General features: G+C 40.1%; 1 protein-coding gene, 1 long non-coding RNA gene and 1 other non-coding gene across 5 annotated transcripts; 2 read left to right on the top strand and 1 right to left on the bottom strand.

The window, feature by feature from the left end:
* Positions 1-56,196: 56,196 nt before the first annotated feature.
* On the bottom strand, positions 56,197-69,581 carry DYRK2 (dual specificity tyrosine phosphorylation regulated kinase 2). Of its 2 annotated transcripts, XM_017656612.3 has the most exons (3): positions 69,176-69,580; positions 68,462-68,610; positions 56,197-61,755 (listed from the first exon to the last, which is right to left on the bottom strand). In XM_017656612.3, exons 1-3 carry the CDS (start codon positions 69,222-69,224, stop codon positions 60,148-60,150), a joined length of 1,806 nt encoding a protein of 601 aa, XP_017512101.1. In that variant the 5' UTR covers positions 69,225-69,580; the 3' UTR covers positions 56,197-60,147. The 2 variants fall into 2 exon arrangements, with proteins under 2 accessions (XP_017512101.1, XP_017512102.1); XM_017656613.3 differs by lacking the exon at positions 68,462-68,610 and having other exon boundaries at positions 69,176-69,581.
* Positions 69,582-87,806: 18,225 nt separating this feature from the next.
* LOC108385887 (uncharacterized) lies at positions 87,807-129,376 on the top strand. Of its 2 annotated transcripts, none has more exons than XR_012121761.1 (3): positions 87,807-87,899; positions 118,770-118,841; positions 129,233-129,376. It is a non-coding gene; the product is annotated as an uncharacterized lncRNA (long non-coding RNA). The 2 variants fall into 2 exon arrangements; XR_001850418.3 differs by lacking the exon at positions 87,807-87,899 and adding an exon at positions 114,967-115,061.
* On the top strand, positions 88,759-88,865 carry LOC118972186 (U6 spliceosomal RNA). The gene has a single exon (XR_005061031.2). It is a non-coding gene; the product is annotated as a U6 spliceosomal RNA (small nuclear RNA).
* Positions 129,377-144,179: the final 14,803 nt, after the last annotated feature.

Below are 144,179 nucleotides of genomic sequence, written 5' to 3'. Positions count from 1 at the left end.
TGAAATACCTGACAGTGTTGGTTCTGTTTGATTCTGAAGGCTTTGTTTTTTTATTTTTTTTAAATAGTGAGTCTGCTGTTTCTTGATAAGATGTAAATATACCTATATGAAAAAAACCTTTATTAGAATATGAAGAATTGTTTTTAACTGGCTTTCCTGGTTAACAAACAATTCAAGATTTACTTGCTAATAGAAAATTGCTGGTGTGTGTGCCGGTTTTGTTTCAGTAATTCTGACAAATTACACAGTAATATGCAGTCTCCTCCTCACAGAAAGTCTCCTTCCCACAAGTCAACGAGCTCATGAGCTCACGCTGTTTTGGTGCACTTCATTATTCACCGTTGTATTACAGTCCTCAAAAGGGAACACTATGAAAGGAAAAGGTTGAGAAGTTTACCTAAGTTACAGGACCAACCTAACTGGATGAAAACCCACTTCCAGAAAGTAATTCAGGAAAAAGATCAATCTGGCAAAAATATTAATTAGCATTTCACTTTTTAGATTTAGGAAGATTCATCCTTTTGGAAAATTACTTTGCCTGCACAATCATTCCTTTGTTTATTCAGCCAGGAGGCCATAATGGGCATAATACTGTCCTGCAAGCTTTGTGTGATTCATGCTCCCAGTCCACACTGAGGGCTCAGGGCTGGTCTGGTCTATGTTTCTAAGGCCTTCAGATGAGCCAAGTGTATTCCCTTTTCACATCCAAACCGACTTCCAAATGAGTCCAGAAGCTGAGTAGCAGCTCTAAATACACCTGACTTGATGTGAGGAGCCCTGAATCTGACCCTAATACAACCTTAAGGAATCGTGGACACCTCAGGGTTGCTGTATTCACATCCAAAAGGAGAGTTACTGCATCAATCTTATAGATTTACGAATGCTAAAGAATGTATAGATTCTATTACACTAGTACATAGTAGGCCTTTCAAAAGTGTTATGTAGAGCTACTGTATTCAGAGTCAAAGCAGGGGAAAAGAAAATCCTCTCTGCATGCTCACCTTCATGGCTCGAGGCAAAAAAAGAAAAACCAAAAACAGTAAATAAATCCATGTAGAGTTGTGAAACTCTCAACTTCCAGAGAATTAAAAATTAATTATTTCCTTAAGAGCCAGGCTTCTCTTTTCCATTTCTCACACTATTAAACATACTTACGAATAGTACAAAGAAAAACAAAAGCCAGGCACCTTCACTTAGTGCTTGCATAGTGGAGGCTAGGGTTTGGATCCTGATTCTTTTCTCTACCCTGGTTCTCAATCGTATTTCAAGGTCTAGGTAGAGGGATTGCTGGTCCCTCTTTATTTAAAAGGAGGGTCGTAAAGATCAATGGAAAAGGAAGTGCAATATGAGATTGACTTTATCTTGTCCCCGCTGATAATCAGAAAACCACTTCACCTAGCAGTGAGTTATTATGACTGTCTCATTCGGAAACAGATATTAAAGCTGCCAAGGACAATCAGCAAATGATTATGCCTGAGTGTCTCCCTCTCCCTCCTTCCACAGTCCCATGTGACCGGGAGTAGTCCTCTTATTATCCACCCACCAAAGACCTCTCTGTATTTCCCTTTTTTCCATCTATATCTGACTTCTTAAAAATTTTTCATTTCCCCCCATCTCTAGTTAAAATCCTTTTCCTAATTTTGCCCCTCTCTTCCCAACAGAGCATGTTGTGGAGATAAATTCTTTCCATTTTTAGAACCACACAATCTTAAAGGAGGAAAAATCTTCGTGATCAGTTACTCTGACCCTTTCAATCTCTAGAAGAGGAAACAGTGTCAGAACCAGAATTACAATCAGGTCCTGGGACCTCCAAACCAACACTTTCCCAATTTGCTACATCTATGATGTAAATATTTAAGTGAACCTTAGTTTTTAAACTAAGTGAGCTCTGTATTTTCCATTTCTCTAAGGAAGAAAGGAGTGAAGAGCTCCTCTATCTCACCTGTGGTCTACAATGCCTGGCCTATAACCATATGCCCAGCCTTGAGAAGTCATGCCACTCCAGCAGCTGGACCCTCTTACTGATGGCTGTGTCTACATCTGAATTAAAAAGCAAGGAAACTCAATCAAGTGGCTGATTATCCTGTGCACACTTTTCCCTGCCTCACCCAACAAACTCTAAACCTACCATTGTTCACTTCCAAGGCAAGAAATGTCTATGATTCCTGCCCTTCTCGACTAGTAATGGGAGAATATATGTGGCAATAAAACTCTCTGTTGCAGTGTTTGGATGACAAGCATCTTTGTCCAATATATTCTCCTCATAGGATATTATGATTTATTTTATTTGAATTCTCATGCCAATTTTTTTTTGCCTCTACTAGGCTATTGTATATTTAAGAAAGGCATTATTTTAGAATTATGGTTTTCATTAAAAATTATCATTTATCTTTTCCTGTATTTACTTTTTTGCAGTAAATTGTGACATTTTTCTATTCTTATCACAGCAAGACAAATTCACCTTGGGAAGATAAATGTCATGTTTTAATGAAAACCAGCTTGCAGTGTGGAAGGGGTTAGTGATCCTAACAGGTACACACTTTGACATTTCTCATTCTTCTTAGCCACAGTGCAAGATTTACCTTTGTTTTTTAATACTGGAGAAATAACCCTGCAAGTTCCATCAGGAAGGTGAACTAGATACCTTGAAAGTTCAACGGCCCTTACCAATTCAGTCCAGAAAATAAAATTTGCAGTTAAATAAGTCAAATGAGAATTGGAATGTGGAGTGTTCTATAGTCCAAATAAGAAAGGGGCCATATGAACATGGCATGTAACACAGGAGAGCTATTTCTTCCATTTGAGGTTGAGAAGATGAGCAGTAAGCCCAAGGCTAAACCATGTGGCTGAGCAGGCTCCTGCAAATTTCATCTCTGTGCCAAGGATCAGGTAAAGGTAAGCTATATAACTAAAAGAGTTATTATTTTTTACATATAAACATATAGTTCATAGTAGATATTTATCATTTTTTTGGCTGCCCAGCATCTGAACCTCCTTCCTAGCTTTGGAGAATTTCTTGTACTGTGTCATGGTGGGAAACAGGGGCTGCCTTCCCTACAGAAGCAGAAAAGAACAGATACCAGCCTTTGCCACTCTCCCAGGAACAGAGTGCAGATGTGTTACCCTGGCTGAGCCAACGAGGTGCTCCATTCAAGTACTGGAGTCTGGAGAGATTACTGCACTAGGAATTCATTCCAGCCTCAGGGACTACACCACCCTGTGCCCAGGACACAGGGAAAGCTGAGGACGTATGGCTGCTAGTGCTGGTGGCAGCTGCAAAGCATCCTCCGGGGACTCATCTTGCACTGGTCCTGGGCTGGGAGTCTTCATGCCTCACATCTCTGCTAGTTTCTGCCCAATTTCCCAGCATGATTCTCCGTAAGCCCTTGTAATTCATATGGTCTGGGGACTTGGTGGGAATGCAGAATCTGAGCCTCACATCAGAGCTACCGAGTAAAAGTATTAAAGTGCCCTGCCCATGCCTTAATGAATATTTCTTGAATGTATAGATGTTTAAAAATGTATTGAAACTTGATTTCGCTGAAGCTATCTGAAATACATTTCTTCAAAACATATGTATGTGAACAGCACTTAACCCAATGGTTGTAATTCTTAAAAAAATTAACTATTGTATATAATGGATTGCATTTTTAATTGATATTTAAGGGACTCTCATAATGAATACTTCTGTAAATTTGTTATGCCTTTTCAAGTGGGTAATTACCCTTTCATTTGTGTTTTGTTAATTTGTATTCTGTAAAGCAGAGCACACCCATTGTAAAGTTACTGTAATCAAATGAATTGTCACTGAACTGACCACTGAAATTATCTCCATGGCCCTTGTTATTTTAGTCCTTGTCTGTCTTTCTATTGGTTCCATAAAATGCCAGCTCCACATGATCTTGGTGCCTATCAGCACATAGCTAAGCAACCAAAATGGATAAATAAAACAGTTCCCTTTGCAAAGCCAACCAAATGCTCCAGTTCTAAAGCCCTGTGCTGTATTTGTGTTTGGCTATCTGCAATTACTGAACATTAAGGGCAACCTGCCCTTCCAGTTGGCATCATGCCAGCCTCAAGAGCCTTCAAAAGCCATCTCAAGCCAATGTTGGTGGAGTGCCACTAATATACAGTGTCTTTGAGAACACAAAGCTCTCCCATTCTCACCTAGGAGCGAATAGCTCCTGAAAAGCAAAACTAGTTTTAAAGTGCTTTGTTGAAGAAAGCTGGAGAAGAGAGAGTCATAGTAAGAATTTGAGGAGGAGATGTGACAACTTTGCAACCACTGGGCCACTGCTTTGTTCTCAGGAAAGTTTCTCAATTCTCTAAGCCTTTGGTGTCCTACATCATCTGGAGCTAATAAAAATTCTTATCTAATGGGGTGTTGTGGGCATTAAATGTGAGGAGGAAGGATATAAAGTACACTGTCAGGCCCATAGGTACTATTCTGTAAATATTAGCATTTTGACTGTTCATTCCTACAAGATGTCAGCTCATTGACAATTTAGAAAATGACCTGATACTGGTCATGGCAACACATATGTCACAGATAACAGGGTAATTTTCAGTGGCATAGAATTTGATCCTCACCTTCCCACGCCAAACACCATGACTTTTAAAACCTATGGTCACCAAAGATTTCAAAACATGTCATAGTGCAGAGAAACAAAGCACAGGCTTTGGCCTCAGATGATCACAGAGTTGCACATTTATAGACATTATTCCCTTTCTACTTTCGTAAGGATACCCGGATTTTTATTTCAGCATCACCTCCTCCTACCCACAACCCCACAGCTGGAGGGGAAGCTGACCCAGTGAGTGGACTAAGTGGGCCTATGGGAAATCCCACTCCCACTGCCAGAGTGATTGGCTCAAGAATTCAGGCCTCAGCCAATCAAGGCATTAAATCTCCTGACACAAAGATAGATTTAATGATGGACCAAAGAGATGTGAGGAGAGACCTAGCCAAGAGCATGCACCTCAAACACTTCCTACCAAAGGATGAAGGGCCCCAGTAGCTGCACTTTGAAATTCTTCCCAAAGTTTGTAGACCCTCAGGATACTAGCACAGAGAGCTTCCTAGAGACAGAACTCCTATGTCAGCTGATTTTGGCTAAAGGATTTTTCTAAGGTTGTAGACTGCAAAGCAGTAAAGACACTCTCCCTCTTTCTTTTCACTCCACAAGAGGCTTCTATTAGGTTCTGACTGTTCTTCCAGCTTGTCCAGCTCCCTGACTATTTCCTTTTACAGGTACATTTTCCCTTATAAAAGCCCAGCACATATAATCCTACCTCGATGTCATCCCTTGGAGGACCCTGACTAACACAGGTGGTTTGCTGGCAGCTTCTAAGAAATGTCTATTTGCTCTTCTTAAGGCACCAGGAATAATGTTCTTTTTTCCCCTGAATTTCACAGAGATGTCAGGTAAAGCCTAGGATTGCTCCAGTCATTTTTCTAACAAGAGTTCTATTCTCCAGGTTACAACATATATCTAGATTATTCAACATCTTCTTATATTAAATGGCTTTCAGACCCTTTAACTATGCTGGGTGTACCAGGAAATGAGAAGACAGAAAGTATGGCAAGAACATATTCTCCCTTGTTCCTCATAGTTCAACATTCTGTGGCTTGAGCTTTTGGAGGAACTGTATACTTTTTAGGAATTATGGTAGCTGCCTTTATTTAAAGGGCTGACACATACAATGCAACTGTCAAAGGTTTATTCATTCACTCTTCAGTAAATGGAGCAGCAGAGAACCCAAACTCCAGAGCCAAGCTGAATTCCAATCCCAGCTTTGCCTATTGTACCTTGAGAACTTTAACTGACCATACTGTACCTCAGCATCCTCCTCTGTACAGATAATTAGAGCACCTACCTCATAGTGTTCTATGAATTGCTTGTAAAATATTTAAAGCAGTCCTGTCACATAGAAAATTGCTAAGAAATTGTTAAATAATTAAATATTTTAAGGCACCTATTATGTGCCAACCTCTGGCCATGCTCAGAGAGTAGAACTAGGACAAATAAATGAATATGAGGACTACCTTGTAAGTGATTATTCCTAAGAATAGAACAGCTGCACAAAAAAAGTAACACTATTGACTTTGCCCAGGAATGTGTCAGGGATGTTGACAACAGGCTTTCAAATACCCATTTAACTCTGAAATTCTATGATTCTACTTCTAAATTCCCAAACCAAGATATTATATTGTGCTAGATCTGAGGTCTGCACACTTTCTCTCTAAAGGGCTGGACACTAAAATTTTAGTCTTTGCCGGCCATGCAGGTTGTGTTGTGACTACTTAACTCTACCATTATAGCCTGAGAATAGCTGTAGACAATGTGTAAGTAAAGCATGGCCACTTTCAGAAAAAAGCAATGTACAGACACCAAATGTAATTTTCATTTATTTTTCTTGTCATGAACTGTTATTCTTCTTTTAATTTCTGAAACCACTTCAAAACATAAAAACCATTCCTAGCCTACAGACTAAGATCGGGCCTATGAGTCAGAATTTGCGAACCCTTATGCTAAATGAAGCAAAGTATAAGGCATGATCTCCACCAAGGATGGGATGTCAAGTGTGGTCAAGAGTTCCAATAACAAGTACATGTCTTAGGAAAAGAACTCAGACAGAAGCATTCCTACTGAAATGCCACACTATCATGAACACAAAGTAAGTTCCAGGGCACAAGCAACAGCAAAAGCAGCTCAGTGAGCTGGGGTTGTGCCATATTGCAACAACCATGGTTGAGTTTATCTTCTCTAAATAAGATCTATACCCTTCCCATCTCTACTATTTGGGTAATAATTCTATAATCATGAGAGAATCTTGGACTGCTGCATGCATTCCATGATAATCTGAAGAGCAGTCATTTGGAATAGCTATTAATTCTCAACTAACTCCTTCTCTCCCTGGAAGTAACTATTCTGAAGGGCAGAACCCATTATAAATTTTACCCAGATCCCCTAACTAGTTTTAAAAAAAGATACTTAAGAAGTTGCTGACATGCAACTTATGAATTTTTAACAGCTATGAGGAGTAGTCTGACTCTACAGGAGATTTGTGAGTGACCTCATCACCCACTGACATGGATCAGGAGAGTCCTTCAGAGCCCCAGGATTTGGCTCTGTCCTCTCCCATGTGCCTATCAGGTATCAAGCTTTCTGTGTTTGACACTAGCATATTCAAAATTTTGGAAAAAACAAAGAAACAAACAAAAAAAAACACAACTGAACCCTGCCTTTATGTAGTTTAGCTGCAGTGGACAGAAAACTCAAAATAACAGTGGTTTAAACAGGACAGAAATGTATTTCTATTTTACCTAAATTAAATTAGCAGGTATAAAGGTATAGGGCTGTCGTGGCAGATTCACAAAGTCCCCAAGGGCCCAGACTCCTCCAGTTTCCCTCTCTGCTGTCATCACTAGTGTAAGAGCCACCCCCATGGTCCATCTTCCAGCCCACATAGTCCCAGAGAAGAAGGGACACAGAATTCAGAGGGCTCCTGAGACACACAAGTCTTCTCTAAGTGAAGGTGCTCAAAATCGGCCAAGCTCTTTTTTGCTGGCATGCCATGAGTTAGAACTCAGTCACAGGATCACACCTAGCCACAGAGAAGGTGGAAAACCCAGCCCCTCTGACGACAAAGAAAATCTCTTCTGAGGAGTAACAGCCCAAGTCTGCTATGCTTGGAATGCAAGAGTTCAACCAGACTGGGGTTCCTGTTCTGGGAGCCGCCCCAACTTCTCTTCTTCAGGGAAGCATTTCAGTCAGACCACAGAGAAGCCCTGTGTGCCAGAGGACCACAGCCATCAGACATGATGAACTACAGGAGAGGCAACTGTTAGTGGCAGAAGTAGAACTTCCAAAGATCAGTGCGGCGGGGACCTCTCATCTGATTTGACTTGTTTAGTAACTTCCTCCCCAAGAACCCAGGAAGAGTCTCAGGCCAGTGACTGTCCACCGCCTGAACTTCACATTTATAAGTCATGATGGAACATATTAGGCATATGTTCTTGTTTTGGGGGAAAATATTTGAAATTTCTTGTAAGTAAGCTATGTAAATCCTATGAATAAATATAAATTCATTTCTCCACTTCCCCAACCTCCAAACTGTTTCTAAACTTCTCTCTTAGAATCTCATGCTTAATCTAAATGTAACATACATTCATTTTCTTACTATATATTTTGGAAGTGTTTTGTACTTATAGGATAATAAACTTTGGTTTTAAGAAATAGAAAAGAACTCTCAGACCCTATCTTTAAAAGAAGCAAGCATATGTCCTAGACATCTAAATACCATTAAATTCAAATTACTTTGGCAACGTAGGGTGAAGAGGTGAGAGGATGATTTACATACTCAGATAAATGAAACTGTCAGGGAGACAAAGACTTCTGTGATTTGAATTCTCTGAGTGTATATTTACTAAAGTTAGTGAGTGAACATAGAGGTTAATTCTCCATCTTCCATTCCTATGTTTTTGTTTAAGCAGTTTATAATCACAGAGAAGGTAACATACAAACGATGTAGACTGAGGAACTAAATGCATACATCCAATCTAAGTGAGCAGTGGGCTTTCTCTTTGCTGTGGTTTCCTCTAAAATGTCTGCAAAATGAATAGTGTTAAGGAATAGTTCTAGATTAGGTGAATTTTGCAGGAAATTATCTTTACCTGACCTACATAATCACACACTAGAATAGAAACTGCAAATAGTCACTGATTCACTTCACCTTAATCAACTCTAGAAACACTCCTCTGTATTATACATTCTCAAGCCAAATAAATAGCTAGTATCTGAACCCACCTTTGGTAATGCAGTATACAAATTTTTGTTATTAAAAACTAAATGTACATAATAGCATAAACTATATATTTTTTTGCTACCATTAGTTTAAGCCAAAATATCTAAAATACATAGACGTAAGTAAAAAGTAGTTTTGAGACTAATATCAAGGCTCTTTGCTCAGGAAACTTGTGTCTACCAAAATAAAGAAGACATAGCAAAGGCTAAGCTATGTAGGATTCCTTTTGGTTGACTGAGTCCCCCAACACACACACACACACTCACTCACTCACACACACTCCCTGCCCTTCAGAGAGGCAAGGCTCTGAAAGCTCTTAGGCTGAGATGTCCCTGTTCAAAAGCATTTAGTGTCTTGAACTCATCTCTTAAGGGCTGAGTTTCTCTCCTTCCCCCATGCTGGCTCCCCGCTGAGGACAGTTTTGGTATCTCTTTGACAACTTGGCCTTACAGGGAAAATTGTAGAGAAGTGTATGAATAACAGCATGAGGAGATGTAATTAATTCACTTTCTCCCACCAGGCACTAGATATATGTAGGCTGTGCTGAAGTTAAACTCGAAATAACCATGAAATGTCAGAAGAGAGATATAGCACCCACATTTCTAACATGGCATGGTGAAGGAGAAAGCAACTGACTGGGTTTTAGGAACCACATGTTCCATGCTCTCTTCTTCTGCCACTAATACACTCATAATAACTTGAGGTCCACCCCTGATGATAATGCACATGCCACATATTCTTTACAAATTGTCTTTAAATCTATCAACACATTCCCACTTCTGCCTTAGCTTTGGTTTGCCCATGTTCTCATTCCCTAACACATACAATGATTGTCCCATTCTCCTCCACTTTGTTATTACTCCAAGCAGAAGATCATCATATTTTTTAACCACTTTGGCTCTCTCTGTGTGTTTTTCTAATGCTGGGGAATATTCATGGACATGCCTACCCTAGAGCTGCCTCCCCTCCACCATGATTTGCAGTGTAACTGAGAATGGACAATATGCATTCTTAGGCAAACACCCATCCGATTAATAGGTTTTGATCTAAGAATGCTGATCAAATGCTAATCACTTAAGCTAAAGCTGAGTGAGCATGGTTGGAATGGTAAATCTCTTTACTGGAAAAAAAATTCACTTTAATGAAAATAACTATAATTTATATAGCATTTACTGCACACTATTCATAGTAGTATTTAAAATTACCTCCTTTAAAACAATATTCTAGTGAAGTACATTTCAAACATGACACCTTGAGCTTACAAATATTACTCTAAGTCACCAGTCTATTCAGATGTGGAGCCAGAATTTGAACCTGGCTCTCCTGACTCTTTTACATTATACCATCTAGACACCAAATGCCTATTCTGTTTTATTTTCCACACTATGATTTGATATTTCCTTTTATCTTCCTGGCCCATTCTTCTTTTATCATCTGTTCAAAAGGCCACTCTCATCTCTAGGTAAGAATTTAACTTTTAAACTTAAGGTGGTCTAAAGCAACCGTTTTGAAATGGATGTGAGGCAAACCCTTCTTCCCTTATCCTCCCCAGGCACACCTGTGTCTGGTCCATACTGGGTTTGTCTCAACAGTGGGAGGCAGGCTGGAGATTGTGGATGACTGTGCCTTTATGAAGTCTCCAGAAGGGTCAAAGTCTGCCTCCTAGGACTGTGGACAGAAAGGAGGAAGTTTGTCCAGTGACTATATACCCATTATCTAGCATCCTCCTTCCCTCCTCACACTTGAGTCATCAGGAAGTCCTGTTAGGTACTAGCTGATCCATCGCTACAGCGATGGTGTTTGTGAAAACAGTGTATGTACTTTGGATACAAACACCCCTAGGTTCAAAATTCACTTCTATAGAGAGGAGACTACGACACTCACATCTCCCAGTCATTTGTAGTTTAAATCAAATCATATGAAAAGCACACTGCATGTAGTAAAGTGTCTGATAAATGTCCTAGCTTTGGCCTCCACTCTACTGATAATTCTGCTTCCTTCCAGCTTATTGATGTAAATGGAGAGGGGGACCCTCTGGTCTCCCCACTGAACTCATTCAAGTCGCTGAGGCTTCTGAATCAGCCTCTTGCTCCTTCCTACCACTGTTCAGATCTCCTGTCCTACTCTCAGCCCTTTTACTTCTCCATATCATCTCTTTATTCAGTTCTCAACAAACCTTTACTTTCAGGGTAGCTTTGCCTTCTTGCAAACCAGCAGGGAGCCCTAAATTCCTAGAGTATCTGATCTGTATTGCACTTTCCACTACTTGATTATCCATCACACTATATTGTTGTCTGCTTACCTTTCTCTAAGACAACCTGTGACCCCAACCTGGTGGCATTTAGCACAGAACTGAGAATGTAGTAAGTAGGTTCATTTCAAATGGCCTCATTTACATATATTACATAATTCTGGGGATTATGTGATACAGTCCCCTGCTTCAGTATCTAATGAAAACATCTTGACTGGACTTGAAAATTAACCTGAGCCTGATTTACCATGCCTTCAGATTGTTGTGCAGTGCTTCTAAGAAACCAAACTTTGAGAAGTACCCACTTCTGCAAAATTCAGACAGAATTCAAGGAAAAGGCTAACCAATGCTCACCCATAACTTTGTTGTAGCCAGCCTCCAAGACAGCTCCCAATGACACCCATCTTCTGATATCCACATGCATCTATAATCCCCTCCTGTGCTGTCTCAGGGTTGGTCTGCACTCTGATCTGTTTCTGTCCCCCCACCCAAAGTCATATGTCGAAACCCTAATGCCAATGTGATGGTGTCAGTAGGTGGGGTCTTTGGGAGGTGCTTAGGTTAGGAGAATAGTGACCTCTTGAATGGAATTATTGTTCTTATAAAAGAAAACTCACAGAGATTCCTCATCCCTTCCACCATGTGATGACACACTAAGAAGATACCAGCTATGAACCCAGAAAAGAGCTCTAACCAGAACATGACCATCCTCATCTTGGACTTCCCATCCTTGAGAACAGTGAGAAGTTAAGTACCATTGTTTATCAGCCACCCAGTCTGTGGCATTTTGTTACAGCAGCCTGAAAGGACAAAGCCAGTTTATAGGAACAACAGACTACAGGAGGAGTGATGGGATATCACTCTGGAGGCTAGATTATAAAAGTCATTGTGGCCTCTGTGGTGTTCTCTCTTGGATCACTTGCTCTGAAAGCTAGTGGCCATATCTTGAGGGCTCTTAATCAGTCCAGCAGAGAGGCCCGCCTAGAAAGGAGATGAGCTTTCTCAGAAGTAGATCCTGCAGCCCCAGTCAAGCCTTCAGGTGACTGCAGTGCCAGCCAACATTCTGACTGCAGCTTCATGAAAGACCTTGACTCAGAACTTAGTTTAGCTGCTTTCAGATTCCTGACCCTTGGGAACTGTGTGAAAAATAAATATTGTCTTATACTGACATGTTTTAGAGCAAATTTTTATGCAGTAATAGATAACTCATACAAACTCTCTATTCCTATTTGCTCCTACCTCTCTCCCTCTGCCCACCACTTCCAAATGCATACCATATGAGGTAAAACAACTTTACTTATAGTTGAAAAAAAATTATATGTACTTTAAAATTAACTGACTGTCATTTCATTACCAAATGATGTACCCAACAGTCAAACAACCTGACTTTCCTTAATAAGAATATCAGGTTTGACTATTATAATTAGGAACAAAACATAAATACATTTGCATTTTTTTCTAGAGAGTCAAAGGTTTTAATGAGATACATTAAAAGAACTTGAAGAAAACTGTAGCAACTGGGATTTTGAAAGTCAAACACCCTTAGCCATTATAAGCCACAATAAAAAAAAATAAAACCGCAAATCACCCTGTAAGACTGCTTTTGTCTTATCTCTCACAATAGCCTGATATAGTATAGATAATGTCCATACATCCCATTACCTTCTCTTGAGTATCCTTAATGTGCCAGGCATAGGACAGGAATATAAAACATATTTCCTCCAGAAATTCCGAATCCAGAAAATCCAGACAGAATCAATCACTGGATCATAATTTTGCATTCTGTTTCATTTAGAAAACACACATACACACAAACTACAAATAAAATATAAACTACGTTAATCAAAAGTATTAATTTTTCCTACTTGCTACATAGAGATACTCAAAACAGATGACTAGGAACAAAGCAAATTCCAAGAAATCTTAAAGCCAAGCACTTTTTTATAAGTTAGAAAAGCATGGAAGGCAGCACTAGCTACATAACTTGCAGGGCTCAGTGCAAAATGAAAATGCAAACCCTTTATCTGAAAGCTATTACAAATTTCAAGGTGACAGTAGAGTGTTAAAGCACAGGGCCTTTCTGAGCACAGGGCCTGAGACCACACAGGTCTGAACACCCATGATCCCAGGGACAGGATATATTTGGAGCTTGTTAAAGAGACTCCTCAAGAGTTAAGTCCTAGAAGCAAAAGGAAGGTAGGGCTGGAAGGCACCAGTGCAAGGTTATTGAGTGACCCCAAAAATCATCAGTTGATTTAACAGTAACTAATATTTCTCCTGTATTTTATAGTTTACAATGCACTTTACCCAGCACTACTTCAGGGAATTGAAGTGACAATTCTGTGAGATATTAATGTTATACCCCTTGTATAGAAGACAAACTGAGGTCCAAAGAGGTCAAGTGACTCCTTAAAAGCCACTCAAGCCTGTGCAGGACATAGATTTGGATCATTTGACCTCAAATCCAATTTTCTTGCCACCAAATCAACATAGCCTGGTGCTAGGAGTCGTACTACAAAGTGGCACAGAATTTCATGTGCACAGGGCAGTAATTTACTAGTGAAAGCTGGGAGGTGATAGGTGGGACTCTGACAGACTGCATCAATCAGTTGTTTTCACATCCATGGATCTGACACAACTTCAGAGCAAACACCAGACCAAATTACATATTCCAAATCATTGCTCGCAACCTTTACATGACCTCCCCACCCTTCAATAATAGCTTCACACCTCAGTTCTCCAACAGTTTTTGGATTGGAAAGTCAGTCAGCCCAGCAATCTCATGCTCAAGTTTGCCTTACAAGATCCAGATCCAGGAGTTTGAAGCAAATGTCCTTAACTGATGTACAGTCTTTTTTAAACTAAAGCATGCAGTTTTACATTTAATATCAGTTTAAGGGACTTCTGGAAATTATAGACATCATCTTAACTGATTTCTCATCTCTTTCAAAGTTAGATGGCAGCCAGTATGGAATTTGCCAGCATAAATTTGCACTTGAATAAAACAAATTTAATAATTGTTTTAAGCTCATTTCATTTTCTCTACTCTTGCACTAAAACCATGGAAATGTATGTTTTGATAACAAATTTTAAGAGATCCAGAAGTAAACTATTAAAACAAAACCTCATTGATCTTTATTTTTTTCTACTCTTAAATGGTATCCTTATGAAATACTAGCTTTTAATTGGTAAATATATAAGCTTGATTAACAATACTTCCACAACCCTAATTTATAATTTCTCCTGGTACAGGAAGTCCAATGTTGAGTGTAAGGTATTTCCCTTCAATTCCAGCTTTATTTCTGACTTGCTATAAAGCAGTAGCTCAAGCCCTTAACTTCCCTGTATTTCAGTTTTCTCAGCTATAAAATGGCAAGTACACAGTGCTTGTTTGGCTCTCAAGAATGTTTGGCAAATTCTGTCTCTAGGATTGCAACATTTTACAAGTATAAAGTATCATCATATTTACGACCACAACTTGCTTGGCAGTTTCATTGTGCTATAATATAGGAAATACGTATTTCAAAATAGTGGCAACACAGAAATTGTACAGGTCCAGGAATGGCCATTCTGAGATCTAGAAAGTATTAAAATGTCTTTTAAAATACTGTGAACCTTCAAGTGCCAAGACAAAACTCAAATCCAGAGTGCATTCATGTCATATGATAAAAGAGAAAAGACTTGAGGATGGTATGTGCTTATTCTCAACTGTATATAACATAGATATAATATACATTAATACATAAACATCTAATGGTACATATTATAAATAAAAATATACAATAATACATGTAATATATAATAACATATATTAGCATCAACCTTTGTGTGTATTACTATTATCCGATGTCCTATGTCTATTCCTTATGGGAGCTGCATAAGGAGTATGAAATATCAGAAGTGACCAGTGGAAAACTTCATGGAAGAATGGAAAAGTATTACAAAAAATTAAGAAGTGAATGTGAAGGGACAGAGATGAAGACTCAATAGATGTAGAGAGAAAACAAGAGGGACATTCTTGAGAGACTTCCTGCAGTAGTTTGCCCATTCCTGTTTGTGGCCCTTCTCTGTTCGGCATGGCTCTTCCTGTTTTGTTCTGTTAAACTTGAGCCCAAATCCCTGGAGGAATATTCTCTAATGTTAAATGAAGAAGAGGTCAAGGTCCAAGGCTTTGATTAAGATGCTTTTCTAATGAATGGTAACAGTCCTCCCCCGACCCTGATAATCACACAATGTTATGTGTTATGTTGTCATGTATTATCTTCTTCTAAGACTTTTTTATTAAGACAATTTTTTAGATCAGTTTTAGGTCCACGGCAACACTGAGAGGAAGGTACAGAGATACCCATATAACTTCTGTCCCCACATGTGCAGTCTCCCCCAGGATCAACATTTTCCAAGAGAATGGTAGGCTCTTTTTTTCTTCCTTTTTCCACATTGCCCTGGCACATCCCCAAGTAGTTGCTCCCTCCCAACTCACCCTGTGTTTCATTCCCTCCCTATTTCCTTTCATTTGTTTTTCTTGCGGTTCTCCCACACTTCATTCTGTTTATCTTCTGAGCCATCACATCCTCTATTAGCTGAGGTTATCTCTGGTGTTGGCTCCCCTCTAGACAACATTCATTTTCTTCTGACCCTACTTCAGAAGAGAATTTCAATTAATTATTTATACATTTTTTTTCTCCCTAAGGAGTGATCACTCAAATTTGCTAAGATCCCTGCCTGTCCTACACTGTTACAGAGTTCTATCAGCTGGGGGCCAGCTGTCAGGAAGCAGGCGAACACATCCTTCTCTTTACCCAAGGATCAGCCCACTTCTAGCAGTGACCATTTAGCCTGCCTCCACCCTCAGCCATCCCACAGCTCTGTTTTCGAAAATTCCTTCCTTGATCACTAGGCATTGTCAGTTGCAGATTCAATCATGAGAGTAAAAAGCATCCTCAACTCCATTCCATCCAGGACACTAAATATTATCAAGCGGAGCTCAGCCTTAACTTGTGGCAGTATGAACTGACGGCTTTTAATTACATTTCCTACAAATGACTTCTCCTATGAACCCATGTTCATACCCCACCTACTGGAGTGGAAATGGGAACAACCATTGTCTGAAGGCAAAGTAAGGCTTGTCTTAGATATCCTTTCTCAAGGGACTGTGTCTCAGTAGATTTTTGACAGTATGCAGACTTAACAGGAATTTCTTGTGCTTACTCCCCAACTTAAAAAAGAACAACTACTGTCTTGATTTTCAAACATAAACACACCATTTTAAATGAGTTAAGAGAATTCCTGTGGTGCCTCTTTTTAAATAGGCAAAGTCATCAGAGGCTGCCTTTGTTCCAAGGGATTAAAGCACTTTAAAGATAGGATCCTGCTCCTAAAGTGAAGAAGAAATGCCAGGATCAGGGCAATTGGGAACTAGAAAGCTAACTTACTTGTTTCAAATGAAGGATTGATGGGGAAAGCCGGACTAGATGTTGACCTGCTGGCTTCTTCCATAATACCCTGTTGATGGGCTCAAGGGTCAGGTATGCAATGGAGAAATTTCAGTAGCTTCAACAAATGACAGTGATTAAACTAAAATGCTTCTCACCATAAAAGAAACAGTCAACAAAATGAAAAAGCAATCTATGGAATGGGAGAAAATATCTGCTAAAGTTTTAATATCTAAAATATATAAGGAACTCACACAATTCAATAACAAAAAATAAGCAATCCAATTTAAAAAGTGGCCAAGGGATTTTTTTCTTTAGAGAATGGATTAAAGATGGCGGTGTGAGAGGAGAGACAGAGGCTTCCTCCTAAAACTGGATACAATTAGAAAATTTAATTGGCCCAACTAATCCTGAGAGAGAAACAGGAAAGAAGACGGCATCAGACTGCACATACCTGGAGAAAAGAGCAGACCTCAGCAAATGGGGTAACTTACCAGAGCTGTGGCTCCGCAGGAACCGAGCCCTTCCCCCACCCCAGCTCACGGGAGGGAGGAAGAGAAACGGAGCAGGGAGGGAGTGGAAGGCTTGGGACTGCTGAATACCTAGCTCCGGAGATCTGCGCTGGGAGCACAAACCTACATTTCATGGTGCTTTCATGAGACTCATGTGACTACCGGGTTGGAAAGTTAATACGGGCAGAGTTCCTGGGGAGACTGGGATTCTGGCTGCTTGTGGAAAGCAGGGATCCATATCTGGCTGCTCTGGGACAAAAACTTATACCTGTGTGACCAGCCCACTGGCTCAGTCAGTGGAGACAGGCACAGCAGCCAGGAGGCGGGGAACAGCTCTTTCCTACCCCCAGGCACCAGTACCGCTCCCCTGCAACCTCCAACATTGCTTCAGGGGCTTAGCAGCTCCAGAATAGTGCTTCTGGACACTAGAGGGCGCCATATACAAACATGAAATGCCAAAGGAACCTTGTCCAGAGTAAAATTATTAATACAACTCCCGAGAAAGATTTAAATGATATGGACCTTGTGACTCTTCCTGAAAGGGAGTTCAAAATAAAAATCATCAACATGCTAATGGAGGTATGAAAGACATCCAAGAACTCAGGAATGAATTCAGGTTGGAGATCTAATCATTGAAGAGCACGATGGAGGGTATTAAAAGCAGGTTGGATACGGTGGAGGAGACAATAAATGAAACAGAAACTAGAGAAGAGGAATACAAAGCTGAGCACAGAGAGAAAAAAGGATCTCTAAAAATGAAAGAATATTGAGAGAACTGTGTGACCAATCCAGTGGAACAATATTTGCATTATAGAGATACCAGAAGAAGAAGAGAGAGAGAAAGGGATAGAAAGTGTCTTTGAGGAGGTAGTTGCTGAAAACTTCCCCAATCTGGGGAAGGAGATAGTCTCTCAGGCCATGGAGATCCACAGATCTCCCAACACAAGGGACCCAAGGAAGACAACACCAAGACACATAGTAATTAAAATGGGAAAGATCAAGGATAAGGACAGACTGTTAAAAGCAGCCAGAGGCAGAAATAAGATCACATACAAAGGAAAGCCCATCAGGCAAACATCAGACTTCTCAGCAGAAACCTTACAGGCCAGAAGGGAGTGGCATGATGTATTTAATGCCATGAAGCAGAAGGGCCTGGAACCAAGACTACTTTATCTGGTAAGATTATCATTTAAATTTGAAGGAGGGATTGAACAATTTCCAGATAAGCAAAAGCTGAGAGAGTTTACCTCCCACAAACGATCTCTACAGTCTATTTTGGAGGGACTGCTATAGATGGAAGTGTTCTGAGGGTTGGATATCTGTCACCAGAGGCAGTAAAACCATGGTAGGGAGGGTGGAGCACCTGATTGTGAGGCAAATGCAAAATTAAATTGACAATCCCCAAAGTCAATCAAGGGATAGACAAAAAGTACAGAATTTGATACCTAATATATAAAGAATGAAAGAGGAAGAAAAAGGAGAATAAATAGAAAAGAACTTTCAGATTGTGTTTGTAACAGCATACTAAGTGAGTTAAGTTAGATTCATAGACAGTAAGGAAAGTAACCTGGAATCTTTGGTAACCATGAATCTAAAGCCTGAAATGGCAATAAGTACATACCTATCGATAATCACCCTAAATGTAAATGGACTGAATGCACCAATCAAAAGACACAGAGTAACAGAACAGATAAAAAAACAAGACCCATCTATATGCTGCTTACAAGAGACTCACCTCAAACCCAAAGACATGCACAGACTAAAAGTCAAGGGATGGAAAAAGATATTTCATGCAAACAACAGGGAGAAAAAAGCAGGTGTTGTAGTACTAGTATCAGACAAAATAGACTTCAAAACAAAGAAAGTAACAAGAGATAAAGAAGGACATTACATAATGATAAAGGGCTCAGTCCAACAAGAGGATATAACCATTATAAATATAGATGCACCCAACACAGGGGCACCAGCATATGTGAAAGAAATACTAACAGAACTAAAGGAGGAAATAGAATGCAATGCATTCATTTTAGGAGACTTCAACACACCAAATAAGTAAGGACACAGAGGCACTGAACAACACACTAGAATAGATGGACTAACAGACATTTATAGAACTCTACACCCAAAAGCAACAGGATACACATTCTTCTCAAGTGCACCTGGAACATTCTACAGAATAGACCACATACTAGGCCACAAAAAGAGCCTCAGTAAATTCAAAAAGATTGAAACCCTACCGACCAACTTTTCAGACCACAAAGGTATAAAACTAGAAATAAATTGTACAAAGAAAGCAAAAAGGCTCACAAACACATGGAGGCTTAACAACACACTTCTAAATAGTCAAAGGATCAATGACCAAATTAAAATGGAGATCCAGCAATATATGGAAATAAATGACAGCAACAACACAAAGCCCCAACTACTGTGGGACGCAACGAAAGCGTCTTAAGAGGAAACTATACAGCAATCCAGGCATATTTAAGGAAAGAAGAACAAACCCAAATGAATAGTCTAACGTCACAATTATCAAAATTGGAAAAAGAAGAACAAATGAGGCCTAATGTCAGCAGAAGGAGGGACATAATAAAGATCAGAGAAGAAACAAACAAAATTGAGAAGAATAAAACAATAGAAAAAGTCAATGAAACCAAGAGCTGGTTCTTTGAGAAAATAAACAAGATAGATAAGCCTCTAGCTAGACTTATTAAGAGAAAAAAGAAAATCAGCACACATCAACAGAATCAGAAACGAGAAAGGAAAAATCACAAAGGACCCCACAGAAATACAAACAATTGTTAGAGACTACTATGAAAACCTATATGCTAACAAGCTGGAAAACCTAGGAGAAATGGACAACTTCCTAGAAAAATACAACCTTCCAAGACTGACCCAGAAAGAAACAGAAAATCTAACAGACCAATTACCAGCAACGAAATTGAAATGGTAATCAAAAAACTACCCAAGAAAAAAAACCCAGGCCAGATGGATTTACCTCAGAATTTTATCAGACATACAGAAAAGATATAATACCCATTCTCCTTAAAGTTTTCCAAAAAATAGAAGAGAAGGGAATACTCTCAAACTCATTTTATGAAGCCAAAATCACCCCAATACCAAAACCAGGCAAAGACCCCACCAAAAAAGAAAATTACAGACCAATATCCCTGATGAACATAGATGCAAAAATATTCAACAAAATATTAGCAAACCGAATTCAAAAATATATCAAAAGGATCATACACCACGACCAAGTGGGATTCATCCCAGGGATGCAAGGATGATATAACATTTGAAAATTCATCAACATCATCCACCACATAAACAAAAAGAAAGACAAAAACCACATGATCATCTCCATAGATGCTGAAAAAGCATTCGACAAAATTCAACATACATTCACGATAAAAACTCTCAGCAAAATGGGTATAAGGGCAAGTACCTCAACATAAATCCACAGCCAACATCATACTGAACAGAGAAAAGCTGAAAGCATTTCCTCTGAGATCGGGAACAAGACAGGGATGCCCACTCTCCCCACTGTTATTTAACATAGTACTGGAGGTCCTAGCCACAGCAATTAGACAAAACAAAGAAATACAAGGAATCCAGATTGGTAAAGAAGAAGTCAAACTGTCACTATTTGCAGATGACATGATATTGTACATAAAAAACCTTAAAGACTCCACTCCAAAACTACTAGAACTGATATTGGAATACAGCAAAGTTGCAGGATACAAAATTAACACACAGAAATCTGTGGTTTTCCTATACACTTAACAATGAACCAATAGAAAGAGAAATCAGGAAAACAATTCCATTCACAATTGCATCAAAAACAATAAAATACTTAGGAATAAACCTTACCAAGGAAGTAAAAGACCCATACCCTGAAAACTACAAGACACTCTTAAGAGAAATTAAAGAGGACACTAACAAATGGAAACTCATCCCATGTCCTGGCTAGGAAGAATTAATATAGTCAAAATGGCCTTCCTGCCCAAAGCAATATATAGATTCGATGCTATCCCTATCAAACTACCAACAACATTCTTCAACGAACTGGAACAAATAGTTCAAAAATTCATATGGAAACACCAAAGACCCCGAATAGCCAAAGCAATCCTGAGAAGGAAGAATAAAGTGAGGGGGATCTCACTCCCCAACTTCAAGCTCTACTACAAAGCCATAGTAATCAAGACAATTTGGTACTAGCACAAGAACAGAGCCACAGACCAGTGGAACAGAATAGAGACTCCGGACATTAACCCAAACATATATGGTCAATTAATATTCAGTAAAGGTGCCGTGGACATACAATGGGGAAATGACAGTCTCTTCAACAGATGGTGCTGGCAAAACTGGACAGCTACATGTAAGAGAATGAAACTGGATCAATGTCTAACCCCATACACAAAAGTAAATTCGAAATGGATCAAAGACCTGAATGTAAGTCATGAAACCATAAAACTCTTAGAAAAAAACATAGCCAAAAATCTCTTGGACATAAACATTAGTGACTTCTTCATGAACATATCTCCCTGGGCAAGGAAAACAAAAGCAAAAATGAACAAGTGGGACTATATAAAGCTGAGAAGCTTCTGTACAGCAAAGGACAACATCAATAGAACAAAAAGGTACCCTACAGTATGGGATAATATATTTGTAAATGACAGATCCAATAAAGGCTTGATATCCAAAATATATAAAGAGTTCATGCACCTCAACAAACAAAAAGCAAATAATCCAATTAAAAAATGGACAGAGGAGCTGAACAGACAGTTCTCCAAAGAAGAAATTCAGATGGCCAACAGGCACATGAAAAGATGCTCCACATCACTAGTTATCAGAGAAATGCAAATTAAATCCACAATGAGATATCACCTCACACCAGTAAGGATGGCTACTGTCCAAAAGACAACAACAAATGTTGGCAAGTTTGTGGAGAAAGGGGAACCCTCCTACACTGCTGGTGGGAATGTAAATTAGTTCAACCATTGTGGAAAGCAGTATGGAGGTTCCTCAAAATGCTCAAAATAGACTTACCATTGGCCCAGGAATTCCACTTCTAGGAATTTACCCTAAGAATGCAACACTCCAGTTTGAAAAAGACAGATTCACCCCTATGTTTATGGCAGCACTATTTACAATAGCTAAGAAATGGAAGCAACCTAAATGTCCATCAGTAGATGAATGGATAAAGAAGATGTGGTACATATAGACAATGGAATATTATTCAGCTATAAGAAGAAAACAAATCCTAGTGTTTGTGACAACATGGATGGAGCTAGAGGGTATTACGCTCAGTGAAATAAACCAAGCGGAGAAAGAGAAAAACCAAGTGATTTCACTCCGCTGTGGAGTATAAGAACAAAGGAAAAACTGAAGGAACAAAACAGCAGCAGAATCACAGAACCCAAGAATGGACTAACATTTACCAAAGGGAGAGAGACTTGGGAGAATGGGAGGATAGGGAGGGATAAGGGCAGGGAAGAAGAAAGGGGGTATTATGATTAGCATGTATAATGTGGGGGTGGGGGAAAGGGGAGGGCTGTGCAACACAGAGAAGACAAGTAGTGATTCTACAACATCTTACTATGCTGATGGACAGTGACTGTAATGGGATTTGTGCAGGGGACTTGGGGTAGGGGAGAGCCTAGTAAACATAATGTTCTTCATGTAATTGTAGATTAATGATAACAAAAAATAAAAAATAAAAATGATTAATGTAGCCATTTAAAAACAAAAAAAAAAGTGTCCAAGGAACTGAACGGACATTTTCCCAAAGAAGGTATATGAATGGCCAATAGGTACACAAAAAGATGTATTAATTATCATCAGTTACATAGTAATCATCACTACATTAGTGATGTTTGTATAACATCACTAATTTTCAGGGAAATGCAAATCCTGGTGAAATACCACCTCACACTTGCTAGAATGGCTAGAAGACAAGGATAACAAGTGTTGGTGAGGATGTGAAAAAAAGAGAACTCTTGTGCACTGTTGGTGGGAATGTAAACTGGATCAGCCACTAAGGAAAACAGTATGGAGGGTCCACAAAAAATTAAAAATTGAACCACCACATGATCCAACAATCCCACTTCTGGGTATATAAGCAAAGGAAATGAAAACAGCATTTTTAAAAGTTATTTGTACTCCCATATTTATGCAGCATTATTCACAACAGTCAAGATATGGAAACAAAATAAGCACCCATCAACAGATGAATGGATAAAAATGAGAGTTATAATGGAATATTATTCAGCCATAAAAAAGAAGAAAATCCTTTGTGGCAACACGGATGTATTTGAGAGTATTATGCTAAGTGAAATAAGTCAGACAGAGAAAGACAAATACTGCATGATCTCACTTAAATGCAAATTTTAAAAAGCCAAACCCATAATAACAGAAAGTAGAGGTCTAGTTGCCTGGGACTAAGGGGGTGGGGAGTTGGGGAGATGTTAAAGAATACAAATTTGCAGTTAGAAGACAAATACATTCTAGGAATCTAATGTATAGGATGGTGATTATCATCAATAGTATTGTATTATATATACTTCAAAGCCAATATGAGACTAGATCTTAGATCTTCTCACCCTAAAAAGGAAATGATAATTATGCAAAGTGATGGAGGTATTAGCTTATGCTACCACTATTTGCCATATTGCAATATATAAATGTGTAAAATCAACACACTGTACACCTTAAACCTACACAATGTTACATGGCAACTCTATCTCACTTAAAAAAGACAAAGGACAATGGGCTTCCTGAACCAGAGACTCCTACTATTCCCACTGATAAGAGCCCCCTTGGCAGGGTTTTTTTTTTCCCCCTCATAACTTTTATCAGTTATACTTAAAAACGTACCTGTTGTTGCAAGTGATCAGGAGTAACCTGCCAACCAGCACGTCCGTCCAACAAAACAAGACAGGATCAAGTCAGATGCAGGGCTCACCTGTTGCTTGGCAGCAGCGAGAACCAGAGGGGCTATGGCTGCGGGCGGGGCCCTCACACGGCAGAGCTGCCTCCGGCGCAGCTACCCCAGCACACGCATCCCTTCTGGGTCCTGGGAGAAGCTGAGACTCTGGGGACAGAGAACCAGAGCACTGCTAACAGGTACACGGGGGACCCCAACCACACAGCTGGATTTCCCTTGAGGACATTATCTGAAAGGGGCTTTGAGGACTGGGGCCCACAGACACACACACCACCTGCGAACATCATCTCGGAGGTTTCTTGCGTCTCGCGGGAGGAAAATGGGAGTTCCGGATCTGCTGAGGGGAGGGGCCAGGAAGATGGACAGCTGTCAGATGGACCAGGTTGGACCAGTATCCGGCCTCACACCATATCCAAACTAAAATTATGATGGATCAAGACCTAAATGCAAAATAAAACAAAAAAAAATTCTCAAGGAGACCTGGAAAAGATCTTCCTGACGCTGAGGTAAAATTTCTTTTTCTTTTCCCATTTGAAAAATGTAATACTCCATTTTGCTTCAAAATATTTCAGCATTCTGAAAGAAATCAAACCTTTATAGTAAGAGTGAGGATGGAGGTTATCTTTGGGGAAAAGGGGCAGCTGTAACTGGGAGGTGGTGTGAATGTGAAGGCTTCTCAGCCTGGATAGTTATGTTCACTTTATGAAAACTCATGGAGCTCCATGCTGGTTACCCATGAACTCTTCTGTATTACACTTCAGTAAAAACATTTAGATGAAAAGAAAGTCTTAGCATTCTGAACATATCCAAAAATAAATAAATAACAGAAAGTTGCAAATTATGTTTAAGGTCAGAAGGCTTATGTGCCTTCCTTGAACCAGCAGCTATTCACTTCTGTGACAATGAAGGATTTTACACTTTGTTTTAAAACTACCGGATTTAACTAAAAATAATCAGAACACTTCTCATGCCTGCCAATGCTCCTTCCCACAGCTAAGAATGAAGCAGAATGTTATGTCATTATACAGAAAACGTGAAGCAGTGTCAACAGATTTGGCCTCCCCCTTGAACCCCCTATGGAAGGTATAACCTTGTACAACAATCCAGTACCCAGCACTGCAAGAGGTTGTCCAGTTTGTTTTGTTCTTCTTACAGACTCTATATAAATACAGTTGATAACTCAGGATTCCTAATGGATAGCACTGCCTGACAAATAAATTACAAATAAATTTTTTAAAATTCCAGGAACATTTTAATTGCCCTTTCATCCTGTGAAATTTCACAGAGTGAAATCTCTTAAATTTCACAGAGTGAGGACAAAAGAGGGTCGTTTTATTTTTTAAATATTTAGAAATGTGAACAACTTTGGTAGAATTCCTAGGTGTTTGTGACACCAATAAACACATCCTGGAAACTACTTGCAATTTCTAGAGCACATCAAAAACTACAGCATGATAATTTTCCAGCTGTCGAATTAAACCCAGTGAGAGCAACAGACAAATTCTCAAATAGGAGGTGAGTCAGTTACCGCATTTGTCCTCCAGATAGTGACATGGAAGCAGGTAACAATTTCATTAAATTATTCTTCTCATCCTCTTTATCCGTTTCTCATTCCTTTCATCTTCCTCCTCCACCTTTGTTTTCTAGGAAATGCTAGATGGCCCCTGCATCACACCATTTTCCTTTAGATTATAGTTGGCAACATCCTTCTCATTTGGTTTCTTCAACTTTGTTGCCTTAGTATAAGGTGGCTTTTCACTACCACTCAAATTATTCCACATGCTTTATTTTTCTATCGCTGTGTAACAAACTAAGCTTTGCATCTTAAGTCAGCAGCCATTTATTAGCTCACAGTCTAAGTCCAGCAAGGTACAACGGGGCTCTCCACTCAGGGAATCACAAGGCTGAGACCAAGTTATCAGCCAAGCTGAGTCCTCATCTGCAAGTAGACATCACTTCCAGGGGCATTCAGGTTGTTGGCAGAATTCAGTTCTGTGTGGTTATAGTACTAAGGACTCTGTTTCCTTGAGATGGCTATTGGCTATGGCCCTCTCTCAGCTCTTTAAAGCTGCTGGAATGCCTTTCACATAGCCTCCTACATCTTCAAGTCAAATCTCTTTTATTCCTCAAATCTCTCTGACTTCTTCCACCAGCTGGAGAAAGCTCTCTGCTTTAAAAAGTTTCATTGATTAAATAACACCCACCTGGATAAGCTCCTATTTTAAGGCCAGTCCTGCAGGAGAACATAATCACAGGAGTGAGTGATGTCTCATCACATTTATAGGTTCTATGGATTAGGGTAAAATATCTTTATGGGGCATTCTAGGAATTCTGCATACCTTATCACCAGCTTTTTGGCCACATCTTCAATGAAAATGCCATTCATTTTCATTCACGACGCAGCCACAAGGGCTATTTCTATTTCCCACACATTGTATCCCATCTCTCAGAGCACATGGAAAATGCAAAGTTCACACGGGGCCTCTGAATTTTTCTTTGTATGTCCCTCTGAGCATGTCTTCACAAAAAAAGGCATGAAGAGGCATCTCACCCTTTAGTTTCTTGGGGTTACCTCTAGCTATCCTGACTGTATGGTTTGCTAGTTTAGGCCACACAGTGCATAAAAATTTCCTAGCCTTACATGAACTGCCTCCATACAAACCATCTCAGGCAAAGATTTCTTAAGATACAGAAAGCAATAACCATAAAGGGGAAAAATATTGATCAATTGGATTACTTTAAATTAATAACTTCAATTTTTTAAAACCATTAAGAGAGTAAAGAGATAAGCCACAGACTTGGAAAACAGCGCCATATGTTGAAATAAATGTATATCTCAATACATGTATCTGAAAAGGGACTCTTATCTGGAATATATAAAACACTCCTTCAAATCTATGAGAAAAAGAAAGAGAACTCAGTAGAAAAAGAGGTACATGGAACAGATATTTCAAAAGAGAAGATATGGAAACAGAAAATAAATATGAAAAGGCATTCAATTTCATTAGTCATTGGGAAATGCAGATTAATATCATAAAGCAGATACCACAATATACCCTCCAAAATGGTTAAAATGGGAAAGACAGACAATGTAGAACAATCAGACCTCTTATACTCAGAATGCAAATTATTATGACAACTTTGGAAAACAATTTGATAATGTTTGCTAAAACTGAATATATTCAGACCTCATACTCAGCAATTCCACTCTTTAGTGTATCTATAACAGAAATGCACACATATAGCCAACAAATGGCATATACAAAAATGTCAACTGCAGTATTATTTGTAATATTCCCTAAGTGGAAATAGGCCAAATGTTTGATAGTAGAGTGGATAAAAAAATTATGGTATATTCATTCATACAGTAGAATAACATGCAGGAGTGAGAATAAATAAACTACAACTTACAAAAAAAGATGAATTTCACAAACATAATAGTAAGTAAAAAAATAGCAAGTCATAAAAGAGCACATGTTGTGATTTCTTTCTTATGAAGTTTAAAAACAGGCTAAAGTAATGTGTGGTTTTAGAAGTCAGAATAATATTTACCCTGGTGGGGGGAGGTGGGGTGGTTGTGAGTGGAAGAGGGCACAGGGAGACATCTGGGGTGCTAGTAAAATTCTAAATTCTTGGTCTGGGCATGACTTATGCGTGTGTTCACTTTGTGAAAATTAATTGAACTTATTATTTCTACACTTTTTATATACATTTCAACAGAAAGTTTACATTATGCAAAACAATTTATGTATCTAGTGTGCAGCCAGCCGTACCTGGTTTGTTCACCATGACATCAGCAGCCTATCACACTATCACTTGTTGAGTGACAATAGTCAATAAATTTTTAAGTGGCTGGTTAACAAATTTTCAGGACAGTTGCCTTAAAACAGCTGATAGGATTTTTCCACCCAGTGGGGTAACATTTGCCTGTGTTTCATTGAATATCTTCAGATATTGCAGGGCAGTTGTTTCAGGTAGACCAGCCTGCAGAGGGGAGAATGGAAAGCAAAAGGGAGCGAAGAGCTGGAATGTATTAAGCTCTTATATAGGAACTTATATATCGCTTATTTTACTGTGCCAGTCACTATTGTGACGACTTTACATGTGTAAGTCATTGAATCTCCACAAAAACCAATGAGGTACTTCACAAATGAGGAAACTGAGGTTTACAGAGGGTCCATAATCTAAGTAGACAATAAAACTGCCAGGATTCAATCCCTGAATATGAGCTTAATCATGAGTCTGTTAATCTGTGAACATAGTAGGCACTCAAAAACTATTTGTGGAAGGAGTCCGTAATGGACCCCTCTATCATTATTTTTCCTCTCCTTGCTTCCTGATTATAATTACATTCTGATAATTGAGCCTCAGTGGCGGGATTGGAAGATGAGAAGCTAGGGGGCTTAGGGGGGTGAGGGCCTTTTAGTCCAGCCTTCCAGTTTAGAAAGGGTTTCAAACAAAGGCTCTTGACATCATTTCCAGATGAGCCTATACATGCAGTAACATTCACTCATATGACTAGAAGGAGTCATTGAACACACAACTTTAAATTTGGGTCCCATTCCCTATAGTGTGCCCTACAAAAACATTGCTTAGAAATGTTGTACTCTTTTGAAAAGCAAGATAATTATATTGTGCTTATTTAAATGCATGTGTGAAAATTATTGATTTTTTAAACATAAAAAATGCACCACAGTCTTTTAGTTCTGTTTTGGCATTTCACTTTTTCACATGTCAGGAATATTAAAAAAGAAAACACGGAAGCAGTTTGGGCACTCTGACTTCGGAAAGACCCTGGCTAATGCACAAGCTGTTTCCACGTGCACAGCAGCGTTTCATTTCGTGCCAATCCCTGGATGTAACCATTGCTACAGGGGAAGAGACAAAAGGGGAGCTCTTGGGCTAATTTGAATCACTGAAACCCACAGAAAACTGAAAGCCTCAGTTAGTTTCAACTTTTTACCCTGCAAGGCTTGTTCCTAGGGCGGCTTTTAAATAGCAACAAAAATGCTTGATTTTTACTTTCACTTTCCTGTCTTCCCCATCTTCAACCATTGGTGGAAGTTGTCAGGAGGTTTTGCGGACAGAGGCAAACAATAGCAATGCCTTCTACTTACACAGGCTTGACAGGAGTTTACAGAACCTGACTGTTCAGTTCCCTTCAGTCCTCTCAAGAGCCCTGCCAACAGCAATTACCACTCTTTTTTGACAGTTCTGGCAACTTAGTCCCCCTCCAAAAGTAGAAGTGACTTGTCCCAGATCTCTGAATTACTAAAGGGCCAAGCAAGAATCTCATCCCCCGGGGATGGAGAGAAGAAACAGAATAGTCCATGGGCTGAGATCCTTAGTGTGAACTGAAAATTGCCTGACTTCTCAGTGACTTCATCTTCAATTGCATGCAAATTACCAGATTATATATATATATATTTCTTCTTGGCAATTTTACCACTTTTCATCTACTGAAAAAAATTAAGCCATGTCAACTTCTTTTAACATGACCATAAGCCTGTGGAGCTGTCTGTGTGGACCAGGTAAAGGAATTAATTTTCATTTTTTGCAGAAATCAAAAGGGGGAAAAGGCATTTGGCAGAGGATGAGGCCATGTTATTTCAAAAGGGAAAAAATGAATATAACATAAAAGGTAAAATATTTCAAATTTGTAAGGAAAAATATTTTTTCACTAGAAAAATTTCCTCATGCTCCCATTTTCACTTGGCTTATCCTGCCTGTGGCATTCGAAGCAATCTGTCTCTTGGCACCACAGCTGTGAAATACATGCACTTCATGAGATGCAGGCAGTTATAACCTCTCCCCTGATTTTATTAGCCTCCTCACTTTCACTTGGTTTCGCTGTGAGCAGTGTCTTGCCATTGGCTCTCACACTGTGCTGTCTAAACTATTTAATAATTCTATTTTACAGAATTACATTCTGACCAATAGAAGTTAACATAATCAGGGAAATGGTAATAAACAATGTACAGTCAGAAAACGACATTGCCATGCAATTTGCTATGTGCACTATTACCCAGGCTATCCTAGAAAAATGGGCTAGTTTAAGAGTAAATTAAACTATAGACTTTAGATCAGAAATTTGCACCTACTGTATTAAGAGTTCAAAAACTTTTTTTTTTGCAAGCTGTACTGTATCTCAAATACTTAACTCTGCCATTCTAGGGAAAGCAGCCATAGACAGTAGGCAATATATCAATGAATAGATGTAGTTGTGTTTTAACAAAACGTTATTTGCAAAGACAGATGGCAGTCAGTTCGTGACATGGAACTACAGTTTGCTGGCCCCTCATCTAGATGATGGATATGTTTGTACCTGCCATTCAAAGGCTGATCCTAGACTATAAGCCTCAAACATCTGTTTCCCAATTTACCTGAAAAAATGGTGTTTGTATGTGTATTGAGGGGGAGGGTTAAGTTTAAATTATAATGCATTTTTCTCAGGAGAAAATATTTAATTTAAAAGTATCGGTATTTTCCATATATATAGAAGGACACATCAGTTAGTTTTTTGCATGACAATTACATTCATACAAAACAGGTAATTGGAATGAACGGAAATTATTTTTAAAATGCTTATATACTGATATGCTTATATGCTGAATAAACTGACAATACTCAACTGAGTCTAGAGTGCCACTGACCTTTAACCTTCAGCTTTACCCATGTCTGAAGTCTTCCATTCAGATCAGCACAGTCAGTGTCACATGTCTCTGGGCTTAGCTCCTCCTTTAGTCTTGGTGGCATTGTGTGCTATGCTGACTGCTTTTATTAAGGCAAAGCATGAGGCTTGTCCTTCCTTTAGTTCAGGGTTTTCCTGTGATTTTAACAGACACTTCCCAATGAGGATTTTATTTACATTTCAAACAAATGAATTGAACACATCCTATGTGGCACACTGTAGAGCATCAAGAGAGAGCAGCTCATTCCCTTTGCTACCAAACCTTGCTCCCCAATGGAGCTGCCAGCTTGGACATAAAACACTGGCAGGCAGTTTAAATGATATATTGCCAAATTAGTGCTTTCATATTAATGAAATTTACTCCAAAATATGCAAGTGAATTGCATATGAATGGAGAGGCAATATATTGCTTGGTCAATAAGTATCCTGTAGGCTGACTCCAGGATAATAGCAGCAGGCCTGCCTTCTTATTCCTCAAAAAATAGGAGGCATCATCTTAGGATGAAGCTGGGAAAAAGGGTCTGTCTCCAGAATTCCTTGCTTGTTTTTCCTTAGCTTTACCTGGCTTCAAGGTCTGTCCTTACCTCCAACGAGGCTTCCCTGTGCCATAGTAATCATGGCAGCTATTTTATACAAGTATTAATACTCTTTGCCTGACTGATATTATTTTCCAGTTTGGCATTGGGCAATTGCCTCTCCTCCTTGAAGTGCTCATATAAAGGGAGGATGGGGGAGACTCACCCTTTGTATGGTCACTACCTCCTGAATAAATGAGTGAATGAAGATCTTCATGTACCCACTCATCTATCCCGTGATGCCTACTGTATCCTGTATAAAGTCACTGTTCCAGAGTGAGGGGAAAGCGGTAAACAAAGCAGGTGACATTCTTGACCTCATGAAACATACATTCCAGTAGAGGGAGTAAGAAAATTTTAAATAAAATATTAATTTAACAAGTGTTAAGTTCTATGGGAGCTAGTAAAATAGGAAAGGGGAAAGGGAACCCTGGAGGAAAGGGGGAAATGATGTTAAGTATGTGGCTAGGAAAAGCCTCACCGAGGAGACATCTGCGCAAAGACCTGAAGGAGGTGAGGGAGAGAGCCATGTGGATTTCTGGAGGAAGAAAGTTCTAGGTTGAGGCAAGGAGGGCAAAAGCCTGGGGTAGCCCACGCCCATTAGAGGAACAGCCTGAAGCCCTAAGTCCAGACCACAGTGTGAAGGGCAGAAAAGAGCAGGTGATTAGACCATGAAGAGGCCATTTATTCTAAATGAGACAAACCAGTGACTTGCTTTCCTGGGTTTTCAAAGTATATTTAATGGGCATGATTTATTCAATAGTTTTAACCACCTCTTTCCCACAGAGTTGACCCCAGGGGTCTGCTTACTGTTTCATTTTCTATGTTTAATTTCCTTAGACTTTAAATGGGAAAAATAGCACCTGCGTTTCCTTCCAGGGGATGTTAAAGGGATTAAATGACCATCACTATGGGAGCATGAGTTCTGACTCTTAAATAAATTAGCAGCACAGCTACTTAATCAACAACTGTTTATTCAGTGCCTACTGTAAGGAAGATAAATGGAACCTGTACAAGAAAGGAGGGAGGAAGGACTGAAGAGTGACTGAACCTGGGCATGTCACCACTTTGAGACTGTGTCCATCGGTGTGAAATGGGGACTTGATGTTTGCCTCACAGCATGTTGTCAGGATCCAAAGAGATACGGCATTGAAATAGGTAGCACAATACCAATGCATATTAGTCAAATTACTATTGTAATTATCATCATCATCATTCCAGGAGGACAAGAAACTAGAAGCAACCCCACATCTTCTAACAGGGGAAGATAAAAGCAAGAAAGAATTCTTGAAGGATTTCAAGGATTCATTTTTAAAGCAGCTGGTGGTATGATTATGCAATGGGATTCAATTTATTATTTGAATTGTGCCAAGCCTAAGGGACATCTTTTTAGTAAGTCAAATCCCTAGGAATTCAGTTCATCTGGGAAGTAGGATATATTCCAGAGAATATATATCTATAGGAAAGAGGATAGAATTCTGGAAAAACCTGGTGATGATTCCACATTAGAAACAAATACAGGAGACCTTGGATGACTTGGATAAAAACTGTAATATATTAGTAGTTCCAGGAAAAGTAGAAGACAGATTTGTAACTGAGCAATACAAAAATGAAGTGGTGCTATACCATGGAAGAGGGATTGACCCAATCAGCTGCCTAGTGCCTTTCCATTTGGGACAGATAAGGTTTATAGCAGGGAGTAGGAATGACTAAAGACTTGATATACATGAATCTCATCAAATTATCTGAATATTTTCTGTACTGTTGTGGGCACCTGCCCCTTTGTGTTTGTCTGGCATTCTTTACTGCAGAAAACTGCTCCTCTCCAACTCCATGTACTTCCGTTGAGTCTATCAGTCCAGGGGACCTGAGACCCACACCACAGGGATGGACTTGTGACCCAGAGTGTTCAATAAGACCACCCCATTTCCTGCACCCTGGTGATTGAATTGGGGAAAGACACATGACCCGAGTGTAGCCGATCAAGATTTTCTGGGGTAATTGATATGGATGATGAAACTTAGTCCCTCACTTTGAGATTGACAGCTGTCAGTATCATAAGCCTGAAAGCAGCCTGGAGCCCTGTTATTACCATGTGGAACAACACTAAGAATTAAGCCCAAACCTAGACAAGAAGAATCAGAAGAAAGGAAGAGAGGGAGGGAGACACAGAGACAGGCAGAGATATTCCTATTGATACTATTTAATTGCTTGAGCCCCTTGATTCATCCATACCCAACTGGCTGCTTCTTGGGACTTTTCAGTTATTTGAGCCAATAGGCTACATTTTGCTACTTTCAGTTTGAATTTGAATTTTTTCTGTTTGCAAATGAGAAAGTCAATTAAGAAAATAATGAAAGAAACGAGGAATCTAACTAAGTGATAAGGCAGTGTGTGGCAACCTAAACAGGAAAACATAATTCAGTCTACCCACTCCCCCAAAAAAACATGTTTTAGGATGTTACAAAAGATTTGGGGAAAGGTGTAATTTAGAGTTAAAATGGCCAGGAGACACAGTCTGCCAAATCAGTCCCTACAAAAGATAGGAGCTTGGCCCCCACCTAGACATTATGGATAAAACAATACTTGGTGTGTCTGTCTGTGGTTTGGAAAGCATCATCCTAGAAGTTTGTAGCCGTATGATGCATATCCTGATCCTGAATACCTGATCAATAAGTAACTATAGCATAGCCCCAAGTCTACCAATGCAGTAACCTCAGGCACCTGAGATGGTTAAACTGCTCCTCTCCATTCAGAAATGGTTTTAGTACTACAGGAGGCTTAGAATTAAACATAAGGATTATGAAGCAAAGTGGACCCAAGTATTAACACTGTTTATTGATAGATTTAGGAACAGAAGTTATAATTTATGTATTTAAAATGTTAGTAATATTTAAGAAAATCTGACATATTAGAGACTATCAAATTTAGCTTCATGATTTCAATTTGAAATTTATTCTTAAATTTTATTCTCATCTTAAATAGCAAAGTTCTGATAATTTTATAATATTTATAATAAACAGTCTTTGAACACTGGTTGATTTTATTTTTAAGGATGCATTTTTAGATTTACAAGTCCTTTGGCTTTGCTTGTTGAGGTTTAAGTCAGCCTCATCAGGCATCTGAGTTACTTGAGATATTAAATTACAAATGTTTTTAAAAGTTTTTGGGAATTTGACTGATGGCTTATTAACATGACTAATTGTATGGAGGATTTTAATCCGCTGAAATTGTATTAATCAAGTGAGTAGAAAGATGGTTTTTAATTTTACAGAAATTTCCTTGTTTTGTAAGTAAAATCAGAATGGCAAAATGAAATTAAAGGCCTAAAAAATTCTAGTTTCAAATTTACAACTTCAGTTGATTAAATATTATTTCAATACTCAAATATCTATATTCCTTTCTGTGTATAAAAGCTCTCATTTCCCAAACATGGAAAAAAACACATCAACACACATGGTAAAGAAAATTATTATAGATGCAAAAGCTCAAGATTTAACAGCATTCCCTATAGAAAATGACAAATTTGTGGCCTGCATGGGGCAGGAGGTCAGGCACACTATACAAATATTCGTAATAAATAATGATGAGCCAACTGGACCAGCTACCAGGCAACAAAATAAAAGCAAGAATCAGCAACTAAGGTGGTAATAACTAAACATCATTCATTCATTTATTATTTTATTTAACAAATATTTAGAGAATACATACTACATAACAGGCTCTGTTGTAGCCATCCTAAGATATGGATAGAAAAGGAAAATATGGTTTACAATTTGGATATGAAAAAGGCAAAAAAAAAAAAAGACTACATGACTGGAAACTAAGGAGAGATGCCAGCAGAAAATTGCTGTGATAGAGGGAAATCTAGGTTGTCTTGTCTTAGATTTCTTAGCTCTGCCTGATGTCAACAAGCATAGAAAATAAGGAGTGAGAGCATCTCAAGATATCCACAGAAGAAAAATTAAAAAAAATAAAATAAGAAGAGAAGAAAACAGGATAACACATTTAGTAATAATAGACTCCAGACACGAAAGAAGAATGATCAGAGGGTTAAGTAATAGAGCCTGAGACAAATAGAGGGGCAGCCAGCACAGTCACCAATGAAAAGAAAGTGGGGAAGTTCGAATGAAGTCTTACAGGATTAATTAAAATGATGCAAATATGGGTAAAGCAAAGCATAAAGTAGGAACAGGCAGTACAGATAACAAGAAAAAAAAACTATGAATGGATAAGTCTAGTCGATTCTGAGAAGAAAATATGGATATGAATTAAGGCACAGGAAATACAATTGAGCACCAGAATGCCTTGTTCCAAATGACTGGGGTTGGGCTCTTCATATCATCTGGAAAGGAAGAGAGACACATGGTACAGTGACAGCTCAAGAAGAGAAGCATAAATCATGTTGTGAAAAAGGAAGGTGAGTTTGGTTCTGAGGCCTTACTGCCCACTGAAGTACAAGCCTTTGGAAGTCATGCTGACTATACCTCTGGCCATGCCTTCCAATAACCCATAGGCAAATGGCCAGTATAACGGAATAAGTGATGAATACTAGGGGAGGGGGACATATTTTGTTCTGATGATTTAAAAAATATTCCCAATACATAAGCTAAATTCATGCCAGAAAAATTAGATAAGACAGATAACCCAATCAAAAGACAAATAACCCAGAAAAGAAAAATCCCTACCCTACACTTCTGAGGAAGAAAGTGCCACTGACTTTCTAAACTAGTAAAGTTTTTGCAGAAATTGACAACCTATTCCACCCCGCCCCTGAAAGTAGTGGTGATCATCTACTTATAAGAAAGGAGTAAACAGAATTGTCAATTCCAAATCAAGAAAAAAGCTTTTAATCAGCAAATCTGAAATATTCCCTTCAAGTGCTTGAAAAGATACAGTGGCAAGATCTGCAAAGGGTTCCTCTCAAGTATTCATCAGGCTGCTGGTTAGTACATGAATGTGAGGAAACAACCCCAAAAGAGAAAATGACCCATCCTGAAGGATTAGAGAGAACAGTATGAAGTGCTCAAATATGGCTGGGCATAATGTCCATTGCCACCATCCAGACTAGAAAATCTAATTTATGGATCAGTGGGTAGAGTGCTTAAAAGGTCTTGCCTAAATTGTAGGGCAAAATTATCCCTCGATTAAGTACCGCTGTGGTCCTGCCTAACAAATCTTGAAGGTATGACCTGAAAGAATCAAACTTTCCAAGTAACTTAGCTGCACCCTGAAGCAAAGCTCAAAAATATTTATAGGAATAAAAAAGTCCAACACTCAACAGGAAAAATATCCAATGTCTTGTGCACAGTTAAAAAAATTTACCAGGAGGGCAAAGAAATAGAAAAATATAACCATGATGAAGGAAAAAAAAGTCAGTCAATTGAAACCAAACCAGAAATGGGGCAGATGTTAGAATTAACAGACAAAGATATTGGAACAGCAATTATATATAAACCTATGTCATATGTTTAAAAAGTTAACTAGATACAAGGAAAATATTAAGTGATACAAATTAAACATCTAGAAATGAAAATACATGTTTGAAATGAAAAATATACTGAATGGGCTTAACAGCAGATTCAACATTGCAGAAGAAAAGATTAGTGAATCTGAGGACATAGCAATAGAAACTATCTGAAATGAAATACATAAAATTTTATAAAATATATCTCTTGCAGATAGACTGTGATAAGTTAAAGATGTGTACTATAAACCCCAAAGCAACTAATATATATATAACTAACAATATATATAATGAATTTTTTTTCTTAAAAAAGTTATAGCTAATAAATAATAAACAAAATGAAACTAAGTAGAAATATTTCAACTAATCCAAAAAAAGGCAAAAGGAAAATGGGAACAAACAATAGATGGAAGAAATCGAAAGCAAATAACAAGGTGATAACTTTAAACTCTGGCATATCAATAATCACACTAAATGTTATTACTTAGATACCCTAATTAAGATTATTTTGATACCCTAATTGAGGTTGTCAGAAAAAGGAATATACTTTACATACAAGAAACAAGTTAAACATAAGAAGATAGAAAAGATACACCATGCTGTTATGGACTGAACTGTGTCCATCCCAAATTCTTATGTGGATGCTCTAATTTCCAATATAACCATATTTGGAGATAGGGCTTTTATGGAAGTGATTAAGATTAAATGAGGCTATAAGGGTGGGGCCCTAATCCCATAGGTCTGGTGTCCTTATAAGAAGAGGAAGAGACATGAGGTATCTCTTTCTCACTCTGCGAGAGCACACAGAATAAAGGTCATGTGAGGACACAGCAAGAAGGCAGCCATCTGCAAGCCAGGAAGAGAGGCCTCACCAGACATCAGCCCTGCTGGCATCTTATCTTGAACTTCTAGTCTCCAGAACTGTGAAAAAGTAAATTATTGTTTAAGCCACCCAGTCTGCAGTATTTTGTTATGGTATAGTAACCCAAACAGATGAATATACATGCTAAGATTAGTCAAAAGGAAGCTGAGGTGCCTATATTAAAGTCATACAAAGTAGTAGCAGAGCAAAGAACCTCACCAGGCATAAAAAAATGTCATTTCATAATGATTGACCGGTCAATTCATCCAGAGTATGTAACAATCCTAAATATTTATATACCTAACAAAAACAATTAAAAATATATGAAGCAAAAACTCAGAACTGCAAAGAGAAATAGACAAATCTACAATCTAAGATGAGAATTTAAGTGTCCCTCTCTAAATAACCAATAGAATAATAGAGAGAAAAATCAGTAAAGACTTAGAAGACATGAACAAAACTATCTACCAACATTACCTGATGGACATTTGTAGAATACTTCAACAAACAGTAGGTTATATTCTTTTCAAGTGGACATGTAACATTAATCAAGACAAACCATACTCTTGGCCATAAAACTTATCTCAATAAATGCAAGTGAATTCAAGTCCAACAAAGTATGTTTTGTAATTTAAAAGGGAATTAATTTTGAAATCAAATTTATAAATCTCAAAGGAATTTCTGCATTTCCATGTCCACTAAATATTATATTCACAACAGTCAAGTTATGAGAACAACCTAAATGTCAATTCATAGATAAATAGATGAAGAAAATGTAGTATATACATACAATGAAATATTCAGCCTTAGAAAAGAAGAAAATCTTGTATGCAACAACATGAATTAATCTGGAGGGAATCATGCTAAGTGAAACAAACCAGTCACAGAAGGACAAATACTTCATGAGATATCTAAAATATACTTCACGAGATATATAAAATGTAAAAATGCTTTATATGAGGTATCTAACATAATCAGACTCAGAAACAGACAGTAGAATGGTGGTTGCCAGGAGCTGGGGGAGGGGAAGTGGAGAGTTGCTGTTCAATGGTGAAAAGTTTCAGTTATACAAGATAAGTAAATTCTAGAGATCTGCTGTACAAATTGTGCCTATAACTAATAATGCTGTATTGTGCACTTAAAAATTCCTTAAGAATGTAGATCTCATGTTACATCTTCTGAACACAGTAACAAGAAAAGGAAAAAACAGATGAAAGATATAGCCTGAATAGCCCTATATATATTAAAGAAGTTGGATTGGTAGAGAAACATCTTTCTACAAAGATAACTCCACATTCAGCTTCCGTGGAGAATTTCATCAAGTCTATACAAACTCTTACAAAAAAATCAAAGATGAGGGAGTGATTCCCAACTCATTCTATGTGGCCAGCATTACCCTGATACCAAAACTAGGCAAAGACATTAAAAGCAAAGAAAACTACAAATCAATATATCTCATTAACATAGGTATAAAAGTTCAAAACAATGTTTTAAGAAATCAAATTCAGCAATACATAGCAAGGGTAATACATATTGAGTAAGAGGAGCTTACACCAAAAAGGCAAAATTGGCTTAATATATTAAAATATCAAAGTAATTCATCATATTACAAATTAAAAAGAAAAACTGTATGATTATATTTCAGAAAAAAACATTCAACATAATCTAACAGCCAAAACTCTTACCAAATTAGGAACAGAAGGAACATCCTTAATCTGTTAAAGGACATATCCAAAATACTACAGCTAATACCATGTGTAATGCTGAAAGCATTGAATGCTGTCCTCCTGAGGAACAGGGACAACACAGCGATGTCCACTCTCACCACTTCTATTCAACACTGTTCTTGAGGCCCTACGTACTACAATCAGAAAAGAAAAAGAATTAAAAAGTGCTTAGATTGGATAAGAAGTAAACTGTCTTTATATGCCGACAACATGATTGTCTCTTTAGAAAAACTGATGGAACCTATAAAAGAAGCTAGTAAAACTAATAAATGAGTTTAGCAAGGTCATAGAATACATGATTAATATGCAAAAATCAATTTTACCTCATATACTAGCTACAAATAATTGGAAGTGCAATTCCATTTACAACATGAGCAACATATGAAATACTTAGAGATGCATCCAACAAATACATGTAATACCTAGTCACTGAAAATTACAAACTGCTGAGAAAAATTAAGATGTAAATAAATGGGAGAGATAAACCTTGTTCATGGGTCAGAAGACTCCATATTGTTAAGATGTCAATTCTTCCAGAATTGATCTACAGATCCAATGCAATCCCAGTCAAAATCCCAGGAGAGTTTTTAGTAGAAATTGGCAAGCCGATTCTACAGTTTACATAGCAATACAAAGGACCTAACCTAGCCAAACAACTTTGAAATAGAAGAATAAAGTTAGAGGGCTAACATGCTGTTTTCAAGTATGGACTGAATTGTGTCCCCCAAAATTCATATGTTGAAGCCCTAGCCCCCAGTGTGATGGTATTTAGAGACAAGGCCTTTGGGAGGTAATCAGATTTAGGTGAGGTCATGAGGGTGCAAACCAGGTATAGAGCTCTCACCAGAACCTGAAAATGGGGGCACCCTGATCTCATTCAGCCTCCAGACAATGAGAAAATTAAATTATTTTTGTTTAAGCCACTAATCTATGGTATTTTGTTACGGCAGCCAAAGCAGACTAACACATCAAGACTTATTCTAAGACTAATTAGGATGGTATGTTATTGAAATCAAGATAAATAGATCAGTGGGACGGAATAGAGAGTCCATACATAGACCCATACATATTTGGGCAACTGATATCTGACAAAAGGGCAAAGGTAATTAAGAGAAGAAAGGATAGTCTCTTCAACAAATGGTGCTGAAACAATTGAATACACACATATGCAAAACAGAAAGAAAAAAATCAATTTTGTTCCATATGCTCACCATAAGCATTATCTCAAAATTGATCATAGACCTAAATGAAAAGCCTAAAACCATGAAACACAGAGAAAATTTAGCAATTATAGGTTATGCAAAGATTTTGTAAACACAACACCAGAATCACGATCCATAAAAGCAGAAAAGGTAAAGATTGGGCTTCATCGAAATTAAAAATGTCTGTTCTTCAGAAGACACTGCTAAGAAAATGAAAAGACAAGCCAGAGACTGAAAGAAAATATTTGTAAATCATAAAGGCTTTGTATCCAGAATATATAAAGAACTCTCAAATCTCAATAATAATAACCCATTTTTTAAATGGCCAAAACATTTGAACAGATACATTTCCAATGAGTATATACGGACAACAAAAACTGAGAAATGTCGATGTCAACAGCCACCAGGGAAATGCAAATTAAAAAGACAATATGACAGTACTACATTTCTACTGAATGGTGGTAAAAGTCTGTATCTGCTAAGACAAGGATGTGGAGGAACTGGAACTCTTATACACCGCTGATGGGAATGCAGAACTCTTTGGAAAACAGTTTGCCAGTTGCTTAAAAATTTAAATATATGCCTGTCATATGTCCCAGCCATTCCACTCTTATGTATCTGAGAGAAATGAAATCCCACTTCTGTACAGAGACTTGAACATGAATGTTCACAGCAACTTTATTTGCAATAGTCAAAAACTGGGGGAAGATAAAACAACAAACTATCATCAACAGGTGAGATTGTTCACTACGGATTATCCACACAAAGAATGAAGTGTTGATATACATTGTAACATGGATGAACCTCAAAATAATTATGCTGAATGAAAGAAGTCAGACAGAAGAGTACATACTGTATCTTGAAATTTTCTTCTATGAGGAAACCAAACAGAATTACTTAAAAGATAATTTCCTTTTCCTGAATTATCTGTTTCCTCAATATTCAGTTTATTTGTTTAAACTTTCATTTTCATCCTTGTTTATCCTCAGATTTTTATGACCCTTAGGTATCAATTCACATTTATAATTGAGGCAGACTGGCTTATTTAATCAGATAGCTCTCCTTGCCTAGGTCTTGCCTTCTGCCCACATGGGTGGGCCTTTTTACTGGCAGGCTTTGCTAGGCCTTAAGAGAAAGAGAATCCCCATCTCTCCCACTTCCCAGCCAAAATAAGGAGAATGTTTTCAGAGCGGGCATCACCCCTACTAGGACGCCATCTTAGGCAGACTGTTCTCAATTATTTGAAAGATTAGTCCTCTGGTTTTAGCTTGAGCATGTGATGTAGGGAAGGGGAATGTGGGCTATGACTCACAGTTATTCCACAGTTGATTTCATTCCCATTTCCCTCTCATACTCCAAGTTTTCAGCCTCCCTGTACGTCTGCTGCCAGGAAAAACAGCTCTAGCCCTTACAACCTTCTCCTGTGAATGTGACTGAGTCTGTTAATACAATTCCAAATATTCTTTATTTGCAAGAAATGTGTCTGTTTCTCTAGTTCCTGGATGCCCTTTCTTCTGCATTCAGTACTGTCATTATTAACGTCTGTTTCTCTTTACTGACATTTCTATGGGGTTTGGGAACAGAAAAAATACATTCTTATGCTCTGTCTGTCATCTTGAACAGGAATCCTCTTGAATATTTGGTCATCTCTGTGCTTTCTTCCTTATTTTGAGCCAGAAGACTCCTTATAGCCTCCACTTAGGGCCACAGGACCACACAAACAAGGCTTAATTTGGCTTCTACTTGTCAGCTCTTCACATATTTGAAATTAATTTTATATCTTCCTGTCATCTCTAGCTCAGATATTTCTAGTTCCACAAACCATACCTCATTGAATTTATAGTCCTCCTATCATTCTGATCATTTTCTTCTGAAACCCCTCCATCTCCCTAACAGATTCTAGTGCAATGCCCAGGGTACAAATGTTGGAAGCAATTTCATAATAACCTTCTCCAACCACATCACATGTTTGTATTGTCCAATGACTCTACCTCCCTACCCTTGACACATAAGATGAATGTTTTACCACCAGCAGCTGCAGAGAAGACTCTAACACAATGGGGATGTATTTAAAAGCCATAAGATGGGAAAACAGCAAGAGGAGGAATTTCCTTCCAAGAATTCCCCAGGTACTCTAGCACAGCTTCTAACTTATACACAATTACTTTATCACTTAGATAAAGGCCATTTAAAAACTCTTAATTTCAGTCATTTTGTAAAGAATGGTACAATGAGCTGCTGAATAAATTTGGAATAAGTTGTTCCTAACCTAATCAAACCATGCAGTTGAAGTCATATCATATATATATTTTTTCAAGTATCTGGAATGCAAATTCAAAACTCCAATCCATTTCGCATTTCTCATTAGAAAAACAGTTTTCAAAGAGCCTCAGATTGTTGTAAAATCACTACTAATTAAAATATGTATAACACTTAAAACTTAGCAAAAAGGCCTGATATCAATCTAAAAGGCATGGTGACATCCCTTTATAGCAGATTGAGTTTTAAATCTTAAACAAAATGTTGCCTGACAAAATTACACATTACAATTTACAGCTAACGTGTAGATTTTTCTGATATGTGTATCTCAGTAGGAATAGGTCTGGCCTCCAGTTCCTTGAAGAGCATGTTTTAAAACTTTAAAAGGAAAAAAGTTTTCTGAGTATATTAATATCTAGGGAAAGATTTATAAGTCAGATGCATTAAGAAACCAAAACAGTTTTTAGGAACTTTAGAGATGTTTTAAAAAATCTATATCCATTTGTTTGTTCAAAAGAATTACTTAAGAAACTGCTATATGCTAAGCACTAGTGGTTCAATCACTTACTAAAAAGATTTGCACTCTCTGTGTTCATGGAGCTTACTTGGGCGAAAGATATCAAATTTGTTAAAGCACCTTTTCTCTACAACTTTAGTTCAGGAAGATAGACTCAGATATACATGAAGTGATGCCATTGGCCTCTCGGAAGGCAGCAGCCCAGCGTCTTTTCCATTCTCTGGGCCAAGTGTCAGTAACACTTATGGAATGTTGACTAGGAGGAATCATAGCTAAAAAGTTAGCTGGAAGTTAAGAAGCCATTTTAGGAGAAATTCACTGGTTATCCCACCCTTACTTCCTCTGATCCATGGGAACTTGGAGAGAAAGTATTCCAGTTTCAACAGGTGTGTGGTAGCACATGGCCTACCTGGTGGACCTTAGGGATCACCCCCCTCTACAGCTGTATTTCCTACAAGCCTCATAAAACACAACATGCTCTTGCCCTGGATAGTTCGTTTTAGCTCTCCACGCACGCCATGCTCTTTTCCTTTCTCTTTGCCTGAAATGCCCTTGCTCTCCTCGCTCAGGTTTCAAATCTCAGCTCAAACACTGCTTCCCCTGGGAAGCCTTCACTGACCCCCGGGCTGGTTAGTCAGCTCAGTGGGGCTGCAGAAACAACTGTGAGAAAAGACAGACCAGGAAATGGATCTTGGTTCTAGCTTTCACCAGATGTGGAGTTATGTAAGCACACTGAACCTGAGTTTCTCCCATTGATAAGATGCAGAAACTTGCTATCCAGGGCTGTGCTGAGGATTGAACACAGCTGTGAACGCCAAGCTCCTGAACACATAGACAGCACTCAATAAATGCTGCTTTCTAACTCATATCCATCTCTGGGCACTCCTTGGAATGGCAGGAACTTCAGATCTCATGTTTAGATCAACCAGGGTTGTTATTCTGAAAATCATTGGGATTACAATAATATAACATTTCAAATTAAAAACAGCATTATAAATCAAAGCTTTAATGAAAAATTTTCTGATTACTTAGAAAGATCCTCTGTGGGAAGAATGACTATAATAATTAGAATGATCTACTTCAAGTGCAAGCATGCAGTACTTTCAAAGGTCCTGATCAAAAGCCTCAGCACTGGGTGCTACAGGCCTATAAATTTTACATAGAGGTCAATGCTATATTCTTAGCAATCACATCTGCTCTTGAACCTATTTCACAAACTCAGAGCCAGGCCAAAAGCACAGTAAATGGATAGCAAATATTTCCAAAAGGCAATAACAATAATACTATAAGAGTGACAATTATTGTATTTAATAAGAATTTCCACTTCTTCCAAGTCCTTCACACATCCCTTTAAACATTCTACAAACATTCTGTGGCAGGTCAGGGGTGCTGGGATGACTCAGTTGTCTCAATTTCCAGGGCTGCGGGCAGAAGTCTGGAAGGGTGCATGGTGATGCTGGGTGTATTTTTTTAATAAAACTGGATGAAGAGTATGGAGTACTCTTACTAAAGAGGCCAGAAGCTTCAGTTTTTTGGTCTACTTTCACTCCATTTTGAGAAATTTAAGGATCATTAGTGCCTTTCTCAGTCTCTCTCTCAGCAGCTATTTATAAACATAGTGGTTAAAAGTGCAGAGGGTGGAGTTAGAAACTTTGGTTCAAATTCCAGCTCTCCTACCTCTAGCTATGGAGGCCCTGGGTGAGTTACTTCCTGCATCTGTGGTTTAGCTTCCCCATCTATAAAATGGGGATAACAATAGTATGTACATCATAGGGCTCTAAGGAGGTGTACCCAGCACATAATTCATGTTCCTAATTATTGGGAACTATTAGGGTTAACTTTTATTCCTATCCGAGGCAGTGGTGAACAAAGTCAATCCAACATAGTGGGTAAATAATTCAAAACCATAATAAACTAAAATCATAAATATAGATTTTGGACACCCAGGTGGTTTCCATGAAATGCTGATGTCAGAGAACAAAACTTTAAACATTCATAAGATTAAGTCTCAGCAACATGCTCCTTAGCCCAAGAGCAGAAACAGAATGAGATAATGAAACTATCACCTGATGTCACAAAAGACAAACCAATGAGAATAAGCCAGGTAGCTTGGTGCACAAGTATTGCTTTTTTAACTTGGCTGTAGTATGACTTTTTAAAAATAAGCTTATAAAAATTGTAATTGTTGGCCAAGTACACTGACTCTCCAGTGAGGTCATGTTTGGAAATGTATGTATCAACATTTAAACAACTCAGAACCATAAAAAATCTTAAATATGTCAGCCAAATTCTGTCTCAAAGGTGAAAGAAGTAAGATATAAAAATTAGGGGAAGGCATATTTTCAATAGGATCATTGTTTTACACTACTCTTTATAAGTAATGAGTACAAAGTAAAGGCATTTCAGGATGTCATCATTAAAACTATTTGCAGTGTAAACCAGTTCTCAACACTGCTAAAACTTCTAGCACTGCTTAAAAATGCTCAAGAGAGCAGAACTACAATATTTATGTCTGCTTAAAAGCACATAATCTTCTTAAGCCTTAATTTTAAACACTGGTATTTTCTTTTAAAGTTCTTCAGAATGTATGTTCTCTGAAAAGGGAACTTTAAAAGCATTACTATCTAAAGCTTCATGGGACCTACAGCTATTAAGGAAGTTGTTTAGAGAGTAAATGAAAGCAATTGATATAAGTCAAAAATGGCACAGAGAGGCAGAAGAACAGAGGGCCAGGGGATGAAACTCATCTCCTTTCAACTGAGGAAAGGAGACGGTACATCCATGTGACTAGAGCATCTCTATTTTCCCAGAGATGATAAAATACTAGGAACTGTGAGTCCTTAGAAAGCTGATCAATATTAAGAAAGGCCTCAAGAGATCAGTGTAGATAAATGAGTTGGTTTCTTTAACAACTAATATAAATAGACTACTGACAAGAGAGAATAAAAAAGAAACAAGGGTGAAGCCATTCTTCAAAATACAGTAAGGGAAAGTGGCCTTCATCAGCTGGGTATCTTAAAACCATTAATGATCCCTGAAAATCACACTCACACACACACAAACACTCAAAAGTAATGGTTGATAAAGGAGAGTAAACTGTTATTCAAAAGTTTCTTGGCAGACAGGTATTATGTTCTCTTAACTTTTGCTCTATTTAAATACTGACTAGCATTTAAATAGAGTCCTTTAATATTTTTGCTTATTTGAGTTTTAGTTGTAACAAAGAAAGTGAAAACCATGTGAAAGGGCACATTACCTGCTCTTTGGTTCCATCTGCCTGATGTGCTCCTGGCAGCAGCTCACTGGATTACAGACAGAATATCCTTTGTCACTTTATTGTTCTCTACATCAGCTTTTCTTTCAGTAGGAAATGAACCCTAATGGTATGTATATATCTAAAATATTGTTTTTAAAGTGTTAATAGCCAAATATCATGCCTTAACATGCTTATACTGATTTTCTCTTGGTGGTGTAACAAATTGCCACAAACTTCATGGCTTAAAACAACACACATGTAGTATCTTCCAGCTCTGTAGGTTAGATGTTTGATATGGGACTCAAAGGCTATAATCAGTGTCAGCAGGCCTGCATTAGTTTCTGGAGGCTCTAAGGGAGAGCACATTTCTTTGCCTTTCCCTGGTTCTAGAGGCTATCTGATTCCTTGGCTCACGGCCCCCTTCCTTCATCTTCAAACCCAGCCACACTGTGTCTCTCTAAACTAATAAACAATAGTCATATCTCCCTCTGACTCTGTTCTTCTGCTTCCTTCATCCCCTTTTAAGGACCCTTGTGACTACATTGGGCCTACCTGGATGGTCCAATACAATCTCATCTCAAGGTCAGGTGAATGGACAATTTAAGTTCCATCTACAATCTTAATCCCCCCTTGTCTTGTGTATTAGTCTGCTCTAGCTGGCATAACAAAATACAACAGTCTGGTGGCCTAAACTTAAATTTACTTTCTCACAGTCCTGGTAGTTCAAGGCTGGAAGTACAAGATCCAGGTGTCAGCAGGGCCGGTTTCTGGTGAGCCCTCTAGCCTTGGTTGCCATCAGCCTCCTTCTCATTGTGTCCTCTCGTGACTTCTCCGTGTGTATAGACAGGCAGCATAGGTGTCTCTTCCTCTTGTAAGGACACCACTTCTAGGGGATTAGGGCCCCACCCTTATGTATGACTTCATTTAATCTTAATTTCCTTCTTAAAGGCCCCATCTCCATATACCGTCATATTGAGGACTCAGGTGTACTGTTTCCTACTTATAGTATTTCTGACACCAGAAGTATGGGGATTTTCCTCACCAAAAACATGAATCTCCAACTCTCCAAACACCTACTAGGTGTCCTACAATTTGATTCCATTTCTGACACTGACTATTGGAGTTCATACAGATCACATAGGTTAAGGGCTCAGTCTCAGAAGACTGCTCCCATTTCAGATGCCAGTCACGAGTCCCAGGCTGTCACCTGTACTTCTGACCACAACCTCCTCCACAGGTTCAGTGATTTGCTATAAAGGCTTACAAAATTCAGGGAAACTTCACTTATGTTTAATAGTTTATTATAAAGGATGTTATAAAGGATATAAATGAATAGCCAGATAAAGAGGTATATAGGGTGAAGTCCAGAAGGGACTTCTGTGCAGAAGTTTCTCTTCCTGTGGAGCTAGGGTGACCTAACCTCCTTGCACAGGGATGCATTCACCAACCCAGAAGTGCTCCCTGTAGTTTAGGGATTTTTATGCAGGCTTTATCGCATAGGCATGGTTGATTACTAACTCAATCTCCAGCAGCTCTCCTTTCCCAGGTTCAGGGGCTGTGGCTGCAAGTCCAAGCCTGTGGTCTTTGCAGAAACCAGCTTGCCTCCTGACACTGGGTAGCAGCATCTCATTAGTGTGTAAAAGAGCATTCTTATCATTATGGAGATTCTAAGGGTCTTAGAAGCTCTTGTGTCAGAAACTGGGGACTAAGACCAAATAGTATAACAAAGATGCTCCTCTCTCCCCTATTGCTCAGAAAATTACAAAAGTTTCAGGAGTTCTGTGCCAGGAACTAGGGACAAAGGCCAAGTCTATATTGTGTGTTATTATCACAATTTTCAAGCTTCAACATATGAATTTTAGGGGGGACACAATCTAGTCTAAAGCATCGTGTAATCTAACATACGCACCGGTTCTGGCAATTAGGCAAGGGCATCTTTGGTGGAGCTGTTGTTCTGCCTGCCACTGTGCTGTCATTTGAACTGCAGACCCATATTTTAGTGATACGCTCCTGAGGTCAACCGAGAGGACAGGAGGAGCCTGATCACAGATAGGCCAGGAGGAGGAGGAAAAACTGAGGGGCAGCAGTTCTGTCGTCTTTTTTCCCAAAGTAGTTGTAACTGATGCTTGGGCAGCTTCCAAACAGAGAAGCAGCTTTCTTTCCTCTCTGGCGCTGGTTCAGGGGAAGAGCAATGCGAGCACTTACTCAGAGTAAAAGGTGGAAGTTGCACGAGTGTCAAGTCCTCTGAACCCGGAGGCTATGACAGCTGCAACACTGACCACTCCGAGGTGCCGGAGGTTAATCTGAACACTACTAAATGGTGTGCGCTGAGCAGATCCTGGTGAAGGGCCTGTGGGTCAACACTCTGTACTGGGTTTTAAAGTCTGCCTTTCCAGACAGCATGCTGCACAGAAGAGAGAAGAAGTAAGCATGGTGCCCTATTTGCTATGGGGTGTGCCTCTGCAAAGTCCTGTGCACACAAACTCCCCCCATCTTTATACCCTTTCCACCATTCATGAAGGTACTGGGGTCATCAGCCCCATTAGTCATCATCTGTGTGTCAGGACACACAGTTCTCAAGAGGAAGTAATTGGCCCAGGGAGTGAGAGATTTGCAAATTCCACAGAGTCTTTTAGGAGATCTTTCAGGAGATTTGCTGATTCCTGAAAGGAGTCAGCAAGTATCAGAAAAATGAAAACAACTGACTGTAGCTTCCTCCTACTTTCTCATATCTACCAGACCACCTCTTACTGCTGGCCAGGGGCTTGTTAATGACTTTTTACCCAGATTAGCTACCATTCGAATAGCACCATAAGATCAAGCAATAAGTGTGTAAAAGAAAAGATTAAGATGACAAGGAAATACTTTCTTGTCCTTCTCCCATTCCATTGAATACATACATACTTACTAATATCTTATTAAAGAATAAATGAGAAAGCTGTACCAATGTAAAAAGCGTTTATGCTCTTCACTTTATATTGGTTCCTAAAGCCAAAACCAAACCAATCCCAAACACCTATGCATCACTGAGACCTAGTTTCAGGCACATCCTGAAATGCAATGTCCACGTGTCAAGACAAGAATTGAAGCTCTGCACACCGGAGTACAGGGAAATCTTCTCAAGCACTAACTTGCCCCTCTTCCACCCAAGGAAAACATTGCTCATCTATCACAGCTGAACCCAGAGGGAACCGCCTAATCCCAGACAGTGCTCTAGGTAGTCACTACCAAGCATTTAGGGTTGGCATTAGAAAGGATACCTATATGCCTTCCTGGCAAATAATATTTCTCATTTCTTCTTCTCTACTGGTTTCTGCCTCACTTTCTCCAAACCTACATGAGGCTTACTCTCAACAGCAGATATTTGTGGAGCACCTATGGTGTGCCAAGCACTGTTTTTTCTTCACCACCAGCCTCCTTCAAAGCCACTTGATAACACATTCCATTTCCTTAACTCTCCTGCAACCTCTTCCAGAAAGGGCACGGATGACTTCTTTTGTGCACATCTCTCCTGACCCTTTCCAAGCACTTATTCACTCACAAATTTTCTCTGTGGTCCCATTTGGTCCCCAGCTCTGTGGTAATCACTATTGTAAGCACAAAAGATGGTCCCTTGCCCTCATGATACACAAAGGCTGGCACTCACACCCATCCTAACCATGAAGTTTAAGGTTGATGCGGTGCTGTGGTTAATCGGGTGACCCAGCGGGAGCATCTCAGGGGTGCGAGGAAGGCTGAGTGAGGTGGTGGGTGGGAGGGCAGAAGATGCACTGGCCACCAGACGTGAGGGCAGAGGGAAGTGGCCAGGCCAAGAGGAAGAGGAGGACCAATTCCAGGTGGTGGGAAGTGCAGGTGAGAGGAGCACAGCCAGTGGGAGGACAACCGTTCAATAATGGGCCGGGGAGACAGGCAGGGACTCTCCCCACTATCAGCGCACTCTGCTCACTGGGGCCATAGCAACCTTCTTTGAGCTTTATTCCTTCCCTTCCAAATATTTTCTTCTCAATGATGTATTGGGTTTTAAAAAATATTATTAAACTGTAAATGCTTGTTGTGAAAAGTGATGGAAAAAAATACCTAAGGAAAATGAAAATGAAAATCAGCTCCCAAGTTCACAGGTCTCTTTCCTCCTAGTAGTTCCTCCTGTGCCATCTCTCGGCCACTGCCTCTTTTGGAGAGGACAGTATTCACTTTTGTGTCCTATTTTGTTTTGGGGAGATATTGCTTAATATTACACTGTGACAATTTTGTCTGTGAAAACAAATTTATCATCATTTATTGGACAATCCTCTGTCATTGATACAAGATTTTTTCCTAAGTCCTACTAGATAGAATGATGATTATCTTTGTACCTAAATCTTTGTTTACATCATGGATTATTTGGAGATAGATTGCTGAAGGTAGAGTTGTCAGGTAAGAGCAAATGAGCATATCCAAAGCTCTTAGTGTAGTTTGCCAAGTTGCCTTCTGGAAAGGTTCTGTTAATTATACCCCACAAGCAGCAAAGGAATGTTTTGTGCCACCACACACCCTTGCTAGCAGGAAGCATCATTGTTTTATTCGTGGTTGATACTTTACAGGTCAAAAATAAACTCAATTGCTTTAATTTACATTACTTTTGATTTGCAGTTTTAAATGGGTTTTGGGGGTCAATTTATGTTTCTCATAAATCTTCTCAACATGCCATTTGCTCATTTATTTCACTGGTTTATTAATGTTTTTCTTACTGATTTAAAAAGTCTGTAACAGATTAATTAAATTGAATCTATGAACCTTGAGATCTTATAGGTAAACAGTCTTCTCAAATTTGTCAGTTAAAAACTTTAAAAGCTCGCTTGCAATTTCTGTACAGTCACATCTAAAGAACACATTTTTTTAGCCTATGCTGCTGTTGTTATAAAAATAGCACAAATGTTATCTTCAGAATCCTACATGGTCTTATTCCCACTTCCTAAACGGAACTGGTGGTCTGGGACCATTTTTAATCCTATCAAATTCTCTCTCTAACTTCTCTCGCATGGGTAGGGCTCCTCTGCCTCATGAAGTCTCACCATTTCACTTGGCTCCCCTCCAGTTTTCCTCCACAGGAAACCAGAATGACTGTTTACAAATCTACTTTAAATGCTTCAATGGCTTCCTGGTGTAATCAGAACAAATTCCTAACTCTGCAATGTGGTCCATGTACCTTCACATGCTGGTCTGGCTTCCCTTGTCCTCCTCACCTTGTGCTGTCCTTCCCCTTGCTCTCCTAATTCCCGGTCCGTGGGCCGGCTGTCATGTCCCAGGACTCAGGCTCTGGACTGCTCCTCTCTGGGCCTTCGAGCCACCCTCAGCCCTCCGGAGACCACATAATTGCCACTGCACCAGAGTGGCCTTTGCTGACCTTCCAGACTAGTATTCTTCCTCACAGAATCTAGCTACTTTTCTTTCGTGGCACTTCTCACAATTTATAACTGACATTTTGAGACGCTCTGTCTACCATCTACCTCCCCCATATATTATCCCAGATACCGCTGCTTTGTTTTCAGTGTATGTGCAGAGGGAAAGATGGAGGGGAGCAGGAGAAAGGACTCACTGCTCGCCTCAGTTCAGTTTCACTCACCTAGATAGCAGAGGGTCCTCCCAGATGCTAAGAAAAGATTGCCAGTGTTGGCTTTTGGTAAGGGCCACCTTGCTGAACCTTAGGCAAAGGAGGGCTTTGTAGAAGAAGTGATGTCTGGTCTGAGCTGAGTCCTACAGGAAGAGGCAGATTGGGAAAGGCATTCTTGACAGAGCTCATGTGCAGTGGCTGTGAATCAAGAATGCGACATGTTCAAGAAAACCACAGGACGAAAGGCTGAGTATTAGCTCAGCTGACCTCTACAGTCTCTCTTCTCCATCCTTTTTTTTTTCTTTTTTGTAATCGCTTTTAAATCTAACATTTCCTGAAGAGATTTAATTGAATTAATAAGATTTTTTAACTGTATTATCCAAGGCTTCATATTTCAGCAAAAGATAAATGGTTTACTAGCACCTCACACTCAAAAGCATTAATTTTCACTTTCTCTTTTCTCAGCCAGACACTGTAATTCCCTTTGATGCAATGTAGCAAATCAGACAACTGAAATAGCACCCGCCACTTTTCATATACAAACAAACACCACTGTTAGATCTACCTTAATATTTCTGAATCTTAAGGAGCTCTTCAATCCATCCTTTTCTTTAAATCTCTATTTCTGGTCTCTGGCCTAACCTGCCATCACTTGCAAACATTTCCAGTTGGTCTTACTTCATCTACTCTTACCCTTTTCAGGACATTCTACTAAAGACAGCAGGGAGAGCCACTCTGCTTGGGGCATTTTCCTCCTTAAAACTCTTGGTTGCTGGCCTTGCACAAAGGATGAGGACCAAAGTCTTTAACACCTCCTATGAGACTTGGCATGATCTGGTGCCCAACCTCTCTGCCACCTTCATTTCACACCAAGTTCTCTTGTTCTTGTGATTCTAGTGGGCTCCAACCACAAGGACCTTCTTCAATTGGTCACACATAACTTGCCTCCTCCAGCTCTAGGGTTTCTGTCCAGGCTCTCCTTCCTCAGCTCAAAAGCTGTTTATTTTCTAAGGAAGCCATTCCTGGTCCATTCAAGACAACACAACCTCCCTCTTCCATTACACACACACACCCACACACACACCCACACACACATGCATGCACAAGCACATGCACACGCGCGCGCGCACACACACACACACACACACACACACACACACTTAGCACCACATGCTTTTCCTTCACAGCATTTCACTATTGTTATTTGCTCATATAATGGCTAGTACAATGCCTTACCTTCCCAACCAGTCTGAAAACTCTGTGAAGACAGGAACTATGTCTGTTTTGTTCATATATCCTTAGTGCCTAAATGGCACCTGGCACACATTAAGCATTTAATAAATATTTGACAAATGAATGCCCTCTGCAATAGATGTTAGTAAGATGGATGTGTTTTTTGCCTAATTCCAATGAACTGAATTCTAGAGAAAAGGGAAGTTAGGTATTCCTATTCAGATAAAAGGATGACAAATTAGCCCAAACTTAACCCATACACTTATTTCCTGTAGTGCTTGCATACTGATCACATTTTCTTCAAAATACTAAAAGCAATTCCATAAACTCTTACTTTAAATGAGCTGGGCCTGCTCACACGTTTTTGTTTTTCAAATGAAGCAATAATCTAGAATATTTTAAGACTCCTCAAGCTTAGGGGGAAATAATTTGGGATAAAAAGCAAAGAAAGACACAATATTTTAGTTTGTAAAATTGGTTTATTTACAATTTGGTATCTTAAAATTGTATTTGGAATTTAAATTTTATATATTTGCCTGGCAGCATTCTATGTCTTCTTAAATATGGAGGCAAATAATAGGAAACCTGAGTAAGTTTAATTTAAGAGATTTACCTGCAGCTACAGTCAGTAAAATTTAACTTTTAATCCCTGAGAATTAGTAGAGTCAAAAATATTTTCATACATTCAAATGTAAAAGGCGTATTTTAAGAACAGAAAATAGTAAGGCTACCATAATTAACCTCCCCAGATATGGCAATGTGAGAAGCCTGTCTTTTACAAATTAACTGAGAGGTGTGTGCACAATGTATTTTAGTTACGGGGTACAACCCGATGAGACTAAGATCCTCTATTCCTCAGTTTTTTTGTAGTTTCTCTTTAAAAAATATCCCTGGAAACTGATACATAATTTACTCAAATAATGAAATGCCCAGTTTGCTCAAGTTTCTGATCCTTTCTAAATTTTTGTGCGTGATGTACAGTTAGGGATTTTCTTTTCCTGTCCAAGATCAAAATTCTTTATCTAATTGCAACCTGAGGTCCCAACTGTTTTTGTAAAGTCACTTCGGAGCTAGTCACTTCAGTTTCCTTAAATATCAAGTGAAGATAATTATAGCTCACAGGAATGTATAAGGCTGACCTGATGTTCATACAACACCATGAAATCGGTGAAGCTTTCCTCACAAGGAGCAAGGCTCCGGAGCACGTGATAGTTATATCCTGCTGCTCCTTACTGTAGATGACTAGTTACTTTTCCTTAAATGTCAGCTTTCTTTGGAGGTGTAAATATTGATTAGTTTGCTCATGAAACTTCTTGCAAAGAGGCAAAAGAATGGCGGTTATGCCCCCTCCACCCCGTATACTTGAAAGGTAGCACCGATATTAAGGATGTAGCGACAGCAAAACAGTAAGTCAAGGTCAAACCAAATAAACCAAAGCCTCTGCAGGAAGCTACAATTTTCTTATGTATGTGTAACAGACAGTTACTTTTCATTCCGGACAGTGTTAAGCATCACTAATGACAAATGTTTATTTGCCTAATGGCCTAAAGGAAATGCAGTGTAATTCCAACTTTTTAAAAACAACAATGAAACAAAGCCACAAATATCCTTTCTTCAAATCTTATTGCTGTTTCCAAAACAGAAAATAATCAAACTGATTTCCGTTTTTCTAAAAGACCAAATATCAATGCCAGCTAGGAACATTCTCTAGTGCTAATTTGAAGGCAACTTTCAAGTTCCAAGAATACTTATTTGTATAGGTTTTTATTCTAACAGGGAAATCATTACAGAAATTCCAACAGAATGTAACATTAATGAGTTTTAAGGAAGAGCCGTGAAAAGATTTGATATTAGAATGACTAGGAACTGTAACCTGCTGTTAGATCTGGGCAATCAATTTTAAATTTAAATTGCTGCTTTAGCATTAACTGTCAATTTTATACGTAATGCACATCTCTTAAAAATTTATTTCTAAATACATTGGGTTTCTTAGCTGGTATATTTTCACTGCCTAGGAACTCTGAGCAGCAAGAGAGGCAGTAGTGGAAGTTTATGGCATAGGCTGTGCTAAGACTCAGTCTGCTTTAGGAACTCCTACAGTATTTCTTTGTTTTAGCAAATCCCACTTGTACTGCAGGGAACCACACTAAGCAATTCGTTGGCCATTGGTGGCAGGAGGGGTGTAAATAAAAATGTGAGGTAGTTCTTTCCACAGGAGGGAAATATTTGTCTACATGATATCCCTGCAATGTCTGACAAATTACTAGAGCGTCTGCTCACTGTCTTCCGTAGGTCAACTATTAGTTTGTCATTAACTGAACTGGCATAAGCCAAGTTGCAGCTTGCAGCCCTTGCTTTCTGATGCAGCCAGGACAGGAGACACGAGAACCCCCCAAAATCTGAACCATAGAGACCACCAAGTACAAGAACTGCAAAAGCATAAGCATTAAAATGCACTGGGGGAGTTGGTGAGAGCATGTAAGAATGATTTACCAGAAGCTGTGTATGGAAAGAATGAAGACTGGTGGGGGAAGAATTTATAGACTCTGCTCCCACAGCTTAACTGTCACCATGAAGGTTAAAAAAAATTTTTTTGACATTCTGACATGATACAGAACACGGCAGAGGCCATATAAAATAAAATTAACATAGAAATACTACAGGTAAAAGGATAGAAGATCCTGAGAAAAGCAAGAGTTGCCTACTAAAACTTTTGTCTTTTTCACTTGGCATTTGCACAATAATATTGAACGAATAAAAAAATGAATTATTGCTGAAAATAGTTGCATTCTAAACTCTCTCCAGGCTACCCAACCAAGAATACCAGAAATAGATCAGGAGTTGAATTATAGTTAGAAAAGGGGAGAAAAGTAAGGTAGGACATTAAAATTTTATTCTGAAATTATCTCTGGCCACGACAATAAAATTTAACAAATATTCACTGAACAGTCTTACTCCTGTCATCAGCTGTACAATACATACAGTATCATAGAACTGGCCACTAGGATTAAAATCCACTAGAACATACTTCATGTTAAGTGGCGACAGCAGCATCTCACAGAAATTTTTACATACATATGTACACAGTCCACATTCAACCATTTTCACAGATTTTCAGTTCACACAGTTGCAGCATATTACAGTCACATGTCTAAGTTGTTGCTCGATAAAAAATCCAAGCCACTGCCTAGACATAACTGTAGCAGTTGAGCTGAGTATAATTACAATTCATTTTATATATGTCTATAGCAGAGATGTACAAGCCCCTAAGAAAGAGTCCACAAATACTTTTTTTTAAAATGCTACCACAGCATTACGTTGGGCAATATTAAAACCTTTACCCACCAAATCAGATTTTTTTTAAAAAAAAGTCTTCTGCTTACCAGAAATATTCCTGATGAAAAAAATTACAAAAATGAATGCTTTTTAAAATAATTCATCCTTTTAAGATTCCAATATGGCCCAATGCTACTGATGCCTAAAGTGTTGCCTAACATTCTGATGGAGTCCTTTCACACGACTCCAAACCACCCATTAAGTTTAAAAGTGGCTTAAGTGCCTTGCACCCAAATTGTAAAAATCCCTGGCCGTCCATACTAGAGCCAGGCACTATAAAAGGAATGCACTTTGGTTCATACCAAATGCCCTGGGATTAATTACACTATAAAATTAAATGGTTTGAGGTAAATTTTTACAAATAGTTGATTCTTGTCTAGTGTTCACATAACAAAAAAAAATATTTAAAAAACCAGTCTGATGTTAAGATACAACAAAGCCTATCTTTAACCCCTCAAACATAGGAATTCCCTGTGCAACTAACCAATGGTTACCTTTTTCAGTGCCTGACGGTGATTCATGCCTTATGGTTTCTGTTAAGGCCTGTAAGTAACTGGATATTTAAGACAGATGTTTATCTTTACAGAGGTGAATCCCTCCTTACTGCCTAGTATTCAAAGAGTTAAAGAGGCCAAAAAATGCACGCCCTATAACATGGCATTCAGAACAAAAGGCACATTGTTAACACGAAGGGCACAATTTCTCCTCTACTGTTGATCTGCACTGTCTTGCATCACTCTGTTGTCCCACTCTTGGGAGCAGTACACATAAGGGGCAATGCATACTGTGGGGGACAAGAAGCGGAGCCAAATGCGACTGCCACCTGAGACGAGACGACACTGCGCGAGTCCTAAATCTGAAAACAGCTCCGACATCCCTTGACCTGTGAGACCTGAGACCAAGGACTGTTTCAAGCCAGCAACCAGAAGCCCATCAGAGCCCTTCATTTAGGTGTTTTCAGATCACAAAGATGCAACATTCTTCCTTTTTTGATGTAATTTAGGGGTTTTTCACAGTGGCTCTGTCACTAAACACTGACAGTGGTGGCCTTTGTGAATAAAGGAAATTTCACTGTATTTGGGGGTTTGGGGGAGGGGAGTCCTATAGCACTGCACATTATAGTTTGGCTTAAAAGTTTCCAGTTACATCTGTGAATAAAGATAATCACAAATGCATCGTGGGTGTCTTATGAATCAGTTTGGTGTGGTGGGGGAAAGACAAGCAGTATTAGTCCATTTATAAGTTTTCACAGGTATAATCATCTTATAGGGAACTTGATATTAATGGCAGGCTCAGGTTCATATATTTAAACTTAATGTGAAAATGAGAGTGGATATCGCAGAAGAGCATTGCAAGGGGAAAACGGCCTTTGTTTTCATTTTCATGACCTAGAGAATGACCTAGAGGAGCTAACCATCATTAAGAGGCAGCCACCACACCGAGTCTTAACACTTCTTATGCCTTTATGCCATAATTTTAATAATAAATACACAATCTTTAAACTCGGTAAGCCACTGATTGGGGGTATCATCATGAGAGCATCATTTCAAATGCAACTTACTAACATTATTGCACTTCCACAGATTACACAGAAATGTGTACAATAGGCTAAGGAATCTGCTAGGGTTAAGAAGCTATAATTTCTAAATAGAGAAGTACAAATTAATTCATCAATGACACCCTTAAATAGTAAAGCAAATATCAACATCACCATCGTTATCAATAAGATAATCTTATTACTGGTTTTTGGCAAATATCTGTAGTATTTCCTGAGCATTTTTCTCCACCATCAGCTGACAAAAAAAACCTCAAGATAAGTGTTCTGTTCAAAACTACTTTTTCCTAAGTAAGAGAAACTGTAGGATTAATATTAAAAGAACTTAACCAGAAACTTTCTTGGCCTCACTGGGGACCATGCTTTAAGTACTTGTAAATCAATTTACAGGCAATACAATAACATTTGTGCATATAAAAGAGTATTTATCCTAATTTATACTACCCATAACCTATTGTCCAAACAGGCAGAAATCTTTCTATATTAAATTGCACATACTAAAAGACTTTTTCCACGTGCCTTGAAATTGCTATATATCTCTGCTCATACCTTAGTGATAAAATACTGAAATTTTCACTATGAAAAGAATTATTACTTCGAGAAGAAAATATTCTTTTACCTAACTGTCAGTTACTTTTCCAGGTAAAGTGTCATTCCCACAAAAACAATCAGTGCAATCCCAAACAAAACAAAGTAAACCAAAATAGAGGAATGCAATTTCTGGGGTTCTTCTAATGATGCAAAGAATAAGTCAAACCATTTAACTTGAGGTTGAACTTTTCCTCCTTTAAATTTCTTGTTAAAATTGGTCTCACTGAACAGTGGCAATGACTGCTGTTCATCAAGAGGATTTTCAACGCTTTTTCTTTCTAAAGAAAGAGTTGATGCTTTCCCAGGCTAAGGGAACCTTAACGGTGGCACCCGGGAGGTATGAACTCCCTCTAATCTGCTAAAGCTTCTTTGGAACTATGGAAATCCCCACCTGGAGTAGCTAGGCTGCTGTTCTTTTTAGAGTAGGGATATGAAACAATTGTTATAACCACAGCTGAAATGTCTCTCTTCTGTACTAAAGTCTGGGATACATATTTGAAAGAAGCAAAAAAAAAAAAACCACAAAACTAAATGCAAGCAACAGATGTGTGGTAAAAGAGGAACAGAGAGGAGAAAAGCAAAGAGAATGGAGGAACAGTTCATGGAATACATTTCTAAATTTAGGTGCAAAACCAATCCTGTAATATGAGGCTTCTATAAAACAGCTTAGGGATCATATTAGAGAATTTGGAGGAACACACGTTTCCTTTTATCCACCAGGTCTGCTTGGCTAGCTTTTAGAAAGTCAGAATGTTGACTGGGCATTTAAACCTTGTGGGTTTTATTTTGTATTTGAGCACTACTTTAGGAAAAAAATCTCTAAAATAAGAGTTTTCTTAGAACATCTTTGTCCTGACCACTCTCCTCCCACCATCACACCACCCAGACAACTTAGCGAAAATGGAAGCAGGACATGCTACACCTTTGTAGGAGCATGGAGAAAGATGGGGGACCTTCGGGGGTAATTGCCCTGGGGAGAATATACTCTGAACCATAAAAACATAGTGAATGTCTCTGACCCCGATCTGTAAATGTGCAGCAGTCACGAAGTGATCAATGGCCTGCCACTGATGTTTATTACTCTGCCACACTAAATACAGTAAGGCTCATCATACCTTTAAAACATAAAATGTTTCAGAAAGTATAAAAACTTAAAGCATTGTCCCCATGTATTTTATAAAAACAAAATGAACAACGTTCTTACATTAAAATAAGTGCTGAAAAGATACAAATGAGTTGAGTTATTGAGCAAATAAAAACAGGTCTGAGCTACTCCTTTTCAACCCAGTAAGGCTCAGAAATATCATATCTTTCAGATTACCAGCATCAGGGGACTCAGCTCAGCTAACAAGTTTTGGCAACACTGTCCTCTGCTGAATATTCCCATTTGCGTCTGTCATCTGTGCCAAATTCGTCCTCAGTTTGGAAGCTGAGCTGGAAGGTGGAGGTAACTTGGAAATGGATGTGATAGCACCAGTGCTGTCGGGCATCCTTTTCACTGACGTCTTCTCCCCCGCTGGAGGCTTTGGCAACCGCCTCCTGAGCCAGGGATGCCGTAAAGCCTGGCCAGGGGTCATGCGGACAGCAGGATCCCACTCTAAACACTGTTTCAAGAAGTCAAGGAAAAGGGGATCGTCACACCCCTTCAACGCATTCCCCCACTCTCTGCTTTCTGGCGGGCCCCTCAGTTTCCCCCTCCGGGAACGGCCTCCATTGAGAACCACAGAGCCATCCGAGAGAGTCGTAACAGTGCAGTATCGGGGATAACCCTTGGAGCTCACAAAATTTTTGGCTCGTTTGGACGCATCCAGCAGTTTCTGGGAAGGCATACCCAGCAATTCAATCATACAGGCCAGCTGGTCCCCCTCATCTTCCCCGGGCAAAAGGGGATACCCAGTGAGGAGCTCGGCTAAAATGCAGCCCAGGCTCCACATATCAATGGGCATGCCATACCTGGCGCCAAGGATCACTTCAGGAGCCCGGTAAAAACGAGACTGAATGTACGTGTAGACACGCTGATGCTCATAACAACTGGAGCCAAAATCGATCACTTTAATACCGCTTCTACCCTGCTGCTTTAACAAAATGTTCTCGGGCTTAAGGTCACAGTGAATTATTCTGTTTTTGTGCAAAGCTTCCAAGCACTGCAGAATTGAGTGGGCGAACTTTCGAACCAAAGGCAGGCTGAAGCCCTGGAACTTATTCTTCTTGATGAGCTCATAGAGGTTCATGCTCAGCAGCTCGAATGTCATGCAGATGTGGTTGCGGAAGGTGAAATTCTCCAGCATGTGGATGACGTTCATGGTGTTGTCCTTGTCCTGCTTCCGCAGGTGCTCCAGGATTCGGATCTCCTCTGCCGCCTGCCGGTGGAAGCGCTTCTCGTTTCGCACCATCTTCAGGGCCACGTGCTGGTGGACTTTGTGGTCATAGGCCTTGACCACCTGCCCAAAGCTCCCCTTCCCGATGACCTTGAGGACCTCGTACCTGTAAGCCACGTGATCGTGCGGCACCTGCACGTAGGATCCCTGGTCGTCATCGTAGCCACCGTTGTTGGGCCCACCTGTCATGCCCTGGCGCTTCTTTGCGTTTGGACCCAAGAAATAGATTTCAGGATAGCTGAAAATCTCATGGTGTTCAAAGGTGGTCAGTTTCTGCATGTATTGCTTCATTGCTTGTTCAGGTGTCATAGGGGTGGCTTTCACCTTCCCGATGCTCTCCATAGACTTCAGAGAGGTGGAGCTCCCCTGCCGCCTATGGATGCTCTCCAGCTGCCGCTCGGGCACCACCGGCAATCCCGTTTTGCCCACCGTTGTGAGACCATTTGGTTGTGTTGTGAGCACTGTCCGCTTGTTGCTGTTATCCTCAAACAGCTGCTGAACCTGGATCTGCCCGTGGCTGTGGCTGCCAACATGGAGGTGATCATTCATTGTGTGCTTACTGCCGCCGATCTAGAATTCAGAAAGGAAACATGAATTGAATGCAAGAGGTCCATCTCTTCAAATGGGGGATTTTATGTCAGCCCCCACTCCACCTTTACGACATCCAACTTGGTTTGAATTTACAGTCAAATCAGGTTTACTAAACAGAAAGCACTGTGCACACAGAGGACCTTGTGAAGACCCTGAGAGGGAAAGTGGATAGGATGCTGACAGTCTCTGACAAAAAAAGGAAAAAGGTTAGCAGGCTTGGTAAGGCTGTGAAACTTGGGATCCTATAAAAAAGGACCCTATAAATGCTACCCCTAACAGACAAGCAGTTTGCTGTACATATCCAGAGTCCTTTGGGTAAGTTACCTATGTTGGCAGAGAACATCTTTCTTGTTCAGGGCCTGGCACATCACAGGAGTTCCACTCAATCCATACTCAATATAAAACTCAAATAGGATACAGGAAAAGCTTGAACACATAGACTCTATAGAGGCTCCACCTCCTTCACGGTAACACCCTTCCTCTTTCATTTAGTAGTTTATTACATGAGGGCAGGGACCACATCTGTCTTGCTCTCTCCTCTTTCTCTAATATCTTCCTAGCTCTATTCTGAAAACACTAGATCTTTACTCTCAGTCTTCTCCATCCCTTAGAAGCCCTAACTGATTACATCAAGGAAAATGCAGGATCAGATGGCAAAAAAAATTGCACTTTTAGTCTTGATAGGTTCCATGTAGATATGCACTGTAGCAGCCTGTAAACCCCTAACCTATTTTTAAAAGTTTCTGGGCTTCACTGACTGCAGTGACCATTTAAGGCCATTCAGCTCAACAAAGCAATTGCCACACTGTACAGGGCCTTCCTTTGGTCAATGGCTCAGCTCTCTTAAGACGTGTATTTCTCTGGGCTTCTGGGATATGCAACTTTCCAACAAGGAATACAAAGTAGTGATGTCTATTTTGGGCGCATGGAACATTCCTGACTAAACAAAACTGATGGTGTAAGCCAAAGGGCCCCCAAGCCTTCCCTGAGAATCTACTCTTCTTCCAAGCATTATTATTGCAGAGGTGACGGGTAGAGCAGCCAGGATCTCCTCCTGCTTAGGAGTTCTTGCCAGGCTCAGACAGCCACCAACAAATCTGAAAGCACCTTGCTAAGTGATTTTCATATGAAATCTTAAAGATTAATTTGTCATTCAAAACCCATCTCATTTACTCAACCAATATTAGCTGAGGTCTAAGCAAATAGTGGCAGAATCTCTGCCCTCCAGTCCTTTGTCATATTTGTTCTATTATCTCTTTCTGAATCCTACCTTTTGGGTTTTATGTACTATGAAAAGAGTACAAGTGTTCTGTATTATGTAATACAGTAATGCAGGAAGTGGTCTGAGACAACCTGGATTATAAAGTGAAATTCCTAGCGGACCAACGCCTTCAGATCTTCTTTAACTGGCATAAAGCATGCACACTGTCTATCTGAGGAATGAGCTTTCTCTATGCTTCTAAAACAAAGTAAAATATAGTACATATAGTATTTGGGCCTGTCCAAAGTACAATCGATTTCATAGACTGCAGGATTTTACTTCTCACACAGACTTTTGGAATTCTTCTAGTTGACCCTTTTATTAAACTCCTGGGTGGTATTTTATGCCAAGTGAACCCTATCTTCTGTAAGGTTAGCTGAACAGGTTATTTTATCTTCATTCTATGCCAAAAGCAGAGCAGTACATAAAAATGAATTGGTAAAGTCTTAGGTGTATATTAAAGTAGTACAGGCTTGTCCATTGCTTTTGTTCCAGAGCCTCACTCTCTGTACCCCTCCACTTCACAGTGGTCTTTTAAGCACCAGGGAATAAAAGGACCTGAAACTCAAAATATACCTCTTCAGAACCATTCTCCTCAGAGCAGGACGGAGGGATTTCAGAAGAAAAACCTACATTACCAGTATACATACTACAAAAAGTGTGAGGCTTCGTTAGGGACAAAATTAGCCTTAGGGCTTTAAGAAACTCCTGAAAAGATAGCAAAGTAAAACATTTTGAACATTAGAAACTCACTTCAGTTTTTGCAATGGAAATTTTAATGTTTTGCATTAATTTAAAATACAATCAAAGAAGTTTAGTGACTAGGACTAGAGAGCTTGACAACTGGATCATCTCCTGTCCTTCCAACTGCCTTCTCCTGGTCTCCTCTATTAGTTTACCAACCCTAAGGTGGGTTCAAGGGTTCCCCAGGGTTCAAGACTCATCTCTTTTGGCTTCTCACTCCCATAATTCTCCTGACTGATCCTGATGACAGCCACGGCTTCAGCAACCACTTGAGAGCTGACATCTGCCACATCTACACCTTCAGCTCGGACCTGCCCAGTCTGTCTCCTAAGCACAAGCCCTCCTGCCCAACCACAGTTAGCTGCCTTTCCCACAGGCAACTCAAACTCAACTCATGATTTTTCTGTTTACCCTTCCCATAATCCTCAATTTCCAATACACAAAAGACTTCACCTCCACATAGCCACTTAAGCTTTTACACCTGGAAATCCTCAATGTCTTGTCTTCCGAAGTCATCATGAACCTCATCATTTCTCTCTCCTACTCCCTCCCTCTCCCATCAACATGTCTCACCCCCTCTCCCACTCCTTTTGTCTTTCACTGGGACAACTGAAGCTGCCTCCTCACTCACTCCCTTGCTTCTAATTCCTCAAATCTGTTCTCTCCATAATACTTCTAGAGTTACCATTGCAAAGTGTCAATCTGACATTGCCCTCACTTATGCTTAAGCCCACAACTGCACTCCATTTATAATACAGATAATACAAGATAATGAACAGATAATGCAAGAACTTCCAGGCAGGACCATGAGGTTCTAGCATGAAGTTCTAAGAAGTAGAGCATAAATTACCTGAGTCCTTCCAATGTCATCTACCACTGTTACTATTCTCTTCCAGAGTAACACAGCTGGATTCCCCAGGACCCATGGAAAATCCTGCTGTTTTATGCGCTCCTCTACTTTTGGTGAAGTCATGTTTCATAATGGTTAGGTGTCCAGGGATTTTCAATTAGACACATAATGAATCCCAGCTCTTACAGGAACTGCCTGACCTTGGGCAATTTACTTAACCTTGTGAACCTCAGTGTCCTTACCTATAAAAGGAAGATATCAAAGCTACTTCATTAGGACTATTATGATTAAATAAGGTAAAATGCATAAGGTGCTTAGTTACCTCCTCTATGAAACTTTCCCTTTCACTGCTTATAGAGAATGGATGTTATTTCATTTTACTGTAATTGTTTTAGCACCTGATGTACCCACCCGGCTGTGAGCAATTCCAGGGTGGGGTCACCTCTTATCTTTAGAAGTCCCTATTAACATAAATCTAAATATACAGTAAGCACTCAATAAATATCTGTTGCTACACAGGGAATATAGTTGATATTTTAAGTTAAGTATGATGACAGACGTAACTACACTTATCGTGATGAGCATTTAGTAATGTATGTAATTGCTGAATCACTATGTTCTGCACCTGAAGCCAATATAATACTGTATGTCAATTATACTTCAATAAAAAAATAATTTAAAAAAATTTTTTAAATAAATATCTGTTGAATGGGACAATGCATGTCAATAAATCCTATATCCTTGTCCAAACCTCTCTAAATTATAAATGAGAAGTACCTTCGTACCTTCAAAAGAAAACATGAAGTTTTAACACCCAGGGAATTAGGAAATCTTCCCTGGTGACCGGAGTCACAAGATATTAGGCCTACAGTGTACCAGCAGAGACTTGGAGGCAAATGACAGCCAGTTAAAAAATACCTGTAGCAGATTCATCAACTAAATACCTAAAAGTGACATGCAGAATCTTTAACAACTTCCCAGATATTAAGGTCTGAGACTCATTTGAGAGGCTCTAGTAAAGGAGGACTTTGAGTCTCAAACAATGTAGGATGCTAAAAATCACAAGTTCAGCAGCACATTAACTGATCTGTAATAAGGGGAGACGGGGAACCTTAGAAAAGCCAAAACTTTTCCAGAATACATACACCAGATCTGAATCATAAACTTACAGACATTAAAAATCTCTTGCACTGACTCAGTCTCCTGAAGTCTAAGATTGTGGTTTAATCCAATCTGCCACTGCCTACCTACTACAGTAGTTATTACATTTAAGAATACACACTAAATGAGTGCAATTGTTAGATACCTACAATGTATGGGTTAAAATGGAGAGACAAACAAAAGCCTTCTCTATGAAATATCTGAGTGTTAAATTATGTGAGAACAATACTATAACCAGTTTGGTAGTTTTAATCTCTTAATAAAATGGAAAATAGCTGATATTTCACTGTGCTAACATTTTTGGGTATTTTTAAAGTTCTCTGAAGTCATCTTGGAAATGCTGTATAGTGTTATGAGAGAAGAATTGAGTCTTTGTCAAATGTCGACTTTTTCTTCTTCAAAATAATTTTTAAATGGGAATATTCATTCTTCTTTAATTCCAATTATTTTAGAAAGGTAAAACTGGTAATTAGAAAGTGCTTTAAATGTTAAAACAGTTATGAAGGTGATACAATACTAATATTTGGCAATTTTAAAAAATAAGCATGTTAGTATCTCCCATACATTAAAAAAAAAATTAACAGTAATCAAGAGTTATTGGTATACTTTTAGAACAAATAGAGATAAACAAAATGACTAAGTGTACAATAATATATCCATGAAGATAGGGACAAAAGGGCAATGGGACTAGATAAATTCCAAAGTTCATAATCTTTATAATCATATATTTATCCACCTACTATATCACTTACAGGGGAAAATGTGGGAAGTTTCTATAACAAGATCATTTTCCTCTCCTTAATGTCCTTTCCCCCCACTAACTCATTCTAAAATAGCTCTTTCCAGGTGTAACTGCTATGGAATTAAAAATTAAACATTTATTAAACCCTGAAGATACGTGGAAATATGGATTGAAGTTTTCTTCATTTGGAATAAAATTAAATGCAATTGCCTAGAATTAGCAGTGTCAAGCACTATGTTAAAGCTGGATTCAGGAGAGCCTGAACTTTAGCTTCAGTCTTGATATGGTAAGATATACATCCAACATCAGTACTGAGAAGCACCCTCACATCTTTTCATTTCCAGTCCACCACAGGTTATTCCACCAGTGGGCACCTTTCATTTTCTCTAATCTCATTACATATTTCAATCGTAAAGAGGCTCTAATCCAAGAAAAGCCCACCCTTATAACCCTGAAATCTAGATGCAAATCAAGTCCTTTCCCAGGTCACACCAAGTCATGTGACTACATCCACACACGGGAAAAAAACTGGATGTTGTATTTTCCAAATTTTCATAAGATTCCAAATCAAACAAATAAACTCAAACCCCTAAAAGCAACGGCAATTTCTCAACTAAAACGTCACTGTAACAAGAACACTCAACCCCATAACATACAGATTCAACCAGCCCACTGAGATTCTCTTCCACCATCAACAGTCCAACAGTTAACTTATGTGTCATTAACTGGGTCTAGATGTGTCAGCAAAGGAAGTAAGAGAGAGAGAGAAAGAAAATGAATGGGAATAACAAAACATTTTCCTATGAAACGTTTTACACTCTGTCCAAGTCTAAGAGGAGATACTTCACTCTAGCCAGCCTCTCACAAATTCTTCAATAAACAAGTTTCCCCATAACACATGATTCCTCAGAGCTGCTCCTCTGCAGGTTAGAAATGGCCTTTTCTATAAGAATTCAACTTTCACTTGGCAAACAAAGCCACATCCTGGGCCAAGCCTCCCTCACACAGAACCATCTTAGGCGGTTCCTAGGGAAGATCAGTTAGGAAATAAGACCTCTGAAAGCATCACCTTCTCTGAGTGCACACCTCCTCTAGGTGGGCAGTCACCATCCGACAGCGATCTCTGGGAGCTGAGAAAAGGTACACGCTGCAGTCAAACCCAGCTTTGCTAATCCGCGGCCAGTAGCCCCACGCTGAAGCTCTCCCCTCCCTGGGGCCCTTGGAAGGGCCTCAGCACCTGTCAGATCCCCTTCTCTTCCCAACTGCCCAAGCAAAGCTGGCCTTTTCCTTGTGAATAACACCCAACTGCATAATTCTGCAGACGTGGCTTATTGTTTTGACTGCTGCTATGGCTCTTATTTTTGTTAACGTTAATTACAATTTCTGCTGTGCTCAAAACTGTAGCACTCATAAAACATGCTTCCACACGCGGGGACAATTGGCAGTGCTCCCTGCTGGCTGGAACCCGACTTCAGAGGCTCTTTGGGGATCGGATTTTCCGGGCAGGACAGCCTGGCAGTCCCCTAACACAGATCTGTTTCTATAAATACCCACTACCCAATGTGGTGGACGGGGGAGGGTTGTTTACCCGGTCAGGGAAAGGAGCTCTGGGAAGCAAGGACGAAAAAGGAGGGAAAAGAGAAGGAAAGCAGCAAGGAGGAAGTTCAGAGGAAAAGGAGGGCAGGGGTGGGCGTGCTCCGGAGAGGAAGTGGGGGACCCCGCCACGAATCTTCCTTTGTGGCTGCAGCTTCGGCCTCCTCGCCCAAAAGGCAGACGGCGGCATCCAAGAGGGGCCACCGGCCAGGGGCGTGGAGACACTCGCTCTTGGACCTCTCCTCTCCCGGCGTCAGAACCGCTCAAGTCCGGTGTTTATGCCCGGGCCCCTCCCGCACCCTGTCCCCCGGGCCTCCCTCGGGCTTGATCTCACCGTGTGGGCTGCGGCGGCAGCGTTGCTGGCCCGGAGAGGCGGCAGGGCGATGGGGGAGGGCGGGCCAGTCCCCACTCCGCTCCGAGGGGCCCCCGCGCCGAGCCCTGGGGAAGCCTGAAGCTGACGAATGGCGCTGTCCCCTCCTCGGCCTGGGAGCCACGCGCGGGAGGAGACAAAAGAGGGTCAGGGGGGAGTCACCCAGACCCCGTCGCCCCGCCCCTCTGGGCAGCAAACCCCGCTCTCCCTACAACAGAGCCCCGACTCTAGAAACCGCCGTCCGGGGGGCCGACGCGGCGCCTGGGACGCGGATCCCCAGCGCGCACCCACGGGCGGGGCTCGGGCAGCTGCAAAGTTAGGCAGGGCCCAAGCGAGAGTTCGCGACCCCGCGGGAGAGCCGGGCTGGGCCGGAGCTCGGAGCCCCACGTTGCAGGCCGGGAAAAGGACTGGACTGCAGAGCGCGACGGCCCAGCCAAGCCCGGGCGGGAGGAGGCCGGGGGCCGTCCCCGCCCGGCAGGCTCGCAGGGCTCCACTCGGAGGGGCCTCCCGGCCCGCGTGCAACAATGAGCAGAGGCGAGGGCGCGCCGTCCGCCCGGAGCTCCCCGCGCTGCCCCGCCGCGGCGCAGACTTTGTTCCAGCTTCGGCGGGCGGCGGCGCCCGCGCCTCGAGGGTGGCGCGGGGGCGAAAGCGCGGCGCGGGGGCCCCGGCCCTCCTTACCCGTCGGGTAGGCGGCGGGAGCGGCGGCCGAAGGTTTCCTGGTTAACATGGCCGCTGGAGGAGAAAATGCATTTCAGGGCTGCAGTCTCCGCCGCCGCCGCCTCGTCGCCCCTCTCGCGGGTCTCCGGCGCCTCCTCGCCGCCTCGCGTCAGCTACAGCCAGACACACATAGTCCGCTGCATCCCCTCGGCCCGGGCCCGCCGCCGCGAGCCCCGCACTCTCCTCCTCGCCGCCGCCGCCGTCCTCCTCTTCCTCGGGCGGCTGCAGCACCCCCCGGCCCGAGCACATGCCTCGCCCTCCCCTGCGCGCCGCTGGCCTCCCCGATTCCCTCACATAGGGCGCGGAGGAGCGGGCTGCGCCGCGAGGACCCACTCGCTCGGAGCCTCCTCCCGGGATTGCGGCCGCCCGCGCGCCCGCGCACACTCGCTCTGGCGCGCGCGCGCGCGGCGCGCCCCAGGAGGACAACCCCGCCTCCACTCCGGGCCACCGCGAGGGCAGGTTCCGCCTCCAGACCCCCGCCTCCCCCGCCCAGCCACACACTCGGAGGTACACCCCGCCCGCACCCAGCCGCCCAGAGAAGTCCCTCCCCGCGGCCCAATCATCTGCATGGCCACCCCTCCACTCCCTGGAAAACTCTGCAGCCTCTGCTTACCCTCCGCCTCCCCCTCCGGCATCTGCACCGCCCACCTCGGCTCCCCTACTAACGACCTTTCCCTCCCCAGCCTCCAGCCCCTGCAGAACCCCTCCTTTTCCCTACCGCGCAACCTACCGCTCCTTCTCTCCTAGCGAAATCACTGCAAGACCCCTCCTCTTCCATGCGCGCCCCCAAACACAAATTATTGCAGCTTTTCGAACCTAATGGCTGCTCACAAACAATACCACCCCCCTCCCTGGTCCCAGTGGCTCATCCACCCGCAATTTATCCTGTCAATAACTTAGTTGTGCAAGAATCACCTCGGTAGGTCAAGTCCAGTAGAGGGCCGCAATTTAGCCCGGTGACCCCGAGTGTAGGAGAAGGAGGGAACTGCCCTCCCACCTCCACCTCCACCACGCACACCCACCCCGATTTACTGACACCAAGTGACCGCTCTCCAGTGGCTAGGACAAGGGGAGGCAGAGGCGCGTGTGGACTGCTGCTGGGGAAGCTGTTGGCTGCGGGTTGCTAGGCAAAAATAAACATCGGAGACACCTCCCATTTCCTTACAACTCGGAGCCTTTTCCTGGCGCGCCCACTGGGAGAGCCACACCTTCCTTTCAGCTTTCTGCGGTAAGGGAGTGACACTAATTCTTCTCATTCCCAGAGACAATTCTCTGTCCTTCCAAGACAAATGAATAATTTCCCTTCCTTTTAGTTTGCCATCTACAGCCTCTCTTTCCCTTGCAGACTGAAAAGTTGCTTGTCCATCTCACAACCCTTGTCCCGTCGTGTGCGGCCGCCGCCTTTGTACAAAGGTCACAGATTTTGTCACTTCTGCAGTTGTGGGGACGCTGGGGGGAGCTAGGCAATCCCGGATGAGGGGGCCGGGCAGAGAGCTATGCCGTGCACGTCCTTCCTGAGACAGGCCCGGTTTGACGTTCTCCTGGGGACCTGGGTACATAACTCTCGGGTCCCTGGCTGGACGAAGTATGCAGACCGTTATTAACTCAGACTCAATCAGAAGGGGGCCATCTCCTGCGGAGTCCCATCACCCCTACTGTTTGCAAATTGCCACAGCAGCCTCCCAAAGAGATCACCCATAGCTTTTTGCAAATGCCAAAAATGGAATTTTTCAGAGGTAGAGTGTGACCCCCTCAGAGTCTCCAGGGCTCCTGCAGGGGCATTAAGGATAGAGTGCATTGACTGAGGGGGCAGGTGACAAAGAGTAAAATTTTGCCTAGTAATATGTCTCTCCACAAAATCCTCTTGGTGCCTTCTCCTAATAAAGCAGAACCACAGTGAAAAAATCAATCCAATAATACGCCTTTAAAGGAATGATGACCTGATTAGGCCCCAGCAAGAAACAGGCCCCTTTGCTTGTCATCACAGGCTGCAGCGTTCAAATTCACTTGGGGAAACATACTTAGTGTTGTGAATCAACTAAAAGAGCTACTTTGTGGCAGAGATGAAGCTAGAACCCACTTCCTGACTCCCAGTCCAATTTCACTATGCTTTCTCTGTCTTGAATTTGTAAGAACCTCTCACCTCTTCTTTTCTCTTCAAAAACAATTATTTTCATACCATTTTCCTTTTTAAATGAATACGCTATACAACTGAAGTTCAAATATAAAATTTGAAGCAAAAAATTATATTTTAATGTAACTTGACACTGCTTTTCCCTTAAGTTATTCTTACAATATTTAAGTAGAAGCTAAATATGCTACTGTTGTTTCATGAATTTAAAAAAATGCCATTGAAAATCATATCTTGTGAAATCCAAATCGGCAGTACTAATCTACACATTAAGCGTGAGGAAAAGGAACACTTTTTTAAAATAAAGGGACACCAAATATCATTAACTTTAATCAAAGAAAGAAAAAGATATGTTTTAGAGAACTCTTCCTGGTGTATTGTTTATGACATGACAAGTATAATTTCAGTTTTGATTTTTTTCTTTCTGACCATAGAGAAAATTTGTAATTAATCCAATCTTTGGCTATTTTAATTATAAATGGTGCACTTTTCAAAATTATATTCTTACTGATCTCAACATTAGTATTCACAACTGCTTGGATTTCCCTCATTCTGTTTAATTTTGATGACCTCAACATCATATATATATATATATATATATATATATATATATATAAATATATGCAAATATGCTCCTTGAGTTTTCTAGGAGAATGAACTGAGTAAATCCTAGGAGTTATTACCCTCAAACTTTATTACTTTGATGCATCATTATTAATTTTATTGTACATTTACCTCTTTATAAAACCCTTTATGTTATCATATTTAATCTGCACAACTCATAACCTGACCAGAGTTGTACTGATGCTAAGAAGTAACCTCCTCAGGGGACTCCAATCAGTTAGGAAGAGTCTATTCTTTGATTCTTGCCTGTTGTAACAAAATCCGTCTATTCTGTATGCTTATAAAATCCAGATTCAATAACAGGTAGGCAGGATGTGGCAGGATCAAAGAGAGAAACTTCGGGAAACTCAGAATGGAGTCTTGTGGAAGAAAGTTTTGATTTTTTTCATTGGAGAAAGTACTGATCACAGAGAAACTGGAAATGAACAAGAAAATTTCTGGTTTCAAAGCACATCACTCATTTAATCCCTTCATCCCAGACACATTTACAAAAAAAGAACTTAGTATGTGCGGGCCTATGGGATGTGATGAATCATCAGATGTAGTGGGCTAGGCTTTAGCCTGACAATCTATTGGGACCTCATTCTTTTTATTCTATTAAGCAATAAGCAGTAAGCATCTAACATATTTTTGACCCTGTTAGTACTGAGGCTATACAGTTAAATTAATTATCCCTGGCTCTGGTATTGCTATTAAGAAGTTCACAGTCCAGCAGGAGAGACTAGACATTTAATGATGCGATGGAGCAGAAACCAGGGCAGATAGGCACGAGGGTGACACACAGGAGGGTGATGAGCTGTACCTAAGTGGTGACTGGCATCAAAGGGGCTCTGCTTCAGTGAAAGTTTTAAAGGTAGAAGAAATAGGATGTGCATGGATGCTAATATCTAAGGAAACACAGTGTATTCTGGGAGAAGTAGAAGCAATTCAGAATAGAGGAAGCTGGGTTGGCAGAGAGAAAGGCAGTACTGTTTTCTTCATAAGGTTAGGGTTATGGATGATAGACTCAGGTTAAGAATTATCTGAAAATTTATCAGCTGTGGGAATATGAAAATAAGGTACAAGTCTTTTAAAGCAAGTAGGTAAAATGCTGGTGATCTAAAAGTGTCTGGCCAGGTTGGTCATATTTTGATCAGGGTACTTACACAACCAATTTCCTTAATCTTAGGTGTGGGAGAGTGCAAGCTAGGTCTCTAGAAAGGCTGGGGATTATTGTCCAACGTTTCTTGGGGCCACTGCTTTTTCCAACTGCACCCTAAGGACAGTTAATGTTAAAAACCAGTAAGCAGAGAAAACAGAAAGCTATATCCTGGAAGTGGGAAGTGCATGATCAAGAGCTCTGGAGGACCTCTATACAAACTCTGTGTTTGACGATACCAGGACAAGTGAGGGTAATGCTGCCCATTGTGTTCAGGGACTTTAAAGGGATAGGAATGTCATGACTAGGTAGGGTGCCCAGCAGCTGGCCCCCAGAACAATCCTTCCATGGTAGTGGCCATGCCATTGGTGCAACTCACACAGCAGTTGCCAGCAGAGTCAACCTCCAGGAGGAGGCTGCATGAGGAGCAACCAGCCAGGAACAGGCTGATTCCAGAGCCCCTGGAATCATGCAGGATCCCTGCACCTAGTAAAGGAAAAACAAGTAAGAGAGGTAGTAGAACCTCTGAGAGCAACTCTTTACTAGAGAGTTCACTGTAAAAAAAACAGTGGTGCATCCAAAAGACAAGAAACAACAAATGCTGGCAAGGATGTGGAGAAAGGGGAACTCTCCTACACTGTCGGTGGGAATGTAAATTGGTGCAACCATTGTGGAAAGCAACATGGAGGTCCTCAAAAAACTAAAAATAGAAATACCATTTGACCCAGTAATTCCACTCCCAGGCACTTACCCAAGGAAGACAAGATCCCTGATGTGAAAAAGACAAATACATCCCTATGTTTATCGCTGCACTATTTGCAATAGCCAAGATATGGAAGCAACCTAAGTGTCCATCAATAGATGAATGGATAAATATGTGGTACATATACACAATGGAATATTATTCAGCTATAAAAAGAAAAGAAATCCTGCTATTTGCAACAACATGGATAGATGCAGAGGGTATTATGCTCAGTGAAATAAGCCAGGTGGAGAAAGACAAATACCAGATGAATTCACTTATTTATAGAGTATAAAAACAAAGCAAAATGAAAGGAACAAAATAGCAGTAGACTCATAGACACCGAGAAAGGACTAGTGGTTACCAAAGGGAAGGGGTTGGGGAGGGTGCAGGGGTATGGAGAAGGGGATTAAGGGGCACTATAATTCTTAATCACAATATAGGTTGGTCATGGGGACAGTAGTACAGCATGGAGAATACAGTTACATCTTCTACATTGACAGACAGTGACCACACTGGAGGGGGTGAGGACTTGATAATATGGGTGAATGTTGAACCACTGTGTTGTGTATTTGAAACCTTCATAAGATTGTTTATTAATAATACTTTAATAAAAAATGAAAGAAAAAAAGAAGAAGAAAAACAGTGGTGCAACTCTGCAAGCCAGAGAAGTGTAGCACGGGAAAGATCTGTAATGTTCCAGGTCTTGGGCTGCTCTAACCAAAAGTAATGCCATCTAGTAGCTAGGAAGGAACAAGTGGGAAGGAGGAGCCTGTTCCATGAGCATTGTGAGTGCTACGTGGAGCACTGCTGCTGGTTTGCTTCAGTACAGACTCAATAAATGCCTCCTGAACAGGACTGAATTTATCTTAGCCAAGGATGGGCTAAGGGCCAACATCCACATTCAGGTCATCAGAACTGCCTATAAACAAAGAAAAGGGACCCAACTTCACTAAGTGATACATATGTATATATTATATATATATATTCATTATTTATATATACATAATGTATGTATATATAATGAATATATATTCAATGCATATATAACCCATTATATATATGTATAATATAAATATGCAGATAAAATCATATTATCCAGTTTCTACTATTGTGGGGCACTGATCTAAGTATTTGGAACAAAGTAGATTAAGTCCATGCTCCATGGATCTTATATTCTAGAGCAGAAAGAATAACGAGTAACAGACAATCTGCATATTACATGGCAAGTGGTGGTAAGTATTATGTGGTAAATGAAGTGAGGTGAGAGGAAAGGGAGAGGTGGAGATGGGTACTTAGCGCCATTAGTGAAGTCCCCCTAATGAGGAGGGAGACTCCGAAGTAACAAACACGTGGAAATCTCCAGGCAGAGGGCCCAACAGATGCAAAGGCCCCGAAATGGAAACACATTCGGGGCGCCACGTGAGGGCAGGTGGCTGGAGCAGTGAAATGCACAAGAGGAAAAGCCACAGAGATGAGGTCAGAGGACAGCTAGGACCCAGGCCATGTTAAGGAATTTTGACTTTATTTTGATCAATTTGGGAAACCAAGGCTTAGGTGCTTGAGAAGATACTAAGAGTGGGTGGGAGGTTACAGTTGATTTTTTTTCCACTCTTCAGTGTCTATGCATGTTTACACCATTTATAACTTACCTTAAACTAAGCATTGTAGAAGGTAAAGCGAAACACCAGCCATGGTCTCTACTCAAGGAGCTTTCAGTCTAGCTTGGGAGAAAATTCATACTCCAGGAAGCATCTCATGCACACAGTAAAGAGCACGTGTTGTATATTTTCCTGTTGCCCCTCAGATCCACTCTTTCCCGCCCTGCTCTGCACCAGGCTAGGCTGTGCAGATGCCATCAGTGGGCTCCCTGGCCCACTAGCTTCCCATCAGATTTAACCAGTGCAAGGTCCTGGCAAGAGACCCAAGGACTGGAGGACAGTGAGGCCAGGCTATTTGGCTCCCTGTTCTCCCCATGCCAGCTTGCCCCAGACTTTCTATGTCCCTTGACTGAAGCCCTCAGCTCCTGTCAGGCAGCCCTTTCCTACATAGCTAATTCCCTTGGTGTTCTGGACAACACTCAGTCCCTCCAAGCCTCTAGAAGTGGCTAAGGGTTTCTTGCTGTCGCTTGTCTATTGGGCTTCACTTCCCCTTGCTGATTTCCCTCCACCCTACCCATACTCTTATACATAGTCCTTTAATTAAACTCTGGTTGTGCCATGTTTTTTCTGCCAGATCCTGACTGGTACAGAGAACATATACATAAGTCCTATATAGTGCAGGCTATGGAACCTAAATGCCATGTAACTGTAGAGGGGTAGGAGAAAATATTCTTATTCTTATTGGAGGAATTGGGATTCCTGGGGAAAGTAGGATTTGATCTGGGCCTCAGAAAATAACAGACTTTTCTTATGCCACAGAAAAGCACTCCAGGCCAAGGAACGAGGTAAGCAAAGGCAGAGAAGTGGGAATAAACATTGCAGAAGATGCAGCCACCCCTAGAATGAAGATGGGAACTCAGGGGAACTAGAAAGAGAGATAGTGGGCAGCAGGGAGGGGCACACCAGGTCACGCACTGCAGTGCAAGTCAGAAAGAAGGGTTTCCACTTGGTGGGGATGGAAACAAGGGACACCGGACAGAGTTCTGGGCAGTGAGTTGACCTGAGGAAAGTGCTAAGCAAAGACCATAGATCAATTTGACTGCATCATGTTAGAGACTGGAGTGCAGGGGGAGTTAAGACAGAAAAGACCGGTTTGGAGTGGTTTCCAGAAGTAGCTGAGGGTGGTCCCACAGAGAGGCAGGGGTAGACACTGTTTATTTTGATGCTCTCTCTGTAGAGTCCAAGACAGGCACTTTTTTCAAGGAAGGAGAGGCCAGAAGTAATGGGCACCATATGTTTTTCTTGCTACCTTCGGGGTTCAGAAGCATACACAATTCTTAAATCTGCTTATCTAGGTACTTTGCAATAAAGCTCAGTAAAATCATCAGCTAAAGTGAGATGTAATTAAGAGATGAAAGGTCAGGAAAACTTGGAATCCAAAAATATTGCCCCAGAATGTCCTTTCCCAGTGGTCTATAGATGGGATTTGTCATTCATTCAGGGAGAAAATGAGGCAGCTTGGGTAAGGAGCACATAATGTGTTCTGGGGCTGAGTTTTATTAACTGATGTCTCATCTATCATGAGGATTAATGGAACTCGTTTTGGGTACAGAGTGTTTAAATTCAAACTAGGCACACATATTAAAAGAGAATGCAAAAATCTCAAGATACCCCCTCTTTTCATTAGCTTGCTTTTAAGAGGTATTACAAAGATGAAGGAGATGGGCGCTCAGGTACCCCAAGATCTGGAGTGATTCATGCCCCAGTTTACTAGATAGCCCTGGGCACTTGGGTCCCATACACCTTGGACATATGATCCATTCCTGCATATTGGACCTTCTAGCTCCAGGCCTGCATAGACCAAGTCTTGGGCTGCAAATCTGGTCTCTCTCAAGTATAGGTCTGATAAGTTCAGAAGAGTTTGGCTCAGTATGGCCCTGCTCATCAGAGAAACCCGTAGATGCTAAACCAACTCTGGTTCTGATAGCTGATGACCTGGGTGAAATGGAAAGAATTCAGCAGGTGGGGTCTAAGACTAAGGGACCCTCCTAAGGAGTAATGGTGCCATTGGGAACATCTTAGCTGCCTGAGCACCCTAAAAATAATAGCTAATAATTTCATAAGGCACTTGTATGTCCAGATTGTATTCTAAGAACTTTATTCATGTCGACTAATATGACTTTCACAACCATCGGTGTGGAAGGTACTAATATTAGTTCTATTTTCAAGATGAGGAAATGCAAGCATATAGAGTTTAACCAACTTGTCCAAGTCACACATCTAAGAAATGACCAGGCAATTACTCTGGCTGTAGTCTGTGTGATTGCAGCTCTCGGAACTAGGTGGAGATTTGACCAGATAAGCATCGTGATCACTTCAGTCTCATCATCACTGTCAATAACTGCATGTCACAATATGAACATTTCAGAGAAGCCTTCCATGTCTGTATGTCATTCAGCTCTCTGGTTAGTCTCAGTAACCTATTACTCAAGAGAAACTTACTTCATCAGTGAGAACAGTGAGATGGAGAGAACAGAGTGGCGTGCCCAGAGACACAGGCAGGGCTAGAGGAGGCGTTAGAGTTAGAACCCAGGTTTGTTGACTGCTGACAAATTTTCCTTTTGTTTTGTCCCCAAACCAATTATAAAATTTCCTCCATTTCAGAGATGAAGGGATAGTTTTGCCACATAATGTCAAGTTTGATGTGCCGGGACTTGGGGCACAAATTCCTAATGTGGCTTCCCCAACAATGATTTGAGTGGTCTTTCTTAAAGGCCAGAATTAAAGAACTAACTTTGCCAGATTCGCAAAAAGTCCAAACACAAGTTAATTATTTCCTCTTAATACTTTTGTAGCAAATCAGCCCCTCTGCCTCAAGCAAATAGGAAAGAGGAGGCAGGTAAGATAGTAGAATGAGTCCTCTCTACCAACACGGTGAGCCCCTGATGGAGCCTAGAGCACCCTAGATCCTTAGGGAATTGCTTTCTGTTAATTTACATAGTTATGCTTATCTGCGCTCTTATTGAGGTTCAAGTCTGAATGACACTTTTATATTTCAAAATATCTTTTATTGGGGAAAAGCTACTTTCAATATCGTTACAGACAATGCATTGTGCTTGTTATACCTCATAAGATGATATTGGACAGGGCCATTGTTCACACAGCAACATTCTCTCGTGAAAGTTTTGAAATACAGAAAATCTAAATGCCTGTAAGCAAAGATGCGCATTTAGCTCTTATGCAGATGGGTGGCCCTTCATTGGCATCCCCAACTGGCAGAAAGAATAAAAAATTAGCCAAGAAATAATGAGCTACTAGTAGGCAGATAATAAATAACTGGGATTAAGAGGGAGTTTGTTAAGTGGTCAGAATTGCTTTTTGGAGAAACAAAGAATAGTTTACTCATGACCAGGAAGGGACAAAAAATAAAGTAACTGGTAGGCTAGGGAGGACAATACTTTAAAAGAACAGCAAAAGAGTAATACATCATCATGGAGGTACTGGTAAGAATGAAAAGGAAGAAAATGAGTGTGGGGAAAGAGCAAGAGTCAGAGAGAAGGGGGGTAACTATACAGAAATTTTTATAAGGAAGAAGAAACACATGACATGTATAAGGTGAATTTAAGTGGAAGATAAAGGTGGGAAAACAGAATGTAGAAGTAGGACTAGGATGCTAAGATCAAACAATTTTCTTACAACACATGTGGTTATGCCTGGGGCCCACCTTACCAAGTGCTCTCTCTGCTTCTTTGGCCCTCTCCATTTAGTGCCACGTGTGTTCTCCCCCTTCCTGGATGGTACCAGTCCAGCTGTCTCTCTTCCCTTCTCTCTCCTCCTCTCATCCCAATGTCCTCTTAGGCTTTCCTCTTTGCTTGATCCACAGTGAGTGAGGAAGCTGCCAAACATTTCATGTAATACACACTTTAGAGAAAGGAATTCCTCCATTGCTTCATCCTTGAGCTATGTCATTCTGTGTGCTGTTTTGCCTGAACTATCTCTAGAATCCTCACACAACCCAAAGAGGCGGGTGTGTTACTCTCATTTTAGAGATAAGTAAACAGAGGCTCCGACTGGTTAAGTGACTGGTTAGTAATGAACAGTGAACGAATTTGGATTCAGGGAAATCTGAGGCCAAAGCTCATTCCTACTCACCCAGAACAGATGGTGTATTGCTGAGGGTGTGGAGAATGCCCACATAGTTCCACCTGATCTTCAGTGGCACCTTCAGCTTCTGTGGTGGTACTTCTGCACTCCTCTTAATGGCTGGCAAGTGGAAGGGAAGAGGAATTGCCTCCATGGAAGTCCAGCCATCAGCACACTCAGCTCAAGCAGAACCCAGGGTCTCTTCCTCATGTGCTGTTTGTCTGTTTCCATGGTGCTGTTTCCGAGCTTGGCCCTTATTTTGCTTTCCCTTATGTGCCTATCTCTACTGAACAGAATTGCTTCCTCTAATTTCTGAGCTATTAAGACAGCATCTGGAGGAAAAAGAAACAAGACCCAGGGAATTTATGCAAACAAATGCTCTATCACGTATGTGAGCTGGGATAGAATTACACATTTCTGATCTGATTCAGTCAAGTACCATCATATTTGTAAATGGGAATGTTGACTACTAATCTAACTTGGTAGAGAAAGATTACCCAACACCAAAACGTCACTGTCTCTTTCAGATCTTTGTAACAAACCAAAAAGTATCTATAATATCGTATTTGGTAAGTTTTTCCTCCTCAAGAAATGAAAAACCAACATAACCTTTTGATGAAAGCAACTTTATCTAAAGCTGTTGTGGGTTGAAAGCACAGATCCCATTCGATGACTAAATATCCATAACCGATAGTTATTTTAAAAAATAAAATAATACAATGACCCTCTTGGAGGAAAAAAATTCTCTAACTTGACAAGGCAATGGGAAAGAGAAAGGCAGCCCTCCCTGCCACGCCTTTTTTAACAAAAGGAGTTTCACATGGCCCTAACTGATAGCAAAGCGTGTCTAAAAGGACCATTTGTGAAGAGTAAGGCAAGAGGAAACACTAATATCCTGAAATCCTACAAGGTCTTGCGAAGTGCCAAATAAATCACTGGGCTGACACATGGCTAGCTGGCACCTGCCCCAGAGCCCATAGCAGACTGAGAACTTCCTTATTTGTGCAAAGGGCCACATTTTCAACAGAAACTTCTGACTTCAGCTTACCCCTTCTAAGCCTATGTCAGCAAATCTCCCCAAAATTTGCAAAGAAAGATCTGCTGCATTTACGGTAAGTGACCACGATACATTCTTGAGCTTCCGCTGGAGACAAGCTCTTCTGTTTTCTCTCTCTTTCCTCCAGAGCCTCCACTCATCTTCTTCCTAGTCATTGAAAGTTTCCCTGAAAGGATTGGGACTATTCATAAAATGAGGGTGTGAGTGAAGTTGAACAAAACAATCATTCCTCTATCTAAAATCTAAGTCACTTTCTATTTTCCTGTCAAGCAGGAGATGATTTTATTTTCATCCCCTAAAAAAAAAAAACAAAAAAAAAACCTGAGGACATTTTGACTTACCACTGGTGGGACCATATGAAACGTGATTTCAGACTAATCTGCCCGTTCACTCTCCTGGGAATCGGAGCTTGGCATATGCAGAACTGCCTGATGCCCTCACACTTCCAGGTCGCCATCCTTGCAGACTCTGGATCTCCTCCATTCCTTCACCATCTTGCTTTCTCAGCTCCTGCTCATGATGAGAAGAAAAAAAAAGTCACTCTCCCACCTAGGGTGTTAGCTGATAAGAGTTTTAAGACATTATCCTAATTCTGGGGAGATCTGCTCTCTCAATTACTTAGCAAAGAAAAAAAAAGCAAATAAGATGACGATGACCTTCTCCTGGCCCCCAGATCTACCTGTACAGGTATAAAGAGTAGGAATGAAGCCCCCATAAGTCAAGAGTCTCTTAGGAAAGGTCCCTGGAAGACAAAACTCTTCCCAGAGCCCTCTCAAATCATGGCACCGAGCAAGGATCGAACAAATTGAGTTTAAATGTTCCCTCAAGTCTATTTAATCATCCAGTATTCTTGCTTGCTGATTTCAGTATAGAATGATGGAGAAAATGAATTACTAGGAAAGACTGTGAAGATTAGCCTTAATCATAAAGAAGAAGTCCCCCTCCACTTGTTTATCATCTGAAACAGTCCTTTCCCATCAGCCCATATAATTTCTGAAGTTGAACATCCTTAAAAAAATATTCCAGGAGAATCTTGTGAAATGTCAACCTATTTTGGAAGGAGCAGAGCATGACTCTGCCATATTTAACATCATACTTGGTTGAATGTAGCCTTAACTTTAATTTGAGAAGATTTATAGTAACAAAAGTCAGTAACTTTCATTTCTGAAAACCCTGAAAAGGAAAGGGATTCTTTTTGTTCTTCTTATGATTATTACTTATTATTATTTTGTTTTTACTCTTTCATATTTGAAATTAGGACTTCATATTGAAATGGGAACTTCAGGTCATATACAAAGCAAGTAGGGTTTCTCTTGTGTAGGAGAAATAATTGTCCTATGTTGGAATTTGATGGCTCAATTTAGTTAATAATTAAACCTATTTGTACATAAATGAAAATGTTAGAAGTTGCAAAGGGGGGCCTAAAGACCAAAAGCAGCTTGCAGATATATTTTATTTGGCTTACCCAGTGCATTTTGAAAATGTGAACTCAATGCCAACATTTAAAAATCAGGAGAGTTCATATAAACATCAAAATCTCTGGCTTTTCAGGAAATAAGGCAAGATCTGGCAAGACTGTGCTCCCAGTCTTGCATGGCATCAAAGGACCCCACTCCCTTTCAGAGGAAACCTGTGCGCTGCTGATCACCACAGTCTCTACCACTTCCTGTTATTATGCAAGGCTGGTTTTACTCACTGACAGGAGCCTGCCTTTCTCCAGCAGGTATTTAGATTTTTAATCTTCACTTGAGTTTTGTATTTTCTGAAGTTTCCTCACTGCCATTCCCTGTTGCTCCAAATTCATCCCTACACTTCTTCCTTCTCATTCCTTATGCCCCATTGCTTGGCCTACTGCCATGCCTGACAGAGGTCAATTGCAATTTGGGAATTCATGCTGAGGTCTTCCAAACTAATTTTGTGCAAAAACACATATCTGGCACAAGAAACACTGTTTTCCCTTGTGCTTGAAAGTCAAACCAATTTATATTTAGTACCAAAGCATGTAAAGACCCTAAAAACCACTGCACATTTGAGACCCAATTGCAATTTTTTGTTTTGCCCTTTTGGTGACCTGGTGGAGCAGCTGTAGACAGAGTTAGCTCTATTTTGGGACTCTATTCATTGTAAACACACATGTTATATTCTTACTGTTAGCAATTTACTTTCTCTGAAAGCAGTTTTGAGGTTCTGAACTTCCTACAGAAGTTCATAAACATGTTTTATATCCGGTAGAATTCAAATGTGTCTCAGTACTATAGAAACATTTAGCTCTAAGGAATAGATTCAGGACCCAGAACAAACCTAAAACAAACTGCTCTTCCAACATCGCTGCTTAGATATCTAATAAACAGTTATCTCAGTGTAATATGTCAAATATTGCATGTTTGATTCCATCTTTCCAAATGTGTTTATCTTGATGTGTTCCCTATTTCAGCAAATAGCAATTCCAGCCTTTCAGTTGCTCAGGCTAAAAACCCTAGAGTCATTCTTGATTTCTCTTTTGCTCTTACACCCCATATCCCAACCATCTGCAAGTCCTGTTGCCTGTATTTTGAAAAAAGTCCAGAATCCATCCACTTCTCACTACAGCCACTATTATCAGCATAATCAAAAGCACCCTTACCCCTCACCTGAATTACAGAAGTCACCTCTTACCTGGTCTCCTTTGCCCCCTTAATCTGTTCTCTACACAAGTCACACTGATCTCTTTTAAAGGTAAGATTGTATCACTTCTCAAAACTCATATTTCCCATTGGCCAGAGTAAAAGCCGAAGTCCTTAGAGCAGCCAAAATCTCCAATATGACCTGCATGCTCTCGCCACATGTCCTTATGTCTGTAGACCTGCGTCCCGTTTCCCCGGCCTTAATCACTGCATTCCAGCCACTGTGGCCCTATTGCTGTTCCTCAAACACACCACACATGCCCCGCTTCACAACTTGGGTGTCTCTTGGGTCCTTTGCCCGGAATGCTTTTCCCTAGAAAGCTGGCATTTTGGGAGAGGCCTTCCCTGACCCACTATTTTTGTCATATTGAGTGTTTTGCTCACTTGTTTTCTGCCTGCCTCCATCCACAGTGCATACACTTCACACTGTATGTGCAGGGATTTGGGCACTCTTTTCTCCACTGCTCTTTTTCAGCACCTAGAACAGTGCCTGAGAGATAATAGTTCTTAAATATTTGATGAATGAATTAGGTAGAAATACCATCAGATTAAACTTTTGTACTTTCAGCATTAAAGTCTGAAATGAAGAAGCCTGCTTCCAGTCATGAGGGTGTTTGTATGATCTTTAAAAAGATAGAAGCCAAAATAAATGTATTTATTTCTCACATTTTCTTTCTGGACATGACCAGCAATTCCTGGTTTATCAAAGCTAATCCTTACTGTTGAGTTCCAAACATGTGGAACCTTAATATCTGAATAAAGGAAAATTCAACATTTCAAGTTAAATCAGACAAAGGGGTAAAGGATTTGATTTTGCTCTTATGGTAGCTCTGCTGGCTCTTATCAATACATCTGAAATAAGGCCTTTTGGGCAGCATGTTTAGGTCCTTGTGGCTGTGGGGTATGTTTTTGGGTCTGAGTTCCACTCTGTTAATTCAGCAGCATCATCGATGGCTACATTTGTTTTGTTAAACCAATTAAACAAGGAGGCCATTGAACTGAGGTGGCTCTCATGCCTTAACAGCTTACATATATAAGTAAATCAAAAGCTTAGCCTGTATATCCCTCAAGGTTAAGAAATCAAACAACCAAATAGGCTTTGCCACATAAAGCAAATGCTTAAGCTATAGCCAACCAAACAATTCTTTGTTTTTCCTCCTCTCTATAAAAATCTTTCTCCCCAGCCCCTGCTGGTAGAACACTCCTACCACCTCCCATTTGGCACAGCCTGGTTCAAACTAATTTTTTGCTCAAATAAACTGATAATGTGTAATATGCCTCAGTTTATTTTTAACAGTCCTAACACCTTAATGTGGGTTAAGATGTTACAACTCTTGGGCCTATATTATTCAAATGCAGCATGCTTCTTCTGAACTTGAAACAAGGTAACTGATGAAAAGGAGACCACACACACACACACACACACACCAGAAAAGTCTGCTATTTTTGTAGGAAAAATTTTGAAACAAAGCAAAATGGACACTATATTGTCCATCTTACAGTTTTTGTTAACTGTTGATCTGTCAGGGTGTGTTTAGACATGGGTGTGATCACTGTTCATTATATATGCCGTCAAATATGTTAAAATGGGATGTGATCGATTTTCCAAAGTGATTATTAATTCTAGAGTTGTTATCCACCTATTTCAGGGAATTTTTATTGCTGACTTTTCTTCAAAGCACTGTGAGGCAATGTAAAACTGGGTAAATGATAATAGCCAATCTTAACAAAGCTCTCATCCTGTATGGGCATTGCCACCAGGGCTTATGCATATGCACAAGCATAAACACAGGGCTATGAGGTGGATACTGTGTATAGGAGGAGAAAGTTTTCCTTGACCTTCTTAGGGCCCCTGGCCTGGCTGGGTCAGAAATTTTAACTGAGAAAGACAGACTAACGAGAAAAGGATACAAATTTTAGTCTTTACATACACTTCCTGAGAGAATGGAGTGACCAGAGAGGGAAACTTTTATATCTTTTAAACAAAGAAACAATAAATTGGTGACAAATTGACAAGACCAAGAGGTTTGAGCTTTGGGCAGTAAGCAGTAAAGGAGTCACTGGGAAGATAAGCGTGAGTTTAACGAGGTTTGTATGTACAGATTTCTTGGCTCCAGACTCCCACCTCTGGTGTGAGAGCATCTTTCTTCCTCCTGGTCCTGGGAGGGCACCTGTCACATGTGTGTCTTAAGATTTGTTTCAGGGAAGAGTGGCAAGGAGGGAAAGGTCAGAGTGACCTTCCTACTTCTGCCTTTTTAAAATATTCCTTCAGCTTAAGATGCTTAATATACCAAGGTTCTACATTTTGGGGTAGCATGTCCTGAGCACCATCACTGTTATCTCCGTTTTACAGATGGGGAAAGGTAAACAAAAAGAGGTTAAGCAGCTGGCCTGAGGTTGCCGATCTAATTAGTTGCAGTGTCTGGTTTGGACCCAGGTACCCTAGCTCTAGAGTCCATGATCTTAATCATTGCTATACAAAATAGAGAATAATACAATAAGTAATATATTTGCTTTTTGTTCCTCCTCGTTTCTGGTAGAGCTCCTAAAATCCTTGGAATTTCCTGAGAGATTGGAGTGTCCTTTGTTGTTCACGAGGGGCCCCTGTGGAGCACGCATGAGTGCGTGCTACTGAAGTGGCTGAGGTCGGGCTCCTAGGGAGTCTCAGAAAGCAGCTGGTCACCAGAAGACAAGTGATTAGCATGCTAGAACTTTCAGCCCTGCTCACCAACCTCTGTGAAGGGTGCAGGGGGTGCTGGAGATCTCCAGGTCAATAGTGTCAGGACTGAGTTACATTTGTAGGACACGCAGCGAGTGTCTGCTGAGAATGGGAGAATTACTTACTTGGTGGCATTGGAAAGCACTCGAGAAATACAATAAGAGCGCTCAAATAATGAAGTTATTTATAGCCTTTCTCAAAGGTAGTTCTGTGGAAGGTACAGGGAAAGATCCCTCTCTTGCAGAGTCAATAGCACTGTTTTGAATTAGACAATCTTTGAACACATAGATTCAATTAAGAATATAAAAAATCTAACCGCAACAAACAAAAACTCTTACAGAAATGCCTTTCATCTCCCTGCAATCCCCATCTCTCTGATATGAAACCCCAGAGGTGACAAAATATCAGGTAACATCAGAAAGGCAGTATAAGGGCATAGCAGGATATTCTGCCCAAAGAGTTTTTTATTGAGGCCAGAGCCAGGGTACTCATCACACCACTGGACATCCGGAGGGTGTAGCGGGGGGCGGGTAACTTCTTCACACCTCGGCTACACCCTTGACAGGACATGACACCAGTGGCCCGAGGATTATCCTTCCTTGGCCCAAAAGGCCATGAATTTGTAAAGAACAGCTTCGCCTCTTTGTAAATTCTATTCACATATATCAAATATGCTTTCACGATATATACCCAACTTACTTCTTTCAGGCTTCTGAAGCAGCAACAAAATCTGTAGACACTGAGGTGTAAATATTTCTTTTTCCTTCTCAGTCAGCTTTTTGGACCACTTTTTTGAGTTTTTAATCTTAAGAACTAAAGACAATCGAACTCCTTTAAATGATTCAATTTAGTAAGGTAGAAAACAAAATTTTGAAAAGAAAAAGAAATGATTCTGTAACATTAAAAAGATTTTCGTATCTTTTCCAACATTTAAATATTGAGATTGGCTTTGGAAAAATGACACTCCATTAATACCTCTGTTCTTATGCTTAAAACATAGTTTATCAATATAGTTAAAAAAAAAACTTTTCCTAGACATACCATTCTAATTTTCCCCAAACACAAAGGAAGAGCATTTTGATTATAGTATTATTAAATGTACTGATTAAAGTATTATCAAATTAAATGTTTGCTTAACACACCTTGAGAATAGAGGTCACAGTGATTTTTGTAAGATGTAAATGTGGCTGTTATGCTCTATTGCAATGTTTTTGTGGCCCCCTACAACTTTAACATTACATCCACGTTCCCCAGCATAGAATTTAGGGTAAGCAGGGCCACATCATGCCAGACCACTAAACATGCTAACTCTTTCATCTGGAATGCCTCCTGCATGCTCTCCCAGTGGCTTCCTCTGGAATCCCTCCCGCTCAGGCCTTCCTCTGGCCTCTGCCTGCTCCAGGTCTCAGTGTCACACCCAGTCTTTCCTGAACACTCACCAGCAAGACAGGGCTGGATGCCCTCCTATGTGCTTGTCTACAGATTCACCCACTGAAGATAGAGATTATATTTCCTTTCTTACATTCCTAGGGTCTAGCATAGTGCTGATGCATAGCCCATGACTAATAAAGACTTATCCAATCAATGAATAAGCAATATGATCTCTATTATCAAAGAAGTGGCATAAGACCAAATTAGATCATATACTTCTTCTAGACACCCAGTCAAATGCCATCCATAGCACTTCACTCTCCATCTGTATTTTCCTTTCAAAATGTGTGTAATTTATTCCACAAATATTGTTTGAATGTCTGCTATTTTCCAGGTGCTGTTCTGGGTCTTTGGGATACACATTGGTGAACAAAACAAAGATCCCAGGCCTACTGAGCTTATATTCTCACAAGGATACTGACAATAAACATCAGAGGTAAGTAATTGTAGATGTTAGGTGATAATTACTATGGAGGAAGAAGTTGAGTCAGATAAGGGGTATCAGAATGTGGGAGAATAGGGGGAAGGCTGCAATTTTAAATAAAGGCATTAGGTAGGCCTCACTGAGAGGATATTTGAGCAAGTGTTAGAGCAGAAAAAGCGAGTGATTGTTGCCCTCATGGACGTGCAGGGGAAAACCCTAGGCAGACATCAGATAATGCAAAGGCCAGATCGGAAGTAAGAGTTTGCTTAGCTTATTCCAGGAATAGCCTAGAGGCCAGAGTGGTTAGAGCAGAGCGAATGAAAAGGGCAGAGGGGTAGGTAAGGCAGTGACGAGAGGGCAGAGGTAGGCATGCTGTGGAAGGGGTGTAGGGCCTAAGTTCTACTTCAAGTGAAATGGAGAGCCACATAGGGTCCTGAAAGAGGAATGACATGATTTGGCTTACATTTTTAATATAAACTCTAATAGAGAACAAACTCTATTTTAATAAACAAGAAAATGGTCTTTCTTAATCGGTAGCTTCCTCTTTCTTGTACAGTCAATTCTGTGCCCTGGTGAGAGTTTTATCCTATATGTCTGAAACATATTCAGCGTTTCCCAGCCACATTACCTTGGCACGCAGGAACATTATGACCTGTGGCTAGGATTTTCCCAAAATTCACAGCTAAGTTGATTTTTAGGGCACTGTCTTAAGATAGAACATAGAAAAATATGTAATTTTAATCATGATTTTAAAATGTCATTTCAAAATAAGTAGTGGTAAGATTTCTTTTATAAGGGGCACAAGATTCATGATGTGGTACAAGAATTTATAATTACAGCTATTAATCATCCTGCAAAATGTTATAGCATCATGCTTGCATCAGCAGCACATATACTAAAATTGGAACAATACAAAGAATATTAGCATGGCCCCTGTGCAAGGATGATATGCAAATTCATGAAGCATTCCATATTTTTTTGTGTTTGTAATAGCATATTAAGTGACTTAAGTTAGACTCTTAGATAGTAAGGAAGTTACCCTTGAACCTTTGGTAACCACAAATCTAAAAACTGCAATGGTAATAAGTACATACCTATTGATAATCACCCTAAATGTAAACGGTCTGAATGCACCACTCAAAAGATGTAGTCACTGAATGGATAAAAAAACAAGTCCCATCTATATGCTGCCTACAAGAGTCACACTTTAAACCCAAAGACATACACAGACTAAAAGTGAAGGAATGCAATAAGATATTTCATGCAACTAGTAGGGAGAAAAAAGCAGGAGTTGCAGTACTTGTATCAGACAAAATAGACTTCAAAACAAAGAAGTCACAAGAGATAAAGAAGGACATTACATAATGATAAAGGGGTCAATTTAACAAGAAGATATAACCATTATAAATATTTATGCACCCAACACAAGAGCACCTACATATGTGAAACAAATACTAACTGAATTAAAAGGGGAAATAGAATGCAATGCATTCATTCAAGGAGACTTCAACACTCCACTCACTCTGAAGGACAGATCAATCAGACAGAAAATAAGTAAGGAGACAGAGGCATTGAACAACATATTAGAACAGATGAACCTAACAGACATCTACAGAACTCTACACCCAAAAGCAGCAGAATACACATTCTTCTCAAGTACACATGGAACATTTTCAATAATAGATCATATACTAGGCCACAAAAAGAGCCCTGGTAAATTTAAAAAGATTGAAATTGTACCAACCAGTTTCTCAAACCACAAAGGTATGAAACTAGAAATAAATTATGCAAAGAAAACAAAAAATCCCACAAACACATGGAGGCTTCACAACATGCTCCTAAATAACCAATGGATCAATGACCAAATAAAAACAGAGATCAAGCAATATATGGAGACAAATAACAACAATAATTCAACACCACAAAGTCTGAGGGACACAGCAAAGACCGTGCTAAGAGGAAAGTATATTGCAATACAGGCTTACATCAGGAAAGAAGAACAATCCCATATGAACACTCTAAACTCACAATTAACAAAACTAGAAAAAGAAGAGCAAAGGAGGCCCAAAGTCAGTAGAGGGAGGTACGTAATAAAGATTAGAGCAGAAATAAATAAAATTGAGAAGAATAAAACAATAGAAAGAATCAGTGAAAGCAGGAGCTGGTTCTTGGAGAAGATAAACAAAATTGATAAACCCCTTGCTAGACTTATCAAGGAAAAAAGAGAGTCTATACAGATAAACAGAATCAGAACTGAGAAAGGAAAAATCACTATGGACACCACAGAAATACAAAGAACTATTAGAGAATACAATGAAAAAGTATATGCTAAAAACTGGATAAACTAGAAGAAATGGACAACTTTCTAGAAAAATACAACCTTCCAAGGTTGATCCAGAAAGAAACAGAAAATCTGAACAGACCAATTGCCAGCAACTAAATTGAACTGGTAATCATAAAACTACCTAAGAACAAAACTCCTGGACCACATGGTTTCACCAATGAATTTTACCAAACATTAATGAATAACTAATACCCATCCTCCTTAAAGTTTTCCAAAAAGTAGAAGAGGGAATACTTCCAAATGAATTCTATGAGTTTAGCATCACTCTAATACCAAAACCAGGCAAAGATCCCACCAAAAAAGAAAATTACAGACCAATATTCCTGATAAACACAGATGTAAAAATATTCAACAAAATATTAGCAAACCAAATTAAAAAATATATCAAAAATATCATCCACCATGATCAAGTAAGATTTATTCCAGGGATGCAAGGAAGGTACGATATTAGAAAATCCATCAACATCATCCACTACCTCAAAAAAAAGAAGGCCAAAAACCACATATTGTCTCCATAGATGCCAAAAAAACATTTGACAAAATTCCACATTCGTTCATGATAAAAACTCTCAACAAAATGAGTATAGAGGGCAAGTACCACAACATAATAAAGGCCGTTTACGACAAACCCACAGCCAACATCATACTTAACAGTGAGAAGCTGAAAGCCTTTCTTTAAGATCAGGAACAAGACAAGGATGCCCACTCTCCCCACTTTTATTCGACATAGATCTGGAGGTCCTTGCCACAGCAATTAGACAACACAGAGAAATAAAGGGCATCCAGATTGGTAAAGAAGAAGTTAAACTGTCCCTGTTTGCAGATGACATGATATTGTACATAAAAAACCCTAAAACATAAAAAACTAGTAGATCTAATATCTGAATTCAGCAAAGTTTCAGAATACAAAATGAATACACAGAAATCTGTTGCACTCCCATACACTAGTGATGAACTAGCAAAAAGAGAAATCAGAAAAACAATTCCATTCACAATTGCATCAAAAAGAATAAAACACCTAGGAATAAACCTATCCAAGGAAGTGAAAGACCTATACTTTGAAAATTACATGACACTCAAGAGAGAAATTAAAGAAGATACCAATAAATGGAAAAACATCCAGTGCTCATGGATAGGAAGAATTAATATTGTCAAAATGGCCATCCTGCCTAAAGCAGTCTACAGATTCAGTGCAATTCCTATCAAAATATCAACAGCATTCTTCAATGAACTAGAGCAAATCATTCTAAAATTCATATGGAACCACAAAAGACCCTGAATAGCCAAAGCAATCCTGAGAAGGAAGAATAAAGCTGTGGGGATTATGCTCCCCAATTTCAAGCTCTACTACAAAGCCACAGTAATCAAGACAATGTGGTACTGGCACAAGAACAGAACAATAGACCAATGGAACAGAGTTGAGAGCCCAGATATAAACCCAACTATATATGGTCAATTAATATATGATAAAGGAGCTATGGACATATAATGGGGAAATGACAGTTTCTTCAACAACTGGTTTTGGCAAAACTGGACAGCTATATGCAAGAGAATGAAACTGGATTATTGTCTATCTCTGTACAGAAAAGTAAACTTGAAATGGATCAAAGACCTGAATGTAAGTCATGAAACCATAAAACTCTTAGAAGACAACACAGGCAAAAATCTCCTGAATATAAACATGAGCAATTTCTTCCTGAGCTCATCTTCTCAAGTAAGGGAAACAACAGCAAAAATGAACACACGGCACTTACATCAAACTAAAAATCTTCTGTATGGCAAAAGACACCATTAACAGAACAAAAAGGCATCCTACAGTATGGGAGAATGTATTTGTAAATGACATATCCGACAAGGGGTTAACATCCAAAGTATATAAAGACCTCATGAGCCTCAACACCCAAAAAGCAAATAACCTGATTAACAAATGGGCAGAGGTTATGAAGAGACAATTCTCCAAAGAAGAAATTCAGATGGTCAACAGACACATGAAAAGATGCTCCACATCATTAATCATCAGGGAAATGCAAAATAAAACCCCAATGAGATATCACCTCACATCGGTAAGGATGGCTAGCATCGAAAAGACTAAGAAGAACAAATGCTGGCGAGGATGCAGAGAAAGGGGAACCCTCCTACATTGCTGGTGGGAATGTAAGCTAGTTCAGCCATTGTGGAAAGCAGTATGGAGGTTCCTCAAAAGATTAAAAATAGAAATACCGTTTGACCTGGGAATCCCTCTCCTTGGAATCTACTCAAAGAATACAAGTTCTCAGATTCAAAAGGACATAAGCACCCCTATGTTTATCACAGCACTTTTTACAATAGCTGAGAAATGGAAGCAACCTAAGTGTCCATCAGTAGATGAATGGCTAAAGAAGAGGTGGTACATATACACAATGGAATACTATTCAGCCATAAGAAAGAAACAAATCCTACCATTTGCAGCAACATGGATGGAGCTGGAGGACATTATGCTCAGTAAAATAAGCCAGGGAGAGAAAGACAAGTGCCAAATGATTTCCCTCATTTGTGGAGTATAATAATGAAGCAAAACTGAAGGAACAAAACAGCAGTAGATCCACAGACCCCAAGAAGGGACGAGCGGTTACCAAAGTGGAGGGGTGTGGGAGGGTGGGTCAGGAGGGAGGTAGAAGGGGATTGAGGGGTATTATGTTTAGTACACATAGTGTGGGGGAATCACAGGGAAAACAGTGTAGCACAGAGAAGGCAAATAGTGAATCTGTGGCATCTTACTACACTGGTGGAGAGTGACTGCAATGGGGTATGGGGCGGACTTGATAATATGGGTAAATGTAACCACATTGTTTTTTCATGTGAAACCTTCATAAGAGTGTATATCAATACCTTAATAAAAAAAATGTCACAGCATTGTTGAATCAGTGTCCTTGGGACCCCTGAGGAACACCACCAACATTAGAGACATCATCATTTCTGGTCGGTTTTTACCATATTGAAAGAGAATGTATATATTTATTAGAACTGGTCCTTTAAATGTTTTGACATCAACCGAAAGGCAGAATCACATAAAGGTATTTCAAAAGTAAAGTAGAGAAAATCTTTTATGTAAGAAGACTACAAATGGCTAAGAAATCTGACAGAAAAATGTTTAATGGCGTGGGTAAGCAGAGAGATGCAAAGCAACCATGAGATACTTTAAATGAATTTCAAGGAACTAAAAAGAGGAGAAGGAAAAAGAGAGAATAATAGAATATTCGGGTAAGAATGTAGGAATTTAGTGAAACACTCAAACTGCTTGGGAGGGAGAGCAGGGACTCTCATGCTCATGCTGCTGATGAACAGAAAGGTGATACTGTGGATTATAAATCTGAAAAAAGATCATGTCTTTTGGCCATGCAGTTTTACTCCTGGGAAAGTTTATTTAGGAAATGGTGTCCCCAAAAAAGAAAGTTTAATTGTAGTATTATATTAGAGAGAAATTATATGTCTTCTAATAAAGAAGGGTTTAAATCAAATATTTAAAATCCATGTCAAGAAATATTATGACTTTAAACATTTTATGAAAAATTATGGGAAAATATTTATAATGATAGGTTTGATGCAAAAATGAAACAAGTTCAAACACATGGTCTCAGCGTATACAAATATGTGATAGAAATAAAAACTGGGTGTAAATACACTAAATTGTTAACAGTGGTTATCTTCGAATGAGGCTGTCATACAGGGGTTTGAAATTTTTGTACATAACATTTATATTAAATAACCATGTATAATATTTCTATTTTAATATAAATTAGGTGTTTTAACATATAAATCTATTTGTTAACTTAAGATAAATGTGCATGTTAGCTTTCAAGATTACTTATAAATAAAATAAAAATATATTCAGGGAATAGCTAAACAGTAAAAAAAAAACAAAACGGTGAAATACTATGGCTAAGATCCTCACCTGAACCTAAACTACTTGATGATGTAAATGGTCTACTGCTAGGCTACTGCTTCCACACCCATTAGTAATGAGCTATTACTGAGTCACTATATAGTAAGCTCTGCCCAGCTCTCTGGGCCAAGGCAGAGACAAAGGTGGATTACGGACCTGCACACTGCTAGATGCAGACATGATTTTAGTGCTCAACCTACTGCTGTGAGAATAAAGCTGGGTATAAACCCTTTTACCCCAAGAACATTCCATTGTCATTTCTCAGTTTCACCAAATTCATAATGAATTTGCCCGAGGCTGAAACTGTGAAGCAAGACAATTAGTCATCGGTATAAAGTAAGTATAGGTATATGATATAGATCAGAACACCTTAATTGAAGGCAAAATGAATTTATTAGAGGCCAAACCAACGCCTTGCTATCAACTTGAATAAAATGAGTTAGCAGCAGACTATTTCATTAATAACTCAGACTATTACTGAGTTATTACTGAAACTGGCCATATAGAGATCCTTAAGATGGTCCACACCTTAAAAGCACCATCATTAAGGAATAGATACACAAGATAAATATTTCAGGTAAAAATCAACAAGAAAAAGGAATATTTGTGCAAGAATTTAAGCTCTAAAAACCTACAAGTGTTCTTATTAGGAAGCGTGGAAGGGAACTGACGCTAACTTGCAACTCTTGATGAACTTGTTCAAAATCCTTCCATCCCAGGTGGAAGAACGTGCTTGTTTTCCGGCTTGGTATTCTACTCATCGGTAATTCAGTCTAGTGAGATCCTGCTTAATGTCAGAGTCACTACCAATGAAGAAATAACAGCCCCTCTTTTTCTGAAGGAGGCTTTTTTTAGCCTTCTAAAGACAAGCTGTTTAATTTTGTTACTAGTAGAAACGGGTACTGATTCTCTTAAGAACATGTGCTTTTTTCCCCCCAATTAAGTCCTTGCTCTAGAAACTTTGGAAAATCGCTGCTTTTAGGGCACCATTTCGTCGTGAGGCAGTTTTGTTGGATGAGTTTAAGGCAGAACTTCTCTCAGGAGTCCTTATTCCACAGTTGGCTCATTCTCTTCACTCTGGCGGCCCAGATTGTCCCAAGCCTCTCTCAAAGCAAGCTGAAGACATGGGCTTTCAAATGTTCAGAGTGTAGTTTCCCGCCAGGTTCAAGCATGGTTATTACAATGATGAGAGCTGTGAACAGTCTCCTGAAACAACATCAAATTTGACACATCCAGAATGTACGCTTAGTTCTCTGGAAAGCGATTTCCTAAAAGTGCCCACTAGTTCACCCAGGTAAGCAGTTCCTTCTTGCAAAGACCGATTCTCATCTGTTTCATCCTCTGGTTCTTTAAAGTGTCTTTTTGAAACCTCTCTCTTCCAGGAGTTGGAACACTTGATACAAATCTGCCGTTCTATTTCCCAGTCGTCAGTTTGTTGGGTGAGACACGAGGTTTTCTCACGGATGGTCACCAAGATATTTAGGCTCCTGCATTCAAGCAATGAGGGTCGTGGCATGAACCCTCTGCAGACTCTAGTGGGATGGGCAGGAGTGCCATCAATCCCTTACTGAGCCTGGAAATCACTTACCTTCTAGATTTCTTTTAGAGAGTCAGTCCATAATGACCTTGAGATATGAGTCAGCTTTCCCATGAGTGAGTCTGGAAGCAGATCCTCGTCTCTGCCCACTCTCCCCACACACTAAACACACACACACAATCTGTTAAGCCTCAGATGACTGCAGCCCCAACTGACACCCACCAGGACTCACTCCTTTGCTTAGTTACATGCTTACATTCTAAACTGCCTTTTAGAATTGCCAAGTCTAGATTTAAGGGGTCAACTGCATGTCACTGTGGCCACCTTGACCTCCTGTGGAGAGCAGTTTGCCATGGGAAACCATTAGAATTATTACAGAAAAACTTACCTCTCCGTTTAGCCATGGGGAAGCAAAGGGAAGACTTGAGCTTTCAACTTTAAATATTCAGGACTGGAGTAGCTAGCCTCTGTATTACTTCTAATTGAGTGCTTTGTACCAGAAAAGTATCTACTATTCAGATGAGCTTGCAACATGTGTCATTTCCTCTGTTTTTGCCCCGTTTTTGTTTGCTGTGAAATCAAGATACACAGCATGATTGAGTTATTCCACCTACCAAAATGAGTAGTTCTGAATTCTGTTCACTGGTGTTCTGCTTGTGTTTACTGATGTTCCCTCCAGCTAATCTCAAGATACTGTCATTTTCCTTTTGTTCATATGTAAGTAGCACACACACTTCTGAGATCTACTACCAAGGATATAAGAGTTTTCTTTTTAATCTTCCTGGCAGTTTTATCGAAATCTGATAGGGCTGGATAAGGAACCATAAAGGCGCATATGAGACAAAGAAGATATTTAGGGGGAGGAGCTGGCCTTGAGCAAAATGTGAAAGAGGCCACGGGTTTTTCTGAAGATCAACAATCTGCCCCTCCATTCCTACCGTCTCCTTCTGGGTACCTATGATGAATCATTACCCCAAATAAACCAGACTAGTTAATTCATCTCAAAGCTCTGGGTGTCAGGTAAGTTATTAATACCTCTCCCCTCCTTTTTTATAGATAAAGAAACAGATGCTTAAAGGAAGCTGCTTAGCTTAGAGTTATAAAACTTGTCAGTTGCAAACACAGGCCTTGAAAATAGGTTTTTTGGTTTAAAATCAGTACCTTTCCATATGCCAGGGATGCCTAAACTAACATTGGTTTTATTTTCTTCTGTGAAATGATCTGTACTTAAGGAATAGTTGGCTCTTGTATCTTTTAAATTGAGACTGTTTATGGTTACTTTTAATAACATCTGCATAGAGGACCTAATAGCCTATCTTTCAGGGTCACTGTGAAGGGAGGTAGAATGCTGAGCTCTACAAGGCAGCCAGCGCGGTGTCTGGGCAAGTGTCCCTGCATATGCAATCCTGTCCCTTCTCAGCTACCCTGTGTGAGTTAGTGGTCACTCACTTGGATTCCAGGACAAAATTTTATTACACTATTATTTCCATGTAAGGCTAAGCAAAAACTAAGGGCTTTTTCTAAAAGTGTGAAAGTGTAAAAGGCTTTTGCCAATGAGCATACAATCTCTGTTTTAGTATTGGAACTAGTTTACTGACCTCTGTTACTAATTTTCTAGCTGCCTGTACCCTTAGCAACCACATCCCCAGGTTGTGAACCCTAGCACAACCTGTATCTTTCTTTCTCTATCAACTTGTAATACTCGGGTCCTTTCTGAGAAAGAAAAGGTATGTAATTGAAAGACAATTAAGACTATGTTCTTAATGACGAATATACCATCCCTTCTTTGGATATGTTTTTCTTTATAAAGGGAGAACCAAGAAAAAGAAATATTTAGAGCAAAGGATTAACTATGTTGTAGTGGAATTTCCAATAAAGTACATAAATAGCATTTGTTTTTTTAGTTTGGGGAAAAGGAGGGTGTTATTCAAATTACCCCAAGCGGGGCTCACTTCTTGGCTTTGTATACAGATGATCTTTTTATTAACAATGAATGACTTCAGGGAATGAGGTGAAAACCTCACCTTTTCTCCTCTGCTTGAATTGTTGACCCAGAGTCAACAAACTAAAACTATGAAAGCATCACGGTGGGAAGCTTGGTGGGGGCCAGGAGTGGGGCCAGACAAATCTAGAATCAGATCCTTAGCATGGTTAAGCTGTGTGTCCTTAGGCACATCACAAACCGCTCTTCAGTTTTTTTCCTCTGAAAAAAGGAGTTCCTTGGCAGAGTGGGGCACAGGATTAAGTGGGTCACTACAGACAAGTCATAACCAAAGCCGTTTGTGTTCGTCCCATGACTGCTACTACATCTGTGTTTAACATGTGCTCAGCACAAATAACTTTCTTTCTCCTTTTCAGATAAAAACTGTGGTTTCTTGAATTTGTTTTTTAAAACCGGCAAAATTTCTAGGAAATTGGCAGCAGTTAGAAACACAGAGAATGATTTAGAAGTCAGAGAAAGCAGTTCCACAGTGGAGATATTCTTCTCTACAGCCTCAAAAGTTTATTTACTATTCAAAATACTCTACAAGTTAAAAAGGAGAAAGATTAATTAGATACAAATCCATACTCTCCTTTTCCAAGATCTAAATTAAAAGTCATCACAATATACCTGTGTGCTGTACAAGCTGCCAAATTTTGAAATTTACAACCCCCTTGACTTTGTGTTTCAGGAAATTTGATTTCGAGATGTAATTTTAGAATAATGAAGTCCTGCACAGAGTCCCAAATGCTCCTGGTTCCCAAAGACTTGTGATTTCACAGCTTCTCTGAAAATCTAATTACACAATCTTTTAATTTTTTAAAATAAATCACTTAAAATACCAATTCTGCAACAGTCAACTTGAGAATCTTATGCGTAACCATCATTTAATTCTCCAGTGTGTTGAAATTCACTCAAAGTCCTCTATAAGATCTCAATGATTTTTACAAGATCCAAATAAATCTTTAAAACATTTATGCACAAAGACACATTTTTATTTTAAACTGATCTAAAACAGAACAGTTCTCATCCAAAGTCTTCACAGAGCCCACGCTAACAGGATGTGGTCCGTAATCACCTGAAGAATAATTTCATCAACAACCCCATGGTTGGTACCACACACCATTCAGGAGACAGCAGCCAGACCAGCTCTCAGCACAGTTCAGATCCTAAAACATGCTTTTATATTGTTTCATCTTTTTCCTTACTTTCCATTTCAAGAATGAGATCTTACTAAATGAGTTCATTTCATTTTTCCTTTACCTTGGGATTTAAAGAAAATCTAGGTTGAAGAGAATCGGACAACTTATGCCTCAAAGTCAGTCAAAAATACCTATATGATCACTGGCAGGACTCCTAACATTCAGATGCTTAGAAACTGTCTGACTGGTGGAAGATTTATTCAGTTTTCTTCAGACTTCTCATAGAATTTAACACTCTGTGCCATGGATTGAAGTTCTCCACTCCGTTGTTTGCTGATGTCGCTCACTCACTTCATAAGTAGTCTTCTTGCCTCTGCAATAAGATTTAAAATTCTTGAAGGAGGAATCTATCATGTCCTAAAGTATACTTGACCCCTCACTTTGTTCGATGATTAATAGATTGTCAATAAATATTAGATGAATTAAAATGAATACGTGATATTTGGAGATGTCAAATATCTCCCTCTGACTGATGAACTAAGAGGCATAGTTTAAGCAAATATATTTTCTAAAACTTTGTTATTATAGACAATTTAGAGAGAAGAGATATAATGAACTTGATGTACCCATCACCATCTTCAACAATTACCAACTCATGGACACACCTGCTTCATAAAGGAGTTTTGGTTTTTTTGGAATTAATAGATTATTTTTTGAACTGTTTTAAGTGATAGACAAATCAAGTGGAAAGTACAGAATCCCCATATACTCCTTTCCCTCCTCTCCCAGTTACCCCTGTTATTAATATCTCTCATTAATGTGGTATATTTGTTACCACTGATGAGCCGATATTGATACATTATTATTAATTAAAGTCTATAGCTCAGATTAGGGTTCACTTTGTGCTGTACATTCTATGGTTTGAACAAATATATAATGACACCTATCTACCATTACTGTATCATACAGAAGGGTTTTATAAAATAACTTTTAATATTAAGAAAGTAATTATAACTAATTTCTAATTACCTCAGGGCAGACTATATTCACACTATTGAATATATTTCTATTCAAATTAAATTCACATTTTATGGCTATTGTGATGATTTCACATATATTGTGCCATTCAATTCACAGCAATCTTCTTTGATAGGCATTTTTATCCTCATTTTCTAGATAAAGATATTGCAGCTCTGAAAGTTTAAATAGCTTTCCAAAGGTCACATAGCTAGTAAGGGGCAGAGCAAGGATTCCAACCTAGGTTAAGTGGGATTAATTCATGCTGTAATCTTTGTGACTTGGCAAATGACAAAAATGCTAAAATTAGTTCTTTCTACCATTTGTGGAACAATTAAGGATGTAATTGAAAGCAGATCCAGATGGCAGCAGCTTTCCCAGGAGCCAGGTTTTGTATTCTCTGGTAGGTGATCTAGAAGTGGCATGGGGGCACGCCTGATGCCCCGACCCGCCTCCCCCGGGGTCTGTGTTGTGTGTGAGAATAAGCAACTGTGGGGAGCATGTTGGGTCCAGACAGAGACCCAGGTTTCAATCAGTTTAGGCATGGGAGGTAAGAAGTGTATTTGTCATAGTGTAAAGATTCCATACGGTTCAGAGGAAAAACTGATGAGAGAAAAAGGAGCAGTGGAGGGTTGGATGGGGCGAGGAAGCACAAAGCCCCATGGGGACAAGCACAGAGGCCAGGGAGGCCTGCATCTCAGCAAGTAATAAGGGAGGAAGTATATGAGGCCTGATATATGTAAATGACTACAAGATTTTCAAAAGGGTCCCCCTTTTAAGCCCTTGGTAAGTGTTGGAGCTGGCAATGTCTGCCCTGAATGGGGAAAGTCTGCAGTCAGCAACCCACTGGCCAGCTGCTCAGAACCAAGCTGCCTGAGAGGGAGTGTGATGCCCAGCAGCCTGGCCCAAGGCACAGAGGTGGTTCTACCAGGTCTCCGTGGATGGTAGCCAGGTGCTGACCCATGGCCTGGCTTGATGCCCAGGTAAGATATCCCCTAGAAGACTGGGCTGTGGGCTTGGTTTCGATGGAACGATTATTGGAGAAGCACATAAGGCTTATAAGCAGGGCAGTGACAGTGCAAATAGCTTTTGAGAAGTATCCTGCCCTTTCCAAGTGGAGTATAGGGCCAGTTCTATGAAAACTTGTGTCACAGAGGAAGTATATTCTTGAGTTTCCAAACTACCCTCTTTCTTTCTTACTCACTTTGATGGCTTTCTCTCTATTCTCTCCACTGACTCCACCATCCATGCTGCCATGGCCCACCATGAAGTTTCTGCCCTAGGCATATTTTCATGCAAATTTTTGTTTTTCTGTGTTCCATAAGAAGGTACCTGTTTTATGTCTAATCCTACAGTATTAGACCCTGCTATTCTTACAGTCGTGAAATATGCATGTTCTAAATCTACTCCAACTGCTCATCCTACGATTAAATGCACCCCAGGTATTGCTACCAAGTAGCCATTGTCATCTATGCTTGACCTATGTACATAGTCTAGTTTTGGATAGTTCTGAGTGATAAGGTTCTTACTGAGTTAAAATCTTTATATGGCCCTCAGAGTATAATTCCCCTTCTATTGGCTATCTCTTCAAATATCTGCCCCTAGGTTTATCTTAACCAGTGCAGCTAGTGAATCCTGCGTCCCTCAGACATCAAATGCCAAAGGAGAAGAGAGAGGTCTCAGTTCTCAGATAAATCTGCCTCTTGACTTTTTTAAAAACCATTCTATGCACTGGCTTCATGCCAGTGTCTGTGTTAATTGTGAAGATTGATTTAGTTTGATTAATCCTCCCAAGAATCCCAGGAGGGAAGTATTATTTTCTCTCATGGAATGAATAAACAATGGCTTAGAGACAAACATTGTTGACCTTGAAGTCATGTTGTGTTTTAGAAGCAGAGTCAGAACTGAAGTCCAAGTCCTCTAATGTGAAGGCCATTCTCTTGCTACCACATGGCTGAGAATGACCCTCTCCAGACAATGACCCATCCAACAAAGCAATTACATGTTGGAATTCCAGACAGAATTATTACATCTGGAGGCTGAGGGACAATTTGAAGCCCCCTATTTTTTTTTGACATTTCTAATAAGCATAATATACAGGTAGATTATTGTCTCTGTTACTCTCAAGGCCAAGGTTAGTGTGATGGGATGGTGTCTTAGCTATGGTAAAAGACATGAACTGCTGTGACAGTAAACCCTAAAACCTCAGTGCTTAACATAAAAAGTCTTACACAAAGTCTAATGCATATATTCCTCTTTGACAGGTGGCCTGTGTAGGTTCAAAGAAAGTCATTTGTTGAAGTCCTAATCTTTGGAACCTCAGAATGTAACCTTACTTGGAAATAGAGCTGTTGCGAATATAATTAAGATGAGTAGGGTGGGTGTCTAATCCAATGGATCTGGTGTCTTTTTCAAATTGGACACAGGCACACATACCTGGAGAATGCCATGTGAACATGAAGACAGCCATCTGCAGGCCAGGAGAGAATCACAGGGCAGATCCTTCCCTCACAGCCTTTGAAAGGTATCAACCCTGTCAACACCTTGATCACGGGCTTCTAACCTCAGAACTGTGAGACAATATATTTCTGTTGTTAAAGCCTCCCAGTTTGTGGTACTTTGTTATAGCATCCCAACACATTGATACAAGGCCCTATAGTATCATTTTTCCATCTGGGCTCTGCCATTCTCTAGTGCCTCACGGTTCTCAAATGGAGCTTCAGTATTTGTCCAGCGGAAGGAGGAGGAGACCATGTGGAGGGTCATAAAGGAATTCTATGGGGAGGGTGTGAGAGGGACTATGTGTCTTTCCTTGCATTTCATTTGAAAGAAGTCAGTCATACGGCCAAACCTAACTACAAAAATAGGCTGGGAAATGTAGGCTGTGTGTCTATGAACTGGAATGAACAGATGTCAATAAGCAAATATCAGTCCTTGCCAGGATAACTTAGAAAGAAAGGTGCTGGAGGGAAGAGGCCACTTAAAGAAAGCTGGACAGGATTCCCATCACCCACTCAATTTCTCATTCATTCAATTAGTATTTATTGAGAGCCTACTGTTTTTCATCATTTAACTTGGTTCTAGCGATAGAGCAGGAAACAAAAGAGACAGATTTTATGCCTTTCAAGAATCTGCACTATGATAGCCTATGACAGAAAAGGTTACCTTGGAGAGCTTTTAAATGTAGTCCTAACCTAGAGTGGGTGGTCAGAGAAGGTTTCTCAAAGGATGAGATGTTCAAGTAGAAATAAGAGTGAGCTACTGGTCTATAATCCCTTTTATGCAAAATCCAGCAAGCTCTGAAAACCAAGTTTTTTGGGAAAATTATTTGGTAATAAAACTTGACCTGATCTTGACATGTTTGGTGGAAAAGCCTAATTTGAATGGACACAAGGTTACTTACAATCTTTATCTATCATACTCAGTTTGAATATTTAAATATTGCTGAGGAAATGTCGACATATTTGATTGCCAAATAGATTAAGGGATAGTATTGCCAGGATGCTGGACAGGGTTACTGGGGCATTGAAACAAAGAGGTAAATTTTAATGAGAACAAGAGATGCCACAAATTGTCTTCAAAATGCATTCCAGTCACTCACCTTTATGGACATCTTTAATATTCATTCTCCCAGTGGTTCTAATTATTGAATAATTTCCATATCTCTGACATAAAAAAGGAATTACCAATGGATCATCCAATACCTAGAGCTGTAAAATGGGTGGTTAGCAATGCTGGGACAGTATTGAGAGTCATAGCTTTATTGACCATCAGACTGGAACCATGAGCCACCTTAACACAGATAGAGTGGACTTAGGATATAGGGTTTCCACTGGCGGAGGTCTTGGAAACAAAAATAATTATTAGGGCCATTGTGAGATAATATTGTCTTCTCAATAACTGTAGCATGGAGGAAGTTATGGCAGTATTAGTGCTTCTAGGTTTTGCTTGGTTACCTTTCCACAGATAATACATGGAACTCACAATAAAAGGAAACATTAGTCCAGCCACTCACTTACAAGACTCATACACAGAAATGAGCAATGAGGAGGTCAGAGTCACTTTGTTCTTCAAATTAAGAAATCTGGGATGTGATTGACATAAAACAGGGTTGTCCAACAGAGCTATCTTTGTGATAAATGAAATACACTATAACCTGTGCTCTCCAGTATGGTAGCCACAAGCCCCATGGTGGCTGTTAAGCCCTTGAAATGTGGGTAGTTTGATGTAGGACTGAATTTTTAATTTTATTCAACTTTATGTTTAAAATTAAATGGCCAATTAGACTAGTGTCCACAACATTGGAAAGCTCAGATGTAAAGAATTACCTTTTTTCATGCAAACCTTACAATGTGATTGGAATACAGGGCTAGGAAACCTTTTTTCTAGCTTTTGTTTGCTTATAAATTAAACACACGCCAACGGTGGCCCATTTTTGAAGGCACATTGACACAGAGCTTCAGTTCTATGATTTAATTTCTCCTGGAAGAGTGTTCTAACCTGAACCCTATTAGGGACCTAAAGGAGAGTCTATTCTAAATTCTCTGCACTTGGTTACTTACCTCTCTACCTTTAGTTTTTCTTCTCTTCTCAGCCAAGCAGAAAGAGAAAAAAAAAAAATTAAGAGAGCCGCATGAGTATTGTGGTAAGTGGAAAATCTCATGTGTGACATTTCTTTGGTTAAAATGTAGTCATTTCACTTTTCTTGCCGGGATTCACTTTGTTTGGGCTTTCCCTCTTTCCTGGTGCCCCATAAGGGTGTCCTCTTTAAGGGTGAGCACACATTTATTTTTTCCTTGGGTAGCAGAGGGTCTGGTACTTAGCAGGCATTTGGTAACTGTATGTTGGACTGAATAGCTTATCACAGTCATGCAATGTTTAAGTTTACTTCATAAATACAAAATGCTGCAGAACTCCAGTCACTTTGAAATGTCCTCCTGATGCAACCTCATTCAAGACACGGAGAAAGGCCAAGTTCATGGAGACGTAGCTCACAATTTTACATGGAATGGAGTAAAGTGATGCTTATAAAGAGAAATTAATTGTGTTCTCTCTACAGGTATGAGAGGTTGATGTGGGACCTTCCACTTTATAGGTTTCAAAGACAGTGTCAATGACGATCTCAATGTGTTACACTTAACTTAGAAAGAAAGGAGAGACAAAGGAGAGTCCTGGTTCTCTGGTGTGAAAACTGATTTCATTTAGCCTCTAAATCCTCTAAAACCTTTCTCCATCAAAAGAAAAGGCTACATGCCAAAGAAATTCTCAAATATTCAATAATTAGACCACTTTGTATTTCTTTGATTTGAGAATTATTGCCTTGGTATCTATAATATTTTTTATACTAGCAACAGCAGTTCTAATTTTTCAGTTAAAATTCACATCCATGGGATAAGTACCCTAATCACAAACAATCACACAACTATAAATAGCATTAAAGAAATATTTGTGCCAAATGATAAGTATAATAGTAAAGGCAGAAAAACAGAGAATTTCGATTTCATCTTTTTTACTATGTGAATGCTAGAGTAGTGGATTAATTTTCCTCAGCATAGATTCAGTGGTAATCATTGGCAGAGGTGCATTTAGAAGTATTCTTGCAATGCTTCTGCTAACAGCCTCTGGACTACCCCAAAGACCGTAGGGATTTTTCCAACTGGGGTCAAAAACTCTAGCTGTATTTTCTCCCTTTGTTCTCCACTATCAAATTTGTATGTTCAGAAAGGAGGAGGGAACCAGGAGAGGCAGCTGGCTCCTCTGGAAATTCTGTCATAGAATTCTGGAATTTGCAATCATTTAACCCCTTGTTTGTTTGTTGTAGAGTCATTTAATGAGATGTTGGGAGCTTGTGATTTTTTTTGCAGGCCCTTCTGGGTGAGTTTGATATTATCTGTTCATACTCCCAGGTAACATGCATACATCATTTCCCTGTACTTAGACAAGGCTTTGCTTAGACGGTGCAAAGTAAGAAAGTTTCAGCAAATGGTATCAGGTAATGAATAATTTTTTGAAAAGTTAATCATTATTAACCAAAGTAGTTATGAATGATACAAGTAATGCCAACATTTATTATCTCATACATTAGAAGGAAATTTTTGTGAGAAGGAAATTTTTGTGAAATATACTAGACCACCCTGGCCATTCACAATTTACCACTGTTGGTGGCCTCAATCAGAAGAGGATGGAAACTATATGTCACCTCCCCTGCAACATTTCCACTATTATTTCAGGCCAGCTTCTGACATGTTTAAAAAACGTAGTTCTACAGTTGGTTCCAGTAAGCTTGGTGAAGTCATGGCTGTTTGCCTTTCTGGGTATTCTGACAAACACCTTGCATGAAAATAGTTCCCTTAGATAAATGCAACGCACATGCTATTGGCAGCCAAGTGGATCAGCCCACAGAATCCTTCATGAAGTAGGAGGCATAGGACTCACTGGAGCTCTAGACCTACAGTACTGCATCAAAGATACTCAGCTATGCAGCTACTTGGATTTCCAGATCCTATTTAACTAATGGAAGGAGTTTTCTGTGCAAGTCTTTCCATGTAACTATCTGTCAAAAAACACAACTTACTTCACCAATAAAAAAATAATTTCTAATATCCTTTAAGTTACATAATCAACCCTCTGGGAGCATACTTAGATAATAACACTTGAGGAGCTTGCCACTGGAGTGTAGACTCTTTATTAGAATCCTTCCAATTTTAACTAACCACCATTGGAATATGTATTTCTGATTGGGGCACATCAGATCTTATTTAACTGCCTTTGGAACATGTACTGTATACACAATGTGGATGTAGAGGTATTTCCAACAAATTATGGGGCAATAGAAAAGAGTGGTTGAAGAAATGAAGAGTGGAGCTGAGCAATCAACAATGCTCAAAGATCTGGCTTGAAGATTTAGGAAATGGCATTCTATTATCCGCCTGTCTTTGTAGGGCCATCTTCCTCACTCTTCATTCACATCTACCTCCTGTAAAGAGGGAGATTATTGAAGTTAAGCAATATTCACAAAAGTAAGAGCAGAACCTCTGAAATCAGGCTGCCTGGGTTGGAAGCCTGGCTCTTCCAGTACTCTGTCATGGTCTATCTTCTCTGTGCCTTCATTTTCTCATCTGAAAATGAAGGCAATAATATTCCTATGCCATTATGTTGTTCTGAGGATATGAAGTAACTAAAATACAGCCTTGACACTGTGCCCCACACCTACCAAGTAGCCAATGACATTTAAAGAAAAACAAATGTGTGTCTGCGATGATGGGATTGTCTTAGGCAGATGTATCTAGCATAAAGTCACAGTGCCGGGTCTCAAGGAGCTCACAGCCCAGTGCAGAGACAAACAGTAACAATTGTTGTTGTTGTTGATCAGTGATCAGTTCTATGCAAAATATAATACCTGGAGTAAACTGCCAGCCTAGTTATGGAACATACATATGCTATATCAAAAGCTGCCAGACACTTCCAATATCTAAGAGGAGGATCAGACTCATCATTAAGATACTTTATCTTTAACAGTAATATTCAGAGCAAATTAAGATACTTTATCTTTAACAGTAATATTCAGAGCAAATTTCAGCATAGAAAAGATTTTAAAACAACTGATATATTGGAAAACAATATTTTATCTTAAATGTTTCCCAAAATTTGTTCCTGTTGGATGCTGAAAACATTTTCCAGGGTTCTGATGTTACCAGCAGAGATGCTGTTTTTGCCAGGATTGTGTCTTGGAAGTGATGAGGAATGAAGCCATCAGACAGGAGTAAGGAGCAACCAGCAAAGCTTTTGATGAGTGAAAAGGAAAATGATCCTGTTAATCAGGAGGGGCTCTAAGCCATCAGGGCTGCAGTGTCTAGGGTTTATCAGCACAGAGAAATTTACATGATCGGCAATGTGGGGGGATGTTGTGGGTGTTGTGGCAGGGGGCGCTTGTTGCCAGGGCTGAGCTGGATTCAAAAGAAAGAACTCCTTATTTTTCAGGCTGAATTTTCCAGATGTCCAGGTTGTGGCATCTTGTTCACTGCAAAGCCTTAACCTACTAGGTCCCTCCTGACTGCAACTTACCAGTACTTAACCAGTACTCACCTCTTTGTTTTCCTAAATATTAATATTAATATAACTAGGGCAAATTTTGTTTCCTTTTATTTTATATAATACATGCATAGCTTAAAACCTGGAGAAAGAAGGTTAATTTTGAAGGCATGAGAAATGTGTCCCTTTTGGTCTTTCAAGATTTTTCATACTGTAATGATTCAAATCTATCTGTTATTTTTTAACTGGAGCTTTAAGAACATTACCAGAATGCTACTGTGTTCAATAAAAAACTTGTTCTATAAATGGTTGAGAGTTGGGGTATGATTTATATGCGGAAGGAGGTAAAACAAAGAGATTCCAAGGTAAAGAGCTTAATAGAAGTTGCAGTTAAAATCCAATCTCTTTTCCATTTGAAAATGTTGTCAAATTTGGAAATGGTACTGTGTTCATGAAGGTGAGAAAAAATTTGATTGTAGTTCAAATCAGTTAATACTAGAAAACATAATTGATTTTCAATTTTTAAAACTTAACTGGGTATGTTAATATGGTCCATTAATATCCAGATTTTATACCTGCCTGTTCACTGGGGCATCAGCCTGACTATATCTGCTCCCTTCAGCTCTTTCATTTTCACATATTTGCAAATGGAGGGAAAAAATATAACTCTTAATTTTGCAGAGTTAAATCTTACATGTTTCTCCCACTTAATTTACCTGTCAATGTAGCCTGAAGAGGAATTAACAGAACATTGCCAAAAAGATCAAATACAGAAACAAGTTTGTAATTTTCAGTCTCATTTAGTTTATATTCACCAGTATGTTAACCATTCAGAAAAGAAATTCTTCATCAATTCTTTTGAAAGGAACACGGAGACCATGATTTCTTTCTGAGCCGCCACACATTTGGCCTCAAGTCTCCTCAAGAATATTTCCTTACAACTCATGTGCACACACTACTGCAGGTATGCATGATAGTCAATCAAACTGCCCATTGCAAGGACGCACACATTTATTTTATCGTCTGAATTAAATTTTAAAAGAAACACAGGCCAGATAAGCAGGAAGTTAAGTCTCTTGCTATTGAGGCTTCTCCTTCCCTTGCAACATCTAAGAACCCCAAGAGGCATAGAAAATCTAATGGAGGGCTTCAGCCTGACTTCCATATCCATGCAGAGCTCAGCCATTTACTTCTATAAGTCTCACCAACATATGGTGTCACTGAAGAAAAGTTGTTCTGTACAATCAAAAGGCCATGAAAGACAATTTCTGGCCTAGATCCCTAGGGGTGGAATGGAGCAGGGAGTCAGCCTTTGAGGAAGCTGGGTCTATCATTTTGGATCTATGGATGAGGCTAAGTCCCCTCCTCAGAACAAATCAAGGAGTGTCCACACTTGAGTTCCCAGGTTCCCAGTTTAATTTTAAACTAGTCTCCAAAGTACCAGCTGTCCCAAAAGTGCTGTGTCAGAAGAGGCCCAATGGTGCACCACTTGAGGGCCCTCAATCAGCATCCCTTTTATCTTCTTAGGGATTTGAATACAAAGAGTGAGGTGGGGAGCTTCTCACTCCCAATAGACTTTTCATACCCTTAGACACCCCCAGTAAAGGTCTCCTTGCCTTTCCCTGAAATCAGGCCTTGGTTGTTCTCAGAGCATCTAGGTTTTCCACTCCTTTTTGGAGGATAAAGCCATGTTCTTGCCGATGGTGATTTGCTCTTCCCGAATTGACTCAGAAGCAGTAAAACAAACCAAATCAAACAAACAAAAAATAAAAGCACTGAATTTTCAGGGGTTACATCCCACTACATTTAGGCTCAATGACATGATTCTTCCCTAGCAATAACATATAAGTCTATCTTCCTGTGGTAGATGTACTTGTTGTCCTGGACTGCAAAATACCATAGACTGGGTGGCTTAAGCAACAGAAATAAATTTTCTTAGTTCTGGAGGCTGGAAGCCCAAGATCAAGGTACCAGCATGTTCTTCTGGCTGTATCTTCACAAGACAGAGAGAGATAGAAGATGTCTCTTCTAGGAGGGGCATTAATTCCATCAGACTAAGTTTCACCCTTACTACCTCATGTAACTCTAATTACCTCCCAAAGACCCCATCTCCAAATACCATCACATTACACATTAAGGCTTCAACATACAATTTTGGGAAGGATACAACATTCAGTCCGTAATAGTACATAAGCCTCATTGTCATATTTTTCCTTGCCTAACATTAGAAGTGACCCCTGTTTAAGGTTTATTTTGTCATTGAGATCCATCATTTCAATCATAGAGGAACTATACAACAAAATTTATTTTACATTAGGTCATTAAGATTTTGAAAACTTAAACAGAAAGCAACCCATATTTTTATACAAATCAACTTAAGTTCAGCTTTCATTTTTTTCCAACTTTTGTTTATTGTCATGCATGGGATTTTAGAGAAAGATCACAGTGTATCTTGACATGGAAAAATATATGAATACCCATACATGTGTATACTGTTTACCTTAGTGCAGTTAGAAACAGAATATACAGAAAAATATAAAAAATTCTAAGCTTTTTGGCCATTTTCATAACATATAAATCTAAACATGTTTATGTCTAAAAATTCTGAGGTTTCTTTATAATGACTTAAGGCACCTACAACTTAATTAACATGTAATTTTTATTTTACCCACTTTATGTGGGACAAGATGAAAGTTCTTGATATACAGAACAAAAAGATTCATAAGTGATTGCAATAGAAACCGTTAATATTAAATTAATACTAATATTATATCACTAATACACAAAGACTGATAGGAAGTGACTAAGAAGCAACATAATTCAACTTTTATCTATATTTATGCAGTTTCCTAAAAATAGAAATAATAATGTTATCCCTTTATGCAATGAGACTTTAAGATAAAATAAAAATTATTTCCTTAGGCCCATTTTCTAAAAACTTATGCAACTATCAGAATTCATTCCTGTGTACACATTGGCAAGAAGTTAACGTGATAGAGAATGTAAAATATCTCAATAACTTCAGAACCCAGAAAAAAGTTTGAAGGAAGAAGACTGCATTTATTTTTTTGGAGCTAGGTACCCCTCTAGAAGCTTTTATAGCTATTATGTAATTTAATTTTAAAGCCTCTCTGTAAGTGAGGAAAATGTCTCAGTTGTGGCATTAAAACGGGTATTGCCCAGTGTGAAGGGCCAGGAGTTCTGAATTACTAACCTATTTCATGTACCTCTTAGGATGCCCAGATGTGCCTTTAGTTTTATATAAAGGAAGAAAAGGTCCACACAGCAGCATATACTTTTCTGTACTTTAAGCATTTCAACTCCTCCAAAAGAGTTTAAGTATTACTATTTGTGAAACGAATGTTATGGCTCAATCCTAGCGTAGGAGAGGTGGTACGTGGTAGGAGGAGTTTGCCTTGTGTCATCTCAGATGTTTCAGGGACTCTAGTCATGGAACCATGACCTGAAAAAACTATACAAGATTTTTAAATCCTTTGAAACTTTTTTGTGTTCCATTTTCTGTGTGCTGTTCTTAGGGACAGCAAGGCAGAGGGAGTTGAGGAGATCAAAATTTCTACACCCAGACTTAGGGAAAGAGGGACACCAAGGATAGCACATGGGGCAATAGATACTGCAAGAGAGAAAGGAGATGTTACAACATTGAATGAATGCCTGTTCCATGCCAGGCTTTATGTGGGGCACTCATCCCGTGTACAAAGTACAACAAAACTATGAGGTGTATATGAGGTTATTCTAATTTTACAGATGAAAAAATTGAGACTTGACATGTTCACACACCTAGTCCAATTGGGGTTTGAAGTTGAATCTATATATACAAATATATCATATTGCCTCTCCTGTCACTCAGTGACTTTTTAAAAAAATTTATATTAAGGTATCATTGATATAGACTTTTACAAAGGTTTCACATGAAAAAACAATGTGGTTACTACACTTACCCATATTATCTACTCCCCACCCATACCCCAATGCAGTCACTGTCCATCAGTGTAGTAAGATGCGGCAGATCCACTATGTGCCTTGTCTGTGCTACACTGTTTTCCCCGTGATCCCCCACAGCATGTGTACTAAACATAATACCCTCAATCCCCTTCTCCCTCCCTCCCCTTCCACCCTTCCACACCCCTCCCCTTTGGTAACCACTAGTCCCTTCTTGGAGTCTATGTCTTTGCTGCTGTTCTATTCCTTCAGTTTTGCTTCGTTGTTATACTCCACAAATGAGGGAAATCATTTGATACTTGTCTTTCTCCACCTGGCTTATTTCACTGAGCATAATATTCTCCAGCTCTATTCATGTTGCTGCAAATGGTAGGATTTCTTTCTTTCTTATGGCTGAATAGTGTTCCATTGTGTATATGTACCACCTCTTCTTCAGCCATTCATCTACTGATGGACACTTAGGTTGCTTGCATATCTTGGCTATTGTAAAAAGTGCTGCAATAAACATAGGGGTGCATGTGTCTTTTTGAGTCTGAGAACTTGTAGTCTTTGGGTAATTTCCAGGGAGTGGGATTCCCAGGTCAAATGGTATTTCTATTTTTAGGTTTTGGAGGAACCTCCATACTGCTTTTCACAATGGTTGAACTATTTTACATTCCCACCAGCAGTGTAGAGGGTTCCCCTTTCTCCACATCCTCACCAGCATTTGTTGTTCTTAGTCTTTTTGATGCTGACCATCCTTACTGGTGTGAGGTGATACCTCATTGCGGTTTCAATTTGCATTTCCCTGATGATTAGTGATGTGGAGCATCTTTTCATGTGTCTCTTGGCCATCTGAATTTCTTCTTTGGAAAATTGTCTCTTCATATCCTCCACCCATTTTTTTGGGTTATTTGCTTTTTGGATGTTGAGGCATGTGAGTTCTTTATATATTTTGGATGTTGACCCCTTGTTGGAAATGTCGTTTACAAATATATTCTCCCATACTGTAGGATACCTTTTTGTTCTGTTGATGGTGTCCTTTGCCATACAGAAGCGTTTTAGTTTGATGTAGTCCCAATGTGTTCATTCTTTGTTTCCCTTGCTTGAGGAGATGAGTTCAGGAAGAAGTTGCTCATGTTTATATTCAGGAGATTTTTGCCTGTGTTGTCTTCTAGGAGTTTTACGGTTTCATTACTTACATTCAGGTCTTTGATCCATTTCGAGTTTACTTTTGTGTATGGGGATAGACAATAATCGAGTTTCATTCTCTTGCATATAGCTGTCAAGTTTTGTCAACACCAGCTGTTGAAGAGGCTGTCATTTCTCCATTTTATGTCTATAGCTCCTTTATTATATATTAATTGACCATATATAGTTGGGTTTATATCTGGGCTCTCAAGTCTGTTCCATTGGTCTATTGTTCTGTTCTTGTGCCAGTACCACATTGTCTTGATTACTGTGGCTTTGTAATAGAGCTTGAAGTTGGGGAACATAATCCCCCCAGCTTTATTCTTCCTTCTCAGGATTGCTTTGGCTACTTGGGGTCTTTTGTGGTTCCATATGAATTTTAGAACAATTTGCTCTAGTTCATTGAAGAATGGTTTGGTATTTTGATAGGAATTGCATTGAATCTGTAGATTGCCTTAGACCAGATGGCACATTTTAACAATATTAATTCTTCCTATCCATGAGCACAGGATGTGTTTCCATTTATTGGTATTTTCTTTCATTTCTCTCATGAGTGTCTAGTAGTTTTCAAAGTAGAGGTCTTTTACTTCCTTGATTAGGTTTATTCCTAGGTATTTTATTCTTTTTGATGCAATTCAGAGACTTTTTTTACTAGCGTAAAGCCACTTAATTTATATTGTAGGCTATGCTTACAGCATTTTCATATATCCAACAGGTTCTTCTTCAAAAGACAGCATATCAACTTCAATTTAAACTTAAAAATAGAAGCCATTTTCATAAATCAAATGAGGCATGAAGCTCTGAAAATGTCCATGAACTGGATGGAGAAACCATAGATTCATTTCTCCCCATAGATATGTATACTTTTGTGACTATCATTGAAAAATGTAAATAGAATTGGTATGTTCAGGCTTGGTTGTACCTTACAAAGAGTTTCCCTTCTACATTCATGTTATTACAATAATTCAGTTACTGTTACTGGTCTTGGAGTCAAATTTCAAATGCAGCCTTAACACACTGCTAGGCTTGATGGGAGAAGATACATACTGAGTCATGTTTCTCATCCTAGAACCTTGGCTACTGCTTCACATTTCCAGGCCCTGTGGTTGCACACTACTGGATGGGGCTGTTACCCTGCCTTAAGGTTCACTGCTCTCGGTCTCTTTCTGAGATTCTCCACTCACATTCGTTACTAGACTGGCAGAGCCTTCAGTCCTTCCCTTCACAAGGGAACCACGACAGGCGTTTTACTGTGCCTTTGAGTGGAGGTCATACTATCGTCCTAGGTCTGTGCTTCCACTTGGGTAGTGGTTGGGGGGGTATGGCCATGAATTCCCATTTTATTCTTCTTCACTGCAGGACTGTCACTCTGCCACAGACCATCAAGACAAAAAAGTTAAGTGACGAGAGGAAAAGTAAGTCCATTCTGCCTTTGTCTAGAGAGGCAACAGTCAGACAGAACCCTGGACTTCAGCTGTGAGTCATACCCCATCTCACTCCACAGGCAGGTGGAGGCAACATCTGAGTCTTTTCTTACCAACCACCTATGAGTGTCACTGGGCAAGTCACTTAAAATTTGTGGCTCAATTTTTCATCAACATGAAGTAACAATAATAATATCTCCTCTGCCTTCCTTAATTTGTTATAAGATTAAAACGATATCTTGAAAAGAAAAAACATTGTAAAATACAGAGCACTCCACAAAACTTCAAGCTGCTGTAATGTTAACTGATTCCAACCTTCAACAGTCTCTTGTTGTTTGTACTCATTAGGCACCTCATCAGATTCTGCTGTAATAAGGGCAACCAACTTGTCCCAGCTGCCAGGAACTTTCCTGATTTTAATAACAAAAGTCCTGCATCCCAGAGATTCTTCAATCCCTGACAAGTCAGGGTGTGGTGTTGCCCTAGCAATAAGGAAGTTACTTGATGAGAAGAAAGCTGACTGGAGCTAGCACCTCCCTTTAGCCTCACCTAAGGGAGAGAGGCCAGCCAACATCCCAGATGTTTCTACTCCTCTGGGCTGTGTTCACCTAAATTCTCCTAGAGCAAAGGGATTTTCAGAGAAGGGGTAAGCTGGGTGTTCACTGGCTGGAAGGGGATGGAAAAATCATTATAACTGATATTTTCTGATATATTAATAAGGACATTGAACACTGGTGGATATTCAGGACACCGCCCTGAAAGCCAGACCTGACTCACTTTTTTGTGCCCATCAGCAGGTCCTGTTGTTCTATTTTGGTGAGAGAGTGGGAATCTATCTGAGCCCAGAACCTGCTCCCAGGCAGCCCTCCTCTCCACCCTGGCTCTCCACCTCCTATCTCTTCCCCCTCATATCCAAGGATCTAGCATTTCTTCTACTTTCACAACCATGTGAAATTTTCAGTCCTGCTGAGATGATGTAAGATGGTCATTTTTTTTTTTTAAACCCAAGCCGATAAAGGAATTATTTCAGTCTGAACTTCAGGCTCCAAACAGCCTGGAGCTAGTCAACTTAACTTCCCATTCTGACCCACACACTTCCATGCACCTCAGAATGAAGAGAGGCCGTGTGGCCAGGCTCTGCCTGCTGCTGTGTGGCCTCTTGCACTGCTGTAGTTACGGCCTAATCAAAAGCCTGTTGTTTTCTTTCAGCACTAAAACTATAGGCTGCAAATATCTCTGCAGCGTGATCATGAAGCATAAAGAAAAACAAAAAGGACAGCCCAGCCCCATTACTTTGATTCTAGCACAGCAGTTTACGGAAAGAGAAAACAAAAACTATACCAACATGGTAGCATAGAATAAATACCTCTCTTTAGGTTTCATTGAAGAAACAAAACTTTGGGTGGTCAGAGGAGGAGATTTCAGTAGTTCCAAATCTATTAATCACTGTCAGGAAAGCAACCCAAGAACTGGCCAGACGAGCTGGACTGCTTTCCTGTGAATCATGAGAATCAGCTCAAGCGTGTGCTGGGCGGATGCCCATGTGCCCGAGGCCCCTCTCACCTGTGGGAAACCGGTTCCTAAGATGGACAGCTACCACTATCACCAGTCATCAGCTTCTTGGTCTCTACCAGGGCTGGGCACGAGGGTCACAGGACCTGTGTTTTTGCTTATACTTTAAAATATTTTATCCCTTACAGACTTAATGATGGGTTTTTTAGTGCACTTTTTAAGATGCTGATAATCTTAATAATGAAATAGATTTTAGGACTTGAGGGCATTGGGAGGGGATGTCTTTGTGTCTCTGAAAGGAATTAAATTGTGGAGGTTTTCAATGATTCCCAATTCTTTCACTGGGAAGGGGTCAGTGATGTGCTGACAAATGTTTAACACGCACTTCGGTGAAAGAAAACCAAAACTGAAACCTGATTTGTATGTTTACTGATTTCCTTGGTGTAAATACTCCCACCACGGCCAAGTTAGATGGCTGCAAACCCACCACTGGGAGGGATTCTGGTTCTCCTTTGCCTGATGACACATGTTCTGAACATATATTTATTAAGAATTAAAATTCATCAAAATGATTTAAATTAGAATACTCTATCAAAGACGGTACTTACCTTTCTTAAATTCCCTTTAGCAATTTGGAATCATGTTTATACTATTAGTACCCTGCCATGCTCATTTTTTTTATTTGAAGTCTGTTTCTTGCTCTTTTCTAGCTCTATTCTCTTTCTCTATACTGAGAACTAATTTGTAGCCAGAAGATTTTTTCCTATTTCTATCTTTTACCTTTGCTCTTTAGAAAAGATTACCTACAAACTATCACCTCACACAGCAAAAATTTCCTTCCTCCTCAATACTTAGAACCTCAGTAGGCTCCCCCGACCTTTAGGATAAAGCTGGAATTCCATGGCCTTTGCAATATGGCTTTGACCCCAGCCTCTTTTTCTAGCTTAAGGTCCTTCCAGTTTCCACTCATGAACTTGCACTCTGACCCCTCCAAAATTCTTAAAGCAACCTGAAATACACTCAGCTGCTTCATGTCTCCAAGCCTTCCTGCCTGTGGCTTCCCTGAGAATTTCTCCTCACTAACTCTTCTTGTTAGGTTTATTCTGAGCATCTAATCTCTACAGCTGCAGCATCCTTTGCTTATCTGCCTGTCAGCAGTGACAGTACTTTGAAAATGAGCTATCTCACCGCATTTATGCTGTGACCTATTTGGTATTGGACAGTTATCCTACGTGAAATTCCTGGCCTCTAAGAAAATGCCTGGCTCACTATTAGTTGCTCAATAAGTGCTTGTTGAATAGATGAGTAAATTAATGAATGATAATTGAGTGATGTCATTTTTAACTCCCATTTTAATTCTACAGTGTTAAAAGCCCTTTACCATTAATTGAAAATAGTGTCCATCAACATATTTCCAAAAGAAATTGGTTCAATAAAATATAATAGAGTCATAGAGTAGAATAAAAGTACGGAAGTTCCAAAAAGTGAAAAGTTCAGATATAAGAAAGAAGTGTGAGCAGCATTATCTATATTATGCAAACAAGTAAGAGTGCATCCACATATGTGGAAGCTTTTGGAAGCATGTATAAATGGATTTTCACTTTCTATTTTGTGTTTTTCTGTTTAATTTTTGTTCTACTATGTACATGTATTATTTTTACATAAGAAAACATTGACATGAGGTAAAATGTTAGCAGGGCTTATATGATGCTAGAATTATAAGCCATTCTGCTTCTTCTTTATACTTCTCTGTGATGAACAAACATAAATGATATATGTATTTTTTTAAGTGAAGCAGAAAGTAGAGATGTTCTCCACACTGGCAGATTTTTCAACATTACATCTGAATGCACCTCTGATAGTGGGTTATCTTTCTAATTTAGAGCCTCAGCAAAGCCTGTTTCCTGGCAATGGTTGCCAGGCAAGCCTCCTCTCTTATTCTCTGGCACTTTCACTCTGAAGGCTGAAGGGCAAGAAGGATACTTACAGGAAGGCAAGTAGCAGCATTAGCATCGTTTCATGTGTGCTGGAAAAAGAGGAATTCTGGGAGGACCCCACCAGATGTAGCACACGCCTCTGGCTCTGTCCATGTCCCTCACAAAGGAACATCTCCTTTTAAGCCTTGTGGGAAAGTCTCGGATCACAGTCAGTGACGAATCATCATTACTTCTTGCTTTCTAGCTGGCCTGCATGACAAAAACTGTAACTGCCTTAATAGGGATATATTCCTCTCCACACCCATTGCATGTTATTCCTTAACATATTGCCACAAACTAAAAGCAGAAACAGGTGGTGAAATAATGCGGAGAGTTATTTTTAACTGTAAGAATCAATTTATCAACATGAAAAATAAAAAAGTAGACTCAAATAATAAGGAGCAGCAGAGGGATTCTCAGGGAGGCCTGTGTCTTGCCAATGGGTTTCAGCCCCTGGCAAGTTCGCTATGGATTCAATGTGACCGAAGAAATTGACAGCAAAACATTCTTTGGGGTGAAAGGGTTTATTACCCGGCTTGTTCTCCGGTCGTAGGTTGAGGCCTAGTGTCTCTGCCTCTGCCCAGAGCACTGGGCCGAGCTCTCTATATAGCGCAATAATAGCTTATTGCCTAAAGGTGTGGAAGTGGCAGCCCAGCAACAGGCCAGTTACATCATCAGGTAGTTTAAGTTCAGTGAGGATCTGATGGAACCCCATAGGAACCCCAACTTCCCCACAGTCTGCTTCTCCCTAAGGCAGGTGGCAAACATCACATGCCACACTGAGACTTCAGATCAATTGCGTTGTGACCTAGCGTGATTGGGGTTGGAGCTGAGAGCTTACTGGCCCCATTTCCCATTTTTCACAGAGCCTTGGTGCTGCCAAGAACTACCATGGAGGGAGATGGGAAATTTAGAGAGTCAGGAGCCACAGAGGACATGTAAGTATCAGGAGCTGGTTCTCACCTGGGGCTGAGATTGGGCACCTCACAGTGTCACTCATCCTTTCTCCCTCCCCACCTCAAGCCGTGGTGGCAACTAGTACACAGCTGGATATGGGGGAGGAGTAGAAGGTGTGGGAGATGATGCGAGGAGGAGGGAAGGAAGCATAAGCCCAAAAGGGCTGACCTATTCTATCGCTAGAAGTGGAGATGGCTTCAGATCTGCGAGAAACATTTTGAGCTTCCTGGAAGCTTTATATTCTAAAGATAGAAGTCATTGTGGGAATCTTTGAGCCCATGGAGATTTGGGGGTTCAAACTCTCTCCAGTTTGGGCTGCTAGTTTCCTGTTTCATAGGCACCTTGATTCTAATACCTTTAAAGCCAGGGTCTCTGAATTCTTGAAGACAGAAACAAGAAACTGACTTCTTAAGACTGACCCTTGGCTTTAGAGAAACATGGGTAAATGGAACCTTAAGTTGTGTATAGCATCCCAGGCCTCTATCTCTTGGTACTTGGGGTGCAGACATGATACAGGAGGATAAAGGGCTGTTGGACCAAAACTCTGGGACTCCAATGGGCCTTCTGAAGTTATCTGAGGTTCCTGATTGAGTTAACTCTAGTTAAAAGCTTTCTACTGTTCGAAGTGTCAGTCAGACTGTCTTGTAAGTCAGCTACCCTACCTGTGTTGAAAGCCCTCTCTGCAATTTCTTTCACAACTAAGCTCAGGTTTATAAACTGACATCTAATTGCAGTTGTGTGAACTTAGTACATTATGTGCCCTCTCTTGTCCTTCATTTCTCCATCCAAAAAAGAGAAACAGACTGGAAGAGGAATAGGTCTCTGTATTAGGTAGGATGGTCTTTGCTTCAAGGAACAGAAAGCCCAATTCCAAGTGATGTGAATAATAAGGATAAATGTTAGTTCACATAAAAGTAAGTTCAGATGTAGGATATTCTTCAGAATTGGCTGATCCAGTGAGTCAATGATTTTATCAGGGACCCAGGTACCTCTGTCTCTATGGTCTATTATCAATATCATCTCAGGCAGGGTCCTTTAGGGTTGTAGGATGGCTGCCCGTAGTGATTGGAACAACCTCCTTCACCATCAAGTGGAAGAGGGAAACTGGCATCCTGCGCCTTTCTTCAGTGTAAAAAGGAAAACTTTTCCAGAAGCTTCTAGCAAATCCTTCCTTATATCTTATTAATCATAACTGGGTCACATGCCATTTCTGAACTAATTCATGAGAAGAGGAATGATATTGACTTTAGACCAATTAGATCCATTTCTGGAACTCAGCTTCTCCTGAAGCTCCTGGAGAAGGGTAGGGACCTGAACAAATCTGAGATTCTGTTAGGAAGAAAAAAGTGAAAATGGATGCTGGGTTGGCACCAAACACCCCCACACTTCCTTTCAGATCAAAGAATCCATTCTCTCAGATACCAGTTACTGTATATGAGTGACATTCCTATGAGCAGTGAATTGAAAATGTTTGTGGCTAGTTGTATTTAAGGTCTTGTTGTCCTGTGACTTTTTGTTTTATTTCTATTTTTGTATTGGAATCCATTACACAGTGTCACATGCATACATACACATACATTTGGGGATGTCGATTCTTAGAGAACCCTTTAAAATATTGTTTTAAAGGAAAAGGCCACTGAGTTTAGGAAACCAAAACCACGGCAACATTTGACTTCTAAGACATTTTAGAACTATTTACATGGAGTTGCCGAAAAACACTCTATGAGGAATGCTGGTGTTGATGTCATTTAAACTCCCCCATGTCTTTATTTCTCTATCAAGATATAAGAATAATGACACCTACTCTTGTATTATGATGTACTTAAAGAGTATTCTAAAGAAAAAAGGAGCTAGAGAGGTGTAAGATGTACAGTGCTTCACTGTCCAAACAAAGGATTTATGAGAACAAAGGCACTTCCTCTACCGACTTCAAGGCCTGTCCAACCGATAAAGAAGGGAGTTTCTATCAAACAGGCCTGGGTGCAGTAGAGCAGTTCATGAACATGCTAATTTGGACTTGTTTCCTTGTATTCTCCTCTCTCATTTTAAGCAGGCTTTTTGTGCTTTGTGCCTCAGATATTTTTACTGGGAAGAAAGCAGAGGCCACCTAAATTTAGAGTTCTTCCTGTCATTTGTAAAAACATAAGCTCACTGCAAAAATAGTGGAAAGTGTCTTGGTGAAGGCTAGGAGAAAGTGAAGCTTCTGAAGACAAGGAAAGGGGGAGATGGTGGGAAGCGGGAAGAGCTCTATGGGTTCAATGAGCCCCTGAGATTTGGAACCATTCCTTGGTTGTGTCCCAAGGAAATACTAGATCTCCAACCTGGGTGGTATATCTCGCAAGAGCAAGATCCTAGCCGAAAAAGGAAAGTGAGCAGACATTCTGGGGCCACTGTTGGCTTGGCTAAGGGCTAGAGTGCTCAGCTGTTGTAACTTGCTTAGGGCAGTCTCAGGGGCATGGGACTTCCAGTGCTAAAACCAGGAAAGTCCTGGGCAGATGAGGATGACTTAGTTATACTCTAGGGGATAATAAGTGGAAGCCAGGATGGAGTGGAGAAGACCTTCTCTTATGTGTGCATCATATGTCTTCTCCAGCTGTGAGCTACCTATGGAGGAGAGAAGGTGTTCAAACCATGACTAAAGGTTTTGGGCACACAGTTTCAACTTTAAGTGGCTTCAAAAGGAGCAAATAAAGGAATGCTTTTTGCACACCACAGCTGGGCCCTGAGATTCACAACTTGTATATAGGTTAAAGAGACCCACAATCCCTTAACACAACTTTGGGCCATATATATTTTGGGATTCAGAACTTTCTGGATTTAAGAAAGATATCACAGTATATATCCTTTCTTTAACATGCAACTCCAGTGACCTACCCTGTAATCAGACACTTTGCTATTTCTACATAAATATTTATTAATATTTACATCAAATGAGTTAAAGAACCATAAATAGGCTTATGTCAGTTCAGGCCAGGTTGTGTTGCCAAATGGATTCAGGCTGGTTTCGGTTCTGACACCAAGCTAACTAGTTTTCAGAAAATTTAAGATCTTGGAATTATGAATATAAATGGTTGTTGCTGTATTTATAAATATAATGACATATCCTCAATTTATTATAAAATTATGTCAAGGGTGAAATCTATCCTGTGTTTTCCAATACTGACTTCAGTTTGTGGAGAATTAATGCACCTATAATGCTGCTGAATATACTCCTAGAATTTATCAGACCTAAATATTGGAATCTATAATGTATTTAAATTATAATATAAGATGACATATGCAACATTCAAATGTTCAATTTACACATTAGAGATTTTTATCCAGACAACCAAGGTGTAATTATCACAATTTAAAATAGCTTTCCATCAAGGTCAACTCCAGTGCTGGGTTTGCTGGGCCTGATAATGAAGACGCTAGGTAATCTTTCCTTGAGTGATACTGAGCTACAGGGTGATCACCTGTAAGTTTTCTCTAGGGTGATAACCATGGGGCTGTGGCCAGGAAGGCTTTATTTAATGTCTCTGTGGAATTCAAGTCAAGGACATGGGTTTACAAACTGCAGTCAGGTCTCTAAGAGAAATAATAATAATAATAAATTTCCTTGTAAGCCTGAAATGTGTGGTTATTGTGGGTACACTTAATTATGCAAAAGCACAGTCATTCTCTGCCCTGACTCAAAATCATGATTTTCAGGTCCTGAAACGCTATATCGAATAAGTTTACAATCTCTAAAGCTTTGATGGCTTTATTATTATTCTTCACTAAAAAGATAGCCCAGACCTAATTCATTCAGAGCTTTGAAGATCAAGTATCTTGAATTGGACTCAGGTGTATATTAGTAATAAATGTAAAAGCACAAGCCCGTTTGTCTTGATTCTTAGATTTTCCTGCCATGAGGAAAGGGAAGCCATCTCAGACATTTCCTCTCTAATGAAACCATGCCTAACGTGTGCCTAGATTGGATTTTATGTCCACATTTGCCCCTAAGTTACTTTGCCACATGACGTGAGATTTCTCTCTCTAATCACATAGGATGGTCTAGAAAACTTGCTGCTTTGGATAGGATTTTCTCTTCTGTTTCATGTGGTTTTCAAAAGTTTCAAAATTTCTTACTGTCAGCACTGTTTATACTGTCTTTTGAGATCTCCTTGGTATCGGGATTCAGTGCTGCCATTCATTCCTCCTCCTTCAATATTGATATTCAGGATAAACCCATTACATGTACTGAAATCTAAAAACTTATGCATAGGCAACATTGTGCCTCTAATTATTGCAAATGAGACTCCTTGTCTCTTTCACGGGATCTCCTCAGAGAGGGAGTGTATGAAGAGCTGTAGTAATCATCTCTCTTTTCTGCCAGCTCCTTTAAAATCTTCCTAAAAAGTCTCTTCACACCAACTGGTAAATGCACACGATGGCCCTGCTACCTCTGCCCCCTCATCTGCCTTGTAAAGCCTGCATGGCCTGGGCTGGCATTGCTCCTCTCATGTGCGGGCCACATCCGGGGCCCTGTGGAAGCATGCAGTCAGAGGGGACTCAGCACTTAGAAGGTAAACAGCCCAAAAGGCCTTTTCCCTATCTATACTGACCCATTTTGCTTTCATTTCTACTCCTAAATTCAATGGGCTAATAGGACACAGGGAAGTTTTAATTCAGTACTTTTCTCCTTGCCAGTTTCCCTCAGGAACTGAGCTAACATTAACCCTCAAACAAAATACCAGAATGGAATCACATCCCATATTTTTAGGCGAGTAAATTTAACAACATTTCTTCAAGCCTTGGGCATGTAAGCTTGTCTTTCCTTTAACTGTCAATCTATAATTAATCACTCTGTAGAATAAGAAATCACAGAGAAATAGAAAGTCAAGGAAATGAACTCATAATTAAGAGTAGTTCATACAGATTTTATTATTTCATGGCATAAGCCCCAAACCATCTACATTGCAGTTCAAGCTAAAACCTTAGTTGGAGGTTTTCGTCTTGAAAAGTCTGCTTGTTCTTCATAAGAATGTTACTGTAAGATATATTGAGACTTAACTTAAGAAGCTTTTTAAATGCAAGAATGATTTTCTGTCCTGTAACAGTTGATGACATCTGCCCCAACAAATGAGGACTTTCCCTTAAAGATCATACACTCGATGCAGTGGGATGAACCCAGAAGGAATGGTGTGTGTAGACTATAGTAAGTGCTTTGAGTTAGCAAAGGCTTGGAATGCAGACTGGCAGAACCCCCAGTGTTGTCAGTGTCTCATCTGCTTGCTCTCCATAGGCCTGATGGCCACACGCCAGCATGGAGAGAAGATGCAGTTCCTTCACTGGGGTAGCGTCTACTGTCTTCCTTCCTCTCCCACTGGAGCCAGCGATTTCCTCTAGAACTTTAGAAACAACACTCTAAACTAGCCAGCCCAGCATCTAAACTAATAGGAAAATAACACTAAAGTCTATTGAATAGTCCTCAAGTTAAAAGGAACAACAAGAACAAAAACCACCCAGAAAAATGAGCAGCACTGGGGGCTACACCTAATGGGAAATTATGAGTTGTCAGTTTAAAAATCCTCTTTGTATCTCCTATTTGTTATAAATTCATAAGTGGTATTACTTGAATTAGCTATGGTTTAGATTATCCCTGCAAACAAAGAACATATGGTGTTCTTTTTCTTTCTTTTACATAGAAAATTGGAAGCTTCCACCTGTTACCTTGAAAATAAAATTAAGCTATCCATTTTCTTATAAAAACCTAAATGGAAACAGGATTGCCATTTTAAGGCAAAATATTTGTTGCAATAGTTACATCCATACCTAAGTGGTATATTTAACATGAAACTCCTAGAAAAACAAACCACCCCACAACATGCTTCAGAATAACAATTAAGATTCAGGAAGAAGATCTTTAAGTAATCAAATGAACTGCCATTGAGTGACTCCTCAGGTACACCTCCGTAGCCTGAGCATTGCTAGGGAACTCTGAGGGCTGGTGTCTGTTTACTCTCAAACCAAGGTGAAATACATCAGTTCCTTGCTCCCAATGCCCAAAGTGGGGAATGATGCACTTCAAAAACTTGTATCTTCAGGTTCAGAATTATGTGACCGGACAGTTAGGGTAAGAAACTTTGTTCTATTTATTGATGGATCCCAAGCACCTGGAAGAGTGCCTAGAACATAGAGGATGCTCAGAGAGTGAATAAATGACAAATAAAAAACAAACTAACAAATAAGTAACTATATAGAATAATAGGCTGAAACCACCAAATGGAGGGCTTTCAAGGTCATAGAAGTTCAGCCCAATAAAGAGGGAGATCCCTGAGCCCTAATCTACTATTTCTAGCTCCCCTGGGTTATTTCTGGACTGTCCCTGTCTCTGCAGAAGACAAAATGGAACTTTTCTTGGATAAAAATCTAGGGGTAGAGTTGTTTGTTCATAGGGCATGTGTATAATTATCATGCCAAACTATAAGCATTTACTTGTCTGTCTTCTCTAGGACCAACATATCTATTAGTGTAATAGGTGCCAAAAAAAAAAAAAAAGAACTTCGAGGTTGAAGAACTTTAAAAAAAATTAAGGTCCATGCAATAAAATGCACACACCTTCATGTACAGCCTGATGACAAGAAAATGTTTTAATATATAATGTTAAAATAAAAAAATGTCATCAGCATACCACCATAGTTATAAAATACCAGATTTAATATTTTTTAAGGGTCCAAGGAGCCCATTAAGGCAAAAGTGCCTGGAGCCCATGAAAATCATACTGAAGACCTCAGCTCTGTTATGCTCTGAGATCACTGTGTATGAGAAACACGTTTTCCTGCCTTTGTAAACTCACAACCTAGCACAAGACCTGGAAAACATTTGGTGCTTAATATATGTTTAAGGAGTGACTGAAATGAAATTAATGAATATGCATTCCTAATGGAAGTCACACAGGAAAAGAATGTTAGTCATCAATATGATTTAAACATAGTAAGAAGAAGCAGAGAGGAAAGGGCTGATAAAAGAAGTCGATAAGAGAAAGTCTATTTTTCAGAACGGGCTGGCAGTCCTAGGTGAGAATGCCTTTGAGGAGGCTGAAACCAAAGAGGTGTGGAGGGGTATGCAAGGAAGCTTCTGTAACACATAGGCACTGAGTCCATATTTGGTGGGTGATGATGCATTTTCTGACAGACTGATGAATAATGGAATTTGAGTGATGCTAGAAGTGTTTTCAAGAGCTGCTCTACTCCAGCTCCTCACTTTACAGATGAGAAGCATGAATCCTATTAAATTATTGGGATGTTTGAAACTGACTCCAATGCCCTTTCCATTGCTGTCCCAACTCTTCCAATGGTCAGAATTGTATTTATAAGGCAGGGTGGTGAAATGTACAACAAATGCATTGTTCATGTGTTTATTATGCATGTTTTTGATACACATAGTGTAAGCAATTCCACAGAAATCTTACAGATCTACAAAACTATTTTCAGGTCACAGAATGGACCTTTTCATTTCTTTTTCTCTCAAACCTACTGTAGCTCAGACTTAGAATCGCTAGCATTTGCCCAGTCACCTCTCAAGTAAGAATCTTGACACTACTGGAATTACTAAATTAGCCAGATGACTAAATGTACAGGTAGCCAGATCTGCTCAAGTGAAACCAAAACCTACAAGACCCTCTGATTGTCTATCAATAGCACAAGAGGGAGAGAGTGAGATAATAAACTCTTCCACTATGAACAAGCGGAAAAACAATTCAGAGGTCATTGGAAAAGGGTGTTCTCACCTTCCTGCCAGAAGCAGTAGGGTGACTCCACTCTGATTTTGAACAAGTCCTGATTGTATTGGGCCCCTATGAGGCTTTCTTTCAAAAATTCCTAAATGAGAATTAGCAAACTACATCCACACATCTGACCCATTCTTGAGTCATTTGACAAATATACTGACGAGCTATTCTGTATGAATTCCAAACTAGAAAGAAGATGCAAGGATGAATTACATGTGGATCATGTCCTCAAAGAGCTCAACAGTCCAGCTAAAGAGTCACCCCAGGGGAGGGAGAAGAACCATCAGGATGGTATTCTGATCCTGATCACGGTGTTCATGATCACTTGGCTCCATTCTGCTTTTAGGACATTCTTTTATGACTGAATACTTGCATTGTTCTAGAACAAAATCAATTCCCAAGGGAATTGATATAGGAAGAGCTAGGGATGAGGGTAGAGAATGGGAGGACATTGCAATCTGAGAAGTTCTCAAGGGTGTTCTAATTCAGTAGAACCCACAAAAGGGACTAAACTTTATTCTTCAAAATCTGAGATAAGCTTCACTATGCAATTTCCCACATGAGACAGCCATCTGATCAGTACATTTAGAATCTTAGCAGACCAGCTTATATGTGGGTTATACCACCTGACAGGAAGGGGAGACTCCCACTTTCCATAAAGATTGTTATCATCATGTGTCCAAAAGGTAGGGATGAAACCCTTATCATTATCTCTGGTTTGGAAATTTCAAGTCACTCTTCAATAAACTAGTTCCTATTCCGAGTTCTTAGGAGGCAGACCCATTTCTGTTAATTAGTAAAGACCCAAAGCTCCACAAGCTCTTTTCCCCATCAAATTCACCTGCGCAAAATGAATGGATTAGCTTTGCTAAAGTGCCAATTTTCATATGTCATTCCCACAGTCCAAAATTTTCAATGGCTCCTCATTGCCAACAGGAAAAGAATAAAATTCCTCACTGGACATTAGAGGGTCAAACTTTGAATTCAAACACCTTGCACACTGCTCTACCATATAAGCATACTGTGAGATCTACTCAGGACCCTCACAGTGTGTGGTGCACTCTCTCATCTCCATACCTTACCTACAATGTTCATAACCTGATGAAAACTATCCTTTCTCTCTGCCTAGATTTTCATTTATTTTTTTTTAGACAAATATTTATGGTGTACTTTTTCAGTTCCAGAAACTTTCATAGGTTCTGGGCATCCAGAGATGAGCAAGACAAACATGGTCTCTGCTTCAGGAGCTTGGAACTCTTGTTTTGGAAGTGCTATACAGAAATAAAATGTGTCATGATGATGGAACAGCAGCATGTCAGGTCAGGGAAAGTTCTATGAGTGAGTGATCTTTAATCTGAGATGTAAAAAATTAAGAGGATTTAGCCAAGCGATGAAGCATGCCATAAAGAAAAAAGCCACATGTATTGAGCAAAAATGCATGTCCCTAACCCACCCTTTCTGCAAGTTTCAACTCAACTTGCAACTTCTCATGAAGTTTTCCCTGACCTCTGGAGTTCATGCTAAAGAACCACTTGCTTCTCAGAACTCACTGGCATTCTAGTTCTATACCATTGCCAGGAGCTCTTATTCACAGCTGGTCTTAAGATGGTGTCACTTTTTACATTTTATCTTCTCACCTGGATTATATTAGGATACACTTATGTTTTAAATGTCTTAAAATCCTTATGAGAATCCAGCTCCTAGTAGAAGCTCCATAAATACTAATTAAATGTATGTATGTATCCCTGAATGAAAGAATGAATGGTCACGGTCTGTTAAGATTACACCATGGCCATTCAGTGAGCCTCAGCAAAGGCTACTACAGCAGTCCCAAAGACACTGTATTACTGATTCTTGGAAAAGTAAAAGATTCAGTGATTATTCATCTCATTGCATAGAACCTAACCCCAAAATTCCCCAAAGAACCGTGGAGATGGATGAATGGTCACCAAGAGCTGATCCCATTCATGGTGCTGTGAGAGGATCCTTCTTCTCTGTCTAATAGGTGTTAGATTCTGTAAATTCTCAGGAAAATCTCAAAAGGAAAAGTACTGAGTTCTGTTGAACACAATACATTTTTCAGTGAAAGAGAAATCACCTAAACTAGCCTCCAGGCAGAACCCTTCAATAGGCATGTGTGAACAGCAGACTCTCCTGAGAATTAACCTTTCCCAACAACCACAATTTAGAATTAATGCCATTTTCCAGTTTACATTAAATTCTCCTTACCCTGTTCCCACACCTGCTACTGCCATCTCAATGACTTCCTGCCTCCCCCATCTTTATTCCTTAGATTCTTGCATCTGACCACCAACTTTATGCCAGGTTACATAATTTTTTTCTCAAGAAAATTTCAAAATAGAAATACTCAATTTCTACTGGATACAACTCAAAGCATCTCAATAAGTTTCTAGTATATACTATATTTGAAAGCTGGCTATGATGGGGGTGGTTAACCATAGGAAGGCAGCCTCCCTGCAGAAGGTGCAGGAGAACTTAACTATTTACATCTCAGCCTCTATTCTCTGAGTTTTCCCATTCTTGAGATTTTAATTAAAAGTACCAGAATGCGGAGCATTTTGCTTAACATAAGTAGTGATATAATTTTTGCTGTAGGTGCCAAACCAGAAGACGTCCAACTAGGCCTGGCATGAAGAATAGTCCAAGAATAAATAGGAGCTCAGTTCAATGAATATTTTTGAGCACCTGCTAAGTTGCATATTCTGCACTGGACACCAGATATGTAAAGGTGAATAAAATACTGTCTTTGATTTGAAAGAGCTTGTGATTTTATGGGGGATTCAGATACATCAACAAATGATTGTTGCACCATGTGCTAAGTACAGGGAGAAGAAGAGAACAAATACGAAAAATTGCCCATCTCAGGGCAGTGTAGGAAGGTAGGGTGCCTCAAGGTTTTAATAATGATTCTGAAATGGATGTACTAATGTTATAAAGATAGATCATGTCACATAGCAACCTTAAAAATTCCACATAAAAAGAGGTCACTGTGTTTCTGGAAAATAGTTACTTAATTTCTAGCCTAATGGATTAAATGAGGATTCCACAGCACAAATGAAGCCAAAGAAATATGGGAATCAATTATTTCAATCACTCAGAATTGGCAATGCACACAGTTCTCTGCTCAGATCCTGAAACTGAACCAACACTTCCGTGAATTATTTAGGGCAGCAACCTCAGCACAACTGACATTTTGGGCTGGCTGATTCTTTGTGGGGACTGTCGTGTGCACACTAGGACGCCAGGCCTCTACCCACTAACGCCGGTAGTGACTGCCCTCCCTCTGACCCCCAACTGGGACAAGTCAAAATGTCTCAAGTTACCAAAGGTCTCTTGGGGGACAAAATCACTCCCCATTCAGAACCACAAGTTTATGATGTTTAGTAGGAATGAACACAGTCATGTCTGTTTTTTTCAAGATAATCAGTTCCTGCCTAAGACTCGGTGTAATAATCCAAGCCTGAGAACTTGTCACTGTCACATAGTTAAGGTTTTTCTTAGACAATTTCTACTTTAGACCTGGTAATAACTGTGACAGAAATTTCTAATTTTTCCTATTATTTATTCTTCCTTTCTTATTCATCCTGGAAAAATAATGGCTGATTTCTAGCTGGGGCTCCAGAATAAGATATTTTCTGCTGTTGACAATGAGCAAGAAGCAGAACTAGAGGGCACAATTTCCGGAAATGTTCTAGGAAGGAAATGTGACTTTCTTTCACTCCTTCTTTTTGCTGCTTGATGCAAATGTAATTCCTGGATCCCCAGCATCCATATTTGATTGTGAGGCAACCTTTGGAACTGAAGCCACACCTGTTGGAGCAAAGGATGGAAACAGCTGGTACTGTGGTGGGGTCTTACCAGCCCTGAACTGCTGCCTCCAGGCTACTACACAAGATACTCCTTTTCCCATTGTTATTATGATTCTCTGATACTTTCAGCTGAACCTGCTATCAACCAATACAATTGCCAAAAGTAAACATATATTATATTTCCAAAAATCTCTGAGCCATTATCTTCATGTTAGGAAGCTTGGTCAGTTATTTGACTGAGACCCTTATAGAAAACCCTATCCCCTCATCTCCTCCTCTTATAATATACAATAGAGGATGCTTGTTATTTCAATAATAACCCACCCACCACCTTTCAGTCTGCTACTCTAGTGAGTCAGTTACACTGATAAACTGTTGCTACCCAGTTACTGGAAGTTGATAGCTCCTTAACACCTATCAGACACACAAAAATGAAATGATTGCCTGTTCTTGGCAAAGAAGCAAGAAAAAGTATGCTCCCAGAGATTTCTGGTGGAAATGTGCCATTTAGCAATTCAATAATAGCTAGTAAATTTAAAAATACATATGCTTTTCACCCAACTATCTACTTCTAAGGAATAAAATCAATATTAATCAAGGAAATTTGAGTAGGGAAATTTATTCCATTCTTCCCACAACACCAAAAAAAAAAAGGAAAGAAAGGGACTTTCTCTCATAAGTGATAAATGACTGAGTTCCAGCAAATACAGTTGGCATTTAAAGCCAGGGACAAGAATGAAGTTGCCTAGGAAATGAGTAGGGGAAGAAAGGGGAAGAGAGTTGAGGAGTGAGCCCTGAGGCACTGCAACATTAAGGGTCAGGAAGACGAAGAGGGTCCAGCCAAAGAAAATGAGAAGTGGTGGGCAGCGAGGTAGGTGAGGACGCAGGAAGTGTAGCTTCCCAGCAGCCAAGAGAAGAAGGACTGTCAGGAACGGTGGAGCGGTCAGCTGTGCCAATGCTGCCCAGAGGACGAGTAAGGTAAAGACAAAGAAGGAATCATTTAAGGTGACAATGTGGAAAACAGCATCTGTGGATTGGTGGGCACAGCTTGACTGGAGGGGGTCAAGAGCAAATGGAAGGTGAGGAAATGGTGACAGTGACTATGGGTAGCTTTGGGTTTTTCTAAAAAGAGGAAGAGAGAACTGGGTCAGTAGGTTGACAGAAGGTGTTTTGTTCTTAGATGCAAGACAATGCAGCATTTTTTTAAATTAGGTATCGTTGATACACAGTCTTATGTTAGTTTCAAATATACAACACAGTGGTTCAACAGTTATCCATATTGTTAAATCTTCACCCCCTCTAAAGACTGTAACTATCAACATAGAACAATGGTATAGAATCGTTGACTATTTCTCTGTAATGCAGCATTTTTTTAAAAAGATACAGTAGAGAGGGGAAATAGATGATTCAAGTGAGAGGAGACAATTGCAGGGTCAGTCATTGAATAGGTGACTTCACTGAGAGCTGAGCCTCAGACAGGAGCCAGCACACTGTACCCACTATGACCCAAGGAAAGCAGAATAAACAACACCAATACAGGTGTGATGGCACATTTGGTGTTGGAATGTGAGGATATTGTCCTCGATTAATGTGCCCAACATTCAGCTAAAACCAGAATAGTCCAGCCTGCCGACACGTACAGACTCCTGAGCTACGTACATGCTTATTGTGTTAAGTTACTAAATTTTGGTTGATGTGTTGGTGACAATAGGTAACTGGTGTAAGGATATCTCCACATCAGTACAGATAGTACACATTTTTAAAAAACAGTTACATACAGCTTATACTGTATGTTCCTTAGTTTATTTATTTGACCATTTCCCTGCCACTGTATATTTCAGCTATATTTCAATTATGAGCAATGCTGCAAGGAATTATCTTCCTACATATATCTTTGCTCACACGTGAAGCTGTAGAATGAATCCTAAAGCGAGATTTCTGGAGCTAAGTGTATATGCAATGATAATTCTAATAGCTTTGGAAAACTGCACTCTATAAAGAACAGCAGCTACATGCTTGCCAGTAATTTGTGAGTGCCTATTTCCATGCATCTTCATGCTATTGGGTTTGGGATTTTTTGGGGTTTTTTTTGCCAATATGGTAGGTTAAAAAAAAAAAGTAAATTACTGTGGAAGTTATTTTCATTTCTCTTCTTATGCAGTCCTAGACTGAACCCACCATCCAACTGGTTCCCACTTACTCTGACCAGCACCCATTTCACAATTATCCACCTTGCCTCAAAGGCACTGAGCATTCTATTTTCCCAGTGGTTTTATTTAGTCAAAATAAAAAAAAAAGGCTCTCCTTTTCTTGACAGGTTATCCACTAAATTTCAGTAAGTATGACCAGTCTAACATAAGAAAAATAAGGAAAACATTCTACATATTTACAGAGAAATGGGTTATGTTTAAGACTGTTTATAATAAATGGAAGTGTTGAAGGGTGGCTGGAAGAAGTTAAAGAAGAAGGAAAGTAAAAAGGGAGAGATAAGATGGGTTTTCTGAAGTCCCTTTGACTTCTACCATATTTTCTAACTGACTTCTTAAAGGACTTGTGTGTTAACTGCAATTTACTTTAAAATACTTCAGCATAGATAATGTAATAAATTCGTGAATGTTAATTAGTTTTTACCTTAGAGCTGGTCAGCTGACCCAAGAGGGTCCCCATTCCTACAGGTCTAAAGAACAGTCATCCAGAGAGCCATACCAGTAAAATGTAATAAAATGGAATCATGTACAATGGGGAAATACAAAGATAACAGGCAAAATACTAACAAATATAAAAGGGGCTGTGGGTCCAAATAGGGGAGAATATCATTCTTGGAGACAGAGCTGAGTCCTTTTATACCTTCCCAGTCCCCATACTACTATATCACACACATACTCAGAATATTTTATACCTTTCTACTACTACTATGTCAAACATGTATTCAGAATATTTATATAATTATTCAGTGTGCTATGCAATGCAATTATAGTGAAACAAAGGGGGAAAAGTTCATTTATGGATAAGTGTAAGTAATTTGACCTTAACCAGAGGCTAAAATTGTCATGTTGGAAGCATTTCTAATTTTGCTGTAGAGTCTCTCATGTTTATTACTTTGCACTCAAAGGGCAATTAGCTTAGAGAGTGGTTTCTGATATTTAAGCATTTTTCTTTTGTACTTCTAACCAGATTGCATTTGGAATAGGAACCCTCTCTGAAGGCAATAGGTTTTTGGAAAAAAGAGTGTAGATGACTGAAGAGAATGAAATGGAGTCCCAGTAAGGACAAAATAGTAAAGCCTAATGCAGCCTTTTATCTTCTCCATTAAATGGTCATGCAAATAAGTGGCTCAAGTGAGTCAACCTTCTTGAAATTGATATGATTTCCTGGATGGCAAATATCTTTAAGCTCTGAGCTGAAACCCTTAAATAAAGCAGTAAATTCAAAAGAAATATTGAAATTCAGCTGTTCATTGTCTTTTCAATTTGATCACTTTTCCACTTAATGTATTTTTTTCTTTCACACATAATAAGCCTTAGTTGTAAGAAAAGAGACTGGCAAGAGAGACAACCCAGCCTTTCAGGGTTTCTAAAGGTCTCATCAGATCATCATGAAACATTGGTGCCATTGAGCGAGCAGAGTCTGTAGTGGGGGGAAAAGCTGGGTGACATGGCCTCTGGGCTCGTGTTGAGATCCTGCCACGATCTTTCGTACCCATTCACTCAAACAACTGTTTTCTTCTTTCCCAAATCAACCTGTTATTTGACTGAACTGAGGACCTGTGGTTGTTTGGACATCAGGCTCTAGCCTAATGCTAAATTAAGGTTTGCATTTTCACCATAGCCAAGTTCAGTTATGCCAATTGGGGTGCAGTCTAAGATACAAAGCAGCTAAAAATTATGCTCTAAAGCCAGTAAATCACTGTCAACTTTGTGGTTTTGGAAGTACACCAGCCATGTAAAAATGGTGTAAGCTGGCTACCTTTCTTTGAAAAAATCCAAGTAGCCCATGACCCTTGTTCTTTCACCAAGGGTTTTCTTTTTTCTCATTGTGATACATTATCCTAGAAGTAGTTGGCTCCAGCCTATTTGTTTTTGTTCACAATGAATAAAAACAGGTGTGTTACCAAGATCGCCTGTTTCCCTGTACCCTTTGGGGTGCTCCATACCTGACTGACCATTTCCCATTCTTACCTCTACATCCATCAATGGACTAAAGTCTTTAATAACACTGGGTCCATGGAAAGACAGGGAGCATGTATTCACCTGGGGACCTGAGCTTGTCCCAGCTTCCCATGTTACATGCCATGTCTGCCACCACCACCCGCAACCTGTACTTTGGTCTATTCCAAAAGAATTATAGGCATGCAAAGTTACCCAAATATCTAGAAGAAGGTTGACAAAGACGTATCATTTGTCATGCCAGTGGAGACTGGTTGACTGGTGCTTGACTAGATCTGTCCGGGCTTGGTTGACAGGCAATGTTTAACAGGTGTGAGGAGCACACCAGGCATTTGCCCTCCCTTCTGGTTCTAAAGGATTGTGCAGGCTCTGTGCACTAGTCAAATTAGTGCAAGCAGAAGGTAAATAGGACATCTTTACAGGTCATTAGCATTCAGTCTTGCATGAGGATCTTCCTTTGCCCACCTCAGGGGTCAGAGTAAACTTCTTCTCAAGGTGACTTAGGTAGCTCCCAGACCCAGTGACCTAGTGACCCAGAAAAGGGACACTAAACAAAGCCCTACAGCAAGCCTGTAATGAAGTGGCCAAATCAGAGCAGCAAAGGGACCAGAGCATAAGTTCCCTCCTCACTCCCTTTAAGGGTTCCTATGTTGCGCTACACACTTGGGAGACAGCGGGGCTTGGCAGGTTCCAGGATCATGACAAGTGGAAGGAAGCATGGCCCTGCCCCCCAGAGCTGGCTGCACTGGCTCTGCCATGTGGACTCCCCCCACCCCCTCCTGCGAGCTGCCCATCCTGGAGAGCCCTACTCCCACTGCAGCCTGTCTCCAGTGTGCTTCTCAGGCATCTGCTGTCCTGTCAGACAGGATGCCCTTCCAAATAAGGAGGTTCAACTATGTGTTTATTCAGGTGTTTCTTTTTAATGGTGGTGTTTGGCTTATGCTAGGTGAGGCCTGGGGGCATGCAGGAGTGCACAGGTGCAGGTTCTCTCCCTTGTAGTTTTGTTCCCTTGAAAAACATTTTGATTCCTTTTGGTTTTCAGTTTTAGTCCACAGTTCTCATTTTCACCCTTTCTCCTTCTCTCTCTTTCCTCAAGTCTAAGCCCCTCATTCTTAGCTCTCTGTCTCCTTGCCATCTTCCATAAAGAAGCATCTTTTACTGCAGTGATGCCAGGAAGTAGCATAACAACAATCACGCACACCCTTGCTGTGGATTTCACATGCTCCTTGGCTGTGAGTCTGAAGAGCTGGATAGCTTTCCTCTTTCACCAGTGGATATGGTGACAAGTGTGCATCCTGGAGACCTGGCTTCTCCCACATAGGAGCTGTGTGACTAGGGGAAAGTCAACCTCTCTCTATTTCTTCATCTATAAACAGAGGGTAATCATCCCCACCCTATCTACTTTGCAGAGTTTTTACAAAGATCCAATAAAGAAGTACTCAAGAAATCTCTATGCAAAGTGTCAGTTGCTATGTAAGTGTTGTCTGTTATTGCTATCCTCTCACAGATTTGGTCACTCTATCGTAAGGTGCTAATCACACTGCAGGAGGATCTGACTGTCCTTAGAGCACCTGAACGAAGACCAAAGACCAACAGCTTCTAGCAATGCCTACCCACCCATCTTCACTTGTCTGGATCCTCTTCCTCATTCCCAAGAATGCTGCCTGATTTCCTCACATTAACCACATGACAACCCAGCTCAAGAGGGAGAAGCAGCTGGGGCACCTAGAGTGGCAGGGGAGCACCACCACGGTCCTCAGTATGCCTCCCACATTGATCTTTGCCACCCGTGAACTTCCTTAGGTGTAGATTAGAAATCTCCAGACCCCTTCCAGCCTCTATAGATAAAGCTGGGTAGGAAGAATGTGCTTCCAGGGTAGGGATTTCTGTTTTGGATCTTGTGTTTGGAGACTTCTGTTTGGATTTCAGTTCAGTCTTTCGGTGCTGCATCTGTTTCCCCATTGGATCTTAAAGACAGTCGGGGCTCTAGTTTAATAAAATGATAAATTGCATCTACTCTGTGCAATGCTGCTTGAAAGCACTTCCCTTAAGATCTCCTTCCCACTTCTAGGTAAAAAATGATTTGCATTGAAAAGGCAATGGATATTAATGGGATGCCTTAGGAGCTCACTAAAACCTCAAGTATCATGTAATATAATCAATTTGGATTTTCAATACAGCAGTTCCTCAGCAACTATAGATATTTGCTTTCTGAAAATCAACAAGGTAGATGATCTCATAGTTGAGAAATAAAAGGCCATACAGGAAACAAACAAATAAACAGAAACAGCCCGAGTAGAGCTAGGGTTCACTGTAGACCATAAAAGGTTTTTACGAATACATTTCTCCCAATTTCAATAAAACATTAAAGGCAGCACACTCCATAAAGACAGAGTCAGTGAGATGAGGAAGCTTTCACCATTTGAAATTCATGTGAGTGCAGAGTGTATATTTGGACTCTCCAGAACGCATATGGCAGGTAGGGACAAAAGTGTTGCTGAGGAGGGGCAGCGCTTACCATAGGCTTGGCCGTGCAGGTGGGGATGGGACAGAAGGCAGGCTGATTGTCTTTTACCTCCAACAAGGTTACATGGGACCACAGAGCAAATACCAAAATGGAGTCCCAAGGCACTAAAGGGAAACTGGGGGAGTATGTCCCAAAGAGCACAATCAATGTCGTGGTGAGGAACAAGGGCATATTGTCAAAGCTGAGGCTTAGAGCCCAATAATTTGCCGAGGAAGGAGAAAAGAAGCAAAAACAACACATCTTCGAGCAGGAAACTTAGAGATAGGGCATTAACTCCAGTACCAGTTTTGCATATTCCAGGGATGCTCATGTGAGGATAAGGCAGGTCCTCTAAAGTCATGAGGAAGAGGAGTGATGCATTATTATTGTCCCAATTATTCCCAGAAAACAGAACTCACAATTTAGATACACAGGAAACACCATTCTTTCAGTCACCAAAAATATATGTACTGGAATTTAGCATAAGAACTTGAAATTGGGGATAATTACTACTACATTTTCAAAAGAGCTGTTTTCATAGGTGGAATTTTCCTTATCCTTCATTTTAGATGTGCTCTAATTTGGTAGAACAAACAAACCAACCCAAAATGGCTTAAAGGATCCATTCATCATAAAGAAACTGAAATTTAGAATTGATTTTAAACCTGCCATAAGTATGTTCTACATCTGAAGAAAAAGATACTTCCTTCACCAGCCTTTGTCATTTTTGTCATTTTTATGTCAATCATTATATGACTGATTAACATTCCTTCTGATCTCAACATTGGTATTTGGAGAGACCCAACTCCTTGTGTTGTATTTCTGGATGTCTTTGACCAGAATCCCAGAATATATATAACCATGTTCTTTAATTGCCTGATTGGTCTAACCATTTACCTTGTCACCCTTTGCAGTGGTAGACAAAATGTGCATCACATGTATTTGAAAAGGTATATTCATTTCCTATGGTTTTGGTAAAAAATTACCACCATCTGAGTGGCTTAAAACAACACAACTTCATTATCTCAGTTCTAGAGCTCAGAAGTCCAGCATGGGTCTAACTGGGCTACACACAAGTAGTCAGCAGGGCTGTGTTCCCTTCTGGAGATTCCAGGAGTAAATCAATCTCCTTGCCTTTTCTAGCTGCTAGAGGTCACCTGCTTCCCTTGGCTCATGGCCCCTTCCATCTTCAAAGCCATAAATGGTAGGTTAAGTCCCTGCCTGCATTACTCTAACACGAACACTTCTGCCTCCATCTTTCACATTTAAATATCCTTGTGATCATACTGGATCCATCCAGGTAATCCAGGATTATCTCTGTATTTTACAGTGAGCTGCTTAGCAACTTTAATCCCATCTGCAACATCAATGCTCCTTTGTTGTGTAATATAACACCTTCACAGGTTCTAGGAATTAGGAGGTAGACATCTGGAGACTTCTTGGGGGCCATTATTCTGCCTACCATGTCAGGTTTGTTGAAGAGAGTAGATAGTCACTAGGACCTGGTTTGGTGCATAATTTGATAAAGTTACTTACAGAAATTGTGTATTGGAATACTTGTAATACATTTACTAATATAACTAGAAAAATTATTAATATTATTAAGATCACATTGAATATGAAAAGAGACCAGAATTGGCTAAAATTATAAAAGTAGGGTCATTAGTCCCATCATCCAAATGTTAGAATGATACCTATGCTGCCCTTGGACCACCTGCAAAAGAGCCATATCTTGGGCTGCCTCCGTGTGCAGAGACAAAGAAGTTTAAATCCTAGGAGGGCATGACTCTTGACAAAGGGGGACTGCCCGAAGGGCAGCGAGTTTCTGACAGTGGATCCAAACGCCCCTCCAGCAGTCTTCTTCTTGCTGTGCATTCTTTAAGCTGCTGTTTTGCACATAACATCAGGTCTTTCATGTATTCTGCATTTCCAACCACCATGTAAACAAAACTAACACCTCCCTCTAGTCACTTATTATAAATTCCTCCAGAATCTCTTTCCCTTTTCACCTCTCCTGCTGTTACAGTATACAGCATTTATTTTAATAAAGGTCTCAGTATTTTCAATGTCTCGGCAAGTTTTGATCCAACTATGTTCATATCTGCCACTAAATAACCAAGATTCCTGCTAGTCCTAATTTGTTCTACTCCCAATTTACTACTGAAGTTCATTACATTATGTTTATCATCAGTAGGCTTAATATTCTTTTTCAATAAATTTGGAAATCAAGAAATTAGTTGTCAAAATTATCTTCTTGGATTCGTCAGACCAAACTCCCTGAACTGTTACTAGAGTATCCATTTTAAAGATGAAAAGATTGAGAGTTGGAGAGATTAAGGTACAGATATAGTTATTAAATGGAAGGGTGAAGACTTGAACTCAGGTCTGTCTGTAAACTAAATATGTGTTCTTAATGGCTTCATTGCACTGCCATTAATGAAATGGAGATATAAGGTATGTGTGGAAGGCTTAGTAAGGCATAAGAAGTTCCTACGGTTCTCCTCTTCACTACTCACTCAAACACATAACTCATCCATTCAAAAACATTTACTGAATGCCCGCTAGGTACTAAGTATAAGTTCTAGAAGTTAGTAATCCATCAGTGAATAAATCAATGTCAAAGGGTCTGCCCTCAAGGGAGGAAATAGTACAAAACAAAAAAATAAATGCATAATATGCCATGTGGCAATAAATACTATGGAAAAAATAATCAAGGAGAATAAAGAGTGATCGAAGGCAGGGTGCTCCATTAGAATGGGTGGTCAGAGAAGGCTTCTCTATTGAGGGGACATTTAGGCAGATATTTGAGGCAAGTTAGGGAGCCAAGAAGGTATTTAGGAAGAGAGTAATGAGCATGAGAACTTCAAGGGCAAAGGCATGAACATGCTGGGCATGTTTGAGGCAAACCATGGTGGGCAGTGCAATTTAGAGGGAGCCGGGTTCCGAGTGCCAGGAAATGAGATCAGAGATACAGCGGGGGCTAGAACACCTGGGGAAAATGTCTACCTACCACCCTCACAAAAAATGCCTTTCCAATGCCTCCAGGAAAGCACCGAGCTGACTTTGAAGCAGAAGGGCATTCTATATGCTTTTGTTCTCAGAAAAGATCTGCAGAGTCTGACTGCAGAATCATTTAGCCCTGCTGTACTCAACCCAAAAACCACACTAGACCATTAGAAAATGGAAGCCAGAAAATGTGTATGAGTAACTTACACATCTGCTAGATAATTTCTCCCATTATTGTTTTTATCAAGCTGAGTAGACTAAACAGTTGAAATGATCAATTAGCTTAATTACAACTTGGAGCCGTGTTCCCAACCATGAAATGAATTCTCCCCACTCTGAGTAGGTTATGTGTTGGAGATTTACAAGTAATATTGCCACCAGGATTTTGGTTTAGAATTACTCTGGCTGCCCTCCTTGTTGGCTTCCCTAAGAGCTCAACATGTTTAACTCTCAAGAGTCAGCATAGACCAGGGGAAGCAAGGCTGTGGATTTGGAGAATAAAAGTTTATTTTTAAACTCTGTTCAGTTCTTTGTTGGGTGTCTTATGAAAGCTTGTGATTAGAACCCAAGTCTGGTCAAAGTCAATATCAGAAGAAGCATTTAACCAAAAAAGAGTGGAAGATTAGGAAGGTAACCTTTAAAAGGGAAGATTTGTTTTTGACTGCAGTAGAGTTATTGTACTAAGAAATTATCTCCTAAGGAGCAAGGGTTGGCAAAATTTTTGTCTGTCAAGGGTCAGATAATAAATATTTTAGGTTTTGTGCACTATGCAAATCTCTTTTTCAAAAAGACTCATTGTGAAAGTAGTATGTAAATGAATAAGCATGGCTCTTTTCAATAAAACTTTATTTACAAAAGCAGGTGGCAGGCCAGATTTAGCTCACAGGACATAGCTTGCAGACTTCTGCTGTAGTGTCTCTGGTTATTTATTTCTGTGAGTGCTTGGGAAAACAGGAAGATAGAAAAGTAGTGCGGCTCCTTTGTTTGGTCCCCTACTCGTGAATATCAAAACTAAATGTAATTATGAAAAGAAACCCAATCAAAATGAAATAAGTAGCAAATAGAAATATTAAATGCGACACAGTGTACAGATTACCTCTACAGTCTCAGGACGATGCAAAATATATTGTTGCCTAACCATGGCAGGGACCACTGCTTTTGTGGCAGGACACAGCAGCTATCTTGTTAAGAGGTGTTTCTGGTCACATTCTCCCTCCCTTCTGCGTTGTGTGTGAACTCTGAAGAAGATTTTGTGGGGTTGATATCAACCCTCTGACTTCTACAGACCTTCCTCTCTGGGGCAGCAGAAACCTGCTAGCTCCACAGGGTTCCACTATGGAGCCCCTCCTGGCTGAGTCCCCAGCCCTGTCATGCCAGCCTCCTTGAGGCATTCCAGGACCTCCCCACACGGCACTGGCAACATAACATGGTTCTGTGGTGGGGCCCAGCTTGCCAGGAGAATGCTCCTTGAGAAAGAGGAAAGAGACAGAGGCAGGACTGCTTCACGTATCTGCTCAACTCAACTATAAACCTTAGAAAGCCAAGGTCAAATGATATATTTTTTTCCTCTACCCTTTAAGAGGCTAATGCAGACCTGTCCACATAAAGGACACTCAGGGAATGCTGGTTGAAGGCAGATACCCAAGACACTGCTATCATTTAACTATTGATCACTGATTTTGCTTTCATGGCCCATAAGTAGACAAATTTACTGATTCTGTAGCATTGAATCAGATCCAGTGGGTCTTTATTAACTATTAGTGGTGGTAGAAAACCCAAAAGCAGAAATAGAGATGTTGTGGTCCAATGGGACCTTTGAAAGGCACATGCTCCCTTTTCTTCTTCACCAATAGAGTCTTTTTTTTTTCTTTTAAGATTACAGTGACACAGTGCACTTAGAAGAAGGCATAGGTTGCCCTATGTGCTGGAGGACCTATTGTCCATTCAGCATTACCTGACTCTAAAGCTGCTAAGCGTATGTCACAAATTCCCTTCCCCACATGGTCCAGGTTAGCCAATGAGAGGAACTGTGGACATTCAGATGCAGAATTGGAGCAGACGCCATTATTATTCTCCAGAGGAAGTTGTAGGCAGACGTGGGGGAAGAGGGGAGTTTCCCAGTGGCTTCCAGAGAACTCTGGGGAGCCATCCACTCTGCTACAGCACACTGATGTGGTTGGTGAGCTTCTCTAAAATTCCTGAGAATTACAGGAGCTTCTGGACTGTAGAACTTGTAGGTTTCTGAGAACCATCTGTTTGGGTAACTCCTGGCTGGGATTACCAGCGTCAACAACCTTGACCTCCAGCAGTGACTGCCCTGAGTTCTGCTTCCCCAGGTCTTCCATGAAAACACTTAATTCTGTGTTAAACCCTATATGCATGGAATAGAGATTTCTGAACTGGACCCTGATCACCACAGGTAAACAAGGGTAGGTTAGTATATTTAACATCACTTTAGCATTTACTTTCCTTTCAGAAATCTGTGGGTGTTTAGGGGAGCATCTACTGACGAACCCAGTGCTGTATTCCACTGAATCTAAGATGCTGGGGATCCTAAAACATACAGACGTCATTAAGAAAGAAAAATGCCCCAAGTATGTAGCTTACTAAGAAGTCCCTCCATAAAACTGGAACACCAAACTGCTATATCTCCACTGCAAGTATGAATGAGAAATGAACATACCATACCTCATGGAAGGACAGAGAGAAAACATGACTATCTGAACATCGCCAGTGGGGGAGAAAGAAAATCTCCTTGGAGAATTTGACCTAAAATCTTGTGCAGCTCTGTGGCTTGAATTTACATTGCCATTGCAGCCCCACAGTCTGAGGCAGAGACCTGAGTGGTTTGGGGTTGGTGGTGCCCTCAGTGTCTGGCAAGGCAAGCCCTCTCTGCACGACCTCACATTTCAGTCCAGGTGGGCACGATGGTACCAACATCAACAGGAAGAGGAAATCTGGTCTCAGAGACCCAGAGCACAGAGGAAAAAACCACCATGCGTCTTAGAACTGACGTATGTTGGCAAATGATAGCATGCTAGCTATGCTCCGTGAGTTCCCCACTAAGAAAGAAGTGTGAGAGTATCTGCTTCGGATTCGTGATCCAAAGCCAGGCTGTGAATCACCTCAGAGTTCAAACTCTTCTGCTTACAGAGACTCAGTGACCCAGATGTGCCAGCCCATCCCACTGAGACATCCCATATTTCTGAGCTTTGACACTCATCACTTTGCTGTTTCACTGGCCCTTCTGTCTTCTGTGGGATCGCTTATTCAGACTTTGCAAACTCTGGCAAGCACTGCCTCTTTAGGGAAGGTTTCCCTGACGGAGTCTGGTTTATGTGTTCCTTCTCTGTGCTTCTACAGCCAGCAAGAGGGTGGTACTTACTGTTTGCTAGAGAGGGAAGGGAGGGAGGAAGAAAAGGAGGAAGGAACTCTGGGTTGGGTTTTTTAAAGTTGTTCTCGGTCATTCTTGTCTGAAAACAAGAATGGAGACAGCCCTTTTTCCCACACCAAGCAGCAGGGACCTGTGCGCAAGTATTTGCTGGTGAATATGTAACAACTGGCTCTCCAGGAGGACAAGCAAAGCTGTATTCAAGGCATGTGCCAGTTTCTGTAGTGTAAATACTCACCATGGCTGGGTTCAAACTACCAACATGACATGACTGCGTGCAGAGCTGGAAAGAGATGCTGCTGTCAGCTCTCTGGAGCTGGTACAACCCGGCCCCAGCCCGCAGCTGCCTCTGTGGGAGTTTCAGAAGGTAGAAGTGTGGCAGAGATGAGAAGCAGTAGCTGGAGACTGTGACCACCAGGTCACAGGGGCTCACTTCTGGAGGTCCCAGGCCAGCCCCTGGCATGAGGCTACCTGTCTGACAGCCCCTGAGAGGCCACATGGCTCATGGGCCCAGCCCTGTGGGAGGTGGCTTAGACAGAAGCCACAGTGAAGATCTGATAATGACACAGGTGATCAATCAGGCTCAGCTGCACTTTGGGTGAAATGCGACCAGAGCTGCGACCCCCTCTCAGTGCTCTGGGAAGCTGAGAAGCACCTGTGCGCC

This window comes from Manis javanica, chromosome 10, assembly GCF_040802235.1.
Source record: "Manis javanica isolate MJ-LG chromosome 10, MJ_LKY, whole genome shotgun sequence".
Classification (NCBI taxonomy): Eukaryota; Metazoa; Chordata; class Mammalia; order Pholidota; family Manidae; genus Manis; species Manis javanica.
Note: the sequence above shows the minus strand (reverse complement) of the source record. Positions and strands in the feature narration are given on the sequence as shown.

Excerpts from the sequence above, each read along its gene's own strand:
- DYRK2 (XM_017656612.3), bottom strand. The coding sequence starts at position 69,224 with ATGTTAACCAGGAAACCTTCGGCCGCCGCTCCCGCCGCCTACCCGACG. Across the intron at positions 68,611-69,175 it reads TCCCGCCGCCTACCCGACGG|GCCGAGGAGGGGACAGCGCC; the intron begins GTAAGGAGGGCC and ends CGTGGCTCCCAG. Across the intron at positions 61,756-68,461 it reads CTGCCGCCGCAGCCCACACG|ATCGGCGGCAGTAAGCACAC; the intron begins GTGAGATCAAGC and ends TCTGAATTCTAG.